Below are 115481 nucleotides of genomic sequence, written 5' to 3' on the forward strand. Positions count from 1 at the left end.
TACCGGTCTGTCTGCAGTGTACAGGGTGAAGAGGAAAGGGGCGAGCACTGTTCCTTGTGGGGCCCCCGTGCTGCAGACTACCACCTCAGACACACAGTCCCACAGCCTCACATACTGGGGTCTACTGGTGAGGTAGTCAATAATCAACGAGGACAGCTGATGGTCCACTCCTGCTCCCTGCATCTTCTCCCTTAGCACTTAAGGTTGGATTGTATTCAAGGCACTGGAGAAATAACAGCGCACCTGGTGCTCTCCAGATGAGAGAAGCCCCCAATGCAGCAGGTAGGTGACAGCGTCATGGGTACAGATGGTTTGTACCGTGTCTTCCACTCTTGACACTTAGCTCCAGCTCTACAGCCCCGTCTCCTCCGCCGTAACTCCCTGGGGATCTCTGGTCTTTCTCTGGGGTGAATCAGCTGGTTGCTAAGGGCTAACAGCTGATCCCGGGTGTAAACAATGGAGCCGATGTTTGAGATTGCTCTCCACATACTGGGGTTAAACAGTCTGTATATGATCAAATAACACAGAAATAACTTCAAGCTGTTTCTGGCTAGCATTCTTGTGACAGGTTACATGGAAAAAGTGAAAAAAGCAAGGAAAAGAAATTAAATAATTTAAAAGAACAGAAGTTGGTCAGAGCTCCTGTAACTGTAAGCCTCTCCCAAGGTGCCATCAGGGACAGCCTCGAATTGAAACTGGACAATCGCTTGTTGATTGACTCCAGGATGTCAGTAAAGTGGCAGGTGATGATGTGCCGAGGGAGTTTGCCTGGCGACATCTTTTCGATGACTGCGTCTCAATTTTGGCCGTGGAAGATGCGCTCTGGGTCATCATCACTCTGTCCTGGAAGCACTGATTGATGAAACCGTGGAGAGCGTCTAAACCAGGGGTCAGCAACCTTTAACACCCAAAGAGCCATTTGGACACGCGTCCAGTGTTTTAATGTCTCTGGTTTTATTGCTTGAACGTAGGTAAAACGGTAGATTTGTGTGGTTAAAATCGCACATTACACCCACAAACATAAACGGGCTTCGATTCAGGTCTGCTGTCACCGAGCTGATGATGTCATTCACCTTGGGCGATTTAAACAATGATAATTATGACAAGGGGAACCTCTCGCAGTAAATAATACAGTTCAAGACTCACTGCTAACAGTTCAATGTGTGTATTGCACACATCCGGGGTCCCAGTCTGCTCTCACACACCTGGTCCAGGAACTTTTTTTATGCAGTGTTTCATGTCCTTGTTGGCGTCGCAAGCTCGTCCATCTTATTCACCAGCAATCTGACGTTACCAGTCACTACTGACAGGAGAGCAGGACGAAATCTTTTCCTCTCCAGTCATCCTGCTTTCCCGGCTCTGCAGCCGTGGTAGTTCCTCTTGATCATCGTGGGGATGACGTGCTGAACGCCAGCGCGGCTATGCCATCTGAGTCCCAGCAGCTGTAGCCAAAGGAGCAGAATGGCGTCGCAGTCATCACAGAGGAGTTGTAGTTTTAGGAGAACTGCGTTTCCAAGTGAATAAAAGATTACTTGACTGTGCAAGAAGTATGAACTAAGTAGTGGAAAACAAAGAATAAATAAAAGGAACAAAAAAGAGTGAAGTAGCTTTAAAAAGCAGAGAGCATGCCAGACAGGCTGCCGTCCGAGACGAGTGAAATTCTGTTCAGTGCTCAGTTTCATCTGGAGCTGCAAAATGCAGTCGAAGCCTGGCCTGTCATCGTGGAAAATGATAAGATTCTTATATAGCGCTTTTCTACTCTCCCGGAGTACTCAAAGCACTGTATACAACATGCCACCTTCACACCCATTCTCGCAAGCACTTTCTCTATACTTAGTGCTTTCTAAGAACATTCACACACATTCATACTCCGATAAATACATCGGAGAGCAACTTGAGGTCTTGCCCAAGGATACTTGACATGCAGACTGGAGGAGCCAATGATCGAACCACCAACCTTCCAGTTATCAGTAGGTGACCTGCTCTACCTCCTGAGCTACAGCCACACCAATGCGGTAGGCACAGTGAACAGTGTGCTGTGGAGCGGGCCACACACTCGGACATATTATTAGATCTGGCTGTGTAAGCTGTCGATCCAGCCAAGTATTCTTGTCTGTTTCTTCTGGTGAGGTAATACTCAGGTACTTTAGTAAAGGGTCATTAGGTAATTTGAGCATTTGTTCAGGTGTAATGAAAGTGGGAGTGGCCTCGGTTTGTGGTTTGAAGTTGACACATGGTGCAGTTTGACCTTTATTGTACCCACTGTCTGTTCCTGTCTGATCGACTCCTATGATGAAATAAAAGGATGCTTGGTCTGCTGAAGAATGGGTTTTGAGTTTTAATAGTCAGTAGTAATGGGTTCAGACCAGTACCAGTCCCCAACTGGGGCCTAATAAAAGAAACTATTACTAATCTTTACCTTACCAGCTGTTGGTTTTGTTTGTGGGTCCCAGTACGCTGGCTGGAAATGACCAAAAGTTATGAGTTGCTGCCCTACGTTGAGGAAGGTCTTGTTCACAAGTGAGCAAGAGGGGAATGAGAGATCGACGGATGGATTGGGACTGGAGCTGCAGTGATGAGCCGCTGTACCAGTCCATCATGGTGAAGTCATTCAAGAGGGGCTCAGAGTAGAACTGCTACTCGTCCACATCGAAAGGAGCCAGATGAGCTGGTTCGGGCATCTCGGAAGGATGCCTCCTGGATGAGGTGTTGCGGGCATGTCCCAGGACCAGGACACACTGGAATTCCCCTGGATAAGCTAGAAGAGCGAGGTCTGAGGTTTTCTGCTCAGGCTGGCAGCCTCCACGACCCAGCTGCAGATAAGTGGGAGAAAATGGATGGTATAATTGTTTATATCAAATTTACAGTATTGTTTTGGTAATAGTGCGATAATGCAGCTCGATTGTCTAACTTGAGGTCTGTTCTGTAGCAAATCCAGAAGAAATATGTTGTGGAAAGGAAATTGTTTGCTTGGAGGACACCAGGAGTTCAGTGAAGATGGTCACCTGCAGGTTCAAGCTCATTGCATCTCCAACCCACGTCCACTCAAGGGAAGTTAAAGACTTTCTTCTGCACTTACTTTTGGATCACAAAAATCCATGACAGTCATTCAGGCAGTAATTCCTGGACTGGAAACAAGCCATCCTTAAGATATTACAGCATGCCAGCTCCTGTGTTTGAATGCAAAACAAATGTGTAGTTTACTCTAGAGACAACCCATATGGAAAAAAACTTATAAAAGACTTTCGTCAGATGTGGCCTACTTCATATAGTGAATCATATAAGGCTTCTATGATCTACTCATGAAAGTGGCCACTTTCTCATCACTTTCATATATTGTTTTAGGAAGTATCCAAAACATACAAGTTTCATTTATATAATTTTTCAAGGGGTCTTATATCTGTTTTCACTCTTATATGCTTTTCATACAAGTTTCACACAAGACGGATAAAAACTTTATAAGATTTATATAAATCTTTTCCATATGGGAATAAATACTCGTGTGTGTGTGTGTGTGTGTGTGTGTGTGTGTGTGTGTGTGTGTGAGTGAGAGAGAGAGAGAGATTAAAAATAACAGTACAAGTAACTGAACAAACTGTAAGCGGCCTGGGAGATAAGAGGTAAACAAGGCGAGTGCTGTACCACTGATGCCAATAGATGCTTATCTGTGGAGAAGGATGCGGTGGGAGCAGCTGTGAGGTCAAGGAGAATCAGCTGCAAGCAGAGGATCATTAGTGATTTTTACGAGTTGTTTCTGTACCGTGAAATAAACGGAAGCTGAACTAAAACTGTCCATACAGGTTATTTCCAGTGAGATGATGATGAACCTGTGCAGCCACTATTTTTTCCAGAACTTTGGCTAAGAAAGGCAGATGTGAAATTGTCCTGAAATTGGTTCACAACCTTCCAATCTAAACATTCTTTTTCAGTATTGGGGTTATTATTGCAGTTTTAAGAGAAGATGGAACAGAACCAGATATAAGAGAGGAATGTATTGGCAATCAGTGGACCAAGAGAGGGGAGTGAGAGTTTAGTAAGATTAGTGGATCAAGTTTACACAATGACTTTAACTTAGTAATTATGGAAGATGGCTGAATTATTGTAGGAAGTTCAAATTTGGATAGAGAGGATGACAGTTGAGTAGGACAAAAAAATGCAGATAGAACAATTGACTATATCACAGGACGAGGCCAAGTGTTGGTGAAGAATCTCAGAAGCTGCTGTGGAAATATATTTGTTTGTTGTTCAGCAGAACAGTTTCCAGTATGTTGGCTGATAGACTTTTTGCATTTGCAAATAAAAGTTGGGCTGATTTTAACTCATTTACAGGATTTGTTGTTAATTATTCTGTTTGAATCATACCTACATACATAGTGTTTTGGGTTTTTTTTTTCCTGTCCCGTTTGGCTCTTTTGCCATCAGAATTATTTTCTAAAGGCAAAGAAAGATGCCCAATGGATTTACTTTACCAAATTGACCATCCCAGCCTTGCCATAATGGTCCATTTGATTCACCTTTTATTGTTTATTTTATTTATTATTTTCACTTGCTAGATACGGGACAGACTTGACTGGGGGAAAGAGAGGAAAAGAAAAACAGCTGAGAAGAGGGACGGGGGAGAAGGGCAAAAAACAAAAACCAACAGAATAAGCAGAGAAAAAAAAAATGCATATATTGATCACCTGTTGAGAAAGGGAAAAAAAACAAGCAGAAGAAAACGAGAGCAATACAATAAACAACATCACAATGATATATGGGAATATGACAGTAAATACTAAATATTAAACATTATTGTGCAGCACATAAGATCAACAGAACACAGTGTGCTTTGAGGTAGGAGCCAAAAAGGGTGTAGTTTGTGGGTGTGATCACCCGTGTGTACACCTGTGAGCATGGACGCGCTTGTTTTTTTTAAAGGTTCCTTCATGTAATAATCTGCTAGAGGGTGTGGGGGGGGCCACAGCCCCGTCCTCCAGGGCATGAAGCAGGTATGGAGGAGATCAAAACTCCAGACATCCAGAGGCCCCCAGAACACAAGAGACCAAGGAAGACCAACAGAGGGGCAGCCGCGCCACTGTCCCAGAAAGAGCTGAGGAGAGTCCCAGATGAGGGCTCACTCAGCAGCCGCGGAGCAGAAGCCAGGGGGAGTTGCAGTGACGCGCCCGTGAGCTCCGCCGGCAGCCAGCCGTGCCTGAGTGACCGAGCCCCAGGCCGAGAGGCCGGGGGCACCCCACCTCCGAAGTGGCCCGAGCGAGCCCCAGGCTCCAGGCCCCCATAAGCGGCCGCCAAGGAGTGAGCCGGTGTGTACCTGGACGCCCATCTGGCAGGGGGAGTGGTGGTAGGGGGAGATAGGCCTCCAAACCTTGGAGGGCCTGAGGTGTCCCCACAGAGGTGGCGTCTGATACCCAACCTGACATATAGACACAGACATACAGGCACACACAGATACAAACATCCATTCCCCCCCTCATGCTCTCATATGCACTCACTCCACACTCAACCAACGTGGAGACAGACATAAAGAGACGCTGTACACATGATCACACTCCCCAAGCGTACTCTACAAACCGGGTCTAGGTACCCTTGCCCCTGGAGGGGGAACTGCACCCAGACCCAGGTGGTGTTACCCTTTTCCCTGCGGTGGGGGGAGGCAGACCGCCCCGACTCCGCAGCAGCAGGGAGGCCCCACACTCCAGACCGCAGTCGGACGGCCAACTCCTCCTCCTAGCCCCCCCCCCGCTCCAGCAGGCCGCAGAGAATGGGGGTGGGAGAAGACTCCAAACCTCCCTCCACCCGCTCATTGTAATGTTGATGCATGTGTGTTCTAAGGTGCAATTAAAACCCAGGAGGGCATGGAGCTACCTGCCAGAGAGCAGCAGGTAAGCGCATGGTCCCTCCTGCTGGCCCTCAATGTCTAAGTGTATTTAACATTGAGAGGTGGGCAACGATGCCAGGGGTGGGGTGTACACCCTGATGGTAATTTGGACTCCGTGTATCGTGCCCACCCCCAAGATCCTATATGTATGTGTAATGAGAGTGTGAGTAATGTGAATGTCTAAGTTGTGGGATAAAATTGAGGCAGAGGCAGCCAGAAGGGGGGGGGGTAGCCTCCTCTGCACCCTGGTGACATACCCCTACTCCAAGGCCCTGCATGTGTGGGTGGTTGTGGTGGAGCGGGAGGAGGGAGGCAGCTGGAGATGGGGAGGGAAGGAAGGGAGGAGCAAGTGACTCCTCCCTGGGGCCAGCTCCCCCGCTGACCCCAGTAGGCACCCCCATACTCCGCGACCCGCCAGGGAAAGGGGGCCCAGGCCCATCCAGACCGGGGCCCAGTGCAGCAGCGCCTCCCGGCCCCACAGAGCCCGGGACAGTCCACCCAACCCCACCACAGAGGAAACTGCACCCACCCCACCATCCACTCATCTTCCAGACTACATGAGACAATAGATGACCAGGCTGAGATCTTCCTCCACCTCTCCTGTATCTCCCCCTCCTGCAGAGAGAGTTCCTGAAGACAGACACTTCACAGTGTCCTCCGGCAGCTTCAGGTGGATTTTGATGAAGCTTTTTACCGTGGTCTCCGCGTCCTCTCCAGCGGCTTCTGGAATACCAGAAAATACCAGATTATCACGCATGCTACGAGCTTGTAGATCGATAACTGTTTCTTTTATTTTTTTATTTTCTCTATTGAGCTGGGTAACATTTTCTGTGAGACATTTCACCGACTCCCTTAGCGTGGCATTTTCAGCAGCGAGCGTTTCCACCTGCTGCTGGCTGAACTCCAGGGATTCTCGCAAGCATTTAAATTCTCGGTGAAGAATCTCCACCAAGGACAGCCTTGCGTCGAAACTGGACAATCGCTTGTCGATTGACTCCAGTATGTCGGCAATATCTTTGCCGGCTGGCGATGTTGTGCCGGGGGAATCTGCCGGGCGTTGTCTTTTCGACGACGGCGTCTCAGATTTGGCCGGGGAAGCTGCACACTGGGTCTTCTTCATCACGAGATCCTGAAAGCACTGATCAATGTAATCTTGGAGAGCCTCTAAACTCTCCCCGTTGTTCTCCAGGGTGTTGGAGATTATTTAGACAAATATTGTTAGTTATGAGACAATTGATAAGTGTATTTGGTAAAATTGAAGCTTAAATGAATTTGTTCAGATCTAAACTACCATTTGCTTTAATTTTCCGCCAAAATCTCCGGCGTCTGACGTCAGTTACAACATGAGTCGCTTACCTTGTCCATCACTTCCGCTTACCTGTCTCTCCTTCCTCCTCACACAGTGTTTCTATTAAGTGTTGTACCAGAAATATAAGAAAAATCATAATTTGATTTTAGTTGCATTTCTTTTGTGTGTAAGCAAAATTAAAAACGTTAATTTACCACAAATTGTTAATAAAATATGAAATGTTTCAGTGGGTATTGCACCCCAGAAAAATCAAGGCAATGAGTATGCATAATCATCATCAACAGCCTGATCATCAGGAGAGTTCACTCGTGACATAAACAAGTCTGACACAGAGCAGGCTTAATGGCTCCGCTGTCACTGTGAAATGAAGTTCATGACTCCAAATTTGAACAACGGGAACTGTTTAAAGTGGCCCTCAAAGTCCAAGCTGTGCATTTCTGATGAAGCAGAGACTTTGGGCCCTGCTGTCAGTAACTTCCCATTTTGACAAATGCTTGTTGGATCCAGAAAAAAACAATTCTGATGGATCAAACTTTCACACAAGCTTTAAGAAATAAAACTTGCTTCAAGGGTCTCCGTCTGCAGAAGTTCTTACTTTGATATAAAAAAATCTCAAGCTTTTGCATACAATTGATTTCACTTCACTTTGGTTTTATTACCTCTAACGTACCCCGTATTAGTCTTTTATGAGACTTCGTGGACAGAATGGTTTCTTTATTCGGCTGCTCTTGCAGAGCCACACTGACCCTGTGCACGTCGATCTCTGAATAAATTTCCTCAGAATTTAGCCTCCGGTAACTGAAAATGCCAGAAAACTGATTACAACCAGCAGTTTGAGATGATGGGAATATAAACTAAAGACAAAGGCTGTTTAAATGAGCGTGACATGTGTTCATGCTAAAGGCTTGTTTTTGCTCACGTGTTCAGAAACCCACTTTCTCTGTTGCATTTGCAGCATTCTTGCCCTCACTCCGCAGCACCAAACAACCAGGCAGCCAAGAAACTGAGAGTGTGCTCTGTAAATTGCATTGTTCTGAGGGGGAGTGTCCTTTCTATTAGCACAGGAGCTCCATAGCAGACTAAATAAAAGTCAACAGCCATAAGAAGACACTTTAAAACTCCAACACAGGCTGCAGGCTTTAAAAACACTCCCTTCCTCATTTGTAATTCAGCAGCAGACTAATGAGCTGAAATACGTCCAGTTAGATTCCCTCCTGGCGCAGCAGATCGCCTTTTAAAACCTCTGTTTGTTCAGTGTCCAGCATCGCATCCCTTTGTTGCTTTAGTGGCCTGATCTTCCCGCCAGCGACCGTTAAAGTTGCACTTATCCCGGATCAGAGTCTTCAACTGCGCCTTGGGCGTCTTTCGGGATAAGAGGTGTTTTATTAACCCTCATTTAAAGGAGCCGGCGCCGAGTGCCTGCAGGCGGAGCAGAACCCAGGTTTAGAGATGTCCCTTACCTGCACTACATGCAGGTAGTTGTACTGGGTGTTTGAAGAAGGCTAAGCATGCTACAAATGTGGTTGTGCTGAACGGACTGTAGAAAAGCTGCTGGGTCAGGACATAAGCCCCGCCCCCAAGATGATTTACTCATCACATGCTACCTCACCTTTGGGAAGGCTCTCTGTAAACCTTGTTCTAGTTCATCCCAAAGCTGTTGTGAGGTCATGTACAGGTTTCTATTGTAAGGAAAACAAACGAAAGTGGAACTTCCACCATAAATGTGGAAATTCGTTGTTTATAAAAGGGCTCAAGACAAAGCAACCAGATTGTTCTCCACATAAGGACTGAGAGGAAATCTCCTCGTGTCCTACTGCAAAATCAGCCTGAGTCAGTATTTATTCCAGAGGTTGAAGAGCGGGACAGGAGGCGTCTGACACCCACTGAACACGCTTTGTGTGTCAGTGTTAAACTCTTCCTGTTCAGCAGACGAGTGGGCAGCGAAGCAAGCGGAACACGCTGATACCTCATTAAAACGGGGACACAGGGTTCATCGGGTGAAGAGCTGCTCTAATAATCCAGAGTCAATGATCCAAATGCACAAATCCCTAATTACTGATTTTTAATTTGAACATTTTCATATGCTCTCCAAAACACCAGGAAGCCAATCTGAGGAGATTTAATTGGCAGCTGTGACAAAAAAAAAAACAGTTTGAGGAAAAAGGACAACTCGGTTGTTTTTGTTTGGATTTTTCTTTGGGGGGGGGGTCAAACTACATCACAGACTTTATAAAACATTATGTGAAATTTTGACCTATTCACTTTAAGGAGATGATATAAAAAATAGTTAATTACATTCTAACAGATATCAACTGATCTTGATAAGCCTGATATTTAAGTGTGAATCAAAGTTAGAGTCAGGGTACGAATCACAGTTTGGACATGTTGTTAAATGCACATATTTCCCATTACATATAAATAAATATCCCAAATGTTACTTGAGACCAGTATGTTTTTCTACCTGCAACTGTTTCCTGGATCGAAGCTATGAAAACATTTAAGGAATAGCTTCGTTTTGAGTAAAATGAATTGAACTTCCATGACTGACCAACAGGTGGCAGTGTTACGGGCTATAATAAAACGTGCATATACAAGAAAACAGCTTTTGAATAACTGCATGAAAGAGCTGAAGTCACATGAGGCCGTCTAGCTAAAACTTCTCCACAGTGAGGTGAGAAACCGAAGTATCACTGTGGCCTGTGAAGGCTCTCAGTCATCCACGTCATTGTAGGAAGGAGCTTGGAAAGGAAAGCGTCCGGACTTCTTTAAGTTTCCTTGAAAACGTTTCATCCGAGAAGCTTCTTCAGTTGTCAGAGGTGTGCAGCCGGTGGTGGAGGGTCCCAGATTAAAACGCTGTGGGAGTGTCCCCCCCAAGTGGGTCACAATCAGCCAAGGTTTCAGGTGAACCCACTCTGAAGCCTAGCCCCACCCTATCATGTGATTTCCACTCACCCAGGCTGTGAGTGGCCTTTAGTCCGGACACTTTTCTTTCCAAGCTCCTCAGATCACCGCAGCTTATTGCTGCTGAAGAAGCTTCTGAATGGACTCTGTTATTCCATAAACTTTCTCGTGAAAAACACGAAGCTCCGCCCCTTCTATAAAGGGAGCTACAGAGCTCATATTTCACAGTAAACTGAAGCAGGTCCAGTGTTCATGCATACTTACTTACTTGCAAACTTCCAGGCTGTGCGGTCGGATAAACGTCATCCTCGGCTGTGTCAGACCCTCCCCGAGGAGACGAACCTCCTGAACTGGTGCCTGGATGCTTCCGCACAGAAACATGAAATGTGCATAAACTACGTACAGTAGGACTGTTTGCCAGAACACCGGGCTAATGTGAATAACGAAACGATCATGTGTACATGTAATGGTGACCGTTCAATGAACAGCACTCACCGACGCATCACCCTCCCTACCCCGGATCCAACGCCACCTCCAACGCTTACCTCCCCCATGATGTGGACATCGGGTCAGCTGGAGGCGCAGTCAAAGATTGCAGCGGTCCCAGATCAGATGTACACACTGGAACTCTTTGCCATGTTGCTGTCTGTGTTTATTGTCTTATGTAGTCTGGAAGATGAGTGGATGGTGGGGTGGGTGCAGTTTCCTCTGTGGTGGGGTTGGGTGGACTGTCCCGGGCTCTGTGGGGCCGGGCGGCGCTGCTGCACTGGGCCCGGTCTGGATGGGCCTGGGCCCCCTTTCCCTGGCGGGTCGCGGAGTATGGGGGTGCCTACTGGGGTCAGCGGGGGAGCTGGCCCCAGGGAGGGGTCACTTGCCCCTCCCTTCCTTCCCTCCCCATCTCCAGCTGCCTCCCTCTTCCCGCTCCACCACAACCACCCACACATGCAGGGCCTTGGAGTAGGGGTATGTCACCAGGGTGCAGAGGAGGCTACCCCCCCCCCCCCCCCTCTGTCCCCTTCTGGCTGCCTCTGCCTCAATTTTATCCCACATGAAGGAACCTTTTAAAAAACAAAAAACAAGCGCGTCCATGCTCACAGGTGTACACACGGGTGATCACACCCACAAACTACACCCTTTTTGGCTCCTACCTCAAAGCACACTGTGTTCTGTTGATCTTATGTGCTGCACAATAATGTTTAACATTTAGTATTTACTGTCATGTTCCCATATATCATTGTGATGTTGTTTATTCTATTACTCTTGTTCTCTTCTGCTTGTTTTCTTTTTTCTTTCTCAGCAGGTGATCCAGGTGATTGATAGATGCATTTTTTTTCTCTGCCCGTTCTGTTGGTTTTTGGTTTTTGCCCTTCTCCCCCGTCCCTCTTCTCAGCTGTTTCTCTTTCCCTCTTTCTTTCTCCCAGTCAAGTCTGTCCCGTATTCAGTAAGTGAAAATAAAATAAACAATAAAAGGTGAATCAAACGGACCATTACGGCAAGGCTGGGATGGTCAGTTTGGTAAAGTAAATCCGTTGGGCATCTTTCTTTGCCTTTAGACAACAATTCTGATGCAAAAGAGCCAAACGGGACAGGCCAAAAAAAAAAAAAAAAAAAAAAAGCGTTTGCTCACAAACACACGATGACCTTAAATGAATGTCGTGTTTTTAATTCGCTCCGGACTCGTGAATCTCAGCCCAGCAGCAGCGGTAACGTTTGCACGTCCTCTCCCGTTAATGCGGCAGGTAAATAATCAACTAACAGTGCATATTATGTTAGCTGCCTTATTACAAACCTGCCATTACTGTGCATTTAGTGACCATGATGAGACAGAGTCTGGCTCAGATGCTGGCAGTTCTCGCTGCAGTCTGCCGGTAGCGTCTCCTTTCAGGCCGGGATAGACGAACGTCACCGAGCAGTGACTCAGTTTGTGGTCAAAGTCTTGCACCCATTTGCCACAGCAGATGATTTTCAGTAAGTGTGTTTAATTGTAGGCAGGGACATTACTGGATATTCTTGTGTAATTGCTACAGAATAATTTATGTTATACTTTGTTATTGCTACAGGAGAATATTTATTTTATTATTTTACATTTACATTTTTTTTTTTCCTGGGGATCCTGTGACACCCATTGAAGAGCCGTAGGCTGTGGATCTCTTAAGATCTCACTGCTGGGTTTGTAAGGCCATGTTACTCCTAAATGTCTGTCTTGTTCAAAGAGAAGATATAAAACAAAGTCCTAAGCTAATCAACCTTAGTGTTCTCCTTTTTTTTAAAAGAATCGAATCGTTAAACAGAATCGAAACTGGAATCGGAATCATGAAAATCTTATCAGTACCCATCCCTAGCAGCAGAGCTGGTGACGTTCCTCTGAGTGTTCATGCCGGGCTGTTAAATCCTCCTGTGTGTGGGGGGGGGGGGAAGCAAAGCTCCCACAATCTGGGGTGAAATCGATGAAGCCTGCTGGCACCGAGCAGCTGGATCACAGGAACATGATGGGAAAATGTTGCTGAGTGCCAGCTGGCTCGCTGGACCCTCATCTTATCTATGCGTGGATTCATTAACTGATGAACATGTGTCAGGTAAGTAAGCCACTTAACCGCATGTAAGCCAGGAAGTGGTTTATTTATGGCAGCTTTTATTGGCTGCTGAGCACGTCCTGCATCATCCCGTTACAGTAACCATCGGACCCGTAACGGGCAGGTTTGGAAGGACTTGGAGCGCAGAGCACATGGACAGATAGGGTGGCATCGAGTCATTTCAGTAACACAAATTTACGCAAAAATGTACACATCGAACACGCGCCTCCTTCGTCTTAAACAACAACGTTTCAAATAATTATTCAAATCCATTCAGGCTGAATAATGAATGAATTTCGAGTTTGTACAACTCTGCCGACAAAGTTTGGAAGCTGAAATTTTAAATTAGAACAGAATGCAGTCATTTGTAAATTATCTGAAATTATCTGACTTGAAATGAAATGCTGAAAGGCAGAAAATGTGACATTTATGAAGATGTTACTGGGATGAGTGTCTGGAAAACTTTCTCTGGTTCGTCATAAATCATCAGGACTGACTTCACGCCAACACTAAGCTGTCTAAAGAACCAGCGGAGGAACCACGTCGGTCCGTCTGAAAGGTTACAGAGACAGAAAACATGTGCTCAACCTTCCCAGGACCGACCAGCCAACAGCAAAGACCTGCAGGCCGTTTGAGTCTCGTCACATCTGCATCAGACGAACAGCGTTTCATAAAGAGAGCGTCCAGCAGCAGCCGCGGCGGTGGTGCTGTGATGGTCTGGGCTGCTCTGCTGCTTTAATGAATTAAATCTGATTCATAAGAAGTGTCGGCTCAGAGACGGCGACAGCTGCGCGTTTCATGTTCGTCCTAGAAGACGCGCTGGAGAGGAAGTCAGTGTCTCTGCTCGGAGACTGGATGGACGTTTTTTCCTCTCACTGAGCTTTTTAACCTCCGTGAAACTTTGCCTCATCTTAGCTTGAAACAAAAATAACTCATTGGCTGCTGTAGCAGGAGTTTAAAGTGATTTTCTTCTCGAGGTTTTACTGTCATAACGCATTCAGAATAAGAACTAATAACTCAGGACGATGAAAATAATATACTGCCAATAGTGTGTGTGTGTGTGTGTGTGTGTGTGTGTGTGTGTGTGTGTGTGTGTGTGTGTGTGTGTGTGTGTGTGTGTGTGTGTGTGTGTGTGTGTGTGTGTGTGTGTGTGTGTGTGTGTGTGTGTGTGTGTGTCACCCCACCGTGAGCCTCGTGCACCTGCTGACAGCTAACAGCGCATCAGTTTGTTTGTTTTTTTTAGTTGTTGTTTTTGTTTGGGAGGAAGCTAAAAAACACTGAGCGCGCCTCTCTCTCTCTCTCTCTCTCTCTCTCTCTCTCTCTCTCTCTCTCTCTCTCTCTCATAAATATCAGGAACGCGCCTCCGCGGGCACCAGCAGCATTTAAAGCGCGTTGCGCGCACACGGCCCGCCAGTCTACCCTCGGCGGCCGTCGGGACCATGCGCACGAGGAGCTCCGGGCAGCTCGCCGCGCCGGCACCCCGTCTTGTGCCCTCGCGCGGGACGTGACGCTCACAGGCGGCATGGCGGAGCCGTGGAACCAGAGCGCCGCGTGGAACCGCTCCTCGGCGGGCACGAGCCGTTTCAGCAGCCTGGACGACATCGACGTGCCCGCGGACGGCTCCCCGGCGCTGCGCATTCTCATCTCGGCAGTGTACTCGCTGGTGTGCGCCGCGGGGCTGTTGGGAAACTTGCTCGTCTTCTTCCTGATGAAGGCGCGCGGCGGCCGGAAGAAGCGCTCCAGCATCAACCTGTTCATCCTCAACCTGGCCGTCACGGACTTTCAGTTCGTGCTCACGCTGCCGTTCTGGGCCGTGGACACTGCGCTGGACTTCAGCTGGCCGTTCGGCAGCGCCATGTGTAAGATAGTGCTGACAGTCACCGTCATGAACATGTACGCGAGCGTCTTTTTCCTCACGGCTATGAGTGTCACGCGCTACTGGTCGGTGGCCTCGGCGCTGAAGGACCGGACCCGGCGGCGTGTGTGCCCGGTGCGGTGGGTTATCGCCGCGCTATGGCTGTCCGCGGCGCTCGCGTCCCTGCCCACGGCGATCTTCTCCACGGTGAAGAGCGTTGCCGGCGAGCGCCTGTGCCTGCTCGCCTTCCCGGATGGCCAGGCGTGGCTCGCGCTGCACCACCTGCAGAAGATCCTCGTGGCCTTTGTGTTCCCCATGCTCATCGTCAGCGCGTGCTACCTGCTGCTGTTGCGCTTCGTGCGTCTGCGCAGCATGAACAACAACCAGGTGAAGCGCAGGTCCAGGGTCACGCGGTCCGTCACCATCGTGGTCCTGTCGTTCTTCGTGTGCTGGATGCCGAACCACGCCATCACCTTCTGGGGCGTGCTGGTAAAGTTCAACGTGGTCAACTGGGACAAGACCTTCTACATGGTGCATACATACGTGCACCCGGTGACCGTGTGCCTCGCGCACACCAACAGCTGCCTGAACCCGGTGCTGTACTGCCTCATGCGCCGGGAGTTCCGGAAGAAAATGAAGGACCTCTTCTGGAGGATCTCCTCTCCCTCGGGGCCGAGCACGTGCCACCTGCGGCCGTTCTCGGGGACGGTAAGGGCGGAGCCGGATGACACGCAGGTGGCCATCCCGCTGAACAACGTGGAGACGGAGAACTGCCGCCTGTCGGTGCTCACGGACCAGTGCGCCACGGACGCGATGCGCAGGTGAAGAGATGGATGGACCGCGCCGGGCTGCAGAGGACGTGACGTGTTTTGCTCGACGGGCGGCTCCGGACTTTTGTGACTTTGCATCAAAGGGATTTATAAACGCTCACAGTCTGAAGCTGTGGCGTGGACAGAGAGCGGGGCCGTGCGTAAATACGCGGCGGCGCGTAAAAGCGCACAGAACCATCTCTGTCCTGAGACGTGTTCAGGATCAGTTCTCTGTGCAGACATGATGCTGGGGGTTGTCGGGTGAGGGTCATGCTGCTTCTGCTGCTTCACGCGTTCTTCTGTGGAGTGTTTTTGGCGCTCGTGGCTGCTGTGTGTTCTGTAACTACATGAATGTAAAAAAAAATCTAAAGAAACCTTAAAAACATGTTTCAGAATAAAAGTATTAGTGTTGGCATCAGTGTCGTTGCTGTTTGGTGACCGCGGACAGGCAGGGGAGGGGTCCGGTCCACTGACTGCTTGCTCGCTCACATGACTCACAGGCGCGCGCTTGCAGTTCCTCTCTCTCCATCTCGGCAGTGTTCATGGAGAGGAACCAGGGAAACGTCGGAAACGCTGATAAACGACCGCGCTGTGGACTTTCTGTGACCCCGCATATGTTTTATAGTGTGGATAGTTTCCTTTGCCGGTGACGGCAGCAGTAATTAAAACCTGATGTCTGGATCCATCAGCGCGCACAGCCTCTGCTCTCCACACGGAAAAGTACTCAGGATGTTTTCCTCTCAGAACCCACGGGAGCTGGGAGGTACTGGATCCTGAGTTTAGAAGCGTCAGATTTTCTGCCGAACCGGGGATCATGTTCTCTGTCCGTGTTTTCGCTCCGTCCGGTCCTAGAAGTCCTCGTTCGCTGTGAATGCGCGGAAGGTTTTGGACCTGAGCAGAAATCTTACTGAAGCGCATCACATTAAAATCTGGAGCTTAATTTCAGGTAACATACACAAGAAAGGCACAGACGTGACATGAATTTAACCGTGTAGATCACAGCCAGCAGAGAAAGATCGGGTCGTAAATATGGAAAATCAAATTCACATATACACATGAGTCTCAAATAAAGGATTTTCATTATAATTGACCATAAAAATGACGCGTGTGACCTGATGTCCAAATGTGCTTGTTTACAATGTAACATTTGCTCGTGTTGGGCTCTTTGCTGTCTCGGCCCCTCTGCTCACTGAGATGATGCTCAGTGTTACTGACAACCTCAGCTGCCTCATTTAACCTGTTGTTAGTGAACTCTTCTCTTCCCGGAGAAGCAGTAAGCATGTGAAAGCTTCAGAATCAAACGTGAGGCGTCTGCTTGGGATCATTGATGTTGCCGATCAAAACACGAGTGTTTCTAAAGCCGGGCTGAGTCCCACACTTTGTTTCAGGCATTTAACCCCCGATGTCTGAACTCTAATACAGTGAAGCTCTCAGACTTTACTGCACACACACACACACACACACACACACACACACACACACACACACACACACACCGCCTGGTTTCAGATATGGGGCTAACTGTGGATCTTTAGTTTAAACGTGTTTGAATGATCGCTCCTGGACTTTACCCACTCAGATGTGTTTCAGGTAGATTTCTGCTCATGTCCACACACACCTGTCCTTCAAAGATGCTTTCTGTCACTTCCTTTAAAAGATGTTTAAAACCTTCCAGATGAACTAAAGCTGTGAACAGAACCCGAAGAAACGACTGCTGTGACTTTTGAGCTCATATCTCAGATTTGAACAGAGTTTCTCTTCAGAGCAGCGAGGTGAGCGGATCGATCCAAGTATCTATAGCACTAATACCAACGCTGGTATCAGATCAGTATTTTTTATTTTAACACTGCCACTTGATGTTCATTTGATTTTAAATGAAAAGTGATCACCAAGCCTGCGGTATGAAACACATCTGAAGCTTCCTAAAGGCCTGTTTTACTGTGTGAACTCACACTGTGTTACGAATTTTCAGATTCATGACGATCCAGCTCATAAATCATGACTCTGCCTTATAAAGGCAGCTGTAGGGAGAGCACTGAGCTACTGGGATCTGTCATACTGTGTGTCGCATCAAAGCCAGAATTTGCAGTATCACACAGCCTGCAGGTTCCAACAGAGGAAATGTGTGAAATGTGGACGGGCGATGTGAAAATTGGGACACTGACAGGATTTCTAACGATGTAAGTTTCTGATCGTTCATTGTTTTGTGCTCTGAGAGAAAGCTACTCTCATACTTTCTCTTTTAGTCCAGCAAACCTTCTGTTTTTTTCTTTCTTTCTCTTGTTCTTGTTCAAAGTACAGCTGACAGCTGTTTGGAGGTAAAGTCACAGACGTTAGTTCTTCACATTCTGCTGACACAGTAACTGAAGCTCTTCTCAAACAGGAACCGTGACGAGTATGTCTGTGGTTTTATACGTCCTCAGCTATAAACTGAGATCAGAACACTCAGAGAGACTCAGTAGTGGGATGAAATTCATTCACTGGGACGAACAAAGAAGACCCGATGAAGCAAGCGGTCCACCACAAAGATCCAAAGCATGGAGGAGGTTTTAAAAAAGGAACACATGCAGTAAATGTATTCCTACAGATAAAAGCTGGGGTGGTGTCATAATTTAAAGAAGAAAAACTCGTGCTTAAACTTCTCACCATATTGAAACACTGACGTCTGAGCCGCCTCCACCTGCTCTGATTTCAGGCCCGTCTCCCAGGAGGCCGGCACGTAGTGTCGCGCTGATCTGTTAAATATTCTTCATTTTAACATCCGAAAATGTGGATTTTTATCCAAACTGTTGGCCTTACTGAGCGGGCTCTGCTAATCATTAACAGTGGTGGTTAAACAGTGAGTAGTTTGGGAGCTGAGATCATTAAAGAAGTCGTGACTGAAGGTGTTAAATTTTGCCTTTACTTGAACTGCTCCTCTGACACGGACAATTTATTTTGCCAGGAACATTTGAATCTCAAGAACAAAATGTTCTTTTGCAAGTGTCCTGATGACAATTGGCAGAGCTCCATTAGGTTAGTGATTACATAAACTAACCAGTGAGATAAAGAATCTGGATGCTTTCTCATTCTGGGTCTGGTCTCGGTGGTCTCAGGCTTCACCTGTGGACAGTTTTCTGATTCCAGCCAGAAGGAGCTTTGAACTTTGAACGACCGTGTCAAAGATGATCATGAGCTTTAGTGACAGCTCGAAGAAATAAGTCTCAGAGCTGAAGAAGGTAACTTCCCACAGTTTTCTGACGGATGGAGATCAGCGTGGAGTGAGAGTAGCTTTGTAGATAAGAACACGGCAGTCTTTGCAGCCTTCAGGGTGTTAAGGTTTACGACGATCCAACATAATGAAGACACACATGCACACAAATAACACTGCCTCAGAAGAAAGGCAGGACCTGATTCTACAGTAAAAACCAGTCTCAGCTTCGGTTCGTTCATTACTTTCTGAATGTGAGATGTAAGATCGACGGGCTCATTGATGTAGGTGTGCTGAGATGTCATAGGTTAGTAGTTTTCAAATATTTTGTATCCAAGGTCAAAAGTTTAATTATATCTGCAGAAAACTGACTTTTGTCCTCTGAACAGTTGTAAATTCTGATCATCTCATCAGACGAAGCCGTGTTTGGTGCAACTTTAGCTGATTGTATTTTAACGAGTAATTTGAGTCTCACGATTGTCAGTCGTCGTCGTCCTTGCTATGAATCAGACCCTTTCATGTGTACTAACACAGCGCTTCTGTAGCACTTTTGCACAGTCCAGCTGATATAAAGCAAAGAGTGAAACAGTGTGGAAGTGCCTTAAACCTGCATTCGTTCTAACGGCCAGCAGGGGGCGACTCCTTTGGTTTGCAAAATCTACCATTTAAAACGGCTGTCAGCTCACTTTATCTTTGACGCCAGTAAACACGTCTCTGAGTCGTTTGAAGTCTTGCTGAATGCAATATTTAGTTCATTGTGTAAGTTTTGGTGATTATTAAAGATCAGGACGACCCAGGTATCCTCATTGGCTAATGACTTGTCAATCACAAGGAGCTGGTGGCTACACCCATCTTTGAATGGATTTAAAATGACCACCTGTGTCTAGAATTCTTAGCGGTCCTAGGACGGACCCCTGGGGTACGCCCAGCTGAACGTTCTTTCTTCTGCCTGATAAATCATTTTCATTCTGAAAACCCTGTAAACAACTGTTTGCTTTAATATTGTATGATGTACTGTGTTGAAAGCCTTGGACTGATCAATAAAAGGGCTGCACAACGTTTGTTGTTGTCTCTGACATCTATAAAAACTCGCAGACTGCTGCGGTCCTTCTGTTTCTCCCTGAATCCTGAGTGGAAATGAGTTAAAATGTCATTAAATTGATGGAAACTTCTGCAGTTCTTCATTAACGTGGTTAACGAAGAACTGCGTCAGCGGGTGTTTGATTTGTGCACCTCATTAATGCTGATGATTATAAACAAATAAACCACATAAACAAACAGACGGGGAAAAAGCTGTTTAGGTGTGGGCGAAGATCAGCACAGCAGCGGTTGAGCCATCGAGCTGGACTTTGCTCGTCGGTTTGAGCTGCGAAGGCGACTTCATCAATGTTTCATCACATGAAGCTGCAAAAGGCCAAAAGCAAGGGAGCGAGTGGTGTGTGAAAGCACAGCTGCACATCATCAGAGGCGATGAAAACACAGAGTGCAGCGCTGTGAGTTTAATGAGGTCGGCCTGTGGAGCTTTCTGTGTTTGGATTGAACGCAGAGGCGAGCAGGACGTGTCAGCGCGAGTTACGCTCAGTTTACTACATTCGTTTTTCCGCCTGGTGTCATGAAACGTTTGAAGGAAAGCACAGCGAGTTGTTTTAGGTCATTACATTACTGGTGATGTTACGTAACAGCCTCGCCTCACCTGTGACCTTCCTACGCATACTTCATCCCATAATAGCAAACAGCAGACAAACACTGATCTCTCTCTCGCAAAGAGGTCATCAGAGGTCACGCACCGCCCTGTGAGGCCTTAAATTTCAGCAGCAGTTATGGAAACGGCACATTAATCAGCATTTCTCCGGCAATCTGCCCCTCACTGAGTCAATTCAGATAAACTGCTCTCCATCCAGTCACTGATTTGACTGTAACCCTCAGACAAAGGTGGGTTTGTCCCATCATCAGCATTGACGAGGTGCAGACATCAAACACCCGCTGACGCCGTGAGCTGACAGCTGATGATAACGCAGCCAAGCGCTCGCTTCACAGGATGGATGCTAACACGGAAAACGTAAACAGGATGCCATCAAAGCAGAAAGGTGGAGGAACAGGTGGAGTCACTCTGAGGTGTCCGTGACTAAAGAGCTGAGAAGATTAGAGGACAAGAACAGAGAGACATGAGAAAAGCACTTTAATCGTGATTCACGATCTCACTTTTTCCAGATGACTGAACATTCGTCTCCACCTATTACCTCAAACAAAAGGCTCTTCATCTGTTGTTTGTGCGAAATGCAGGGAATCCAGACAGTTTTCACAGACCGTGATGCTCAGAAATGAGCTTTGGTGCATCCTGTTTCCACTGATCATCTGTCGGATGTTTCTAAATCTGGCTGATTGGACAGATTTAGGAAGCCACAGGCTTGTCTGTATAAGGTCCCATAGCTGCATGTTGGAGCACAAACCAAGCCATGAAGTCCAAGGAGCTGTCTGTAGTTCTCCGACACAGGATTGTATCGAGCACAGATTAACAGTGGTGGTTAAACAGTGAGTAGTTTGGGAGCTGAGATCATTAAAGAAGTCGTGACTGAAGGTGTTAAATTTTGCCTTTACTTGAACTCCTCCTCTGACACAGACAATTTATTTTGCCAGGAACATTTGAATCTCAAGAACAAAATGTTCTTTTGCAAGTGTCCTGATGACAATTGGCAGAGCTCCATTAGGTTAGTGATTACATAAACTAACCAGTGAGATAAAGAATCTGGATGCTTTCTCATTCTGGGTCTGGTCTCGGTGGTCTCAGGCTTCACCTGTGGACAGTTTTCTGATTCCAGCCAGAAGGAGCTTTGAACTGTGAACGACCGTGTCAAAGATGATCATGAGCTTTAGTGACAGCTCGAAGAAATAAGTCTCAGAGCTGAAGAAGGTAACTTGTTCTGCCTTTTATAACTTAAATCGGATATTATAGTTGTAAGCTGCCCTAGAGCTCCCTCTAGTGGCTGCTTTGGGTTCGGTTACTTTGGGAAAGGAAAAAATGAGAACGTGAAGAAGAAATAAAAGATGGCGGAAAGTGATACCGTAATGTTATCGTTCTAAGCTGATACGGACCTTAAAATGTTGTTGCCTTGGACAAGATATGTCTGTAAGTATGAGTGTCGATAAAATAACTATTATCTTTTGTTTTGTGTAAAAATGGTACGATAATTTGTACATTTGAACGTTTTATCTTGTTAGCTTGCAGTAAGAGTGTAACAAGCTAGTTTACAATGTTAGTTAGCTAATACAGTATTTTGTACTTTCAGTTTTACGATGGTCAAAGAGAAGGCAATGGTCAGAGGCCATTCTTCAATAAATCAGCGCAAAAAGGAAAATAAGTCTGGTTATTGGAGCATCGTTATCTCGCTGTCTAGCTGGTGAAACCAAGAGACTCAGGGCGAGGACAGCACATAACTTCTGTAGACCTCCGACTTAGGATTGTATCGAGCACAGAAAAGGTCCCAGTGAGCACAGCGGCCTCCGTCATCCAGAATGGGGATAAGAGATAAGGGCTTTAGTCAGGGAGGTGATGGCCACTCTGACCGAGCTCCAGCATCGCTCCTTAGAAAGAGGGGAACCTTCTTGAAGAACAATCATTTCTGCAGTACTCCACCAATCAGGCCTGTCTGGTAGGGTGGTCAGATGGAAGTCACTCCTCAGTAAAAAAACACATGACAGCCCACCTGGAGCTTACCAAGAGCCACCTGAAGGACTCTCGGAGCGCGAGAAACAAAATTCTGGTGTGACGAGACTGAGATTGAATGCCGAGCATCGTGTCTGAAGGAAACCAGGCAGAGCTCATCACGGCACCAACAGGGAAGCACGGTGGTGGCAGCATCATGCTGCGGGGATGTTTTTCTGCAGCAAGAACGAAGAGACTCGTCAGGGTCAAAGGAAAGATGAACACAGTAATCTGCAGAGATGTGCTTTCACCGTTCACCTGACTTTATCTGAGTAAACTAAAGAAACTCTTAAATACTCTGGAGACAATTTCCTGCATTATCAGGTGACGCATTTGCACAGGCGAGCAGCCTAAAGTAGCGTGATAACTGTCATGGCTGAGTAGCAGGTGTGTTTGTGGTAAGGACCCGAGGGTGATGAGGGAAGTGGAAACACCTGGAAACACAGCTGACACAAATGCACCTGAACGCCGCAGGGGAAGTACAACTAAACACACTGAACATGGACACACAAGACTTTCAAAATAAAACAGGAAATATAGTGGAACGTAGACATGCTGTCCCTTCCGGGCGATCGTGGCTCAAGAGTTGGCAGTTCGTCTTGTAATTGGAAGGTTGCCGGTTCGAGCCCCAGCTTGGACAGTTTCGGTCGTTGTGTCCTTGGGCAAGACACTTCACCCGTTGCCTACTGGTGGTGGTCAGAGGGCCCGGTGGCGCCAGTGTCCGGCAGCCTCGCCTCTGTCAGTGCGCCCCAGGGTGGCTGTGGCTACAACGTAGCTGCCATCACCAGTGTGTGAATGTGTGGATGACTGGGTGTGTAAAGCTCTGTACAGATACAGACCATTTACCATTTACATGACGACACATGACAGACTGCACAGGGAAAGACTCGTAAATCAGGAGACAAAGAAGAAACAGAAACTAGACTAAAGCTCAACTAAACTCTTCAGCCTTAAATGAGTAAGCTTCAGTACTTTCCACGTTACCCTGTGACTGCTGCTGCTCGCTTGTCTCTGTCATAATCCTACAGACTTTCTAAACAACTTGTTTGTTCTTGATGTAAATCCTCATAAATGATGGATTGGTATTTCTAAATAAAGTATAAAAATGTCGTAAAATCTCGGTGTCGGTAATAAAGTGCAGATGATGAAACAGATATTTGAATGTTTGTTTTATGGTTGAGACGTGCAGCGCTAGGATGTCAGCTGATTGGCTTACTGTGCTGTTACATAATGATGGTGATGACGTTTGTGCAGCGAGCTCCAGGACGTTACTGTTTCTATGTTTCTACGTGAGCTCCGCCCACCCCGGCCAAAGTGGTTCGCTATCTTCACCCCAACACATGTCACATTTCCCTCGAGCCGTTGGGCAAACTGAACCCCGCCCCCTCTCGGTGACCTCGGCGATCCAAACCCTCCACGGGGCGTCTCAATGCCTTTTTATATTCACAACACGGCGCGAGGAGAAGCTCTTTCATCAGAGTGATTCACAAACACCAGCGCTTCGTTAACACCGCGCTGATGCATGAAGCTCGCGCTCTCATCCATCTCCATCTGCTGAGCTTCAGCTCATCCCTCACTGCAAAGTGCTTTCAGCTGCTGGAGCCTAATCACTTCTAAAGCACCAAATGATTATTACAACACCATGTTTCATTTCTTTGTAGCCCAGAGCAACGTCTCAGCCTTCACCAGTCATTGATGCTGCACGTCAGGTTGATGTGGTGGCTTTCCAGCTAAAGCACTTCAAGACAGACATAAGAAGTTTTTTGAAGGAAAATGATGAAGGCGTGGGTGAAGAGGAGGCGGAAAAGGACTTCACAAAGTCAGGATGCTGAATCAGAGACTGTGAGAGCTTCTAGCATGTTCATCGTGACAGATTCACTCCCGCTCGCCACTTTCTCGTCAAACTGAAAAATAAACTCATTGTTTTAACGATGTTATAAAAACAGGGGGAAATATCCACAAATCTGTCGCGCTGCGGCAGAAAACCACGCTTAAACAGCAGCACGCCGATTGGCTCTCCCTCTCATTGATGTGTATGTTGAGTAATATCCTCACTTACATTTTGTTGTGCTTCCCAGAGACACGTCTGTCAGTCGGCCATAAAGAAGATGTTTAGAGGCTCGTGCACTTTGTTATGTTCATATTTTACTGCACAGACGGGTTTGTGTGAGCAGAGGAGGATTATTAAAAGACTCAAAGAAAATAACAAGCGAATGATGAAGGAGGTGATGCTGCAAAGGCAGGTGGGAGCAGCTCTGTATCCAGCAGCGACGCAGCACAACACCTGTCTGCAGGTGTTAGCCTGCAGCTAACAGCCAACAGTGACCCACGATGACTGTGTGACGGGCGTCTGTGTGGCGACAGGATGTAGATGCAAACACAAGTAACTCAACACGGAAACGAAATTACAAACAGGAACGGGAAAAGCAAATACTGGAAAACATGGAAGAAGAGAACATTTAAACTTCCATCCATTCGCTTCCGCTTCTCAGGGTCACGGGGGGCGCTGGAGCCTATCCCAGCTGTCACAGGGCGAGAGGCGGGGTATGTCCTGGACAGGTCGCCAGTCTGTCGCAGGGCCAACACACAGGGACAAACAACCATTTGCACTCACATTCACACCTAGTGACAATTTGGATTATCCAATTAACCTATCCCCACAAGCTGCATGTCTTTGGACGGTGGGAGGAAGCCGGAGTACCCGGAGAGAACCCACGCAAACACGGGGAGAACATGCAAACTCCACACAGAAAGACCCCGGCCTGATGGTGGAATTGAACTCAGGACCTTCTTGCTGTGCGGCAACAGTGCTAACCACCGCGCCACCGTGCTGTTCATTTAAACTTTATTAGCTTAAATGAACAGAAAACTGAGGTGATTGTGTTTGGTCCCTGTGACCACTGCAACTTTGGCCCTTTAGAAATGTATTTTCTTTAAAAAGCCTTTGTGAGGAACATAGGAGTGATCTCTGGCTCTAATCTAACGTTTGATAAACAGATTAACGCTGTAATCAAGTCCAGTTTCTTTCATCTTTGGCTACTTGCAAAGTGAAACCATGTTTCAGAGACTCTGAGAGAGCTGTTCATGCCTCGACTGCTGTCTTTACTCTGATAAGATAAGATAAGATAAGATAAGATAAGATAAGATAAGATAGAACTTTATTAATCCCTCGGGTGGGTTCCTCTGGGAAATTCGATTTCCAAAAAAGCACAGCAACGACCGAAGTTACAGAGTTATACACACACACACACACACACACACACACACACACACACACACACACACATATATATATATAAATACAGAAACAAATATAAATAAAATATACAAAGGGGATAAATAGAATAAATAGGAATAAAATAAAAATACAAGTGAATTGCACATTTCAAGTATTGAGTCTATTGCACTGTTGACTATTTACAAAAGTATTGTACAGTGAGGTGCAGAGGCACTACAGCTTAGTTGTTCCCCCCTCCTTTGTCCTCCTGTTTCCCCTCCCTCTCCCCTCCAGGGAGGAGTTAAACAGTCTGATGGCGTGTGGGACAAAGGAGTTTTTAAGTCTGTTAGTTCTTGTCTTTGGGAGAAGCAACCTGTCACTGAACAGACTCTTCTGGTTGTTTATGGCCGTGTGCAGAGGATGCCCAGCATTGTCCATAATGTCCATCAGTTTCTTTAATGTCCTTTTCTCTGCCACTGTCACCAGAGTGTCCAGCTTCATGCCGACCACAGAGCTAGCCCTCCTGATCAGTTTCTCCAGCCTGGATGAGTCCTTCTTTGCTGTGCTGCTCCCCCAGCACACCACAGCATAGAAAAGGACTCCAGCAACCACTGACTGGTAAAACATCCTCAGGAGCTTCCTGCAGATGTTAAAAGACCTCAGCCTCCTGAGGAAGTACAGTCGGCTTTGGGCTTTTTTATACAGGTGCTCTGTGTTGCATGACCAGTCCAGTTTATTGTCCACCCACAGCCCGAGGTACTTGTACTTGTTGACCACCTCCACCTCCTCCCCCTCTATCTGAACCGGCAGTGGACCTTCTCTGGACCTCCCGAAGTCCACAACCAGTTCCTTAGTCTTTGAGGTGTTGAGTTGCAGGTGGTTTGTGTGACTCCATGCGACAAAGTTCCTCACCAGACTTCTGTACTCCTCTTCCTGATCATCCCAGATACACCCCATGATGGCCGTGTCATCTGCAAACTTCTGAATGTGGCATAATTCAGAGTTGTAGCAGAAGTCAGAGGTGTACAGGGTGAAGAGAAGAGGGGACAGCACAGTTCCCTGTGGTGCTCCTGTGCTGCTGACCACAGTGTCAGACGTGATGTCCTTCAGCCTGACGTACTGTGGTCTGTCGGTGAGGTAGTCGGAGATCCAAGCCACCAGGCAGGGGTCCACCTCCATCCTGTTCAGTTTTTCCTGAAGCATACAGGGCCGGATGGTATTAAAGGCACTGGAAAAGTCAAGAAACAGGATCCTGACCGTGCCTTTTCCCCCATCCAGGTGTGAGTGGGCTCTGTGTAGGAGGTACAGGATGGCATCCTCCACTCCGACACCCGCCTTGTATGCAAACTGTAGTGGGTCCTGGGCATGTTGTACCTGTGGTCGGAGGAGGTTGAGGAAGAGCCGCTCTAGAGTCTTCATAAGATGTGACGTCAGTGCCACCGGTCGGAAGTCATTCAGCTCATTGGGCCGGTTCTTTTTGGGGACCGGGACGATGCAGGATGTCTTCCATAGGGCGGGCACTCTCCCCAGTCGCAGACTGAGGTTGAAGACTCGTTGTAGCGGCTCCCCAAGTTCAGCAGCACACGCCTTTAGCATCCTAGGACACACCTTGTCTGGGCCTGCTGCCTTTCTGGGGCGAAGCTTCCTCAGTTGTCTCCTGACCTGATCCACTGTGACACTGGGAGATGTTTGGGAGGAGGGGAGGGGGGGAGATGTCTTGCTGCTGAGAGAGGGATTGGAGGAGGGGGGTGTCATGGTGTCAGGAAGGGGGGGAAGCGAGGGAGGCAGGAGAGTGGGGATTGGACTCTGTAGTGAAGGTGAGGGTGGGGGTGGGGGGGTTGTGGGCTGGTCAAACCTGTTGAAGAAGTTGTTGAGTTCGTTTGCCTTCTCCACAGTCCCCCCCACTGTGCTTTTCTTGGTGTTGTGGCCTGTGATGGTTTTCACACCATTCCAGACCTCCCTCATATTGTTCCTCTCCAACTTCTGCTCCACCTTCCTCCTGTAGGTGTCCTTTGCTTCCCTCAGGCAGCGTTTCACCTCCCGCTGTGCTGCTTTCATCTCCTCCTTCACTTTGCTCCTGAAAGCCTTCTTCTTCATGTTGAGGACAGCTGGTGTCAGCCTGCCATCAGTTAGCCATCTGCAGCTGGTCCAAAATGCTGCAGCACAGTTACTAACTGGTACACGCAAGCAAGAACATATATCTCCCACACTGGCATCATTACACTGGCTGCCAGTTAGTTTTCCATTTGATTTTAAGATTTAATTATTTGTTTTTAAGGCGTTGCACGGGTTAGCACCCTCATACCTTTCTGATGTTTTGAATTGGTACACTCCTGCAAGATCGCTCAGGTCTGCAGGTCAAAGCTGTCCTGAGGTCCAGATTAAAGCACAGAGACCAGGTCTTTGCTGGGACTGATCCTAAACTGTGGAACAAACTGCTCCTTCACATCAGACACTTTCAAAACCCGTCTGAAAACCTGCTTTTACTCCTTGGGTTTAAAACAAAATGAGTTTGTACGACTTTTATTTGTCTTACTTCTCACTGACATCTTCTCATTTTATTCTCCTTTTCCTACTTTGATCAACAGAGAATAATTCATCATAATCCAGACCCGTGACATCACCTCTCACATCACGAGACAGCGCATTAATATTTTGTTTTTCTGATCGCTGATATGTATTGATAAAGTATTATAAAATAAATGGATGAATAACTTAATAATCACATGAAAAATGAGAGATCTGGAGGTAATTTGATTGACACATGCAGATTATATTATGTTTACAAGACAGGAGGGAGGAGAGGTGGAGCAGAGAGGAGCATTTCACAGAAGGACAGTTTCCATCCATCGATCGTCTTCAGCCCGGGCAGGTGGCCAGTCCCACAGGAGCTGAAGCTCTGAGAGCAGAAAAGGTCAAACACGCAACCGAATATTGGAAACATGCAGTCTCACATATGACTAATGCAAAAACACGAAGGTCTGAATTTTCCTCAGATTGATCATTCTGGTCAAAAACAGCCGAAAGACGCCTGATTTCACATGCAAACGATGAAAACATCAGCTCAGCGGCTGATCCATAAATCAGTGGGAGAAGATTTATTATTATGCATCGTACTGCTTTCAGGCCGGAGAGCAAACTGTGCACGACACTGTGAGAGTCCAGCGCTGATGTAAAGCCCGGCGCAGACGCCGCACGCCTAATGTTCCTGCTTCAGCACCGGCGTTTTAATGCCCTCAGAGCGCATTAACGCCCCTCAGCTTCATCAGCACGTCAGCAGCGTTGAATCCTGCTGCTGAGGCCGCCAAAGCTGCTGCAGGCCGATGATGGATGAACAGTCTGAGGTCAGGAACGCATCACGGCGCCGGCACGCTGAGACCAATCAGAATCACCGAGCCGGAGAGTCTTCCTTCAGCCGCGTCATCAGCCTCCTGCGTCTGTAGTGAAACACTCTGTGTGTCGTTCTCATAAACCACATGGGCGCTGTTATTTGCATTTACCATGTCAGACCTTTTGATAAACAAAATTCTAATGAAAGTGAGAACATGTATACTGTTACATCTTTCAGAAAATGTTTTGAAATTGTGGTGCACAGTTCAGAATAAATGTTTTTCAACAACCATTGCGTCTTTTTAGTAAATGTTTATTTCCAAAAGAAATTTCTAGAAGTTCAGAACAGTAAAATTCCCGCTTTTTAGAATGAATTAGAAGATAACTCTTACGTAGTTAAACTAAAATACTCTTTGAGAGTTAATATATAAACTCTTAACACCAAGTGTTAAATTATCAACTCCAGACAGATTTGGTGTTTAACACTAAATCAGAGTTAACGTACCAACTCTCCAAAAAGAGTTAAATTAACACTCTCTGGTGTGGACCCATATAGACACTTTAATAGTGTTGAAGTCAAATCTGACAGTGTTAATTTGGACATGCTGAATTTGCTGTGTAGAAGTGAAAAAACATTTTCGTTAACGGAAATAAAAATAAAAACAAAAAAAGGAAAACTAACTAAAACTGTAATGAGTGTTCACAAAACTAAAATTAACTGAATTTATAGCAAAAATGTGTTTAGTTTTCATTGATGTGTGCGTGTCCTACAATAGTCGAGGGTGAAAATGAAGTTTAGTTTCCAGATTTTTTCTTGCTGTGTCTCATTATGCCAGCAGGTGGCAGCACGTTAGTCGAGTCGTCTGTGTTGCTGCTCCGCCCACGCGCAGAATCATGTCAGGAAAAGTCAGGAGAAAGCGCCAGAGTCCAATTTGGGATTACTTTGAATATGACTGTGTTTTGGATAAAGCAAGTGTCTTGTAGTGGAAAGAGACAAATTATGAGGGACATTTCTAAAGGGAAAAAAATCCCACAAACCTTAAAGTGCACTTGAAAAGCTCACACAAGAAGGCTAACCTAGCTTACCTTGAGAAGGGAGCACACTCAACCCTCATCCCAGAAACAGAAGCTAACCCAGGCAAGGCAGCGTGATGCATCCCGAGACAACAGGACGGGGACATCTACATAACTGTGTGAGTCAATTGCCTTCAAAAAGTTTATCAATTCACTTGAACCAAAATTACGAACACCCGGTGCTGCAAGACTTATAGTCTCATTGGGGCGTAGATATACATTTTATAGTTGCCTGGTATCAATGGTTGTTCATCTGCCCTAATTTATTTATTTATTTATTTATTTATTCATTTATTTATTTATTTATTTATTTAAAGAACCCATAGGTGGGAATGTGAGTTGTCTGTCTCTGCGTGTTAGCCCTGCGACAGACAGGCGACCTGTGCAGGGTATGGTAGCTGGAATAGCAACATACCCAAGGATGAGCAGAAGAGCATGACTGATGTGATGAAACTGGGATTTTGTTGGACTTAATTTTTGCAAACACGACTAAAACTATAACTGAAACTAATCAAAACTAAACTGAAACTAAGGATTCAAAAAAAAAAATAAAAACTAAACTAGCAAACAATTGGTAAAAACTAATTAAAACTGATATAAAATTGAAAATCTGAAGTCAAAACGAAATAAAAATAAAAACTAATGAAAATTGCAAAACTATTAAAACCCTGGTTGTTGCCTTCCGGCCGCCGTTGTAGAGTACCTCCAAGGAAGACTAAAAGACTCCAGGTTTCTTTTATCCCCACTGCATCCTGTCACCTTAATGGCAAACAAGTGTCCTGTGACTTTCTATCACTATTATTGTCATTATTATTTAATATTATTGTTCTGTTTACTTTTATCCTGCTGCTAAACTAATTTCCCCTTGTTGGACAATAAAGAATTTGAATTGAATTAAATTAAATTGAATTGGGAGGTGAGGGAGGTGAGGGAGGGGCGCTTTATCAGGAGGATTTGCTGCTTCTGGAGCCACAGAGCAGAAGATGCGATCCCCCGACTTACCTGACAGACACTTTTCAGCGCACTGACGCCGCCTGTGCCTCGTGCAAACATGCTGACAGTAACACACACAGTGAGGTTTTTGTGCAGATATTTGGGTCATATTTGGAAATAGCTGCGTCACGCTGACGTCACTGGATGGAGGCTCCGTATTGCGTTCTTCTTTGCATGTAATCTTGCAGATGAACGTAATGTGCGAGTTGTCTGTTGTTACACCATGTTCGGACTGTTCTGTGACCACGGCAGATACAGAGCTGAGAATATTCATGAAGACAAGCTGGTGAAAGCCTGCAGACTGCTGCTGTGTGACCTCGCTGCAGAGTTAAAGGTTGTGTGAATTTATTTCACATTCTTACTTTGAATGATTTCTTTGACGTTTTCTCTTTCCAGGGTGGAATGATTGTACAGTATACATCTTTAATGAAAAACAAGAAGTGTGTATAAGAAATTGAATTTATTTCTCTGCTGTCAAACGCAAACTGTCATGGCTAGTGAGGTGAGCCGTGTGGAGGAAATGAAGGAGGATCCAAATGCAGGCAGTCGTGAAGGTGTAAAGGTGGTTTATTGAACATGAAAGTAAATACAAACGGCAAATGGAGCTAGAACTAAACTATACTGGGATCAACTAAACTACAGAGCACAAACCTTAACGAGAACGACCAGAAGAGACTAACGGCGGACAGCAGGGAGAACACACGGGTGAGACATGGTAGAAACACAGATGAGGCAGGGTGGAATACACAGACGGCCCAGCAACTACAATGACGGAGGACATGACTTAAATACACCCAGAGAAACACGGGGGAATTACACACAGGTGGTGGACACAGCTGGGAATGATCAATGTAAAACTGAACACACTCACATGAGACCCAGACCTTCACAATAAAACAGGAAATGAGAACACCACACCAAGACACAGACCTGACACTGAGAGACAGACAGAATGACACATGGAACCTGAACTAAACCAAACGTGAGATACAACCGAGAACAAATCCTTAAACATGAAACTCAAATAATAAACATCATAATCATCATCATAAACACAACAAGAGAACAAGAAAACAATCCCTGATGCAAACTAAAACCAAAACATAATAACCTCAAACATGGAATAACAAAAACATGAAACTCCTCCAACGGACCCAGACCCGTGACACAAACAGGCTCAAATATTCACAAACACTCACTTTCATCTTTAATAAATGGAGCTGAAGGTTCTACGGTGTCGGTTAACTTCTCGTAGGTGATCGTGGTTGACACTTTAAATTAAAAGCATTTGTTTGACAGCACTCGTCGGAAGGACTCGGATCTTCTCTGAGGTTCTTGGAGTCGTTCTAAGAAGATGAACTGCGCATTTCCACAAGTTGTGAAGGTCTGTGAATCATTTCTGAACAAGTTATTCAGATGTGCCACTTTATGAAAGGAAGAAGACCCAAACTGTCACACCGTCACAGTGGCGCTTCCACAGTGAAGCCAGTCTCACATCTCCATGGACTGACTAAGAAAGAAGCTCCTGCTCCAAAATCAACGAGCTCACGTGGACGAGCCAAAAGTTTGATGGTCAGACGAGACAAAGATGGAGCTGATTGGAGGAGCAAAGGTGAGGCTTTCAACCCTGAGAACACTGCAGCTGTGACGCATGGCGGTGGCAGCATCACGCTCTGGGCCGTGGTTCTGGAGTGATGAAGGAGGACGGACTCCAAAATCTGCAATTACACCTCAGATCAGCAGCTGGACACAGGCGGGTGTTCCAGCAGGACAATGACCCCAAACACACATCAGAGCTGGTTTTGGATAAAGCAGCTTAGCATTAAGCTTCTGGAAGGTCTTTTCAAAAGTTTATGGACTACACTTAAAGTCGGGTCGGTACCAGGAAACCAACTCATCTAAATGAATCCTGAAAAAGAAATCATTAAAAAAAATGACATTCATGCCCACGATGAGTGACCACAGCTGTGTGCACCATGTGCTGCTGCAGTGTGACAGCTGTGCAGCTGGTGAACATCAGCAAAAATAAATGGAACTCAGTCCGAGACCAAAATAACTGAAAGTGCTGGGAAACACAGTTTTGTTCATGCATCACTCGATGCCTGACTAGTATCACCTTTCGTGCGAGCTATGCTTAGGCTAGCCCCTCACCCAGGACTGATTTGGCTTTGTAGATCCAACCAGGGGCAAACGGCCCCAACAGCAAAGCTCCTGGGAAGACTCGGGCACAAACACCTGGAGCAGGTGGATGGAAGACGGACATCTGGGCAGATCTGCTGGGAAAAGTCCGTCTAATTAACTACAGTAATTTACTTAAGGACCACAAGCAAGAGAAGCCATACTGTCCCTCACCTCCATAAATAAAACTGAATTTAATCCATTCACACAATTGAAACATGTTCTCACAGCGTTGGCTTTTCAGCTCGACTCAACTGTGATTTTAAAATCCACTCGATTCTACAAACCTGCGCCCTCCGGTGACTGCAGCATGAGCCGAGCTTCGTCACACGATAGGGAGGAATGCAGCGCAGAGAGCGGCCGAGCGCCTGTGTGGGTGAACTGTCTGATAATCAGTATTAATGAGGGCAGAGACAGCAGGCCGGTGAGGCCTCGACGTGACCGTTAGTGCTGAAAGTTATTCAGCCCCGCTGCAGACAGTTTGTGGGTCAGAGTGAATAACAGCAGGCGTGCAGTACGATGCAGATCCAGCACTTCTGGAGACAGAAGAGTGGAAAGGAAAGTCGAGCGCCGTCATCCAAACATCCGTCACAAACCGGCTCCAAAGGACTCTGACAGAGCAATGCTTTCAAACCTGTGTCCTCCTCCAGCGATTATATAAGAAATGTCACTGTGAATTACTAGAGGACGGTTACGCAGGTTTGTCTCGACTGCAGCCAAACCTGCCTGATGGGTTTTCCATACATAAAACTCTGCTAACAGGAAATGACAGGACGGTTTAGTGTGGAATATTCTCCTGAGGAAGATGATTGAAGCAGTGTTTGTGGTGCAGATGTGGCGCTCGTGGAGAAAGGAAGGATCCTTGCAAAGAGCACCGAGTCTGGGACTGTGTCACAGCTGAATTAGCCTTTGATTACCGAGCACCAACCTCCAGGGTGCAGAAGTAAAGCAGCAAAAGCTGCACTTCCTCTAGTGTTTGAGTTTCACTGCTTTTTTCACAGAAATCTTTCTTTGTCAGGATTTAAATCCCGAAGGACTTCCTGTTCACAAACACACTGATGTGGGAAAAACAAGCAACAATGTGCCGAAACCTGCCGTCTGTCTGAGGTCACCGTACGACAAAACAGTTTAAATACTGTTGGGTTTATGTTCGAATACTTTATCACGTCTTTATCTTTATGCCGTGTTCTTCTTATTACCATCTCGCTCAGTCCCTCACTCAGCACCTGACGTCCAATCAGCCTGCAGCCAGTCGTACCTGCCCCGGCTTCTGCTCCACTTTGACCAAATAACCAATTAAAGGATCTGTTTGTCTGATTGTAACCCACTTCCTGCAGCCCTCGACCTCCTTAACACCGATCCTCAGTAATCTGCCTCGCTCATCCGTCTGCATCAGCCTGCTGGCATCTGGCAGCCAGACGACTCAGCTCAGCTACACCCTGCTCTCTGATCCAAATCGGTTTCTTCTGCCTGGCTCTGATATTCTCTGATTTCTCCCTCTGAGTTTCTTGTCTTTTTTGGCTCGTTGTGCCTGTAAAAGAACTTTATAGTGTCAAAAATATGAGTCAAGACCAATAAGCAGTTATAACATCAGGCAAGTTCACTTTGTGTGCTGGAGTTACAGAAATACTCAAACAGGCAGCCCGAGTAACACCGGCCGCTACAAACACACCTCGGTGACCCCTGCACAGGCGTCCTCTCTGTCAGCTGTTTCCAGGACCTCACATTCTCACATTCAGAGCCAACTTCACGTCCCTGTTAGAGATGTTCCTCTGACTATTAAACTCTGGCTGAATCGATGCTGATTAACTGATAAAGTCTTTACAACAAAACAAAATCAGGGGCAGTCCAGGATAGAGACATGGAATGGAATAACTTCCTCTGAGCGGAATAATCTCCCAGCTTGACTCCATTTAGTTTTTCTTTTTAAAAATAAATACACGAAAAGATGAAAAGGTTTTCTGTTTCGTGCCTCATCATCCTCTTCATTTGATACTGACATGAGAAATGATCACAGCTGATGTTTATCTTCTCTCTTTGATGTAGGCCTATTAAACGTCTCGATATCTGCTCATCAGTACTTCTCCTGACAGCCTGTTTGCAGCTTCTTGACTTTTCTGCACAAGTGTCACCTGATCACTCACTTTTACATAATCCAGCAGCAGCCGTGCTGCTCTGGTTCAGGTCTGGAGCTCTTCCTGAGTTATTCTCAGACTGAAATTTGGGGTTTGGTGCCATCTCTGCGTCGGCCAGCCTCTCCGGACAGGTGGAGGCTGCTGACATCAGTGGGTTTTTTTGTTTCATTTATATTTATTGTTAGAGTGGATACAGTGACGGGTGAAGTGAATGCACTGGTTATCTCTGCATCGTGGCTCCTGTTTGCAGGTGTCAGGGAGCAAGAACCTCAAAGCTGATGTTAGAAGGCGGCGTCCAGATTCCCGGGTCTCAGTCCAATCGTGCATGTGTGAGACGTGCTGGACAAAAACCTCGCAGCTTACAGGAGGTGAAGCATCTGTCGGTGCAGATACCACAGCACACCCTCAGCGTCCACGCCTCGACAGATCGGATCACCAAAGTGTCATCGTTTATTTTCCAGTCGTCTTGGTTTTTTCTCCCAGGTCCTCGTGGAAAATGTGGAACACACCATCTGTAAGTTTGACGGTATCAGTCTGGCAGCGGACTCACTCTCTTTGTCCCCAACGAATCAACTCTTTGTTTGTTCCAATTATAAACTATTTTGAGTTTTTTTGGGGGGGGGGGGGTTTAAACTTGTAGTTACAAAAAAATTATAATAAATTGGGAAAACTGATAAAAGTGAAATGAAATGAGTTAATGGGGCCAGTCAAAGGTGTCAGTTTTACCATCCCATCCCAGTTCCTGCTCCGTTCCAGTGTAAGAGCAGGAACACCCGGAGTGAGGGAACAGACTCTCCTCTGACTGATGTCAGTTTGTGCAAACACAGCGACCTGAGATGATGATGGTGATGGTCTCTACGATGAGACACTTGGCTGCCAGTTCATGTGAAGTTAAAGTAAAGCTTGAAGTATAGCAACAATAATCAAAGGAGGCAGCATGTTCTGAACAAAAGGTTTTATTTTTACTGTGTGTTGTGCGTCAGATGGTCCCTTTGTTTTCTTTCTCTTCTAATAGAAATAAGGCGGCTGCTCTTCCAGCTGCAAATATTCCTTCTCACCAGTCAAGCCTTTTATTTGTCACATGCAAAGTTTGCAGCTGCAGTGAAAGACGGACCTGCCTCCAAACGTCTGACTTTATCTACACTCTGACTACGTGGAGACGCTTGAGCACAGTGTCGTTGTTTCGACAGCAGAGAGGATGTCAGTTGTGACGTCAGTGCTTTCTGTGGCAGCGTGTCGCTACTTTAGCGAACTGCTCGCAGTGGACCCGCCCATCTGCTCCAACACCCGCCTCCTGCAGCAGCTCGTCCACTGAAAACACAGACACAGCTGTCAATCACAGTTAACTCATTTGTTCCAGATGTAATAGAAACCTGTAGAAAGTGTGTATCCATTCTTCTCCCTGTCAGCAGCTCCAGTTTTAGAAAAGCAAACCAATCATCAGCTTTTGTCTGTGATTAGAAGGAAATTCTGATATTTAGTTTTATATTCTGTTTCAGGGCCATAAGTGTGTGCATTCATGTCACATGAATGAAGCATATTTATTCTGATCATTCAGGTTGTCCTGAATAAAATGATGGAAATTAGATGCCAATTTCTTTAAATAAAGTTCTCATTAAAACCCTTTACAGAGAATTTCACAGGTCCCACATGACGGCGGGTGACAGGGTATCAGTATAAACTCAGCCTCCTACAACATTTCCAAGAACCTCGCCACCATGCTAGCTCCCCACCAACTCTACCAACACGGTCCAGAAACTTGCACTGGATCCAGATGAAACCATTGTGTCCTCTGATGTGGTCTCAGTCTTGTATCCCTACAACCGAGGCAGCAGAGACTGTCAGGAAACAACTGCAGACAGAAAACAGAACCAGCTTCACCCTGATACACCTCCACAACGAGGGTTTTTACAGACACAAACATGGATGTGCCATGGGCTCCCTGGTGTGTCCAACCTTTGAAATGGTAAATGGTCTGTATTTGCATAGCGCTTCACAAGCCGGGACTCGAACCGGCAACCTTCAGATTACAAGGCGAACTCCCAACTCTTGAGCCACGATCGCCCGTCGTTTACATGCAGGAAGGGACAGCACCTAGCCGATGATACCGATACATGGACGACACCTGGGTCAAAATCAAAACCCAAGAAGTGGAATCAAATCTGGATAGAAACATCAAATACACCAGGGAAGACACAAAGATAACAGTGCCATGAACACTGAGGACAATGGAAACCTCAACACTGAAGTTTACAGAAGCCCACACACATGGACCAGTACCTCCTCTCTGACTCCCATCACCCTCTGGAACACAGACTTGGAGTAACAGGACCCAACACCAGGCAGAACATGTTCCCTCTAAGCCTGAAGGGAGAAAGAAGGAACGCACACGTAAAGGAAGCATGTGTAACATGTGGCTCTCATCAAATCAGCAAAGATGCAGAAAAAAGAAGATCAGACACCAGCTATGGAGGATGAGAAGGACAAACAGAACAACGCTTCATCCCTGATGTAGCAGGTTTATCAGAGAAACTCAGGAGAGTCTCAACATCCCAGTGCACTTCAGACCACGCTACACACTCAGACACAAACTAAACAGCGTAGTGTAGCAGTGCAGTGAGGAGTGCTCAGACACTGGAGACACCAAACAGCCTCTCGATAAAGCCGTGGCATTTATGAAGAAGTCTTCACAAACTAAAGGACGTCATGTTTCCTTCTTTTTTCCAGCTCCAGGACCTGAATGACTGTGAACCTACATGGATGTAAAGACATGAAGAGTGGCTCGAGATTTTTGCAAAGCGCTACACAACATATGTTTGACATTGAGTAATAGATCCTTTCATTGAGTTTTCATAGAAAGTCATATCTGTTCATAAATGTTGCCTTACAGCTTGTGTTGGGTTTTTTGGCATCGCAGATGAAACTGATAACAGCCGAGTGCTTGAACACCACCACAGGAGAAGCTGAAGCTGCTACGTTATTCAGCAAAAATAAATATTAATGTAATATGCTGTTAAAAAAGTAACAGCACAGCCAGGCCAAATGCTGAAGTTCTCCAAATTCATCAGTTACAAAAAGTATTTGAAGGTTTTCTATGATGTCTTTTTCTTCCCTCGGTGGGATTTTGGGGCTCTTGGTGTTTCATAACCTCCATCTCTTCTTTCTGAGCCATTCCTTGGTGTATTTGTTAGCGTGCTGAGCATCATTATTACTTTCAAAGTTGGACTTTTGTTTTAACTTTCGGACAGATAGCCTCACGCTAGCTTCAAGCACTCTTTGATATGAAAGAGCATTTCTTCCATCGGGCTCCACAGTTGTTTTTGGATTTCAGCGCCTTTAGTCTGCGCTAAAAACATCGATGGTCTGTTTCAGCCAAACAAGTCTATCTTTAATTAGTCGTGCAGAGCGCTTTCTTCCAAAGAGGCGGCTCTTTGAAAGCACAGTGTGCTCAGTGCAAAATAGTTTTGCAGTAATATTCTTCTAAATGAGGACAGGCTTCATTTGTTTCTCTTTTATTTGAAGTATCACAAAACATGCTCTCCTCAGTCGGGTCAATGGTCCTGGACGACTCATGACTCTTCTTACAGTGGACTCGTCCATTTCTAATAACTGGGAGCATTTTTAAATCTCTTTCCTGCTTCTCAACCTTCTCTTTAGAGAGCCTCAGAGAGCTACTTAGATCAAGAAATGATGACATAAAATACTTTAATTACCAATAAGACCGACATGTTTCATGAGCTTTTTGACTGAACTTAAACTAAACCAGCCATTTCTGTAGTTTTTATATTAAACGTTTCAATAACTATTAGCATTTTTTTAAGTTAAATTGCATTTTAGCGTTGCACTTTTTTGACCCGTCAGTGACTTGGTGGATGTGTTGATCAAACATGGCAGTTCTACTAACAGGCCAATCATTTAAACAGAGATGCAGCCAGTTTGTTTCAGTAATGATGAAAGCAACAGAAAGAAAGAAGGATGGATTAGTGTAAGGTGTTCCCTCTCTCTGGAAACGACACAATCATTCAGATGGATTAGACGCGTCCTCGGGGAAATGACGTGTTCTGATAGGAGCTCCTTAAACGACCTTTTATCAGCAGTTAAAGTGGAGAATGGGAACCAGTCAGACGAGTGCAAACCAAAACCCTGCAGGATGTGGAGAAGAACACAAAATATTATGAACCTCCTTATTGCGGCTCCTCCAACCAACGGCTAAACATGAGGACACAGATGACGCGCAACAGGAAACACATGAGATGCACTTCTGTACTATTTGCTCCTTTTATTCCACATGGTACTGTCCACTATACGAATCAGCACATGGGATCAAACTATTAAACAAATGCACAGACTGCACAAACAAAATAACTGCAACTCACAAAAAATTCCCCCAATTACTACACCAAACTACAACATCGGCCTGTGGCATAAATTAGTGCATAAACCATACGTCAAGTTACAGTCAAGCTGACTCAAGCTGCGGTCGACAGAAGGTTTCCCCTCATGCTCACCCTACTTTTCTGCTCATCAACATCAGGTAATAATAATAATAATGGATTGGATTTATATAGCGCTTTTCAAGGCACCCAAAGCGCTTTACAATACCACTATTCATTCATTCAGGTGCGGTGAACAGGTGAGTGCAACCACATTTACCACCTAACACACCCATGAGTCACGCCCCACGCCCGTGCACCAGTACAGTGATTGCATTTAAACCAACCCACTTAATCAAAAAAGGAACAACTCATATGGCTCCTACACTCCTCGTGTTCATTCCACATGCATAACAGCACGCATTCTTCTTGCTATGTGAGGCTTCAGGTATTAAAGTCTACAGAAACAATCTCGCTCAGCCATCTGTGGGCAACAAAGAAGCAAAATGCTGAGTTGTTGGTTTGTGATGCTGCAGAGCTCTGTTTTCACTGTCACCAACTTCTGTGTAGAAATGGATTAAAAGTCTGAAATGCTGAAAACTGCAGAGCTCAATGAGCAGTAACTTTGCTGCCTGTAACAACACCGTGCACGAGGATTCACTTCCACTTGTCAAAAGCATGTCTTTGTCCTGTCTTCCTTATATCACAGCAGATGGCCCCGCCCCTCCCTGAACCTGGTTCTGTTGGAGGTTTCTTCCTGTTAAAAGGGAGTTTTTCCTTCCCACTGTCGCCAAAGTGCTTGCTCATAGGGGGTCATTGTTGGGTATATCTCTCTATGTACTATTGTGGGTCTACCTTACAATATAAAGCACCTTGAGGCGACTGGATTAACCCTCTCAGGCTCAAATTAAGTTTTTGTTGCTAATGCACAAGAGAATACCTGCAGTGGTACTTCTGAGTAAAAAAAACTCATAAAACATGTATGTGGGGTAATCGGGTTGTTAGTTTTTAACTGTTGCAAATCTGCAACGCCTGCCTCGAGAGGGTTAAATGTGAGTGGTTTTAGGAGACACTCACCCTCTTTGTCTGTCAGTTTCTCTCCCAGCCCGGTGAGTTTGGCTCGCAGCTCAGAGGCCAGGATGAAGCCTTTCTGCTCCTTGTCGGCCATCCTCATGGCCTCCAAAATCTCCTGCTCTGGCGCCTCCTGCTGGAGCTGCCGGTGCATGATGCTCAGGAAGGTGGAGAAGTCCAGCTCTCCTTCCCGGCCTGTGAGCAGAAAGAAAACAGAGATCTGCTTTTACTGGCACAAAGAAATGAGGCCACTGCAGGAGAAGGGAAGGGCGGGGGAGAAAGTACCACACAGTGTATATGAAATGAGCAAACACTAAAGCAATAAAAGCAAATGTAAAGAGTGTGGCTGTGAGGTAGCTGCTGACGATATGCAGTTAATTAACCAGAACACACACAGCTTCCTCCAGGCTGATCTCAGTGTGTATGAGAGAAACAAGGAAAAACAAATATCACCTCCTTTATGGAAACAGACACAAATATCAAAACTACAGCAAATTTAAAATTACTCCTCAAACTTTCGCAGCTTTCCAGGAAATCTAAGGTTCAGGGGCGCTGACATGGAAACAGGAGCTTCGTTCAGGCTTGCTGTCTTCTTACAACAATGACTGAATAACTTTTTCTTGATCTCAGGATATTAAAATCTTTATCTTCAGGTAAATCCATTAATCTGTCCACATTGGATTATTTATCTCAGCCCCTTCTGTCAAACATGATGGAAATACCAGCCCAATCTTGCATATCAGGGTCTCATTCCTCTGCCACGTCCTCCACCTGACCCAGCTGAGAGACCTGATCTCAGGGATCTGCCCCGGGGTCTCCAGTCTTTGGAAAATAAGGTGAACATTATCCAAACAGTAACACTCTCCTCCAGGACCTCCACAGCCTCTCGTGAGCATACGGGGGAAAGTGGAGGCCGAGAGAATCAATCATCTGCGTCTCCGACAACTTTTCACATGTTTTTGACTCCGTTGGTGCGGTGAGGAAGATGAAGGCAACACAGGGGACAAAGCAAGCAGGTCAGGTTTGATAAACACAAATGGAGCCATTAAGATCACATGAGGTGATAAATGCTTGGTTTGCTCACTGAAATAGCTGCGCTGCTCGTGGGCTGGTGAGCTGAACTGTTTCATTTCAGCACTTTCCCTGATTTGAGTTATTACTGCGTCACCTCAGAAATCAGAAATAAGGAGTCGGAAGGATGATTTCGGGAATACTCTACCCATGTTGTGGCTCAGGAGGTGGCGCTGGACCTCGGAGGGGGTGGGGCTCGACCCAAGGCATCGCATCACTGTTATCAGCTCCTTGGCTTCGATCTTGCCTTTCCGCTGGCGGTCGTACAGCGAGAAACACTCCTTAAACTCTGCGGACACATGAACACGTTATACACATGTGCAGGAGTCCACATTGTTGCTTTGTCATGTGGACAGAGCAGGATCAGTGATGTCAGCAGGTCTCAGCCTGAGTGCGTCACCTGCTGGGAGAAGGTGGATGATGCTAACAAGGTGCAAAGGAAACTAAAGAGCAACTTCAGCCTTCACTCCTGAGACAAACGTGTTAAACTTCACTCACAGCTCCTCCAGAGGCAGCGAGACCGATCGGACACGCGTGCCCGTCCCATCTGCTGCAAATGAGCCTCAAAGGCGCCTTTATCTTTCTGTACCAAGGTTACATCTGTTCACATACTACAGTGGATGCAAAAGTATTCGGCCCCCTTGAACTTGCCCACAAAGAGTGTGGCTGTGAGGTAGCCCCACTTTGCAGTTATTTATTTGTACAAAATGTATGATTTGTGTTCCACTTCTCACGTGTGCACCACTTTGTGTTGGTCTTTCACCTGGAATTCCAATAACATTGATTCATGTTTGTGGCTGTAATGTGACAAAATGTGGAAAAGTTCAAGGGGGCCGAATACTTTTGCATCCACTGTACATACTATGTAATACACAGCCGTGCTTCACAGGACTCTGCATTCACTCCAGCCGAAGAACCTGTTTTAGCACCAATAACGTGCAGTGATGTCTTTATCTGCCTCATCACTGTGGAGGAGTTTTAGTTGCGTCGCCTCATTGAGGTTTGCAACATCCGCTCATGCACAGCTCTCTGAGCTCTGCAGCAGCTCCATTCTTTCCTTCTTCAGTCGTTCTGTTGCAGACCTGCTGCTGTGCTGGGATCTTTGTCCTGTTGATGACCCGGTTTGGTCCAAGCTTCAGCTGTGGGACACACGGCCTCACACTGACTCTACAGAGGAGCTCATGGTCCACTCAGATCATCGTCCCTCCTCCACCGTGCTGACGGCTGTATGAGGTCTTTGGTTTCTTCAAGCTGCTGAAGTCTTGTTCTTTGTTTACATGCAGCTTTGATTCAATTCAATTTTATTCATATAGTGCCAACAACAGTCACCTCAAGGCGAAGATCAAGATGAAGAACAACATCACAGCGATGTGTTGTATCAGAGTTATTTCTTGTTAAATCATATTTCTCATTCAGTTCAGTTTTATTTATACAAATCACAACAACAGTCGCCTCAAGGAGCTTTATACTGTAAGGTCGACCCTACAATAACACATACAGAGGAAACCCAACAATCATATGACCCCCTATGAGCAGCACTTTGGCGACAGTGGGAAGGAAAAACTCCCTTTTAACAGGAAGAAACCTCCAGCAGAACCAGGCTCAGGGAGGGGCGGGGCCATCTGCTGTGATTGGTTGGGGTGAGAGAAGGAAGACAGGATAAAGACATGCTGTGGAAGAGAGACAGAGATTAATAACAGATATGATTCAATGCAGAGAGGTCTGTTAATACATAGTGAGTGAGAAAGGTGACTGGAAAGGAAAAACTCAATGCATCATGGGAATCCCCCAGCAGCCTACGTCTATTGCAGCATAACTAAGGGAGGATTCAGGGTCACCTGGTCCAGCCCTAACTATATGCTTTAGCAAAAAGGAAAGTTTGAAGCCTAATCTTAAAAGTAGAGATAGTGTCTGTCTCCTGAATCCAAACTGGAAGCTGGTTCCACAGAAGAGGGGCCTGAAAACTGAAGGCTCTGCCTCCCATTCTACTTTTAAATACTCTAGGAACAACAAGTAGGCCTGCAGAGCGAGAGCGAAGTGCTCTAATAGGGTGATATGGTACTACAAGGTCATTAAGATAAGATGGGGCCTGATTATTTAAGACCTTGTATGTGAGGAGCAGGATTTTAGGCTTTGAAAAACTAAAACGTGCTGCCTTGTTCTTTTTAGAGAGACGAGTCTTGTTTGTTCAGTCTGTTTCTAGCTGCACTGTCACAGATTTTAACCTTTAACCTGCTAACTGAGGTCTGCAGAGTCTGAGATGGAGCTCTTGGGACTTTTGGTGTTTCACAGGCTGGATGCACATCGAGAACACATCCTGTGACCTCAGCTGAGATATTTCCAGTCCACTCTTCCATCCTGTCAAACTGTTTGACACTTAAAGACATTTTAATGATTTTAACAACTCAAACAAGAAAAGCCACTTCTTCCCTTTCCATTGTTGTGTTTGGAACATCAGGGAAATCTCACGATCTTCATCTTTTAATGACTCTTCCCAGCTGATTCGACTGTCATCCACGCAGACACTAAGTTTGCTGAAAACACTAAACTGATTGTAAAATGAGTGAATAAAAGCTGCATCTGTGCATGTTCGCCTGTGTCAGAATAAACTTGTGTCCCGTGGGAAGCCCTGACGGCAGTTTAACAGACTGGAAGATGAGAAACCACCAAACACAAGCAGACTGAAAATCAGTGTTTGGATGCAATACCTCCTCATTAGCAAACACTGCGCTCGGACCCTCGCTGTCTGATCGCGTTAGCGGGTCAGGGAGGTCAGCTGAACTGGAACAAGCGCTGCTTTGTGCCGCAGCGGCCACACAAGACTCTTCTGTCTGATTAAAGTCCTGCTGCCTGTGGCTGAAATAATAACCTGTCCTTCCTGCTGCACAGAGACCATCACGGTCAACGCTTCGTCATCTGAATGCATCAGTTTAAGTTCCAGCAGTAAGCAGCTGTGTCAGGACAGCAAGGGCACACGTGTCAGCATCTTACCGTTAATCTGATCCTGAGTCAGGAACTTTGCCTGGAATGAAAGCAGGAACAGCATTAACAGAAATCTGGACGACAGCGTGAAGCTTCAGCGGGGACGTTATCTTACCATTGTGTCTGCTGTTGTGACGAAGCAGCCGGCTGTCAGCGCTCAGGAAAACTGATCCACGCTCTGAAAGATGAGGAATGTAACGGGAGCGGACGGCGGATGCTGGCTGGGACAGCCAGGCTCATCCCTCTGCTGCTGAGGTGTCGCGTTTATGTTTGAAAGCATATATATTTAATATCACACATGCTGCACATACGAGCAGCTGAAAGCCTCCTACACACCTCTGTTCACCTCTGACCCACGTGACCAGGGTCAGAGGTGAACAGTCAACACTGGAGGACTCCTGAACGCCTAAAAACTGCTGCAAAATCAACAATTATTTGAAACAAAATTCAGTTTTCATTAGATGGAGCAGATACTCTCAGAGAGTCGATGCACAGGAGCAGAAAAGGATTAAAGGTTAATATTATTTCTAGAGCTACACATTTTTTTTTTTATCTTAAATCTGTAAAATGCTGTTTAGTTGGAAACCTGTGAATTCTTCTGTCTAAAGACAGACTCGGTGAATCGCTCACTGTAGGTTATTTAAAAGTAGAATGGGAGGCAGAGCCTTCAGTTTTCAGGCCCCTCTTCTGTGGAACCAGCTTCCAGTTTGGATTCAGGAGACAGACACTATCTCTACTTTCAAGATTAGGCTTCAAACTTTCCTTTTTGCTAAAGCATATAGTTAGGGCTGGACCAGGTGACCCTGAATCCTCCCTTAGTTATGCTGCAATAGACGTAGGCTGCCGGGGATTCCCATGATGCATTGAGTTTTTCCTTTCCAGTCACCTTTCTCACTCACTATGTGTTAACAGACCTCTCTGCACTGAATCATATCTGTTATTAACCTCTGTCTCTCTTCCACAGCATGTCTTTATCCTGTCTTCCTTCTCTCACCCCAACCAATCACAGCAGATGGCCCCGCCCCTCCCTGAGCCTGGTTCTGCTGCAGGTTTCTTCCTGTTAAAAGGGAGTTTTTCCTTCCCACTGTCGCCAAAGTGCTGCTCATAGGGGGTCATATGATTGTTGGGTTTCCTCTGTATGTGTTATTGTAGGGTCGACCTTACAGTATAAAGCTCCTTGAGGCGACTGTTGTTGTGATTTGTATAAATAAAACTGAACTGAATGAGAAATATGATTTAACAAGAAATAACTCTGATACAACACATCGCTGTGACGTTGTTCTTCGTCTTTATCGGAGCTCTTATCGCGGTGTGCTCGTATAAACCATACTCTGAGCCTGAAGCCTCTCTCTACATGAACTGAGGTTGTATTAGAGCACGCTGCTGAATTTAATACATTGAGGATGTTTTTGAGGCATAACTCCTCCAAATTAAATTAAAAAGAAGGTTAAATTAAAAGATCTGAGAACTGAGACTTTGGGTATTCAGATACATTTACTTGGTTCAGTTTTATTCACATATATATCCACGCATATTTAAACAAATATTTGATTTTATATATTTCAGCTGCATTTTTCATGTTTCTTAGGGAAAATCCTTGAGCGTGAGCTGAGGAGAATGAATATTTTTGGTGGTTTGTGAGCTGCTTTCAGTCTTTGTATCCCAGTAATAAACAGGTGGAAAAGTGTGGATGCTGTGAGGCTGTATTTCTTATATCCAGTGAAAACCATAAACAGTTTCATCATGGCGTTCCTGTGATTCTGCGACAGATCCTCATTCTTCTCCTTCTAACTCCGTCATATGTGGCTCATCTGGTGGAGGTGGAGCGTGTAGACGGTGCAGGGCCGTGGGATGTAGATCAGTCCGGGGACTGTCGTCCTCAGGATGCTGTCGTTCCACAGACAGGCCACCCAGATCGCCACCAGGATCAGAGCTGCAGAGAAACTATCAGCACAGAGTCAAACAAAGGACGTCTTATGTAGGAGTTTGCAGGAAGGCAGCAACCACTCAACAAGCAGTTGGGAAATGCTCATTTTCCCCAGCGTGTCACCAAACAGTCGCCTGTGTGAGCGGAGCTTTGGGCCCACAGATGGAGAAGAAAAGGGTGGAGGACAGTGAAAACGAGCCGTCTGCGTTAATGATGTGAGATGTTGTTTTAACTATTATTGATCCTGAGAGCCTGAATGAGTCGGTGTATTACCAACTTAACCTTGAACCTTTAATGTTGGTCGACTAAAAACCTGAAAACATAATTATTTATGTTTCCCAGTTTGCTCATTCGCTGCGTTTTCTCTTTTTTTTTTTACCTGTAGAACATGAAAAGCCCATCACTGTTGAGAAACAAGCCCCGCCTCCTCTGATGCATCACTGTAGTGGTCATGGCGAAGAAGGTGAAGGTGAAGAGGATGAAGGTCTGTCCTTCTGTGATTAAATACCTGTCGCCAGGGACAAAGAGAAGCATAACCAATCAGCTCAGTGGCTCCATCAGGTGGCCGGTGGGTGAAGTCGCCCTGCAAACGTCCACTGGTGTAAGCAGACCAAGCCGCTTCAGGGATCATTTCAGGGGAGGAGCCAGTCGGTTCGTTTTGAAGCTGTTTTTCTATAGGTGAGTGTGAGGAAGCTTCCTGCCATGTTAAAAATGTGTTTTCCACTCAGTTTCAGTGTAATTCTAACTGACCAGAGTGCAACATAAGTGCACATCGGGCAGTTTTCCACCGTGTGTGTTTCAGTAAGGTGACCCTATTTTGATTTTCAATAAATAGGACACTTGGACCAGTCATGAAGAACTTTAATAACACTGTTTCATATTTAAACTATGCTTTCTCTGTACGGTTAATGAATGGTGACATAAAAAAGGTCATATAGGCTTTTACAAGTCAACGAGTGCAAAAAAAGAGGACGGTTGGTCACCGTAGTTACAGTGAATCACAATCGTTTGAAACTTCCTGCATCCGCCAGCAACCTTTTGCTATCCAGCTGCAGAACGCACTTTGTCTCCGTCACACTCAGAGGTCTGAGGCTTTCACTATTTGTGTGTCAGAAAAATGATGAATTTTAGGTTTGTGTGTGAAAACAGCCATTCACCTGTTTGATGCGTTTATGTTGAAGGGAGCAGTGAACTGAAAAAGTTGCTTTAATTTAACAGCAGAGAACGAGCAAAGGTTTAAAAACTGCAACCAGCAGAAGCACAAAGTAAAACACTCGTTTGGTATTTAAAGGTCTGAGTCGACCTTCACTCGCTTCTTGAATTCTGTCCTCACTGCATAAACCAGGAAGTCAGCAACACCTGAGAAGCAGCTAATCAATTATTACTAACAGCTGGAGGTGATCACACACACACACACACACAGCCTCAGGTGGTCGGGTATTGTTCTTCAACTATTTACAGGTGAGTTCAGCTGTTACCTGGTGGGAGGACAGCCAGCAGATTAAAGCAAAACTTTCAAATGTCCGAAATTCAACATAATGAAGATTTAACTTATAAGAGTTCTAATTACTGATATTTCTTTATTAAAACTCAAAATATCCACGATTATCTGTGACTTCAGCTGTGACCTGTGATTAAAACAAATATTTAAAAAATGATAATATTATTTTATCACTTAGCTTCAGTCCAACTCGGCCACCACAAAGGTCATTTTTGTCCATAAAGAAGCAAATATGGCGTCTTAAACTAAAAATAAAAACATGCTTTTATTTTATACTCACGCACTAGTCAAAATTCATTCTGTATATTTTTCACGTCCACGCGTCTAAACTGTGTGTGTGCCGCTGTGATTGTATACTGGGAGAATATTTCATGCTCTGTAACTTCAAAGCTTCTCCGTTGTGTTCGTTGTTTCTGCTGCTGGGAGCCACCTGACCCCTGAGCTCTTTAGATCTTCTTAATTATGAATGAATTTAATTTTGTTCTGCCTGGCTGGCTGTGTGAGTGAGTGTCTCAAAAATATGGAAATGTCCTGGAGTAAAGTCGAGAATGAGCCTCTGCACGTCTGACTCTCACACAATACACAAACCTCTCACTGCAGACTAAATGCAGATTTATGTACCTGCTGCTGGACTTTTTTAATTACTACTTTCAGCCAACACAGGTTTCACTTGGTGCCTCCATCTGTTAGCTACTTTGGGTTTAAATAGAAAACTCTGTGGTTAATGTTCCTCTGAGATGGAAAATAACAGCTTATTTGATGCTCAGTCATCCAGGTAAGGAAATCCCAGAAAGCCCACTGAAGACGCTACGTCCAGTTTTCAGTGGGAGAAACGGTCCGTCACTCATCCAGGTGACCTCTTGGTGTTGAAACATGTACCTGCAGACTATTCACACCTACAGGCCAGTGGCCACGCCTTCAATGATGAGGATGTAACATCCTGGACAGGGAGGAACGCTGGTTTGAAGGCGGAGTCAAGGAGGCCATTTATGTGAAAAGGGTAGAGACCATCTCTGAATGGAGGAGGGGGCCTAAGGGTACATCTGTCACCATCTTACAATGCTGGCCATTGATTGGTGGTCAAGACAGTTTGCATATTATTGATCAAGGAAGTGACCTCACAGCCCATTGTTCCTTCAGTGGGCTGGTTTCAGTCATTATGCAAATGTCCTGTTTCTAAGGTTGGAAAGCTGCAGTCAGCTGAGACTGAAGACGTCACCTGATGATGACGAAGCGTTGATGATGTGTTTTCGATGTCTTGGCTCTCACAGGGCAGACGGACGCATTTCATCAAAACTGGCAATTATTATTCCAAGTTGCTCTTTTTCTTTAAAACTCTGGATTAACGTTGCTGCACGTCTGTAAGCTGCTTTGCAACCCACCTCCAGCCCTTCACATGCTGTTTATGAGCTAAATTAGTATCAGTAAAACCTGAAAGTAAGTTTTGTTCTTCCCTCAGATATTTGCAGGGACTGAACTTTAAGCACGGACAGAGCATGTGCAGAGGATGTTGTAGTAAAGCAGACTGACCAGTAGTAGGCAGCGTTTGGAGCGAGTAGCATCCACGCTGACGGTGGCATCCTCTCCTCCTGCTCCCTGCGACTGAAACAACCATTGAAGAAGAGCACGAGGACGAGGAAGAAAGGGACGTACCTAAGGAGGAAAACGATCCTCGTTACAAGAATAAATGTCAAACATCGACATCGTCTGCTCTTTTGTTGAAAAATCGCTTTTCCTTTGAATTTAAAGCTGCATTTGTTTTTGTCTGTTTTGCAACATTTTTCTGCACTTGTGCTTAATTATAATTATACATTTTTGTCCGCATGTGGAGTCATCGCTTAACACAACACAACAGCTTTTTCTCTTCTTACCACATCATGTGACCAACAGTGTCATCGTAGTGAAACAGCAGCTCAAAGACGTCGACCTGAAAAACACAAAAACTTTATGAACACGAATCAATTTTATTCATTTATTTGTTTTATTTCTCAAATAGCAGATGATGCATCAGTCATTCAACTGTTTCCCCAAGTTCAGATTCACATGTGTCCTCGGGTCTGCGGCGCTGTTCGTCCATCTGGAAGGTTTTGGTGTCAGCTGTCAGATTTCTGCTGCCTTCTGTATGAAGATCAGTGGAGGTTTCTTACATTCTACTTTCTCTGAACCACACTTCACTCACCAGCTTAGACTGAAGGATCAGAATCAATGTGTCAGAAACAGACCTGGAGTCCTTTAAATTCTCACTGTGTTGTTGTGCATTCAGTTCAGATTGTAATGGGGACGAGCTGAACTCTGTATCAGGAGAACAAGTGTTCAGCTTCAGTTTCACTAAATCTGACTCACACCGAGGGAGGATGAGGAGGAGGAGGAGCGGTTCGGTTCTTACAGAAGGATCTCAGCTCAAGGACCCCCTCCTGAGCTCAGATGTATATTTTCCCACCGTTCACGGTCCGGGGTCCTCTCACTGTTTGTTATTCGGTCTTTCGAGTGCAGCACCTACCAGGGCCGAAGGTTTGAGGTTCCTCATTATTGGATTCTCTCTAACAGGCAGGTGCAGCTGGTAACCAATCAGCAGCAGGCGTCTCGTGATGGAGTCTGCCACCAAGTGAAGGGTGGTTCCCATGGAAACGGCGATGATGCCAAGGCGGACGGCGAGGCCCGGGAGCATCCAGGGGCTGCGTTCAAGCATCTGAGACGGAGCAAAGTCAATTAAAACTCAGAAAATCGACACCAAAGGAGTTCATCATGTGGGATAGCCTGAGGCGCGTCACAGTTACTTTGAGAAGTATGAGCGGAGCCGTGACGTTGTACAGGAAGTGGAGATGGTCTGCAACCCCAGGATGCTGCAGAGGGAGCCAATCGGCAGGGAGGACGAGCTGCCAAAAACAAGACACTTCATGGTTAGGTTTTCCCAACATTATTCCACTAATGCTTTATTATTATAATAATTATTATTATTATTCCAATGCAGATGAGCGAGGTGGCGTCTTAATGAAAATATAGCGACGACTGAAAGCGATCACGTTTCAGCAGCAGAACAAAACAGATGCTGAATGTCCTGTTAGGCTCCCTCTGGGTGAAAATAGAAAGTCCCGAAATTAAGCGCTAGTCATCGTTTTGTTACCATGACGACAGGACGGCCAACATCCAGGATCCAATTCTGGAAGGTGAAGCTGAGCCAGAGGTCTAGGTGGAAGCGAGGCCTCGGCAGAACCGCCTCCACCTGCGTGGAACCGGCCGAGCGGCTGCAGGACACAGAGACGAGCGGAGGAACGTAAACGCACCGTTAACACAGAAAAAACATAGAAGCAGCTGAAACAGGAAGACGGGAAAATGGGAGCTCGGTGATTGCAAAAGGTGAAAAATGTCTCCAGCCTTCACAGGTTACGGACGTCAGGAGGTCTGAAACAACAGCACAGAGTCTGTTTGAAGGGAGGCTGCAGTGGACTCTGACTCTCAGACTTATACGAGCTTATACTGACTAGTTTAAGAGAATGGGTCGTATGAATAAAAAGAGCTTGTCTTCCATTGAAGTTAAATTGATATTCAGACCTGTCTGAAATCTCACAGAGCCCTCGTCTGGGCGCACACGCTGGACTGATCTCAGGAGCTGAGTTATGGATGTGGAGCGGGCTCCTGAGGTAAACTGGTCCTGGATGAGGGCCCAGAGGGCCACACAGAAGAAATCAAGTGCCCTGACCCTGGAGCCAGGACTGGGGAGGAGGGGCCACCTTTCTCTGGGCCAGGGGTGTCAAACAAAAGGTCTGGGGGCCAAAAGTGGCCCAGCAAAGACCCAAATCTGGTCAAATGAACAGCTCTGGATGTGTTAAAGCAGACGTAAGTGTTGGTTTTAAACATTTTTTACAAGTTTTACAGAAACAGACAATCAACTAACAGAAGTTCCTGTTTTTTCACAATCGAAGAAGTTTATTATTTTCATCATGAGGCACAGTTAAAAATGTAGTTTATTTCTCACACGTTTTAGAGTTGTGCTGATAGATATTTCTTTCATTTACTACAGCAGCGTTTCTTTATCATGAGGTGTTTTCAGGAAAGTCGGACTAACAGGAGGCCCTGAGCTGAATCTGGAATACTTTTATGAGCCCTGAGGAGAACTCAAGGACATGGACGAATAGATGGATGCAAGGATGGATGGCACAGTTTAGAGGTTAAAATTTTCATCTAATCTCATGAATTAATTAGTAAATAAATAAATTAGATGTTTCTGTAGAGGCGTCTGCAGATGTCTTTTAATCATTGGTCCAAAGCTGTGACATTAATTAAAGGTGAATAACTGATTATGGGTGGGAATTATGAGAAATTGAATTGCACAAACCTGCACATGAAAGCTGCTGCACGCAGAGCTGGGTTCTCTCTCTTCCTCGTGGACGTCTTCGTGTCTGTCCGTAAAGTCATATTCTCTGCGTTATTGTCCTTTTCATTCCCACCGAGGTGTCAGTCCCACAGCGAGCACCGGTGCTCCAGAAACGGTTTCTCTTCATCTGAAATAAATCAAAGCAAATGATTTCACCAGCACAAACACAGAGCTTCTACAGGAAGTCCATCCATCAGGTTAATCTGTCAGCAGATTAGCATTAATCTGCACAAACCCCCCTCCCAGTTTTTATTAGATTAATCTGGTTTAGATGAGCTGATCTCAGAGCTTATGGTCCTGGAGTTCAGTGTAAAGAGATAAAAACCTCAAAAACATGTTTTCATTTTACTGAAAAGGAAAAAATGAACCTGCAGCATCTGATTGAGCAGAGCTCAGACTGAGCTTGCTCTGCTGAAAGTCAGCACTTTGTAGTTTGAACTGCTTTCAGGTGACATCAGGCTGACTGGGACAGTACAGCTATAGCTCATCTTTTCACCTGCCGAGTGAAAGTAAAAAACCCAAACTTTGAAACCACATAATCACAACTACATTTTTTAAGCAGTCAAACAGTCTCAAAATGAATCTGCCTGAAATGCAGCATAAAATCAGGGAATGTACAGAACATAACGGATTAATGGCCTCTCAAGAAAAACACCACACTCACACTTTAATAAGTGTTAGAGAAAAAAACTGTATGGCAATTAATAAGAAAGAAATTGATTAATGACACATATCAAAAATTAATAATATAAAAATTGCAAATTTACCACAACTTGACACAAAAATTTAAAATAAGCAAAAGAAAAACTGGAAGATTTCCTTTTTAAAAATGTGAAAAATAATAATAATAATAATAATAATAATAATAATAATAATAATAATAATAATAATAATAATAATAATAATAACAATAATAATAATAATAAATTATAGGCAATTTAAAAAACAAACTACGAAATATATGAAATATTTAGACAAATTTCAAAATAATCTGAAGCTTGGGAAATTAATGGCAAAAAATATCTATATAATTTTTTTTTTAATCTTAATTTAAAATTCAAGTTAAAGTCATTATTTTATACTAAACCAATTCAAATGGATATCTCGTGATTATCCTGACGGTTTTTGTTTTGATGAGCAGATGCAGTAATTGACCCGGACCAGAGGGTGGCGCTGCAGTGCGGGCCCTCTCGCGGTGAGCAGCAGAAGAAGAGGCGGGAACAGAAGTTGCTGGAGAACGTTCCTGTCGGAGGTGTTTTAAAGCGGAAACTTCCGTGAACGCTGAAATCAGCTGTTTGTTTCTGAGTGTTTGACGCTGCGGGACGTCGTTTTTATTTTCAGCAACAACAGGAGGTGTCATTTATCTGACCTTTGACCTCAGACACGCTTTGGAAGCCGCTCGCTGACGTTAGCAGTTAGCCGTCGGAGCTAACCGGTCCACTCGCTCTGCTGCTGCCCGGAGACGCACACCCAGAGTCCAGTGCTTATAGTCAAACCAGCCGGGACCTCTGAACGTTTCCTCCGGGGCTGTAGGTAGGACAGAGCCGTTTCATGTCACCCCCGGGGCCGGTGTGGACTCTTTAATGGGAGGCGGATCGCTCCGGGGGAGTGGACGCTGTCAGTTTGGAAGAACGCGGAGCTCCTGGCTTCCTCTCGGGCTCTCATGGAGTCTCTGGCCGGGTATGTGTACAAGGCTGCCAGCGAGGGCCGAGTCCTGACCCTGGCCGCGCTGCTGCTGAACCACTCCGAGGCGGAGACGCAGTTCCTGCTGAGCTACGTGACCCACCTGAGCGGCCAGAGGTCCACCCCGCTGATCATCGCGGCGCGGAACGGCCACGACAAGGTGGTCCGGCTCCTCCTGGACCACTACAAGGTGGACACCGAGCAGACCGGCACGGTTCGGTTTGACGGGTACGAGCTCACCCGAGGCTACCTGCGCTCCACAGCCAGGTTTATTACTCAGATATCACCAGTTTCATGAAGTCAGGCAGGACAGAGGTCACGCAAAACTCAAAGTGTTTGTTAAAAGAAAAACCGAGTTTACAGAAATTCGTCTGATGTAGTTTGACTGGTCTTCACCTGCTAACCTGCTGCACCAGCTTATGTCCACAGCAGCTTTCATATAGTGCCCTAAATAAGTGTGAATCAAACTAATCTTGGGAAATGAATAAACTTAACAGAAGTTAACAGAAACAAAACTGGTGCATTTGTGAAAAAAGGGTCAGAGGTTAAAAATGGAAAAAGTCTGACATGATGATGGAGAACTAATAAGACATTTTTGTTGGAAACAGTTTTAGAGGATGTTTAAAAAGGACAATTATTACATTTTACAGCTGTTAGCTGCTGTTAGTCTGCATTAGTGAAACTGTTTGAAATGGATCTGTCGTTGTTGGAGGAGGAGGAGAGCGGGATGATGAAGGCGTACATGTGTGAAAGTCATAGTATGGTCTGACAGCGGTTTGTGGTGTTTGGGGATAAGTCGTACTCTGTGCGGGCGTCTCTGATCACATACATAAAATGTGATCAGGTGAAAAGACGATTTCCATCTCGGCCACTGTATTCCACTTCCACACGCTGCGAACCATATATACCGTATATTTTAATGGATTAATTCTAAGTTGATTCAAATTCAAATTTTATTTGTCACGTACACAGTCATACACAGTACGATATGTAGTGAAATGCTTGGACAACTGCTCGTGACCTAAAGAAAACAAAAAAGGAAAAGGCTATGAATAAGATAGGAAATAAATATGAAAAATTAAAAAGGGTAAATTTAACTAGGAAGGAATAAAATATAAATTAAGGTTAAAAATGAAATAACTGTACAACACAAATTAGAATGAAGGGTAAACTTAACTGGGAAGAATAAGATAAAATATATAAATTAAAGTTGAAAATGAAATAACTGTACAACAAAATACACAATATAGAACTATATAAGAATGTATGAAGAAATATAAATAAATATATACACAATAACAGCAGCTGTACAAGTATTAACTGGAAATGAAGAATATAGTGACCAGTGTTGTGCGATCCACATTATGTCTTGTGCAGTGCAAATATGCTTAAAGTGATTTAAGTAATGAAGTGAAACCAAAGTCCAGAAAGTCCAGTGTGTGTGTAAGAACCATATGTGTGGGTCAGTACTGTGTGGTGGTGTGATTGAGAGACCGTATCGCCTGCGGGAAGAAGCTCCTCCTCAGTCTCTCTGTGTTGGTCTTCAGGGAGCGGAATCGCTTTCCTGACCTCAGCAGAGAGAACAGTCTGTTGTTGGGATGGCTGAGGTCCTTCACCATCTTCCTGGCCTTGGTCCAGCACCGCCTGCTGTAGATTGAGTGCAGGTCAGGGAGGGGTGATGCGAACACATCAAGAGGATATATATGAATACTATAATCTGGTTTCTATCAAATACTCTAAAAAAATGAGGTACTGTATGTTTACCGTTATATAAGCGATCTGTTTCACTGCAGCGAGGTCTGCCTGTAAACGTGCTGTTAAATGTTCTTCAGTGCTTTACGTGATGAGGCTGAAGGCTCGGTTAGATAATCAGAGCACCTTTGAAGTGATAAGAGAATCCGGATCACGGGGAAAGACCAGGTTTCTGTTTCATTTTAAAAGCATTGAAACCAAAAGCTTCATTCAGCGGCTCTTTACCTCAGCAGAAGGTGTTTGCTTTTTAAATTATTCCTCGTTTAATGAGCAGTTTGTCAGGAAACAGATGAGCAGCCTGAGGGGTCGACATGCTGCAGGTCTGCTGCCGCTATCCAAACGTGACGGTTCAGAGTCTCCGTGGAACGGCACAAAGACCGCGGCGTTTTATCTCTGATGGTTCAAACATCTCGTGGAGGTCGACAGATGTATTCAAAGCATGTCTGTGTCCTCTGGTCCTCAGTCATCAACGTCACAGTCAGTCCCACTGTGTGCTCTCTGCAGTAAAGGAAGAGGGCGCGCTTGATTCATAACCAGACAAAAGAGAGCTTGAATTTTACTGAGATTGTTCTGTTTTCATGAGTTTTGGTAAACTGACACCTGCTCTACGTAAACGGCTTTCATTTAGAAAACACTGAATGGGTGAAGGACAGAACTCCTGAAAATTACAATTCAACCAACAGTTGAATCTGTTTTTATTGTTCTTGTAGTCGTTACTGTCGTTGTTGTTTGAATCGTGACCATTTAACCGGAGGATGATGACACGTTAACGTTTGTTGTCTCTGGCCTGCAGCTACGTCATCGACGGTGCCACGGCGCTGTGGTGTGCAGCCGGCGCAGGACACTTCGAGGTGGTGCGTCTTCTGGTGAGTCACCACGCCAACGTCAACCACACCACCATCACAAACTCCACCCCCCTGCGAGCCGCCTGCTTCGACGGGCGTCTGGACATCGTTCGCTACCTGGTGGAGCACAACGCCGACATCAGCATCACCAACAAGTTCAACAACACCTGTCTGATGATTGCCGCCTACAAAGGCCACACGGAGGTGGTGAGGTTCCTGTTGGAGAAGGGGGCGGACCCCAACGCCAAGGCCCACTGCGGGGCCACCGCGCTGCACTTTGCAGCTGAGGCAGGACATCTGGACATTGTCAAAGAGCTGATGCAATGCCAGGCATCCATGGTGGTGAACGGGCACGGCATGACGCCGCTGAAAGTGGCGGCGGAGAGCTGCAAGGCTGACGTGGTGGAGCTGCTGCTGGCGCACGCCGACTGCGACCCTCACAGCCGCATCGAGGCCCTGGAGCTGCTGGGCGCCTCGTTCGCCAACGACAGGGAGAACTACGACATACAGAGGACGTACCACTACCTCCACGCGGCCATGATGGAGCGCTACCGCGATCCAGACAACAACATCACCAAGGAACTGTTCCCAGCCGTCGAGGCTTACGGAGGGCGCCGCGAGTGTCAAACGCTGCAGGACCTGGAGGCCATCAGGGTGGACCGCGACGCCCTGCACATGGAGGGACTGATGATCCGAGAGCGGATCCTGGGCTCGGACAATATCGACGTGTCGCATCCGATAATCTACCGTGGCGCCGTCTACGCTGACAACATGGAGTTTGAACAGTGCATCAAGCTGTGGCTGCACGCCCTCCGCCTGCGGCAGAAAGGAAACCGCAACACGCACAAGGACCTGCTGCGCTTTGCCCAGGTGTTCTCGCAGATGGTCCACCTGAAGGAGCACGTGTCAGCCGCCGCTGTCGAGCAGGTGCTGAGTTGCAGCGTTCTGGAGATTCAGCGCAGCATGGTTCGCGTGGAGGCCGCCGCTGAATCCGAGCTGCCACAGGCCATGGAGAGTTACGAGTCCAACGTCTTCACCTTCCTGTACCTGGCGTGCATCTCCACTAAAACCACCTGCAGCGACGCGCAGCGCGCCGCCATCAACAAGCACATCTACGACCTGATCCAGCTAGATCCGCGGTCACGCGAGGGCGCCTCGCTGCTCCACCTCGCCATCAGCTCCACCACGCCGGTGGATGACTTCCACACCAACGATGTGTGCAGCTTCCCCAACGCGCAGGTCACCAAGCTGCTGATCGACTGCGGCGCGCAGGTCAATGCCATCGACAACGAGGGCAACACGCCGCTGCACGTCATCGTCCAGTACAACCGGCCCATCAGCGACTTCCTCACGCTGCATGCCATCATCATCAACCTAGTGGAGGCCGGCGCGCACACGGATATGACCAACAAGCAGAACAAGACGCCGCTGGACAAGAGCACGACGGGCGTGTCCGAGATCCTGCTGAAGACGCAGATGAAGATGAGCCTCAAGTGCCTGGCGGCGCGCGCCGTCCGGCAGCACCAGATCACGTATCGCAACCAGATCCCCAAAACGCTCGAAGAGTTCGTGGAGTTCCACTGACGCCGGACGATTTTTAAAAACGTTTTTCTAACAGTTCACACGGTGCTGAGGTTGGCAGCTCAGATCGTTTTTTGAGCATTTTTATATAAAAAAAATCTTTTTCTTTTCGGCAGCACCAGGCAGCTTCCTGTTTTGCCTTACCTCTCTGCCAGGAAGCTGCCGCCACGTCGCCGCGATTGTGTAAGAAGAAATGATCGGACCGAAGGAACGAGTGCCTGAAGAGACGCCGCCGGACGACCGAGCTCAACCACCAATCAGCCGTCGCGCAGAGGATTATTTTTTAATTGGAGAGAAGTTTTTATTGGGGTTGTTCCTGACTGTGGCGGGTCGAGGCTGAATTCAGACGTCTGCTTCATCACGTTTGAGTTCAACTTTTTCTTCTGGCTCTAAAGAAACTGTGCGGACACTCCTGCTCTGAATCCTTCCACGCCCTTTTATTTATAGTTGTGGGTATTTATTTGGGCAGCGTTCAGCCTTTTTCTCATCAGCTGTGTCGGGTTTTGTTTTTGTTGTTTTTTTAATGAGATTTCTGATAAAATAACTGCAAATGAGCTGCTTTGACTTTCTCTCACTGTCTGAGAAATTCTAAAAAGAAACAGCATAAAAAATGTCAAAGTTTAGTGTTAGAAAGAAAACAGACTACCTTTACACGGAGTTTCATCAGATTTGTCTGAATGCAGATTTTATGTCCCGATAAAGTTAGTTTTTTTTTTCGTTAATGGAGAAGTACGTGCCAAAAAGCCTCCGCCGAGGGTCGAACTGAGTCTTGAAGCCCAGATTCAGTTGAAGTGTTCAAACCGACGTCTCTCCTGCTGTTGTAGAAATCAGCAGGAGTTACACTTTGATGCCATAACGTGACAAAGTTTTATTTTATTCTAACTTTTGACACCAGGATGTGAAAAGTGAGCCAACAAAAGGCTCGTCAGTCGGTCTCTTACGGTTTAGATAACGAGCACATCTCAAGCTCGCCGTGATGGATGTTTCTCCACGCTGACTCTTGGGAAGCTGCGAGCGTTTCGGGGGCGGGGGACTCGACTGCCGGCGGCCTTCCGACTGACACGTGGGGAGCTGGTGCGGCGTCGCCTGGGCGTTAATGACCATATCTGCGTCACCCTTGCGCACTCGCAGACTTGAAAATTGACCGAGGCGTTGGGGATCTGCAGAACCGCCCGTGGAATTTACTGTAATGTTTTGGCGTTTGTTGAAAGCCTCTCGTGTTGGTGAACGCCCCGCTGCAAGAATCAAAGATTTTAAAACTGGATCTGAAACCAAACAAGGAAAAGAAATCAGTTTTGAGTGCAGGTTTCAGATTTCTGCATCGTAGGCGTCACCTCACCGGGATCAGCAGTGCCTTTAAGTAAAACGTCCGGATAATCCCGACTCGCATCCAGTCTGATGGGCCGTTTCTGGCTTTAAGTTTTAATATGAGCGTCGTTAAAGTGAGTGGTTGAGAAATAAATGGTAATCTTACTCGGTGCTAGCGTTTAGCGGTGTGAGACTGGAGTCGGCGGATTAATTTTCCAGATCTGGAGCAGGATCCTCCAGGAGGGACGTTAGAGGATGAAGGTTTTGATCGATGCTCTGCGGGCGTTTTTTGCATTCCTGCCGGATGTTGAATATCGACGCCGCGGCGTTTTATTTATCTGGGAGCAGGTCCGACTCTTCTCACATCCCTCCCCTACTGAAGCTGCCTGTCACTTTATAAACACCTTTAACCCACACGTCACGTTCGTGAACATTTGTGCTCAGGTCGTTGAGCTTTAGATGCTCGCTAAGGCCCGGCCTGTTTGGTCCAAAGTGAGGACGTTTGAGAGCAAAGCTGTGGATGCTCCAGCAGAGGCCCGCTCTTATTTTCCACACAGGTGCCAAATCTCACCTGCTCTCATGTTTATTGCAATAATATGATGTTCAAATGTAGACCTGAGGTGGGAATGGTGTGAGATTTAGAAAAGTTTCCTGCTGATGTTTCCTCCTGTGTTTAACATCAGACTTTATTATAACACTTGGGAGGACGGCCAAGCGTTCGGGTTGTTTTACTCTGTTTGGGAGCGCTCGCACCTCAATTGACCGTTAAACATCAGGTTTAACAAGCCGATCATGGTGGAAACTTTCTCGAGGCTCTTCTTGGGCCACCGTTTGGCGTCCTGTAATCAGGTGTTGGAGAGCGTTTGCTCTCCTAATAAAACTCCAGCTTTTATTACCCATGTGCTCACAGGGCATTAGTCTGTGCCATCCACAGAGCTCGTTCTGTTTAATTCATTTTTAATTTCTTACAACTATCATTGCAGGAGTGTTTGTGTCCTGGTGGGACCTTTTTTTCATTAAAAGCAGGTTTCTGTGGCTGAGATGAAGCCAAAGATGCTCAGTGTGCCAGGAAAACGTAAGAGATGTCAGCTGATGGGTACTTCCTGCGGGGTGAATGCTGTTAAATTAAAGTCTTCTGTCTGAGCTCAGCTGCTGTGTCCTGTTGTTGATTTCTTTTCCGTCTTTGAAATTGAAACTGCCAAAATTCAGATGAGTAAAGTGTCCAGGTTCAGGACTGCGAGGTTCCCAGCAACCACCTCAACGTGAGGAGGAAGAGCGGCTGAACGCCGAGCTCTTCAGCCTGTCTGAGGAGGAGCCTTGTGTCTGCGATGGCCGCCTTATTTCTGCCACTGGGCGGGAAAATGCAAACCACGAGTAAGGTAAATTTCTGAAAAAAGTTATTGGAAACGATTCTGCAATCATTCAAACGTCGGGTGTTTCAAACTTTCAAGCTGCTTCTTTATAAGATTTCCAAATGTTTAAGTCGGAACTTCATTGCACATCGACGTGCGGGAGAACGTGACACAATCCCAAATTTCAAGGATCAGAACCTCCAGATGTGTGGGTGTGTTTTGTGAAAACATATAAAAAACTGATCCTGGAGTCGAAGCTTTGGTCCGTGTTTCAGGACTCAGTTGAGCACTGAGAGGCGGGACCACACCTGAGGATGCAGACCGACCTGGAGCGGCAGCCAGCGGTGTGTCGGGCGTCACACGTGACTGTTTTACTAGTTTTATATTCAGTAGCGGTGTGCGTTTGAGCTACGAGTAAGAAAATGCAGTGATCTGATTGGTCAGATCTGAAAAACTGAGCTTGATTTAAAAAATAATAATAATAACTGCCATAAATGTGTCTGGTCGAGTTACACGTCCCTGTAAAGGCTGTTACTTTTCAAAGTTTGAGTTGGGCGTCTCAAAATTTCAATTTTCGTCTAAAGTCGAAATCTGAGATTCTGAATTTAGAATTTCAGTTTATCTCAAAGTGACAAGAACACGGATGGATGGGTACAACAAACAGACTCGGGAGGAACTTGAAATTTCAGGATCTCTGATTCAAACTTTTAAAATATTTACTCAAACTTTTGAGATTTATCCAGAAAATTTAAAGAAAATTTTGAATGATCTCAGATCTTTGGGTTATCTCAACATTTCAGGTTATTAAAGAGTCCAAATTTCAGACAAAGAAGGTAAACGTGAGCGAACAGACGGACACGACTTTTATATTTCTCGTCTTTATTCTGACATTAACAGGCAGAGCGGAAACCGCTTCGACGGTGACGCCTCGGCCCTCATTCGTCATACATGTGAATATTTACACAAGTTCAAGTTTGACTTTTAAACAAAAGTGCATCAGCTACAATATATAAGAATTAATAGGATATATTTACAATTTAAGAAGATGAAATCAGACGAATGTTAGGTAGTTTTCTTTCTGCCCCGTCAGCCTCCGTTTAAATATTTACTCCATCGCTCTCCGTTGTCACGAGGCCTCCGTCACACCTGTGAAGTTCTCACATGAAAGGCAGACGTCGGCGACGCTGAAGAATCCTAACCCTTCGATGTTTCTAATGCTGACTCCGTCTTTTATATACAGTCTGTGGGTAGCTTCAATCGCACATCGCGTGGACGAAGAGGCGGGTTTAAGGTGAGGGTCGCAGTCCCTGAGTGACGGGTGGAGGCACGTGATGCGTTCAGGTGACCCATGTGAGGTCGTCAGATTTTCTCAGTGTCTTTAAGGTTAAATTTCATCGGGAACATTAATTTAAGACTTTGCAGGCCGGCGAGGAATGATGCGGCGGTGATGTCAGCCACGTTATAGCTCCTGTGCCGTCTTCCCATTGGCCACAGGCTGCTCCTCTTCCTCCTTTCTTCTCCGTCTGTTAAAGAAGCCGAGCTGAAGAGAAAACAAGGATTTACGGTTTGTGACGGACAGTAGAGCCGTTTGATCCAGACGTCCACTGTAGAGCAGAGCTCAGAACAGAGGAGTACTCTGATGATGTTCGAGGCTCCGTGTGTGTTTTTACCTTCCACAGAGCGAGGACCAGTAAGGCCAGCAGCAGCAAACCTCCCAGTGAGCTTCCCACTATGATCCAGATGGGGATGGAGTGATCCTCCTCCTTCCTCAGGTCCAGAATGATCTGCAGTTACAGCACAAACCACCTGAGTGTGTGTGAAACCAGTGTTTGACAGATTTCTGTTTTTATGTCAGGCGGTCTAATGAAGTCCTCAAACACGGAGTATAATTTAACATAGAAATATGGAGTCAAACTTAAATAATGTTGACTGAAAATGATGAGTTCAGGTGTTTCTGAGGTTTTCTTCCCTTTTCCACCATTTTTAAATGTAAACTCAGAGACACGATCGTTGCTTCATGTGTAACAAAGAAATGTTTGAAGAAATGCAAAAATGAAACAAGATACAATAAAGAAAATACATTTGAAAAAATATGCAGAAATAGAAAATTAAAGAGACGTACATTATTGGAGAAATTACACAGGATGTAAATAGAGGAACCAATTAAAAGGAAATAATATCAGAAATAAGGTTTTATCTTCATTTAGATTCCGACATAATTAAGGACTAGTTTCTTTTTATATTTTATTCGTTGCATTTTGGCACCTTTGGTCCTCCGTACTCCATGTGGTTCAATGTGTTTTTAATGTAAAGCAAAAGGGTGTAATAGTTCCTGACAGCAGGTGGCAGCACCACTCTGTGTGTGTGAAGCGCTGATGATCAGGTGATTTAAAACGTTGGCGTGAACGTTGTGGTCAGCTGATAGAAGGCCACTGGGTTCAGTCACAAAGAGTTGGGAGGTTAAACCTGTTTATCCCAGAGTGACCTCTGTCCTCCAATGGGAGAGCGATGCTGATGGGCTCACCTGTCTGACAGGTCGGTCCTCCTGGAGGAAAATGGGACTAGACGCTTCCAGCTGGATGGAGGCGGCGGTCAGCAGCTCCAGAGACCTGAACTTCACCTGAAAGAGTTAAACAGGTAGTGAGCGCCACCTGTGCTTTCTCCTGTGGCTAAACTGAGCCTGTTTCTGGTTAGTCGGGAATTTGATGGACTTCCTGTTTCCTGAGCTTTGTCTCGCTTTATGAAAACGACAGATGGGAGGAACTCACGGCGAGCAGAGCAGCGAGCTGAAGGCTTCCTGTGAGCGTCACCTTCACCTCTCGGGAGGGCGGGAGGTTCAGTTGGCACCGGACCTCCATGTTCGCGCTGTTACTGTGGTTCTGCGCACACACACACACACACACTCTGGGAAACACTGTTGTTTAACTCCACTGTTATCCTGACTCTAACAGGCTCCTTCAGCCTTACCAGCTGTGACAGGTGAGTCAGATCCTCAGGTGTGACAGGACTGCTCATTCTAACGTGAGGCAGCGTGCAGCGGGATCCCGCTGCCTGCTGGGAGGAAGAGGAGGACTCCGTTATAATGGTAACCTCTAGCTTTAATTGCTGCTTCGCCAATCTGGGCCAAAACATTAAAAAAGCAGCTGAGCACAGTAAGTCAGAAACACGGCGACAGGACAGAAAAAGAGAAACCCTCCGTTTGCAGTAGATATGTGACAGGCAGGTGGCGCTGCTGTCACTCACGCTCCTCACAGTTTAGTGAATAAGTGATGCCTGTACAGTGAAAGCTGAGGGCTTTGCAGCAACAAAGGCGGGAGTTTCATTTTAAATCGATTTAATCCTTCATTAAGGGTAAAACCTGAAAGTACAGGGAAGGCTCATTCAAGCGAGCCATCTGTTCCTGCAGCGTCGGTGAACAGAGATAACCACAGCACAAAGATTTCCAGCGTCACCTGTTCGATGCTGACGTCCGTAATGTTCAGCAGCTGGTTTCCTCTCATGGTCACAGCCCAGACATCAGCCCCGAACAGGACGCCCTGCACCGAGAACAGGCCCAGGTTCTGGATCTGCACACACGGGAGAACCGCATCAGAACGTCTTTATGAGCAAACATCTGCAAACATGCACACAGTTTGTTTCACTCACGTAATAGGAGAGGTTGAAGGTGTGAGAGCTGCTGTCTGATTGGTCCCAGGACGAAGAGGAGGAGGAGTCAGCTCTGATTACAAAACGAGGAGGGTCTCTGTCCAGAGAAGGAAGAAAGCAGACACACGTGAACTCTTCTGAATGCGCAGATGCAACTTTTTAAACTTTCAAATCACAAAAAGCTCAAAAGCTTCAGCCACCTGGTGAAGAGGAGCTCGGTTTGGTATTTCAGGGGGAGAAAGATGTCATTGGTGTTGTCGTCCGGGTAACCCTCGTCCCCCTCACTGAGTAACACACAGATAAGCACGCTTAAAAGGACGAAAGCTTGAAAGTTCAACGTAACACTTTACAATACAGCCCACGGCGAAGGGCATAATTAATCTGTGATTACAAATAATTCAAAGTATTTTATTTATATTTACTTACAAATACTCAACCAAACACTCCAGGCTGTGTTACCACCAAAATAAATGAAAGGTTTAAACTTTGTCCAAGATGAGCAGGAGAGAATCGCGCTCGTCCCACCGCGTGTCCATAAATTATGACATACATCTGGCTCCATCTGACCAATCAGATGCATCCAGGTGTTTCTTTGGTCGCACCAATCATCGAGCCTTCGCCATCACAGTCAAACCTCCCACAGGAAGCGATTCTTTTATTTGGAGCAAACTTCCTCTTTCCTCCTTTAAACAAAACATTTAGAAACCAAACCTGTATGGACTGGGTTTCTTAAAATCAAGTTTTTATCGTCTTTTTTACTGTTTCCGTCTTTAAATCATATCATCTGTTTTCTGGTTGTTTCTTCTGCTTCATGAAGCTGAACAGCGATACCTGAGTCCCTGGATCTGGATTCATCTGTGAGTAATCACCAAAAAACCATCACACACGCTCAGGTAGGAATTCACCTGGTCTCCTGTCGAAGTTTCTAATGTTCTCCTGTCTCGCAGCCATAAATGATCCTTCTGGAAATTCCTGGATCCAGATCCAGATGTTAATCGACTCCAAAAGTTAATCACTTCGCTACCTCTGGGAACACTTTCATGCAAATCCATCCATAACTTTTAATCTAATCCTGCAGCAGTCAGGACAGAAAACTCACATAACCTCATTCTTTCCTCTTTAATAAACACGGCACAGATTCCCAGCTGATGTTTTATGAAACTGGATCAGGGATTAAATAATTATTTGTCATTGACCACGAAGAACTAGCTAGTTACTTACATCTCTGTGCTACGGTTAAAATACGACCTAATCAGAATAGTATTAATATAATAAAATATTATATAAAATATCATATAATAAATGTTACAATAAATACGATAAAGACTCATTACAATAACAAGTCAGTTAAAAATATACTGCTCAAACATTTCTCCTGCTATATTTAGGTTGTCAGTTTTCTGTGTCTGCCCGTCCTCGTCAGGTTCAGATGTACACTCTTCATCTCACCTGTTCCCGATGAGCTGATTCCGTCAGCAACTGCTTCCCTGCAGCTTTCCAGTGATTCCCAGTGTTCCACATGCTTCTCATTTGGTTCGCACATTCCTACTCAGGACCCTGATAATCATATTTTAGGCTGCTTTCACCTGCTGCTGCTGTCAGCCTCTCTGCAACCCACCTCCACTCCAGCTGTCTCATTTCATATCTATTCTTCATGATGTTCTCCCCAACGGACGTCAAGGTGTCAGGGTCCTGGGTCTCCTGACCCAGCATGTTTAGTTCTTTGTGATGTTTGTATTATCGTACTTGTGTGAGTTATTCTATGGTTTCTAGTTTCGATCCCCTGCCCTTCATGTGTCTCTGTGTCCCCTCTGTTCTGTCTGCATGTTTGAGTTCCCCTCTGTGGCTTTCGGTTCTTAGAGTCCTCTGCATTATGGTTTATGTCTCTGTGTTTCTTAGTTGCTGTCTCCACCGTGTCAAGTTCGCGTCTCTGTGTCATACTTCCTGTTTTACTTTGAAGGTCCGTGTCTTATGTGAATGTGTCCTGCTTTGCTTGTCTCGTCAGTCCTGATTTCTCCCAGCTGTGCCCTCCTTCTGTGTCTCATTCCCCTCGTTACTTCCCAGTGTATTTAAACCCTGTGTTTCTCTGAGTCAGTGTCGCGTCGTCCCTCATGCTGTGTGGATCTCCCTGTGTCTCTCTGTGGGTTTAGTTTACTTTTGTATGACTTTTTCCTGCCAGCAAATAAAGCCGAGTTCTTCGTGTTTAAACCTCGTGCCTGAGTGCCTGCATTTTGGGTCCAACTCCTTCCTGCCGCACAGCGACTCATGACACAAGGAGGTCCCAGAACACAGCGGTACCACTAAGTTTACCTCTCTGAGGTCAAACAGCTCATCCTACCCCGATCGCCCCAATCACCCCGATCGCCCTGATCCTACCCCGATAACCCTGGCCCTACCCCGATCGCCCCGATCCTACCCTGTGAATCACAGGATGGAGTTTTTGTTCTCCTTAATATTGTTGTATAAAATCTCGTCAGAGGACAGAAAATAATAATCGTGATTTACTTCTGTGACATCACGTTACACATGTTCAGTTGTCTTACCTGGTAGTTACCATGACCACATGTACGTAATCCAGGAAGATGTAGCGGCTGAACTCAAACTCCACATTGAAAGTTACCTGGACAGGAAAGGAGCAGGTGCAAATTCATCCTCTCAGGATCAAAAGCATTTAATCGTCTCCTTCTCCTGGCCTAACATCCTTAATTAGAACATTTTAGTCAGAACGTTAAATGTCTGCTCCATCACATCATCGTGTGAAGCTTCTTTGTTTTCTGTTTTTTATTTATTTTATTTTCCACTGCAGCCTGTCGTCGTCTGCGGCTGAACCCGTTTTCCCTCCGGCTGTGTTCTCCCCCCAACCAGCAGCCGGAGCCTTTTTAACAGGAAGCTGGAAATAATCTCCAGCACAGTCTTATTCACACAGCAGCCCTGAGGGGCCTCACAGTGAGGGGTGGGGATCACGGTCATGTTTACAGGGACACTCGTTAAGGTAATGAAGGATTTTAGTCAGCAGCTATCATTGGCAGCATATTTCTGCCCAGTTTAATCACTGTTATTAGTCTGGCTGTATAACAGCGGTATGATGAGCTAATAACCTGTTTATCTGTGATGTTCAAACCTGTCCACATATTTAGGAGGAAGAAGAAGCTCCATCACCCTAAACAAAGAGCTGTTGTATCAGGGCAACAATAATAACCAAAGAGGAAACTGCAGGTGGTCGATCCTTTTTTCATCCCAAAATCATAATTTGAATGAAAATAGCTCTGCCCTACCTGAGACAGCGACTTCATGAATGGCGCGCTGATGTTGCAGATCCTCTGGGTTGCCAGTCTGTCCTCAGAGGAGCACTCAATCTGGATATCTGATTGGTCCTGAGGGAAGAGGCGGCATAACATGAATCCAGCATGCACTTTGACCTTTTTAGGATGAGAAAAGAAAGTTTGAGTACCTTCACTAAGAGGCTGGAGAAGATCAGGTTGGAGGAGGTGGAGATGTGGATGGCAGCTCCGTATGCGTTCTCTCCCTGGTTCTCCAGTCGGGCGAACACCACCATCCTCCTTCGCTCGGACTCCACGACAAACGGCTGCCTCTCAGGCGCCCCCTGGTGGCTGCAGATGGAGCTGGCAGCCCGTCGGTTTGACCTGCAGAACTGCCTACAGGTGAAGCAAAGAAATAATTACCAGTCTCTTAATAATTTACACGGATAGACGTGAGGGATTAGTTTAGTGGAGACCGGGTTACTCACTGAGCACTCATCAGGTCCGTGTGACTATGGAGGATGAGGTCAGGAACGCAGGTGTCTTCCTGCTCACATCCGTTCCAGAAGTGAATCTACAGGGGAAAAAAGATGATTAACGCATTTATCCATTTGTTGCAGGACATAAACACTGAAGGGAGAATTCTGAGATACTTCCAGTACAGACGACAGGCTTACAAAAGTATTTGGCCCCCTTGAACTTTCCCACATTTTGTCACATTACAGCCACAAACATGAATCAGTTTTATTGGAATTCCAGGTGAAAGACCAACACAAAGTGGTGCACACGTGAGAAGTGGAACGAAAATCATACATGATTGCAAACATTTTTACAAATAAATAACTGCAAAGTGGGGTGTGCGTAATTATTCAGCCCCTGAGTCAATACTTTGTAGAACCAGCTGCAGTTCCAGCTGCCAGTCTTTTAGGGTCTGTCTCTACCAGCTTTGCACATCTACAGACTGAAATCTTTGCCCATTCTTCTTTGCAAAACAGCTCCAGCTCAGTCAGATTAGATGGGCAGCGTTTGTGAACAGCAGTTTTCAGATCTTGCCACAGATTCTGGATTGGATTTAGACACCAGACAGGTCAGGGATAAAGTTATTGAATAATTACGCATACTTTTGCAAGGCTGAATACTTTTGCAAGCTACCGTATGTATGTGTGTGTGTGTGTATATATATATATATATATATATATATATATATATATATATATATATTTATTAGGGGTGCAACGATACTCGTATCGATATTGAACCGTTCGATACAGTGCTTTCGGTTCGGTACGCATATGTATCGAACAATACAACATTTGTAATTTATTTTATCAACTTTCCTTCTGACGATGCTGTCTGTGTTGAGCGCTCAGTGGATCTGCGTTCGACTACTCCGCCTAGGCTGCACTGTCCAGCGCAGATCCACTGAGCGCTCAACACAGACAGCATCGTCAGAAGGAAGAGCGCAGGGCAAGCTAGCGAGACAGAAGTTAAGCTCTCCTTGCAACATGGACCTCCCCCACCCTCATTCAGATCTGGCGTTTGGAATTATTTTGGTTTTCATGTGACGTATGACCCTGAAGGTAAGCGAGTCATGGACTAAAGTAAAACAGTATGTTGGATGTGCCACGCAATGCTCAATTACATGGGTGTGAACTAGTGTGTTAGCGCAGTTAGCTCGTTAACGTGTTGGCCGTCTAGCCCCATGCACGGAGCGATCGGCGGTAGCTCGTTAACGGAGATTTGCCGTGTTGTGGCGTTAAGGTCATTTCAACGAGATTAACCTGAAAGCACTAGTGGGAACACAACGAATATGACTGCACATTTACACCGACATCATCCTAGTGCAAAGACAAAAACAACAAGCATGCTACTAACTTTAGCCGAGTCATTTAGACAGCTGTTAGCACATGATTCTCCTTATGCTGCTGAGAATATAGCCCAGAAGAAGCGGATAGTATAGCTTTTATTTTGGAAAGAGCCATTTCTCTGTAATAAACTCTCTTTTTCAAAGATGAGTGATTCCTCAATCAGATACAGGGCTCGCAATATCGCTAGCCCGACGTCCTGGGGCTAGCGATTTTTTCCAGTCGGGCTACCAAAATCTATCTCTGCCCTGCCCGTCGGGCTTTTGTAGGAAAAATATATGTCAATGCTTTTGCATTCTTTCAGAAATGTAGCTGGGTAATTATGTCATTGGCATCGATGAGCCACTGTCAATATGTGACATTGAAATCGCGTTTGAATTTGCGCTTGTTTTTTTGCTTTCACTTTGCAATCGTGCGAACTGTGTATAGAGAGCGACAGCACTGATCTGTGAGTGATGATAATTTGTGCACCAATTCCTCTGACATCGTCTTATTAATCGTTAGCTTACTATGCAAACATGACAAGTGAAATCTCCCGCAGCTTAAACATGTGAGAGGTTGATCGCAGAGAATCGCTGAAATTATGTGAGTGAGCGTGTAAAAGCATTTCAGTTCTGCTGAGCCAAATAAGACAGGTCAGGGTGAAGAAGTGACAGCCAAAGAAAAGCTTACCACAAAACGGAGAAGTTATGACAAATCAGACTATAAGGCAAAAAGAAAGTGCAGCTTTATGGTTTCATGGACAAAAGAATTTCTGTGGCTGCAATATGACGAGCTAAATAACCAGGGCTGCACATAAGTGGTCCGCAGGTGCGCATTCGCTGTCAAAATAAAAAACACGCACAAGGGTTAGGGTTAAATTTAAAAACTGTACTTTTGAGTTAAAATATATATTTATAATTTTAATAAATGACAAATTAAAAATGCATGAACATTTTTTTGTATCGAAAAAATATCGAACCGTGACACCAAAGTATCGAACCGAACCGTGAATTTTGTGTATCGTTGCACCCCTAATATATATACAGTGTTGGTCAAGTTACTTGAAAAAAGTAATCAGTAACTAATTACTGATTACTCCCCCAAAAAAGTAATCCCGTTACTTTACTGATTACTTATTTTCAAAAGTAATTAATTACTTAGTTACTTAGTTACTTAGTTACTTTTTAAAAACACAATTTACAACCTGAAGAGGTGATAAAGTGATAGATCTTTCAGCCCAATTCTACTTTTTCTACATAATCCATCATACAAAATGTAATCAAATGGAAAAGTCTCTTTTTTTAACTTGTTTTATCAGTTTTAATCTTTTAACTTTATGCATCAAGCAAAACATTTAATTATATGCAACATTCTCTGACTTGAATAAATTAGTTTAACATTTAAACCTATTTTCTGCACATTCCAGCACATAAAATAAAATATTTTTTGTGTTTACACTCAGTCTTTCAAACAGATGCAAGTAAAACACAGCAGAAAATAAATAAAGTCAAAGACTCAGCGGTCCTTTTGCTCTATTTTCACCTGTAAAGCAGGAGCAGGGTAGGCGGAGGGTTACCCTGGTGCAGGTGTGCTGCGGTCAGTTGAAGAATCCGCGCGAGTGTCTCTGTGAGTTTCCCATCACGTCGTAGCTACTCGGTGCTTGTTGGAAGTTTAGGGGTTTTTTTCGCTGTAAAAAGAAGTTTTCTTCCCACGCACGATGGACGCTAATGTTTTTGTCACTTTTTATGGAATCAAACTCAAAGTAAGGTCAGTACTTCCACGCTTTAAACGCTGCACGCTCATACTCTCTCTGCACTCGATATATGATCCATTGTTGATCTGCACACAGCTGCTGTCACCAACGTCGCACTTGCTTACGTCACTGTCATGAGACATTCTCGCAAAAAAAAATCACGGTTTTAGTAACGCAGTAACGCAGCGTTCCTACGGGAAAGTAACGGTAATCTAATTACCGATTTTGCAATAGTAATCCCTTACTTTACTCGTTACTTGAAAAAAGTAATCAGATTACAGTAACGCGTTACAAGTAACGCGTTACTGCCCATCTCTGTATATATATATAGCAATTCTAAGTGTACCCCGCCCTCCAGGGAAGAGCCTGATTAGTTGCCCAACGTCCCTGAACTGGCTCCTCTTGACATAAAGTTGGAGCCAACTTCGAGCTCCGTCAGGATGTCTGAACTCTTCACCTTTCAGAGGAAACTCAGAGGAGCTGACCTCATACTTCAGGCTGTTACCCAGATCGTGACCACAAGGGCGGGTTTAAGATTGACCAGTAAATCCAAAGCTTTCAGATTATCATCTTCCCATCAGAAAATACATCTCAGAGAAGCTGACTCTGGTCTGCTCTGAACAACAACTTCTTTCTTACCTTTTTTCACTTTATAAAAAGTGTCCTGTGCAAAAAAAATTTCTCTGCTCTGAAGCTAATCAGGCAGTTCAAACCCGTGTTCGAAGCTCTCACCTCGGTTCTTTGGGTGCTCTGCCAGTCCGGGTCCAACACCGGCCCCTCGTCTGGGTTCTGCAATCCTGTCTCCAGGACGACAACTATGGGACGCCCGTAATCTGTCGTCTCCTGTTTGTCGTATTACATTTTCGTGTTTAAGGACTCACACATAATGGGAATCATTTGACCGTGATTGTGCCCGGGCTGTTTCTGACCTGGACGGAGAAGCCAAGGCGTTTGCATATCTGACTTCCTGTCTGGAGAAACAAACTTCGGGGCTGCTGTCGATCCGATTCGTCCAGCACTGCCCGGGGAGGGAAACGCCTCTCATCCAACAGCAGACTGTACCAGACCGCTGAAGAGGAGGAGGAGAAGGAAAATGTGAGCTGAAACAGAGGCTTAATGTGGCACAATGAGACTGTAAATACAAGCAGACTTTTACAGGTCCTTCAGAGGATATGAAAGGAAGTGATGTCATCTTTTGTAGTCGTTAGTCCGAACTGCTCCACTTATGCTTCCAAAAATGTTTTGGAATAAATTAGAAACAAGTCCACCGACTATTGTTTCACAACATAATCAAGTACCAGCTTTACAGCTTCCTGTAAAGAGGGAACTGTACACTGTAATATTCATTCAGCAGTCGCCTCAAAGGTACTTTATATGAAAGTAAAGAACCTACAGTGTTAGGGAGAAAACCACAACAGTCAGATGCTTATCAATGGTCACCACTTAGCAACACTGGGGAGGGAGAACTCAAGATTAGGGAGGGGCAGAAGAGAACACATAGTGACCATGAAAAATAAAATAAATTGTGTAATATAAACACATTGGGAGGGACAAGAGGGGGTCACCTGGTCCAGCCCTAACTCTATATGCTTTAGCAAAAAGGAAAGTTTGAAGCCTAATCTTGAAAGTAGAGATAGTGTCTGTCTCCTGAATCCAAACTGGAAGCTGGTTCCACAGAAGAGGGGCCTGAAAACTGAAGGCTCTGCCTCCCATTCTACTTTTAAATACTCTAGGAACAACAAGTAGGCCTGCAGAGCGAGAGCCAAGTGCTCTGATAGGGTGATATGGTACTACAAGGTCATTAAGATAAGATGGGGCCTGATTATTTAAGACCTTGTATGTGAGGAGCAGGATTTTGAATTCTGGATTTAACAGGAAGCCAAAACAGGAGAAATCTGCTCTCTTTCTAGTCCCTGTCAGGACTCTTGCTGCAGCATTTTGGATTAACTGAAGGCTTTTCAGGGAGTTTTTTGTACATTCTGATAATAATGAATTACAGTCGTCCAGCCTGGAAGTAATAAATGCATGAACTAGTTTTTCAGCGTCACTCTGAGACAGGATATTTCTAACTTTAGAGATGTTGCACAAATGGAAGAACACAGTCTTACATATTTGTTTAATATGTGCGTTGAAGGACATGTCCTGGTCAAAAATGACTCCAAGGTTCCTCACAGTGTTACTGGAGGCCAAGGTAATGCCATCCAGAGGAAGAATCTGGATCCTGCAAACTAGCAGGTAGCTGCCTCTCCCTGATCCTGGGTCTGATTCAGGTTCTTCATTAAGTCATCAAAACAATACCTGTGAAGGTTGAACTCGGATGTGGTTGTATTACTGAAGTTTCAGTGCTGTGCTGATGTTTGTTTTTATGTCCGGGACTCGTCGTGCTTTCAGGCTAAACTAAAGCAGATCCTAATAAATAAATATGTTGACAATGCAGCTGGTGTCAGTCCGTTATCTGGACCTTCGTGAGCTTTCACAAACACGTTGCCGGTGTGTGTTCTTCATCTCCGTGTGCAGCTAATGTCTGAAACGGCATGCAGCCAAACTGTTCTTCAGTCTGAGAGCCTTTAGAAACTTTCATAATAGCAACGCACGCGTAAAATACAGCAACTACTTCTTAGTGCTTGATCTACAGTAATGAAGTGACGCATTTCCTGCGTCCTTATTAGTTGCTGGATGCAGCAGCCTACAGTGTAACTGCAGAGCTCGTGTTCATCTGTTTAACAACTGAGTTTGATTTATGAGAGCACGGAGAGCCGAGGTAAGCTGCTGCTCAGCTGGTGTCAGAAACGCCACGTCCACACTGACAAAAACGGGTCGATATTTGGTCCAATCAAACAGAGGTTCAGCCTGTGGCTCAGATCTTCGATCTGTTGAGCCACGCTCGTGTTCGTGTTTCTGTAAACGTCCAATCCAGGCTGGACGCTTAGGGAGGCGGGTGGGCAATAAGGAGCTCGAGGAGAGGGAGACGTGAAGAAGGTCTGAGGTGACGGAGAGAGAAGCAGCGACACAGTTAAACAGCTGGCTGGCGTTAGCATGTTAGGGAGGTTTCCATGCAGCCGGCCCAAACATCTGGAGCTGGTTACACAGAGACACGACAACAGCGCGGGCCTCTGCGACCACGACAAGCTTCCCTCCACACAGACAGAAAACAGCTGCGTCCACTCAGCTGCAACACTGCACAGCTGTTAGCAGAAGAAGAAGAATTCATATTTCTCTTCTTTTGAATGACACGTAAACTCGGCCGGTTCAGAGAGAGACTGGATGAGCTATTCCAGGATGATCTCATACTGTGACATCACAACAGCAGATTAGCTGCTACCTTTTTCCTTCGGACACAAATTTGGCTTTTGTTAGCGGCCGACCTCATTTCCAGGAAAGTGTGAATGCTGCCAGATGTAAAAACAGAAGGAAGCGATTTGTAACTCATAACAAACACTAAAGACAGAATCACGCCAACCTCCCGTTCAAAGTCATCTTCTCCTTCACCCCTGGACCTCGTCCAGCTTTGCTGCTAGGCTCAGGTCTCTAGGCACAAGTCCTAGGATGTACATTTTCCTCTCAGATGGGTGCTGCGTCTCCTCTGGGCCAGGTTCCAGAGATAAGATGATGCACCATAGTTACCTCCGGCGAGGGAACTAGTGGTGTCGAGGTGTAGAGCGGGGTCATGTCAACAATCCATTAAACTTTGACTTCCATCCACCGAGATCTTCAAGGTCGCCTTCATGATTTGTCAGTGGAAAGTTAACAAAAATCCTCAGAACTTAGAAACTATAATCATTACAACTGTGCTGTGTGTTGTCAACATATAGAAAGTACCACTGCATTTGAAATCTGTCACATTTGACCTCTGACCTCTCCTTCAATCAGAGGTGTCAAAGTGATAATAATGTTTCTGGATCTTTGAACTCTATGTGTGGATCCAGTTTTTTGATTTGATTCAAAAGCTCATTTGAGATTGATTTAAATGTCATTTCTGAGGAAAACGTGCCTGAACCTGAGGCAGGACCTTTCAGTGTGGTGATCAGATCCCACGCAGGTGAATAAGCAGACATGTTTGTGTACTCCTACCAACATCTTTCCTGGTCTTCGTCCTGGTCTTTGTCCTGAAGTCCAGACTCAGACAGACGATCACGGACATGCAGGTGACCTCCTTCCCTCCTCGCTGGCAGTCCTTGTTAAAGATGTTGACCTTCTCGGGTTCAAAGGTTAGTTTAGCCTGAATCTGCACCACACCACGTGACCTGCAGGGATGAAGCATTCTTATTATGAGTGTTTGTGCGTATTGGAGTTCCAAACTGTGGAGAGTCAGGTCCCGCATAACTCGGTTTTACTGGATGTACTTAAACTAGGGTTTGGTTTCACAAAGACTCCTCAGTGAGTGCAATGCCCTCCAATCTGATAGGAAGAGTCTATCTGTCTATAGTTTCCTATGGACCACATTGATCCCTCATAGGTGGTGGTGACTCATCGTGAGTCTGGTTGCTGTAACTGCAACAACCTCATACAGGCTCAATCTGAGGGCCTGAGTTTTTCAGAAGGAAAAAACACCTATTGGGAGGTGACTTGTCAAACACAAGTTAGCCACGCCCTAAATTATCCCCTGCTTTCTGACCCTTGTTTACTGAACAGACATCATGTTGTGTTGAAGATGCTTTGAACACAGTCATTAAAGCTTAAACTCATCACAAGTGTTTAGGTCAGTATTTAAGTGAGCTGGAGGCTCATTTTCTCATAAACTTCTACAGCCAGACTTCAGAGGAGTCGCCCCCTGCTGGCCTTTAGAAAGAACGCCGATTTGATTCGTTTTTCCAGCCTTACAGGGTCAAATCATCTGTCAGTTTATGAATGAGGCTCTGACCAGACAATGACAGCAGCTCCCAGCGCTCCCACTGCAAGGTCGACAAGTCCGTCTGCATTGATGTCCAAGACGCCATGAAGGCTTTGGCCAAAATACTGAAGACCTGCAGAAAAACCAGCCGCAGACAGACGCTGGAGAAGCAAAGCGAGAGAAGATTAAAACTCTCTGGGTTCTCTGATGCTGCATTATCTCTTCCAGCTAAGGTCCCTTAGCATCCGGACTGGTCACCTGTCTGTACTGAAGCTGGATGGTTTTGTCTTTGCCATGGAAGACGTAGACTGCCCCCTGGTGGTCATCCTCCAGTGGTGCTCCCACAATAAGCTCTTTGAACCCGTCTCCATTCATGTCAGGTACCTGAGCCAACGCTGAGCCCAGACGGGAGTTTTGGGAGTGGTCAGACACTTCCAGCACCCCCTGCAGGACAAACGACGTCTGGACAGAAACAAAACATTCTTTGGTTCAGGTTTTGTTCTTTTTTTAATCAAGGTTTCATTTAAAAAAGTAATTTCAATCCAGTCGTGGACAGATTACTGAACAGGCCTAACAGCACACAGATGGGGCATGAACAAGGCTTTGTTTGAAGTCATAGTTCACATTTGGCCAAAGGAGCTTGGAAAGAAAAGCGTCTGGACTTCTTTAAGTTGCTTGAAGACGTTTCACCTTCATCCGAGAAGCTTCTTCAGTTCTAAGGTCAAATGGTGGAGAGTCCCAGATATAAACCTAGTGGGAGTTTCCCCCCGCAGAGGGACAAAAGGACCCCTGATGATCCTCTAATCACCTGAGCCAAGGTGGGAAACTGGGCGTGGGTCCCAATCAGCCAGAGTTTCAGGTGTGTTCATTGTGAAACCTGGCCCCACCTTATCATGCGAATTCCTGAGGTCAGATGGCCCAGGATGTGAGTGGGCGTTAAGGTGTCTGGATTATAGATGGCAGAGAGTTGGTGTCGTAAACCCCGCCTCTTTTCAAAGATGGTCGCTCACAGTGGACATAGATGGCTTCTTTCACTCCTCTTTCAAACCATCTGTCCTCTCTGTCCAAAATGTGAACATTGGCATCCTCAAAGAGTGACCTTTGACCTTTAGATGCAGATGGACTGCTGAGTCTTGTCCTGTGGAGGTGGCTCTTCTGTGTTGTGCCATGCGCTTGTGAAGTGGCTGTTTGGTCTCTCCAATGTAGAGGTCCCACTCCCACTAGGTTTATATCTGGGACTCTCCACCATTTGACCTTAGAACTGAGGAAGCTTCTCGGATGAGAGGTGAAACGTCTACAAGTAACTTAAAGAAGTCCAGACGCTTTTCTTTGCAAGCTCCTTTGACTACGATGACCTGGATGACTGAGAACCTTCACAGACATAGTTCACATTAGGTGATGGAAGGTCAGTCACACAAACAATCACAAAGCGACAGATAATTCTGCAACTCTTTTTCACCGTTTTAAAACAAGTGAAAAACATTCAAAACGACACAGAAACCAATCAGGAGGAGAGAGAAGCTCAAAATAATCACGAAAACCAGCAAACTGACCACTAGTTGAACCTCTGTGGCTCTCAGTCATCCAGGTCATGCTAGTTTTAAGAGCTTGAAAAAGAAGACAGCTGGACACCTTTAGGTTTGAGCCTAAAGAAGTCTGCCTGCCTTCTTTTTTGAGAGCCTGAAGAGATAAAACTAGATAAAGCTGTCAGTGGGGGTTGAGGTACTTTTACCAATCTGTGCACAGGACCTTTTGTCTCATAATTTGTCCATGACTCTTGTGTGGGGTTATCATCTTGTGACAACTTCTTCTGCTATAATGACAGTTACAGAGAAATTGGTTGCTCCTTTGTAGCAGTACGTGGTTTTTATACCTGCGGTGTAACAGAGTAGATGTAAACCTTGCCTCTCTCCCAGCCATGGCTGTAGTACATGGGTGCTGCCACCAGGAGGACATCAGTCTGTCCGTCACTGTCAATGTCCATCGATAGCAACTCACTGCCAAAGTATGACCCAATCTAGACAAAAACACAAATAAACCATAGAAACTAAACAAGATATTACACCAAGGAAGAGATACCTGAATGTCCACCAGGTTTGATTCATTCAAATATGGTCACAGTGGATTAAAACACACCTGCTCTCCCAGCAGTGCATGCCAGATGGTCAGGTCTCCACTGTTCTTCAGGGTGAATATGATCACCTTTCCAGTGTGGTTGAATCTTGGAGCTCCAGCTACATAAAGCTGAGAGCCGCGGGATGAAATGAGTGAACCCACCGAGTAGCCTGAAAGAAGATGAAAAACTGATTCGTTTGACTTGCACACATTGACCGTTCCATTTTGTTAGACCTATTTCCTCGGATTCTTCCAAGGTAAGAAAGCTTAAAGTAGACCGACTCTGCATTTTCTTATTTCCTGTCATATGTTTCCTGTTCCAAAGGGGGATGTTCCCATTAAACCTGACTAAAGTTTCTAGTAATGTGACCAGAATGGGCCAAACACACACTTTAGACTGCTCTAAACAGTCAGTTTATCATGTTTTATTTCTACTACTGAATCTGTATGACATCATAGAGGGCATAGCCTTAGAGTGATCTCATGTATCGCAGCTATACAACCCCTGTGCTCACCATTCCTTCTGAAGACCCACAGACTACAGGCTGGTATATCACATATCATGTTGTACACTTTATATCAATATTACCCAGATAGGCTGCATGGTTCTTCAGCTCCTCTGGAAACTCATCCTGGTAGGATGATTTCGGTGGAACAACTTTCCCGTGTTTGCTTTCTTTCAGCACGGCACCATTCCAGTCATAGGCGCCCACCGCTCCGAGAAGAACACCATCCTAAAGGAAAACATGGATTTAAAGGGAAGGCACTACCACCCACTATGTTTGAGGACTCCCAGAGGCGACCCTAGAAACTCTAGGTACCCACTCTAACCCTGACTGTATGTCCAGATATTAAAGTTGTTACTGAGTCATCGGACAGCATTGAATGACCAAACCTTTGGGAAAAGCACAGAGTCCCATCTGGGAGGTCTGAGTTGGCCCTGACTGATTTTGGCACTGCACTTCCCCATTAAAGGCCCTTTAGTCACTCGTGACCAGAGATGGGCAGTAACGCGTAATCCGATTACTTTTTTCAAGTAATGAGTAAAGTAAGGGATTACTATTGCAAAAACGGTAATTAGATTACCGTTACTTTCCCGTAGGAACGCTGCATTACTGCGTTACTAAAACCGTGATTTTTTGCGAGAATGTCTCATGACAGTGACGTAAGCGAGTGCGCCGTTCGTGACAACAGCTGTGTGCAGATCAACAGTGGATCATATATCGAGTGCAGAGAGAGTATGAGCGTGCAGCGTTTAAAGTGTGGAAGTACTGACCTTACTTTGAGTTTGATTCCATAAAAAGTGACAAAAACATTAGTGTCCGCTGTGCGTGGGAAGAAAACTTCTTTTTACAGCGAAAAAACCCCTAAACTTCCAACAAGCACCGAGTAGCTACGACGTAATGGGAAACTCACAGAGAAACTCGCGGATTCTTCCACTGACCGCGGCACACCTGCACCAGGGTAAACCTCCGCCTACCCCACTCCTGCTTTACAGGTGAAAATAGAGCAACAGGACCGCTGAGTCTGTGACTTTATTTATTTTCTGCTGTGTTTTACTTGCATCTATTTGAAAGACTGAGTGTAAACACAAAAAATATTTTATTTTATGTGCTGGAATGTGCAGAAAATAGGTTTAAATGTTAAACTAATTTCTTCCAGTCAGAGAATGTTGCAGATAATTAAATTGTTGCTTGATGCATAAAGTTAAAAGATTAAAACTAATAAAACAAGTTTTAAAAAGAGACTTTTCCATTTGATTACATTTTGTATGATGATTATGCCGAAAAAGTAGAATTGGGCTGAAAGATCTATCACTTTATCACCTCTTCAGGTTGTAAATCGTGTTTTTAAAAAGTAACTAAGTAACTAAGTAATTAATTACTTTTGAAAATAAGTAATCAGTAAAGTAACAGGATTACCTTTTTGGGGAAGTAATCAGTAATTAGTTACTGATTACTTTTTTCAAGTAACTTGACCAACACTGCTCGTGACTCCTGTACTGTACTTGAGTACTTTTGATAGGACAGTAACATCATCAGGTGGCTGGTGAAACGCCTGGGTTAGTTAGGTTGTATTTTAGCCACGTTAAACAACTGTTATTTGAAAAGAAAACTCTGGGAAATGTCGCTTTCTAAATGAAACCTTGCAATTTTATATGATTTCCATCTTGAGAAGAACTGGATAGAAAGACCATATAAGGGCGTGTATGAGGACGTAGGCCCTAAACAGTTCACAAGTGACAAGATGTTACACAGGGAAACTTATTGAGCTCTGAGCTGCAAACCTGAAGACCCCACGATGAAAAAACCTGCTGGCAATGTTGGAACTGAAATGGTTTCTGAATCGTCCTTAAACTCAGTTGAACTGTCTCAACACACGTGTGAGCAGCCAGGCCGTCGTAAAGTCCAGATATGAACGTTTTTAAATCTTTGAGTCATCGTCTCTCCGGGACAGAAAGTCGAGGACGGCAGTGAGTGACCAAATTTTTGGCGGTGCCAGCGCCACAAAGTGTCCCGCCTGCAGGACCTGAGCTGCTGAGCCCTGCATGAGTAAACCTGAGCTGAGGATGGTTTTCCTGCAGGCAGAGATGATGCTATGATGCCTGTTTTCCTCATCAGTCTACCTCACTTTACCTTTTTAATCCCAAAACTTAAGAGCAGAAACACTTTGCATATTTGTCTGTGTGCAGTCAGTGTGTGTGTGTGTGTGTGTGTGTGTGTGTGTGTGTGTGTGTGTGTGTGCAGATTTGCATCTATTCTCCAATGAGTTCGTGCCTGCAGCTTTACGTTCAGGAAAACCATCTGTTCTCTGTTACACACACACAGTTTCCACCTCACATTTTCACTCCCTGACGCTGGGATACGATTTTCCCTGGATGAGAAACAACAGAAATATTTCTCGAAGCTTCTCATCCTGCAGCTTTAGATATTTGTCAGGACCAGAACCAGGCTGGTGATGGATGTTCGAGGACGATACCGATACCAGCATTTAAGTTTCTGTTGGCAAAACCGCCGCTCTGCTCCTGTCTTCTTTCTGGGTTCAGCTTTAGTGAAGAAAACTTGAGGAAATTGAATAATTGATACTTTGCCAAGTCCCTTTTTATGCAGAAAAAGTAGATGAAGATGTTTTTCAGCAGTAATTTAATGGAAGTTATTATTTTTTCTGTCCAGAGTGGACAGATCTTTGAAATCTAATCCTAAAATGGAAAATCCACAGATCTTCTTTTCCATTTTACTTCACAAATTCTTGTATCGCTTTATCCAAGTTAAACTTCTATCACTTAAAAAGTAATACTTGTCCTTTGATTTTCTCAGTCAATAAAAACCATGTGCCGTCCAAATATCCCATCACTAAGTCGTGTGTTACTTCGTATTTCTTTTAAAACATGAACTCGTCCTCTAAAAGCTGTATTTACTCTGTTATCTGTCTACTGCTAGCATTTGTTTGATGATCTGAAACACATCAGTGTGACAAATATGTACCTGCACCTGTTTCTGCACTCAGTGCTCTGCGTGTTGAATGTAACAGAGTGGGTCAACAGGAAAACCATTTTCCTATCATAGACAGATTTGTGGAAGCTTTTGAAAGCGCTTCATTTATCACACATCACTACCACTGTGTAAGAATGCAGCTGTGAGTCACTCACTTTGACTAAATGTGAGGAGAAACCGGCCTGAGCCATCTGCAGACCGAACCCTCGACCCTGACTGCTGGTTCCTGCAAACCGGACAAACAACAAAGACGACTTAACTTTTCCCTCCAGACCCTCCAGTCCTCCTGTTACACTTTAATGGATATCATTAGATAATACTTTTCAGAGTTAATTGTGAAATGCTCGTTAGTACGATGGATTCCGCTTTTCTGTAAATACTACAGTTTAACAGGATAAATGTTAGCTGACCTTCCAGAGAGAAAATCCTCTCTCCCAGGGCGTCCACAATGTCCTTCAGCGCAGATTCATCTGTCACGTTGAAGAAGTGCATCTCATCAGGGTCACTGGCAATAAACTTGATTTCCTTTAGAAAGGCTTCGGGGTTGATTCCCCGGCGGTTGTAATAACCCAGAACCTGCAGGAGATGCAGAGGAAACAGGATGTTAGTCAGAGCTTCGTAAGTCCAGAAACAACCAATAGAAACAGAGTTCGATGGGTGGGGGTGGGGGGTCTGGGGCTAAGACTCACAGCGATGGCATACATGGTGATGTTGTCTCTCTCGCTGTCTGTGACGGCCTGCACCAGGTGAGGACTGTCATGTGATTCACCGTCTGTAATCACAATCATCACCTTCTGAGCTCCCGGCCGGCCGCCGCGCTGGAACGCCTCGGATCTGCACAGGAACATCGGATGAAGTTCAGAAGATTCAAAGCTCTGAACGCTTGTTCTGGCTAATCTTAGCTAGCTGCTTAATGTACCTGCTGGTGTAGCTTGGTTGCTAACATTATCTCTATCTAAGTCCTCTGTGAAGGCACTTTGTTAGTTTTCATCCAGAGCTTGCTTTGGACTTTTCTTGGTAGTCGTCTCAGAGAGACTCAAACATCTTTTGGAAATCCTTGGCCTTTAGCTACGAGGCCAAGAAAAAGAAACAGGAGCTACGGCCTCCAGGAGCTGATGGGGAAAGAAAAACTTGCTTTGGCTGAAAAATGCTGGAGATGCTTCATCTGTGGGTTCATGTTTGAGAACTTTTATACTTTGCCATATGGAAGTAATTAATGTTCTGACTGGTTTAATTTTGGTAGGTTTAGTAAATTATACACTAGGAAACTTTGGTTCAATCCATTTTCCCAACATGAGTAAATGACTGGAACTCTCAGGGTTGCTCAGAGTAGGTGGGTAATGGTATCAGACCAATAACTATTTAAGGGTAAGTTTGTGTGGGCCCAGCACATTTTTGTTTGGGGTCATAATTTGGTGTCGTACCGGGCCACGTTGATTCCCAATGCCGTCCTCGTTTCCTCACCACCTCTTTGGTCGATGCGCCTGGCAGCGTCCACTACGTCCTCCACCGTCTGATACTCATCCAGTGTGAACTCGTGGACAACCGAAGAGCCGTACTGAATGACTCCCACCTGCAGCCAAAATACAGCTCTGTCCACATGAACAATAAACCACTCATGCAGCACCTGTCACCTTCAAACTATGAACAGATGAACTCTCAGATCTAAGATCAGTGGTAACCCAACATTTCGGAGAAGGTCAAAATTGACTTTTTGGGGGAAATGTGAATAGTTTTGGTGTTCCTTGTTCCCGGACTGGAAAAACTTGGCATGACAATATAATTAAAACAAGAATTGCATATTCTGACTGTGTGGGGTTTAGAGCCGGGCACTGATGATGACTCAGACCTCAGAGGGTTAAAAGCACTACAGTCTTTGTGTGCAGATAGGGCAGGATGCTCACTTTATCTGGTTCTGATCAAGAGATAAACTAACCTGTGTCTGACCTGGTCCGATGTAGAACTTGTGCAGGATGTTTATGAGGAAGTCTTGAACTTCATACCAGGGGTAGATGGAGTTGGAACCATCCAGAACAATCACAATGTCCATGAACGTCTCACACCCTACAAGATTGTAAAGGAACGTTAGAAACTGGATGGACAGATGGACGGATAGGTGGATGGAAGTGTGCTGATTACTCTGCAGGGCAGGTGCGATGGTGTTGGACAGCTTGAAGTTTCGGCCGACTCTGGAGCAGATCCCAGTGCTGTACAGGGAACTTCCACATTCGTGAGACCAGAGCGGACCGCAGGTCTGAGGCAGCACACACACCGAGTGGACAAACACAAGAGGAAGGAAGAAAATCAAAGCTTAATGACTTGGTGTGACGTGCAGAAACACATGAAATAAAACAAAACCAGTGACAACAGCAGAAGCTCTGCACGGTGTTTGTGCTGTTGGTGCTTTTTAGTGGCTCAGGAGGTAGAGCGGGTTGTCTACTAATCAGAAGGTTATGGGTTCGATCCTCAGCTCCTCTAGCCTGCATGTTAAAGTTTCCTTGACTGTAAATGTTAGGTGAAAAGCACTTTAGGGAAAGGTTGACTAAGCTTTGGAGTAAGAGAGTACTAAGTACTCAAAGTTCTATGTAAATATGAGTCGTTTACCATTTTTTGACCATTTTTACTACAAGTATGTTGTAAAATCTATAAGTGCTGAGCAGTTAAAACAATGGTGACTGTTTGTTTTCACTTCCCTCTGCTCTGTTCTTAGAGGCCTCTACCTTAGCTTTGATTCTGGCGGTGACTTTATCGTGATGAACTCTTTCGGTGGGACTCACCACAAAGCTGCTGTCTTTGGGGTTGGAGGTCAGCGTCATTCCCAGCCTCATCTTGTCCTTCCTCTCAGACACGTTGTTCAGAGTGAGTCTCCCTGATCACAGCCAGAGCAGATGCTTTGTGATTTTAAGTTGAATGTTTTAGTGTGTTTTCCTGTGAAAGTCCTGAATCTTCCTTCCTGTAGCAGTTCCTGCTGTCTGAAACATCTAACGGAAGCATTCCTACATGCAGCAGCATTTCCACTTTAAAGGGCCGACAAAGCAGTGAGCCTGAGGTGGCAACAAACCGACATGAAACCTGAGGCCAAGGCGATGACACCATGGTGAAAATGTCTTCACCATGAGGTCCACGACCTTCCCCCTGCAGGTTTTACTCTGACCTCTGTGACAGTTTACACACCTGAAAGCACCTGATCATCAATATTCATGCACTGCTGCTCACCCAGGTTGAGTCGGCTGCAGTTTGCAGAGTTCTTGCTGTCCAGCGGGCATCGGTACACATCGCCAGTCTGCTTCTTCCCCGTGGACTCAAAGGGAGCTCCAACCAGCAACCTGCAACCACGCACACAGTTTGAATCACAAACTTTATTTATAATGCAAAAGTCACGAATTCTAGAAAAAGAGGGACTCGTCTTTGAGGCTCGAACGCCGTATCGGACTGGTTTTATATGGTTAGATGTCCAAAGCCGAGCTGTTGGACTGCTGCACGTACACTTTATAATACAGCTCACAAAGCTCATGACTTTTAAGTATTTGTGGGTAAATATAATGACCTTATAATTCTAAATAAAATATATTATTACACCCTTAGTTGCGAGCTGTATTATGTCACCAACTGAACTTAAGTGTGTGTAACCTGAAGCATTATGTCATTGTCTTTGTCCAGGCTCAAAGCAAAGAGGAGGGTTTGCTAGGATTAGCCCGAGCGTTCAGGAGCTGTGAAAGACAGAACAGGAGGTTTCTGCACCATCACTCACAGCCTCCACTCCACTCAGAGCTACAACAGCCTACAGTGTGTGTCTGATATGAAAACGTTATGTTTTGTGGTCTGTTAATCCTTTCATTGGAGTGCTCTTGGTTGGGTTCTGGCCCAGTATGAGCTGCGTTTAAATCACAGACCTTCTTGGTATTTTTCTGCACGTACAGAAACTTTTTCACTTCCCCTCCTCAGAGGTCAGTCCTCGTGGCAGCGGTCATGTTAGACACAGATCCTGCTGCCACAGTTACACTCAGCAGGCGGGTCATTAGTGTTAACCGGCGTAAACGCCACCACATGTGGCCTCAGTGGCGGTTCTGGGAAGAGGGCTGACTCACATACCAGAGGAGCTGCTGCGGCAGAGCGCTAACCCTCAATCTGCTAAAGTGTCTCCTGTCCACATCAAACGGCGGAAAAGCAGGGCTGACAAACCACATCCCAGAACGCAGGCGGCCCGGGTTCACATCCTGCAGACAGAAGCACGCCTCCGAGCCTCTGACATCATCCCGCCATGCTGATCACTTCCTGAGCAGGTGATGTTGTTTAGCTTTCGGTGAAACTTCAAACTGCACGGGCTCTTCTGCTGCTGCTTTACGGGACTCTTTGTCATTTAATTGATGATCTCCGGGATGTTTTCCCCGAAACCAACAGCTCGAAGGTGAAGCCTGATAAATCTACCGGCGTAGACGCTGCTGGAGTTAAAAGTGGTGATCTTCTATCAGACAATTACAGTGTTGCAGACTTTCTGGAGTAATCCGATTACAAGTCAACCAAAGCTTTCCTCTCACAGGTTTGATTGCTTTTATGACCTCAGCCTTGTTCCTGCACAAACATCCCAGCTGACCACCGCCGAAGAGCCCAAACCAGCCTGTGTGGAAGACAGCGTCAGCCATGCCTCCAGCATCTCTTCTTCTTTCGATGCCACTCGTTCCCCGATGACGATGACCTCACGTCACAGCTTTTATGATCAGTTTATATGAAAACAAGTGTTCATTTATTCCAATATCTTTACTTGGTGATGCCACTTTTAGGCAATCGCTTGTGTTTCTTAGCGTTGTCTTTCTCCTCGAGTTCTCCATTCGTCACTTCCTGTTTTATTTTGGTAACAGCCTGTGTACATCCTGTCCTGCCCAACATAGATAATTTAATTACATGTACATTTTGTTAAAAGTAACAAACTTTCACTGTTTAAAACATTGAATTTAATCGAGTGTGGTCAAATAAAGTGTACGTGGCATGGTAGAGATTCATACTAAGCTCATTTTCCTTAATAATTAATTATTTAAATACAAAAAAAATTAAATAATAATCAGTTCCTGCGATTTTATTTTGGATTTGTGATGAACTTGTTTTTATTTTTGCCTGCATCTGCTCGTCTCCTGCAGCACCTTTTGTTGCTCTTTCACATTTAGCTTCATTAGAGTAGATGTCTTACAGCTGGCTGTTACTGAAGGAACGCAAGTCAGAGCCTCTGGTAGCAGCTCGGCCTGATGGTGCACACACACACACACACGGACAGCAGCTTGAATCCTGGCTGAGGAAACGCACAGCGGGAGGTTTGACCTCAGATGTAACTGAGGTCACCACAGGTCCTTCGGCGGCGACTCTGAGCCGTCGCTCTCACAGATGTAACCGAGGCAGATGTTTGCTCTCTGTTACTTTCAACAACCTGATGAGCAACACATCTGCTGTCTAAGTGGAGCGACACTCGATTGTGTTGCAGTTTTGCAGACGCAGCACCTGAACCAATCGTGAGTGAGTAATCAGTCCTCACTCGTACTTCGAGGGAATCACAGACTGCAGATCAGATTAATGCAGAACAAAGAAGGGGAAACAGGGATGACCAATCTCTGATTACACTGCGATTTATGCGCTTTGGGACTATGATGAGGAAAAAGTGAAACTCGTGTTGCACACGGTTAAACAAAACCAGATAAATATCCAAACCAGGACACGCAGGACAAATAGAGTCGATAAGAGATGCATGAGGACATTTCCTCTAATGTTACAGACTCAGCTGACCTTTATCAGCAAACAGTTTCTGCTTCAACATATTTGAAAGGTTTCACACAATCCACCGAAATCGATATCGGGGATCATTCGTCTTAGAGACGTTTAAAGGAAGAGTCAAACTAATGAAGCCACTTTAAAACGATGAAAACAGCTTCATGATCAAAGCGGGCTCGTCCTCACTCTCATGGCAGCTCTCTGCGCAGTGAGCGAGGCACTGAGGAACATGGAGCTGCTAGTGAGGAGACCACAGCTTCTCTTCATGGTCATTGGCCAGAGGGGCCGATGGCGCGATATGGCGGCCTCGCCTCTGTCAGTCTGCCCCAGGGCAGCTGTGGCTACAACTGTAGCTGCCTCCACCAGTGTGTGAATGTGAGAGTGAATGAATAGTGGCATTGTAAAGCGCTTTGGGTGCCTTGAAAAGCGCTATATAAATCCAATCCATTATTGTCTCAACCCTGCATGTGGACAGTTCACTCCTGTGGGTACCCGCTGCATTAAAATGCGACCTAACACAATTGCGACCGACCCACGCTGAGCTTCGAGAGCGCTCCAGCTGAGCCGTCCACAGAGGAGAGGAACGCTCCGGGGTTCCTACAGCCTTTTCTCCCAAAATAATCTGACGTGTTTATGCTGCTACACAAATACGTTCAAAGGACAACCTCTGACCAAAGCCTCGCTCTTGTGTGACCGACCTCCAGCAGAGAAGGTGAAATGGTCAGCATTCAGGTCAGAGCAGCATCCCTGAGATCTATCCATACAACATCTGTTTGACAGAAAGTCTTTCCCATTTCCTTTATATTGGGCTGCCTGTAGATCAGGAAGCAGACCAGATGATCATCTGTTAGCCTGAAGGTTGACGGTTCGATCCCTGGCTGCTCCAGTCTGCACGCTAATGTGTTTGTGAAGCTCAGGTACTCCCGATGAGTCCATTGGAGTGTGAGTGTTAGATAGAAAGTACGCAGGTGTAGAGGAAGTGCTTGTGTGAATGAGACATGTAGTATAAAGCGTCCATTCACTATTTCAGTGGACCGCGTCCAGCTGCAGACAGCCACCCACTGAAAACATCTGGAGCTTCATGAAACCAAAATAATAATTGTCATTTCTATGAAAAGGAGTACCGCAATCTTTTTATTAGCCTGAACAAACAGGACTTTAAACCTCATCAATGTACAGAGCAGGAATGAGAAAGACGACTGATCGCGGCTGAAACAGGAAGCAGGCGGCAGTCGCAGAGCCTGACGGTTTATTGGTACAAAGAATTCTCCCATGAACTCAGGAATATTGAGGATAACTGGGAAGACAGAAGGCGAGGATTATGCCTCTGTGCCGAGTGTCTGCTTAGAAGTCAAACACCTGAAATGCAGATATCACCGTGCAGAAAAACAATCCAGCTGAATTACCGTGTCAGATCCCCTTTACAACACGCACACACACACGCACACACGGTGGCGAGCGGCGTGATGGGCTTCACAGAGGGAGGCTGGGGAATAACAAACCACAACACATAGTTTCCAGATCCGGCGCTCCGCCTCCAGATGCAGGAGAGACTGCTCGCAAGACAAATGCAAATACTTTCCACTTGTTTACCTGAGACTTCAAAAGGAAGAGCGATTCTGTAATCCTGGAGGATCGCGAGGTATGCGTCACGGCTGAAAGAGTTTCCAGATAACAAAAAAACTGTTGGACAATCTCACCTGCAACCGCAGACAGAGGCTGAGAGGAAAACAACAGCGTAACCTCCTGATAATTAACTAAGTGCTCACAGGTTTCTGCTGTTTCATTTTCTGCCCTTCTGATTCCCAGGTGACGAACAAACACTCGCTGACGCTGCCAAACGTTTCATTCTTTCCACTGATTCTGAACTTTATTTAAAAGATTTCAAACAGCAGCGCATCATGCCAAGATCTAAAGAACCAAAGTCAGCGACGTCATCAGTCTGAAAGGTTACAGGCTTTGGGAGTGCAGCGAACCACAGCGAGAGCCGTTATCCACACGTGGAGGAAAACTGGAGCAGAGCTGAACCTTCACAGGAGCGGCTTCAACGGCTCATCCAGAGGCCGCAGAACAACATCGACTCTGCTCGGTTAAGGTCAGAGGTCATGATTCAACAATGAGAAAAACACGGGGCAAAAATGACCTCCGTGAGAGTTCAAGGCTCATCTCACATCTGCCAGAAAACATCTGGATGATCCCAGAGAGGGTTTGAGCCCCGTCACATCTGATGAGACGCCATCACGGCAGCAGCAGACATGGTGGTGGTCTGGGCTGCTCTGCTGCTCCAGGAGGATGTCCTCCCATCAGTTCATGCCATGAAGCTCAAGAGCACTCAGGCAGCAGGACAATGATCCAAATGAAGGTCTCGGAGTGGACCTTAAACAGCTGTTCATCCTGGAAAAACCTCCAACATGTCTAAATTCAAACAATCCTCCAAAGATGAGTCGACCAAAGTTTCTCCACAGTGACGTGAAAGACTCACTGAAGGCATCACAAACACAGCACTGCTGTTTCTGCTGGTGGAACAACCAGTTACCAGGTGTAGGGGCAGTTACTTTTGCACACAGGGCAGGTAGGTTTGATCACTTTGTTCCCTTAATGAATGAAATCATTGGTTTTGTGGTTTCCTTTGTCTGATATCAGATACTTTCCCACAGCTCTGTGCAGAGTTTTTGTCACCAAGACTTGATCAGTTTCTCAGTGTTCCTAATATCTCGTTTTTATTCTGAAGCTTCTTCGTATTTTCATATTTCTTTCTAAAGTCGTCTTCTTTCATCCCACTTTAACACACCTCATCTCCTCTGAAGGCCCGCTGAGAGTCCACGAAGGCTGAAAATATAAAGATGAAGGATGGGAGAGCAGACTGAGCGGGGAGCCAAGGACAAACTGTACAGGAACAAGTGTTTGCACGAGAGCGCGAGAGTGACGACCTGCGTTATGAAATCTGGATTTTCAGCAGTAAGAACTATAAATAATGTCCACATGCTCTGCAGAGAAATGTTCCACGTTTCAGTCTCGTTGGTGGAAAATGTGTCATCCTAACATGATCTTGACATCTCGACATAATTCACGGCCACGCTGCAGAGGGAGGACGGAAACAGACGAGCGGCGTTCCAAGTCGAAGGTATTTCAGCTCCATGGCCCAGAACATACAAACCTGCTGGCTTCAGACGGGCCGCGGCCTCCAGTAAATCCCAGCACCCCGCCATTATCTTTCATCCTCAACCAGACACGCAGACACGCAGACACCATCTATTCTGTCCTCACCTGGAGGAGATGTTCAGCTTGAGCTGAGCCTCCCCGAGGAGACGAGAACATTTTCCTAGAACTCTCTCCAGTTTTGAACGTGTTGGAAGCCTCGAGATGGAGCGCTTCGACATCGCCGGCCGGACACGACGAGCAAGAAACCGAGAGATGTGGCCCCGCCCTGAGTCCTCGCCTGCGTCAAAACGGACATCACGTTTAATTCAGGCCTGAAACTCACGAGGGAAGACTTCACTGAGCCCTGCAGGTTCATCTTCACATAAACCTCCTTCAGTCAGACTTTACAGGTGTCGCCCCCTGCTGGCTGTTACAGTAATGCAGGTTTAAGGCTTGGTTTTGTAAGCTGCTGCCATCTTTTCACTTCAGCCTACACCTGACTGCACCTGTCAGCCGTGTGCCATCCTGCTAACGCCAGCGGGTTAAACTTTGCTGTAACCATTGGACTCTCAGTGGAGTCTCGGAGCTACTTGGACCCTGAAACAGTTCATGAACAGGCGGGTTAAAGTAAACCAAGGAATCTATAAGAACGGGTTCGGGACGCGACGCCGGGATTCTCACCACCAGAGATGGGCAGTAACGCGTTACTTGTAACGCGTTACTGTAATCTGATTACTTTTTTCGAGTAACGAGTAAAGTAAGGGATTACTATTGCAAAATCGGTAATTAGATTACCGTTACTTTCCCGTAGGAACGCTGTGTTACTGCGTTACTAAAACCGTGATTTTTTGCGAGAGTGTCTCACGACAGTGACGTAAGCGAGTGCGACGTTCGTGACAACAGCTGTGTGCAGATCAACAGTGGATCATATATCGAGTGCAGAGAGAGTATGAGCGTGCAGCGTTTAAAGCGTGGAAGTACTGACCTTACTTTGAGTTTGATTCCATAAAATGTGACAAAAACATTAGTGTCCGCTGTGCGTGGGAAGAAAACTTCTTTTTACAGCGAAAAAACCCCTAAACTTCCAACAAGCACCGAGTAGCTACGACGTAATGGGAAACTCACAGAGAAACTCGCGGATTCTTCCACTGACCGCGGCACACCTGCACCAGGGTAAACCTCCGCCTACCCCACTCCTGCTTTACAGGTGAAAATAGAGCAACAGGACCGCTGAGTCTGTGACTTTATTTATTTTCTGCTGTGTTTTACTTGCATCTATTTGAAAGAGTGAGTGTAAACACAAAAAAATATTTTATTTTATGTGCTGGAATGTGCAGAAAATAGGTTTAAATGTTAAACTAATTCCTTCCAGTCAGAGAATGTTGCAGATAATTAAATCTTTGCTTGATGCATAAAGTTAAAAGATTAAAAATGATAAAACAAGTTAAAAAAGAGACTTTTCCATTTGATTACATTTTGTATGACGGATTATGTAGAAAAAGTAGAATTGTGCTGAAAGATCTATCGCTCTATCACCTCTTCAGGTTGTAAATCGTGTTTTTAAAAAGTAACTAAGTAACTAAGTAACTAAGTAATTAATTACTTTTGAAAATAAGTAATCAGTAAAGTAACGGGATTACTTTTTTGGGGAAGTAATCAGTAATTAGTTACTGATTACTTTTTTCAAGTAACTTGACCAACACTGCTCACCACTGCTGTCCTCCCGCCTCGTGCTGCTGCACCGTGTACCCGAACTGAGCTTCTTTAGACCCAGCGAAGATCTTGAAGTTCTTCGTGTCAAAGTTGAAACAGAGCTGAAGATCTGAAAGACAGAAAAAGGTTTGTTTTTATTCACCACCCATTAAAACCAGTCCACAGTGAGTCCTGCAGCCACGTGAGCTGGGAACGGCCCAACAAAGTGAAAGCAGCTGTAACGCAGGCTGCTATTGCTCTCAGAAGCTGTGCTATCAACCTAACATCATCAAGCTGCTGACGTAGACGGTATCTCTGCAGTCCAGACTTTATTCACGTATCACCAAATCACAGCAACAATCACTTCAAGGTGCTTCATGTTGCAAGGAAAAACCCAACAATCATATGACCCCTATGAGCAGCACTCTGGAGACAGTGGGAAGGAAAAACTCCCTCTTAATAGGAAGAAACCTCCAGCAGAAAATGGGAAATACTATTTTCACACTGCTAAAAATGACTTGTGCTGTACTTAAATTTACTTAATTTATCATTTGTGTTTCCTTTCCTGTAAAAACCTGACGCGTGTTCCTGCCTTTAAGTGTTTGCAGGTAAACATATAATACTTACACATATATATATATTATCATAATTATAATACACTGACATTCCTTTTAATCACAGGGGAATTCTGCCTTTAGTCGTGGGCCGTATCTTAAAGTGTTACGGAGCGTTTTATTGTTATTTTAGTTTTCGTTATTTTAGTTTCGTCTCCCTCTGTCTCCCTCTGTCGCCACGACCGCCGGGGTGATCGTGGCTCAAGAGTTGGGAGTTCGCCTTGTAATCTGAAGGTTGCCGGTTCGAGCCCCGGCTTGGACAGTCTCGGTCGTTGTGTCCTTGGGCGAGACACTTCACCCGTTGCCTACTGGTGGTGGTCAGAGGGCCCGGTGGCGCCAGTGTCCGGCAGCCTCGCCTCTGTCGGTGCCCCAGAGTAGCTGTGGCTACTGTAGCTGCCATCACCAGTGTGTGAATGTGTGGATGACTGGATATGCAAAGCGCTTTGGGGTCCTTAGGGACTAATAAAGCTATACAAATACAGACCATTTGGTAGTCTCATCTCTTTGTGTGCCTTTTACTTCCTGATTGTGCCTGTTGCCTGCTCAGACCCCAGCGTGTACATACAGTTGGTCCTGTCCTGTTATTTTGATCTAATCCCATAACTCATCCATGCCGTGGTGGATCTGATGTCATCACTGGTTGGTTTTGTGTCTTTCCTCCTGCTCCGATGACGTAATCAGCTCTCAGCTTTCTCACTGAGAGCGTTTCTGGTTACGGGATCATCTGATTGGCTGATATGTCATTCACCAGGTTTAAAATGCATATGGCATTCATTCACAACCTTTTGATCTCAGTGTGACCTTTTGACCATTTGCTTTTTGTCCGTATGCTGCTGAAGTATTTCCTGAGCACTCCGGTTTGCTTCTCCCAGCTGTGGCGCGATTGGAAAACTGGGCACGCTGCCGGGATCGTTGGCCAGCAGTGGTGATGAGTTTGGCTGCTGAGGACAAAAGTGAAAGACGCTGGAAGCCAGAAGAGTCGTGTTTGTTTGCTCGTGGCTCAGAGGAATCTGCCCCTGTTTGAGCTGGGCCAGGAATCCGGGCAGGGATCGATCCGGGTCTGACGGTCGCTGATGTGGACGATCCTCCCGACCTGTGGTCAGTGACAGGTTTTTCTATGTGCGTCTCATAATTGAAGGCAGATTAGAATCCAGATTGAGTATCAGCTGTGAGATTAGTTTTGTTCCTGTTTCCACAGAAATCTCCACTTTTTTTAGAACAGTTCAAAGACGGGAGCGTTTCATGATCACTGCTCGATGAGCTGCCAAAGCCCGTCTGTGCCGCTTCCTGCATCAAACTAACAGCATTTCATAAAGAGAACGTCACACGGTGGAGGTGTGATGGTCTGGGCTGCTCTCCAGCTTCAGGACGACTCGCTGTAAGTGAGGAAACCGTGAGTTCTGCTCTCTACCAGAAAGCCCTGAAGGCAGCAGGACAATGAGCAGAAACGCATGTCCACCTCTGATTGGCTCAAACAACAAAATGACGTTTTGGAGCAGCCAGTATTAAATGAGCGTTCATGCTGGAAAACCCTCCATTGGTCCGAATTCAAAAAATCCTCCACAGTGACGTGAAAGACCCACTGAAGGCATCGCAACACTGGACTGCAGTTCTCACTGCTGAGGCTGGAACAATGAGTTACCAGGTGTAGGGGGCAGTTACTTTTGCACACAGGGCAGGTAGATTTGATCACTTAATGAATGAAATCGTCATTTAAAAAGTGCACTGAGTTTACTCTACAGATATCTCCAAAATACACAAACAGCACCATGAGCTCCACAAACACTTCACTATCTTCGTCCGAGACGTTCTATCAGACCTTTGTCTGTTTTTAAATATCTTCAAAAACATCACTTTTTCCAGTTTGCTTCAAAGTTTCTGCTTACATAAGACGACACGTATCAAAGATCATGCTGATCATCATCCAGAGCAGGCCGAGCTGCTCCCAGAGCTGGCTGCGCCGTTAATACCTCTGCTTTCTTTAGTTATATAAAAGTTTTCTATGTATCAGAAGAGTTTCAGGCTGTTCTGTGCCTGAAGCAGACAAAATCACAGCAGCACGCTGCATGTCTGTGGTTTCTGTAAAACGCCAAAACCAGCAGAAACACGAGAAGCTTTTCAACTTTCAGTTTGTTTGGTTACTGTGGCTGGAGGTGGGTGTAGAGCAGTGCTCCCTCTAAGCTGCCCACTGCTGGCACAGAAAATCTGCGATGCGCACAAAAAAAATCTGACCTGCACTGAAATTAAAATTAAACTTTAACAATTCTGTTCTGCAGTGTGAGTCAGTGACTGGCTGCTCCCGTGTGGGATCAGAACGATGCCGCCTTATCCCACAGTCCAGCCAATGATGCGATTCGCATTCATATCCAATCAGCGTGGTTTACAGGCTCTGACAGCGTCCTTATGTGCGACACCGGTGTTTTAGCAAAGCGGCTGATGTGGAGTGAAGCCACGTTAATGACAACGTGTACAACCATTGGAGATGTGAGCAGGACAGACGGAACAACTGACGGACAAAGTGTGGACTTTATACCAGTTTTTAAACTGTGTTGATCGGCCACGTAAAACCAGAGTTATGATAAAATATCTGCAGTGTTTGTTTTCCTTCCTGAATACTGTCGTTGTTTATATTTACTGCAGGAAGAAACGGTGAAAACGGCGTTTTATAAGGAAAACGCTCGAAAGCCTGTGAACAAAAACAACACCAAACCCCTCCCCCTGCCCTTTCCTATTGGTGGAAAAATGTACCATGTTGACCAATCAAAAAATGATATGGCAACATGGCCTTTAGTTGTTTAGGGAGGAGGACGTTTTAGGAGTGACGGCGTGTTTGAGATGTGAGAGATTTGAGACGTTTAGCACAAATCTTGTGTAGTTAGAGTGTAGTTAGTGTGTAGTTAGTGTTTAGTGAGTGTGTAGTTAGTGTGTAGTCAGTGTGTAGTTAGTGTGTAGTTAGTGTGTAGTCAGTGTGTAGTCAGTGTGTAGTTAGTGTGTAGTTAGTGTGTAGTCAGTGTGTAGTCAGTGTGTAGTTAGAGTGTAGTTAGTGTGTAGTTAGTGTGTAGTCAGTGTGTAGTTAGTGTGGTGTGTAGTTAGAGTGTAGTTAGTGTGTAGTTAGTGTGTAGTGAGTGTGTAGTTAGAGTGTAGTTAGAGTGTAGTTAGTGTGTAGTTAGTGTGTAGTCAGTGTGTAGTGAGTGTGTAGTTAGTGTGTAGTGAGTGTGTAGTGAGTGTGTAGTTAGAGTGTAGTTAGTGTGTAGTTAGTGTGTAGTTAGAGTGTAGTTAGAGTGTAGTTACTGTGTAGTTAGTGTGTAGTTAGTGTGTAGTTAGAGTGTAGTTAGTGTGTAGTTAGAGTGTAGTTAGTGTGTAGTTAGAGTGTAGTTAGTGTGTAGTTAGAGTGTAGTTAGAGTGTAGTTAGAGTGTAGTTAGTGTGTAGTTAGAGTGTAGTTTGTGTATAGTTAGTGTGTAGTTAGTGTGTAGTTAGTGTGTAGTCAGTGTGTAGTCAGTGTGTAGTCAGTGTGTAGTTAGAGTGTAGTTAGTGTGTAGTCAGTGTGTAGTTAGTGTGTAGTTAGAGTGTAGTCAGTGTGTAGTCAGTGTGTAGTCAGTGTGTAGTTAGAGTGTAGTTAGTGTGTAGTCAGTGTGTAGTTAGTGTGTAGTTAGAGTGTAGTCAGTGTGTAGTCAGTGTGTAGTCAGTGTGTAGTTAGAGTGTAGTTAGAGTGTAGTTAGAGTGTAGTTAGTGTGTAGTTAGTGTGTAGTTAGTGTGTAGTTAGAGTGTAGTTAGAGTGTAGTTAGTGTGTATTTAGTGTGTAGTCAGTGTGTAGTTAGAGTGTAGTTAGAGTGTAGTTAGTGTGTATTTAGTGTGTAGTCAGTGTGTAGTTAGAGTGTAGTTAGTGTGTATTTAGTGTGTAGTCAGTGTGTAGTTAGAGTGTAGTCAGTGTGTAGTCAGTGTGTAGTCAGTGTGTAGTTAGAGTGTAGTTAGAGTGTAGTTAGTGTGTAGTTAGAGTGTAGTTAGTGTGTAGTCAGTGTGTAGTTAGAGTGTAGTTAGTGTGTAGTTAGTGTGTAGTTAGTGTGTAGTTAGAGTGTAGTTAGTGTGTAGTTAGTGTGTAGTTAGTGTGTAGTCAGTGTGTAGTTAGAGTGTAGTTAGTGTGTAGTTAGTGTGTAGTTAGTGTGTAGTTAGTGTGTAGTCAGTGTGTAGTTAGAGTGTAGTTAGTGTGTAGTTAGTGTGTAGTTAGTGTGTAGTTAGTGTGTAGTTAGTGTGTAGTCAGTGTGTAGTCAGTGTGTAGTGAGTGTGTAGTGTAGTCAGTAGTGTTGTTGTGTGTCAGAACAATGAGGCGCCTGCTGAGTGTTACAGGTGTTACAGCAGTGACACATCTGCTGCTGTCAGGCCTGCAGGTATCAGGCTGATGTTCTCCTTCATCTCATAGTGGACACAAATTATTTTTGGAGCGACACAAATAATTTGTGTGGCATCAGATTTGATGCAGAACAGCTGATTGTTCTGTAAATAGTTTGAAATGTTTATTTAAAAACACCTTGGCTGCATTTTTAGGTAAACAGCTGCAAAAAACTTTGTTTGCAAAACTCAGTTACTTTTTTGAAGAAGTAACTAAATAATTAATTACCCAACATTGGTCATTATTTACTGTATGTTGCAGACAGAGTTACAGACTCTCTCCCAGACCACAGACTCACAATACAGTCAGAGCTTTATTGGAGTTCAAGTTATTTTTGCTTCCAATAGTGTTAACATGCTGCACATGAACAAGATTGTTTACATTCTCATTGTAAGTGGGCTGAAGCAGTTAATTAAAAGTCGTCTAACATAAATGCTGTAATTTGATTACTTTAGTAAACATGTAACTTGGATGCTGGCGTGACCACAGTGCACACGTCTGCTGGCGCTCACAGTGGTCCACGGGACGCTCAGGGAGTTTGTGTGTTCGCTCAGACACGTGGAACATTAGAACGCTGGTGTAGAGACAGCTCTGAGCGGCAGGTTAATCGGTTTGCAGATGAGGTGAAATCAGATTCAAACAGCACAGGAACGAGTTCTCAGAGCACCTGTCGAGGAGGGTGTGGTAACTAATGACTTCCTGTTTGGTGCAACCAACCACAAACTGAGGAGCAGCAACAACAGCGAGAGCGTAACGATCTGCCTAAAAGCCACGGCGTGCTGTTAAATCGTTTTATCCTCTGACATCCTGCAGAAAACCTCATCGCCCTGCAGACCGCCGAACCTCCGGGGACAACAGCCTGATCCTCCAGCCATCACACCAAACTGCACTGATGCAATAAAGAGGAGAGGGACGGCTTCAGTGTGAGGAAACAGTTTAAACAGAAGAAATCAGGAAAAATGGTTCCTGCGACCGTCCGCTGGGACTGAGGAGGGCCAGTCTGTAATCCTACACCGCAGTGCTGCAGAGGATGGAGACATCAGCAGCGCCAACACGGCCTCGCATGCTTTCCAACAGATGTCACAAAATCAAATGATGTTCCTGTTATTTCCTGTTTTATTTTGAAGTTACTCCGTTTACATCTTACTGCGCTCAGCTTCCTGCCTTTATTGTTTTCCCACACAGGTGGTCAGCTGATCGCTCTGCACAGCAGGGATGCTGCTTCCTGCTCGCTCAGTTTTCTTTTCCTACTTTGTACGTTTGTTTCCTCGCACTCCCGCTTTCCCTGATGGACTGCCCAGCCTGGACTGAAACACCAGGGTTTCATTTGGGTCTTTCTACCTGGGAATTCTTGCCTTGTAGTACCATCAGGTCATTTTTTACCATGATAAATAAGCATGGCACCTTTTTAATGGATTTTGGAATATTCCAGTTTAGTCTGAAAGTTGGTGGTGAAGCTTCAGTGCTCCCTGTCTTCACCAAGTTAAATGCAAAACCAACATAAACCTCTTGAACATCCTCTCTGAGACCTCGATCTTTAAAGACTCTGCAGTTCCTCTGACGTCCAGCAGAGGCAGCAGTGAGTCAGTCCCCATAGACTTCTGTGTTAACCCTCTCAGGCTCAAATTAAGTTTTTTGTTGCTAATGCACAACCAAGTCCTGCAGTGGTACTTCTGAGTAAAAAAACTCATAAAATATGTATGTGGGGTGATCAGGTTGTTGGTTTTTAACTGTTGCAAATCTGCAACGTCTGCCTGGAGAGGGTTAAAACGTTACAGCAGAAATAAACATGTTTGCAGCCTGACACACAAACTTCACACCAACTCTATTGAAGTTTGAATTTCGCATTAAGGAGCTTGAGCCAGAAACCGCAGTCGGCCGGCTACATCCACTTTTGCACACTGCTCTCCACACACCTGAGTGTCTGAAGCAGCCATTACTCCAATTTAAAATCTTCCTTCTCATCTGGGAACTCTCTGCTGCGCCTCAGCAGCAAAACACAAGCCTGCCGTCGGAGAGCTGCATGTGACGTCCTTGTTTTGCCTCATCTGCGCATGCGGGTCTCTTCGGGACCGCAGAAGGCTTCATGTTAAACTAATCTGAACACCTGCACTAAACAAAAAGGATCTGTGTGCACTCATGCTCACGAAGGCTCACTGTCTCTCGAAAATGTTAGAAAGTCTGACAGAGGCTGATAAATGTCAGGATCTAAGAACTTTTAACAAACCAGAGCGAAATGAATTTTGGGAAGAGAAAGAAAAGTCCAGATGTTGAAGGAGCTGCAGCCTGTCTGCAGTTTCAAAGAGGAAACAGTCCACATCCAAAAGCTTTCTATCCAGATTTTGGACCTGGACTCAAAGTCCTCATCTTGCTGGTGGACCATCAGCAGCACCTGTCTGATGTGACCTCTCTGACCTGCTCTGTGTTACCTGTTGCATCGCTCACCTGGCAGGAAGCTGTAGGTCCACAGCAGCAGAAGGTGGTGATAATCCATGAGTGCGTCTGAGAGAGAAATAAACAGAGTGTGAGTGAGTGAGTCCCGGCTCTGCTGCTCTGATGTGTGAAGAAGAGAGGAGGAGGAGGAGTAAATGCACCTCCTCCTGCCTCATGTGTCTGATTTTTTAAAGAGCCTCTTAAAGGTCACCTTTTCTTTTCACAGCAGGAGCTTTAATGTCTCAGTCGCTGCACAAACAGGAAATGCCTCCATGTGAGTCTGTGATTCCACACGGTGCTGAAGCCCAGATGTGAACATCTGCCCAAAACTCCCCGGGAGCACTGGGATAATGGATAAACAGTCAGGAAGTGCATCCAACCACAGAGCGGTGCAGTTTTAAATACATCTGTAAGTACACGTGTCCATAAGTGCACTTGATCATTTTGAATTGTTTTGTTTCAAACCTGCTAACAAAAAAAGCTACACAAAGCCTGCAGTTCCTCTCACGCCCACTCCAGGCTCCAAAAACTGTATATAAAAGATGGACATAGTCACCATGACGCCGCCTGTTGGTTTTGGACGTAACGTAATTTTAGGATTGTGAGCGTGACCGCGTTACGTATTTGTTTGGAGCGAGAAGTGACCACGAGTGGGATAGAAGTGATACGGTATCAGCTAATACTGCAAACTTTACACGTTAATACGATTAAACACGTGAGTAATACAAACATCCTCCCTCGTTCAGGGAGAAATTAAGAGGTTTGTGTATCAGGATGTAAACGTGTTTGTTCCTGCTTGCTCACAGGGGCCATGTGATTGTTGAGTTTCCTCTGTATGTGTTATTGTAGGGTCTACCGTACAACACAAAGCGCCTCGAGGTGATGTTGTTGTGATTTGACGCTGTATAAATAAAGTTTAAGTTTGAGGAATTATTCATCTGGCCCGTGACAGGAAGTTTACTTCCACATGTTGAACCTGAAGCTGAGCTTATTGTCCTTGGATGGGACGAAACTCCACAGTGTGACTGTGTCAGCACACTTTCCACTCTGTTAATCATACACGCTCACACTCACAGACGCTCCCTCCCCATCAATAAAAAGATGCTGGCGTGCAGCGAGCTGGACGGCGGCATGCTGCTGTCACTCTGTCTGGAAAAACAAGTGGAAACTGGGAGTGAAAGCAGCAGAATTAAAGCGAAACAGATGGACGAGCAGCCGAGGGTCGGTCAGCGAGCGCGGCTCCCTGCGTGACACCGATTATGTCCTGGTTCACTTTCACTCAGCCTCTGTTAGCTTCAGCTCTCGCTGCAGGAAAAGCAAACAAAGCTTATATTTATATTTCCCTGAGGATCGTACAATTATTTCTATCACACAGCAGGAATCAAATCTGAAGTGAAAGATGGAGAATTTTCAGTTCTTTTTGCGTCAGTGTTATTTTATAACCCATCATAATTTATGTGACATGAGGCGGCATAGAGGAAGATTTTAAGCTTTCAGCTCAGGTAGAGGTGGATGTCTGATACAAAAAGGACCGAGTGTCTCTTTAACCGTGCCCCGGTCCAAACGCATTTCCTGAAATCACCTGAACATCCGCACTGAAACCGAGCCGGCCTGAGAGCGATTCTTTCCTGGGGCATTCAGACGGCTCATGTCGGAGCCCCCGTGAGCCCGTGGGCTGCAGTTACACCCTGAGCTGCTCATCAAAGCTGCAGAGGCCAAGAGTGAGGAAGAGGGCTCACGGTCGTTGCATCAGACACCAACATACTGTTTTCAGGGTTCTGAGTCTCAGTGACAGAGACCTGCAGCCTGTCACATGTCTGTCAGAAAGACTCGTTTCTGGGTAAAACAGTCTGCTGGACAGTTGTCATGTTGTGTTTGTGTCCTCTGTCATGGACGTGTTGTACAAAGTTGTATTTTTCCAGTACTTAGCTGAGCTTACTGGGAGTGAGGAAATTAAAGAGCTCGGTTTAAAGGCTCGGTGGCAGAGTTATGAGTCTGCTCTGTGGTTATTTCTGTGGATGAAATGATCTCAGAGCGCTGTGGTGTTTTCAGTCTGTATTTGTCACCCTGTTGGTGGTTCTCGTGTCAGAGCTTCATGTTATTCTGGTCTGTTTCGACCTCTCTGGTTACACTTATGTCCCCGTCTGTGGTTTTCTGCTTTCGAGCGCACCCGCATCATGAATCAAACACCTGCTTGAATGTTTGATGCACCTTCAACCTGCTTTTGATCATCAGGTTTTTCTCTCTTCAGTAATCAGACAGGAATGTGTACTTACAGAGAACACGTTGAAACGGAGATCAGTGTAGTTTACTGAATGCTAACCATCACAGTTCAACTTCACTCAAAGCTCTTAAGCATCTTACATTAAATGGAAAACAGTGCATCCAGTAAGTATGTTGTTTTTTGTTTATTAATTAGAATAAAATGATAGATTTTGCTCCAGTAGAATAAAGTAGTCTGTATTCTAACAGTCTAATTCCAGACCAACTTGGTCATGATTGGCTCCTCTCACTGAAATTTACTGACAGCCATCCAATCAGGTCAGACTGCAGCTTTAGCAAAATAAGTCATACCTGACATCGGGGGGGAATGGAAGAAGGTTAACACTGATCTGACTCCATGGAGCAGACATGACCATTGTTAATCAGCTGTTCTCACATGTGATGAAGGTGCTGGGAGTGTTGGGCCCTCCTCAGGTCACAGGTGAGACCATCTCTTGGTCCTCGGGAGTGGATGGTGCTGTAACAGCTGCACACTCGCCTCCTCTCATTGCTCAGGTGCATTTAACACAATGTCATGACATTCAGATTTAGTGTAGATGTAGGTGGGTGTAAAACAGGAAACTAACTTCATTAAAGGCAAAGAAAAGTCCAGAACACACAAAGTCCACAAGGAGGAAATTAAAAAACAGACGTCCAGCAAGAGAACTGATTGTAAACACATGGAGACAAAGAACAGAAGCAAGACGGCACAGGACGAATGAGGGGAGACACAGGTGATCACACAAGGGAAGTCACAATAAATGCAAAACAACAGTGACAAGTAACTATCAAAATAAAACAGGAAGTGAGAACCATAACTAAACTGGTGAACAGACACATGGATGAACTTAACCTGAGGGAGCTGACACAGAAGGATGGAACAGGAAACACCGAGGAAACGCTGATGTGGACCCTCGGCCTCCGTGGACCCTCGGCCTCCGTGGAACTTCGGCCTCCGTGGAACCTCGGCTTCCGTGGAACCTCGGCCTCCGTGGAACCTCGGCCTCTGTGGAACCTCGGCCTCCGTGGACCCTCGGCCTCTGTGGAACTTCGGCCTCTGTGGAACCTCGGCTTCCGTGGAACCTCAGCCTCTGTGGAACCTCGGCCTCCGTGGAACCTCGGCCTCCGTGGACCCTCGGCCTCCGTGGACCCTCGGCCTCTGTGGAACTTCGGCCTCTGTGGAACCTCGGCTTCCGTGGAACCTCGGCCTCTGTGGAACCTCGGCCTCCGTGGAACCTCGGCCTCCGTGGACCCTCGGCCTCCGTGGAACTTCGGCCTCTGTGGAACCTCGGCCTGCGTGGAACCTCGGCCTCCGTGGACCCTCGGCCTCTGTGGAACTTCGGCCTCTGTGGAACCTCGGCTTCCGTGGAACCTCGGCCTCCGTGGACCCTCGGCCTCCGTGGACCCTCGGCCTCTGTGGAACTTCGGCCTCTGTGGAACCTCGGCTTCCGTGGAACCTCGGCCTCTGTGGAACCTCGGCCTCCGTGGAACCTCGGCCTCCGTGGACCCTCGGCCTCCGTGGAACTTCGGCCTCTGTGGAACCTCGGCCTGCGTGGAACCTCGGCTTCCGTGGAACCTCGGCCTCTGTGGAACCTCGGCCTCCGTGGAACCTCGGCCTCCGTGGAACTTCGGCCTCTGTGGAACCTCGGGTTCCGTGGAACCTCGGCCTCCGTGGAACCTCGGCCTCCGTGGAACCGGCACTCTATGGAGACCACGCATGATTTATATGTAAGTGACAGTTTTTCTCAGTCGCTTTGGTGCTGTTCTCAGATCAGAATGAAAACTCTCAAAACCATTAGTGCAACCTCCACAACATTTAGTCATTTGTGAGCATCATAGTGTCGCCTTCCTCTGAACAAACTGCAAATGCTCTTGGACGTATATCAGTTGCTTTCAAACAATTCTCTGCTGTAATCTGCTTTACTCTGTGTAGTTTCATGCAGTACAATGGCAATTCAGTGTATATACTCACAGAACATACAAAATGCATTATGTTACACAGGAAACGTTCTTACATTTCTCTCTGTAAAGTGTGGAGCTGGAAGCCAGAGCACCACTGCACACATTCATATACATTGTTGAGGTGGTTTCAGTCTGGCCAAAGGCAGAAGGCGTGGAAGAAATCGCACTGACAGAGAGCAACCACTGATGTCCCAGGCCGTTTTCCAGTTTGCACCAGTTTTGAGAAATACACAAACTGCTGTGCAAATGTTAATAGTGATGTGAGAAAACTGTAATAAACAAATAAAACACCGTGTATGTGTGAAGATGGCTGATCCAACAAAACATGGAGGTGGACACGGCGGTGCAGAGCAGTCGGCGGCATTTCCAGAACACTTTCCTCAAACATCTCTGATTGGATAAAAGTTTTATGGTAGAAAGATTGAAAGGTTGAATGTATATTTATTTATAGATAGATAGATAGATAGATAGATAGATAGATAGATAGATAGATAGATAGATAGATAGATAGATAGATAGATAGATAGATAGATAGATAATGTTAAGAAATATACTCTAAAACACTTCTTCAGTAAAGACTCAGAGAAGAGAAACACATAGAACTTCTTGCTAGCAAGGGCGGCCTCCAAACTGAGCCTCGCGCTGAGGACTGCCCCGGTCTTTATTTATACTTCAGTGTGTGTGTGTGTGTGTGTGTGTGTGTGTGTGTGTGTGTGTGTGTGTGTGTGTGTGTGTGTGTGTGTGTGTGTGTGTGTGTGTGTGTGGGGTCCTGCTGATCAAAGGGTCGTATAACATGAAAGCACAAAAGGTACATCCTTGGTCATAAAGAGGGTAGTCTCCCCCTCACCCTAGATGGTTCATCCTAGATAACACAGTGAAGAAGTCCAGCAGTTCATCTAAACAAAAGGCACTTAGACTATAACAGACATAGCTACGTTAAAACAATAAAACAAGGTACGACCTCTCCCCATGCTCCCAGGATGTGGGGGTGGACGCTAAAACACCTTGAAGTGTTACAGGCCCCCTAGGATGAGACATTCTTTCAATATGCCACCAACTGTATACTTCTACACACAAATGATTACATGCAGCATTCTACCATATGCAAACTTATATCACTAAAAGATTATACTGACTACTAAGTACAATTTTCCTATTAACAGATAGATAGTATTGTAAATCCCATTGTCCTTCTCTCACCCCAACCAATCACAGCAGATGGCCCCGCCCCTCCCTGAGCCTGGTCCTGCTGGAGGTTTCTTCCTGTTAAAAGGGAGTTTTTCCTTCACTGTCACCAGTGTTGTTCATAGGGGGTCATATGATTGCTGGGTTTTCTCTGTATGTATATTTTTAGGGTCGACCTTACAGTATAAAGCACCTTGAGGCGACTGTTGTTGTGATTTGGCGCTGTGTGAATAACACTGAATTGAACTAAAATATGAACAAAATGAATGCAGTCCTGTAAAGCCCGATATGTGAGCACACACTAATACAAACACAAATCTCACTGCAAAAATCAACCAGTGACAATATTCAATTACAATTTTATATATAACATGAAATTCTTAGTCTCAAAATGAAGAAAATGCTGTTTTCATTCAGCTTTCATGCTGGATTGAGCAAATATGACGTTTTATCTGACAAACTAAAATATCAGTAGATAGTCTGATCTGAACAGAACTGACATCTGGAGTTTCCATATGGCACACTAATTATAACAGAGAAATTAGCCAAGACTCAGACATTTTGTAATGTATCTGTCCCAAACTGTACTGATTCGTTTGGATGGTAACAAAGACCAGTGAAAACATCAGGATTTTATCTTTCTGAGACATTTTAATGTGGCCTGAAAGTCAGTTGGACAGTCCTTCTTCTTTTAAAATAAATAAATATAAAAAATCATCATATATGTTCAAACTTTGTACCATAAAATCTGCATGTAAATCGTCCCGTGTTGACCTGTGATGGAACGACCCTGTTAGTAATATCTCATCATTATCACGTCGACTGCTGTAACAGAAGAGGAGCGGTCCAGTGTCTCGTGTACTTTTGCAACCCAGGGTCCTCCTGATACTCCTTCTGTGGGCTCCTTAAACAGTGCTGGCTGCTGGTTGGAGGCCCGGCTGCTCTGCATTAAGATTCAAGGCAGCGTTCCCGACAATCTGCCAATTTTGATAAACGGCTCAACATTTTCTCCAAATCCAGGACGGCTGAAGTCTACCCTCTCTTCCAGAGGGGATGAATCCGGCATGCTGACGATCTGACTGTTTTTGGTTTTTGTCAGAGATGAAAGTGAAAAGTAGGGAAATTTGGGAAATTTTCACCCTTTTTGTAGCTCAAGAAGGAAAGACGCTGAATTCAAGGAATGCAGTTAATAACAATAATAATAATAATAATAATAATAATAATAATAGCAACAACTTTATTTTTAAAGCGCTTTCAAACAAAGTGCTGTACAACTATTTGAAGCTAAAAAGATAAATAAAATAAAAGCGATACAGGTTAGACATTAAACTGTCATTATGTTGTTGTTATTATTATGTTACTATGTAGATTATAAATTAAAATAACACTGCAATTAAAACTGCTGAAAAAGAATCAGAAACATGTCTGAGAGATGTTTCTGATTTCACACGGACCCCCTTATCCCTTCCTCCACCCACGACCAGTTCTAGGTTCCCTCCTGCACGCCCCACCACTCTAAAAATCCTATTAACGGCCCTGCAAAGGCCAGGACGTGGACAGAGAGCAGCTTCCCACGCGAAAGGCCCATTTTTAACGTTTTCATGGTCGTGGTTTTACACTGTCAGCCGAGGTTAACGTCAGGGAAAGACTGTGGTCCGATTTAATCCAGAAGAATGGGACTTTATCAGCATTTAGACAAAACCGCCTTCTTTCCATAACTTTACTTAAAGTGCTTTCATTTCCTAACCGCAGATCAGATTGTGGAATATGAATCGTGGTCTCGGGCGTGCAAACATCTCTCTGACCTTTACCCAGCGGCTCCTTTTACTGCCTCGGTGTAACCGTGAGAACAGCGACTCTGCTGCTCCTCTGGGGAACATCAGGCCCGAGATGTGATGAAGCAGGTCTGAGTGCTGCTGCTTCTGATCTTAATAAAGTGGAGTGCTGTAAAACACTGAAGCTACAGCCGCTCTCCAATAAGTGCCATGCTGGATTTTCAAGAAATCATCCTGCACATGCACATCTTTAGGCAGGAATATTTCAGCTCAACATTTAAAGGAGAGAGTCACTCAATCATTTCTGATCATTTAATGTTGCTTTTGTTGCCGGGAGAGTTGCCCGGACCTGCTTTACGGTTACAGACGCCGTTAACCGTTCCCAGATGGCCCGCAGAGGTTCAGGTCCAGCCAGGGATCGGGACAGGCGCACAGCGTTAAAGGGCTTTTCCACAAACAGGTGAAGCTCTCACAGCGGCGCAGAGCTTCAGCTTAACCTGGATATCTGTTTCTTATCTGGCTTCGCTCACCCTAAAATCATCGGTGAGGCTGAGACGTCTCATGGAGGTGCTTATCAGCTCGATAAATTAACCCCAGGTTTCCCACTCTCTCTCTGTGTGTGTGTGTGTGTGTGTGTGTGTGTGTGTGTGTGTGTGTGTGTGTGTGTGTGTGTGTGTGTGTGTGTGTGTGTGTGATAAGATGAAGTCTTTTTAGTTGAAAACTGCTACATGGATAACGTCTATTTAAAGCCTGAAAACACAAATCTGTCAGGGCACAGAGGTCCAGCTCATCATCGTGCATTCCTTTACAGTAAAGTGTAGACGTGTGTGCAAGACCATTTTACCCAGCTGACGTGTCTGACAGCAAATACAGAGCAAATTAATGTTTTATAATAAGTCAACAAATACGAGGCTTAGGCGCCCTGGTTTGCATTATATCACTGTGTGAGCTCAGTGCGGCTCCAGCGTGAGTCTGTAATCTTTTCCAGAGACGCGCTTTCTGAAATTTCCATCGCTGCTCATCGCTGAGCAGAGACGAGTGTCTGCTGCCTCCTAGTGGAGAAATCAGGGGACAAGCTGAGACGTTGTCCGGTCCATACATGACCTCAGCAGAAATGTGCCCTAATTTATAATGAATTACTCCAGGGCTGTGTTCATATGGCGTTATTTTTGTGCCTCTGAGCGCACGTAAAAAAACGTTTGCAGGTGCAAGTGTTGCATTTTGAGGAGAAATTTATTTTGAGCGAAGAAAAGCTGAATCTGAGTGAACAAAATTCGTTGCTGCGTATTTCAGTGTTTGCTATGTGTTTTGTGGCACAAATATAACGGTGTAGAGAAAGAGTTGAGCGCGCACGGGCAGAAATGTTGAGAGCGCGAGCGACACACTGCGAGCGAGCGCAAATTCAAAAGCTGAGCGAGAGGAGCTGCTGTTGTGTGTGTGTGCGTGTGTGCGCGTGCGCGTGCGCATGCATGTGTGCGTGCGTGCGCGCGCGCATGTGTGTGTGCGTGTGTATGTGTGTGTGCGGGGATAACAGCAAACACTGAAATACAGTTTTTGCACGCAGCAATGAATTTTGTTCACTCAAATTTCTCCTCAAAATGCAACACTTGCACCTGCAATTTTTTTTTACGTGCGCTCAGAGGCACAAAAATAACGCCATATGTTCATGGGCTCATACACAGGTGTGCAAAAGTGGAACCCCTTCACTCCAGGAGAGTGACGGGGTTAATAACAGAAGGATACCCGAAGTTCAGCATCTTTCATTTACAGTCAGCGACTCCTTCAGTCAAATATGAAAATATTTCATTCAAGTCCATCATGGGCAGAAACTAGCAGCTAGTTAACAGTGAAGGTCAGCAGGCTGACTAAACTAACCTTCACCCCTTTAAGTTCAATATCATTGCTAAATTAGTTTAATACTAAATGATCTACTCATGAGTGAGTGAAACCTCAAAAGCTGACTTAATAACTGAAGCTCCTTTTAATTCTGCTAGTTAGGCTCAAAGTGGTTAACTAACTCATTAATTAGGCAGAACCAAAGTATCCACTAGTTACGAGTTTTGACTTTAAAGGTGAGATTTTACTTCATTACAGCAAATAAATCCAAGTAGGTAACTAGTAAAGGTAAAAATGATGAGCAACGAACTAGTTGAGCTCTTTTTTCACTTACCAGTAAAGTAGCAAGAAAAGTAAGGCTCAAAGTGTGTAGTTCACTGGAAAGGCCACTAGTTAATTAGTGAAGATCCCTAAGCTGATTAACTTGTTACTCTTTTAGTTTGATCTTTTAGATTACATACTACTTAACCTACAGTTAACTAGTATCTTTAGTACAACTTTGAGACAAATTGTGACTTTGTTCCCTAACTTGTCAAAATGCAGATCAGCTAACCGTGAAGGCAGCTATGTTAATTAGTGAGACTAGTGAGACCCAGATGTCCACTTGTTGCGCTCGCACATATGAGGAACACCAGGAACAGGGTTTTTCATACTTTGTACCATCTCCACATTTACTTTTTAGTGAAGCTCAGAGAACATTGATGAACCTGTTTGGTGCACAGCGCCACCTGCAGGTACCGTCACTAACCCTTTGGGGTAGAGTGGTAGGAAGGATGTGCAGGTACAGAAATGGACTTTTGTAAAACCTCTGAAATGAATCAGCCTTTGTGTGGAACAACGTGACCATGCACAGTTTGTGAAGAGAGGCAGAAACGTGATCATGCTCGGACCCTTTTATTATGGGACAGGACAGATGGTCTGGTTGGAGACAGACGGTTGTGTTTGTGTTTCAGGAGGTTTCTCAGTCGGTGCTGTCAGTGTTGGAGTCTCTGCAGCTCGCAGACGGCTCGCTGCTCTCCACGGCGGCAAACTTCACCTTTCTGCTCGGCCTCTGTGGACACAGAGACACCAGTGATCATCATCATCATCTACAGGGTTCCAGTATCCAGGGAACCTGGGAGTGCTGAGTGTGCACTGAAGAGCATTTTGTGAAGAGTTCTTACATTCAGCATCTTTGAACACCAGGATGTATCAGGACACCTGAGCTCCCTCCGTCAACTCACCTGTTTGTCTGCTGGCTTTCTCGGGTAACGAGAAATGTTGTCCAGACGACGCTCCGTCCTCTCCCAGTCATCCAACCACAGCTGGCGGCGATACTCTGACTGGCGAGATGTGATTCGTTGGTAGATGGCCTGATTCTGATGGGTGACCAACAGAAGCTCGTGCTTCCTCTTGTTCGCATTCAGACTGGAAAAGATGAGAAATCAAAAGAGAAAACATGACACAGACACGCTGCTGTACGGAAACCCAGATACCCGTGAACGGCTTCATCATGAACACACCTTACCTCCTCAGGTGGTACTGGTTCCTGTGGTCCACGAGGCCTTTGGAGGAAAAGATGTCGGCTAGTTTGGAGGCCAGGAGGTGATTGTCTCTGTCGACGACTGACAGACGCTCATCCTGCAGCTGAAGCACAGAAGCAGATCCCAGTCCCTCAAACACAAGGTGTGTGTGTGTGTGTGTGTGTGTGTGTGTGTGTGTGTGTGTGTGTGTGTGTGACCTGCAGTTTTTTCAGCTTGAGCTGGATGTGAGCTGGTGTCCTGTTGCCCTTGGTGTCCACTGCAGGCAGGGCGGAGTTCACCTGAAAAGGTAAACCCAGGTCACTGTGACTCACCGGTTTATAGTTTTGTTTTTATTGTGAAGGACAATAAAACCAGTTTTTATTGGCACATCATCCTGGGGGAGGTGTAGGTGTTTTAGCATCCCCGAGTTTTTCCTTTTTTCTTTAGAGTCTTTAATTCTTCATCGTTCTGGTCGTCCTTGTCCAGACTTGTTATCAGAGTCCTCTCTTCTTGCTGACGACCTGGTTTCTCTTCATAGTCATTCATATTTAATTCCTGCCTCCTGTGACTCGTTAAGTCTCTGTCACCTTTATCTTGTACTCTGTGTTTAGTTTTACTTCCCGCTCGTCTCGTTGTCTTGATTGTGTCCAGCTGTGTTTCCCTGGTTACCTCACGCGTGTTGAACCCCTCGGCCTGTGTCTGTTGCTGTGTCCTGTTTCTCTGTGTTACTGGAGTTTTGTCTGCTTCTGTTCAGAGATGTCTTCTATCATTTCTATAATCTAACACATTAGTGTTAACGTTTGTCAGAAGCTTCTGCATCATCTCTCAGATTGAAGCTCTGTAAAATAAAAGCTGTGGCCTGTGGCCCCACCTCCTCCACCCAAGTTTCTGATTAATGTGCCATCTACATTTTAGCTGTTTTTGGTTGAAAATGTGAAGGTCAGTTGATACGAGCTAATATTATGATAGGAACATGTGCAGACATTTAATGTCAATTACAAAAATTAAACCAGTCAATGTTCACTTTGCACCAAAACCAACTCTGTTAACGAGCGAGCATTTGGCTGGAGTGTGGGGCCTCCCTGCTGCTGCGAGTCGGGGCGGCCTGCTTCTCCCCACCGCAGGGAAAAGGGTAACACCACCTGGGTCTGGGTGCAGTTCCCCCCTCCAGGGGCAAGGGTACGTAGACCCGGTTCTTAGAGTACGAGAAACTTTTGCGAGATCCCGAGGGCTCCACACTGAGTCAGTCCCCATAGACTTTCATGTTGAAACTTTACAGCAGGAATAACCGTGTTTATATCCTGATACCGAGCCCTAGTTTGGCCTCTAATCTAAACCAGTTTCCACCCGTCCTTCATTATCACCTCCATCTGTAGCTCCTTCAGTCCCACCTCACCTGAATCCAGCTCTGATGGAAAACCAGCACAGAGCCCTGTGTGTACCAGTGGCACCTTCCACCGTTCATCCTCCACCCTTCAGCCTCACCACCGTTCATCCTCCACCCTTACCTTCCTGCGGTGGTTTTCGTAGTTTATCTGGTCCCATCGCTGCTGCAGGTAACGGTTGGTGACGGGTTTCAGAGGCTGGTATGACTTGTGCATGTTTCTCAACTGGTGATAACCTGCAGCTCTATCACATCCATCCACCTCAGCAGGAGGTGTGTGTGTGTGTGTGTGTGTGTGTGTGTGTGTGTGTGTGTGTGTGTGTGTGTGTGTGTGTGTGTGTGTGTGTGTGTGTGTGTGTTTGCAGGCCTTGCAGGTTGTCACCATGGAGATGTACCCCTTTGTGCCATTGCAGCCAGGTAAGTTTCCTATTAATTATTACTGAGCTTATCCTCGAAACTATGCTGAGCACACACACACCTGGGATGACCATGCTTACTTACACCAGCTGAGTTGTCTTTTAACTTTGTGTCTGAACACACGTCACGCTTTTGCATTTTGTTTATGCTTCATTTTGTGATTTCTGCTCACTCGGCTCTGGTCCTGACTTTGTCTGGTTTCCTTCCTTTTTCTCCAAGTGGTTGCAGTAAGTTTGTTAATGGGGTATCACAAGAAAATGAGCCTATCATAAATAAGAACCAAACAAAGTCAGTCATGGACTACCTTAAAATTCATTGAGTTTTTAATGCAGACAGAGCTTCATATGCAGAGGAAGGAGAAAGGAGGATGAAGATGGGGCTGCCAGGCAAGAGGAAAAGAAGAAGATCTCAAGGAGGTTTGTAGATGTAGTGAAGGAGGACTGGCAGCAGGTTGGCTGCTGGGATAGGAGGAGATGGAGGCAGATGATCTCCTGTAGCGACCTCTAAAGAGAGCAGCTGGGAGAAGAAGTGGCTCAAACCACTGTGAGGCATCTTACAGGGGAGTCGGCTTGAATGGCTAAACATGGATTGTTGTTCATGTTCATCTAAAATCTGCACAAAAGGTTAGAGCAGGGGTCGGCAACCTGCGGCTCTTTAGTACGGAGCCCCGCAGGGGACATGGGAGAAAAAAAATTAGGGAGAAAAAAAAAATTAAGACGGACTTTTGCGAGATCTCGCAAAAGTCAGTCTTAATTTTTTTTTCTCCCATGTCCCCTGCGGGGCTCCGTACTTTAGTCCTTTTAGTGGTTTAGGAAAATAAATTATTTTTTTAAGTATTTAGCTGAAGTGTATTTTATTTATATTAGTTCTTTTTTAACTTGTAGTTCTAAATTGGAAGATTATTGTGATATTGACATATAAAAATAAAATTATATTTTATTATTTTTTCATCGCTCAAAATAAGCGTCACACGCCGGCACGTGCAGAGGGGGGGGGGGGGGGAGGGGGGCTAGAGGGGCTTGAGCACCCGCCCCTTTCCTGATGGGTGCCCAAAGAGCCCTTTTGTTGAGGCAACTTTTTAAAAAAAAATATTATTATTATTTTTAATGTGTGTGTGCGTGCGGAGTCCTGTCTGTGCCCCTCAACAATTATATTTAACTATTAATCACAGTTTTGCTAAATAAAAGGATCTGGCTTGCATCAGTCACATGATCACATTTAACCAATGATCGCCCTTGACGGCAGAGCGCGCTGGTTACGAGCCGGGAACGAGCTCACAAAGAGCACGCGCATTTTTTGCGGTCCGGAGCTGTAGGAGAAACACAAGTTAACTCAGAGACACAGACTGATGCGACACAACCAGTAAGTAGGTGTACAGCGCACACTGTAGTGTGTAGCACCCAGGAGTATTAGCTTATTACGTACACGTTGGTAAGCTGTCTTGTTGCAACTGACGAACTGAAACAAACGAGCGTGCTGTGCGTGCAACAGCGCGACAAACATTACCTGTCCTTTTATTAACTGCACAGGTAGTGCTGGTCATAGCTGCTGGCTATCTGTGTAAGGCTGTCATGGGTCTGTAGCTCTGTCACCGTTTTAGTGAACATGTTTAGTTTTAAAGTAAGTTTCAGGGCTTTTCCTGCCTTTCTGGAGGGATTATATTTCACTAAAAAACGATCTAATATGCATGTCCACATAATTATGCATTATTACAATATATTAAAACACACGCTGTATTTTAAAGAACATGCATTAAGAAGCAGATTATATTAGATTTATATTTTAAATAAGACAAAAGTTGGATGTTACAGCAGTAAAATGATTGTATCTCTACAGTTTAAAAATGTAATAAGCTTTGCCCTGCACAGAGTGGATAGTGAAACAAATGGAATCATCATAATGACATTATTTCATATTTATTACTTCCCCCTCCTCATTGCTTTATTATTGTAGCTCTAGTAATAAATAATAATGTAAGGATTCTGGATCAGCACCATGATGCCCATAGTATATATGGTATTCTGAAGAAGGTCTAACATGTCACTGTGTGTGCATGTGTGTGTTTTATGTATATGGATTTAAAAAAATATATTACTCATGATATAACATTGTGCAGACATGGCTGGTAAGGACATGAGGAGGAAACAGTAGAGCTGTGTGAGGCTACTAAAGGCAGTGCTATAACATTTTTCTGTCATCATTTTATTTTAGATTAAGTGCTGGAGTTGTTAGGTGTGGATAATTAGATTATAGTTTATTGCAATAGCAAGTTGTGCCTTGTTCTCAGATAGACAGCAAGTGGAGAGTGATATATGAAATGATGGGATGGAAGGAAGAAGAGAAGCAAAGAGTGATTCACAGGCAGAGCCTAAATTATTTCTCACAGTTTTTTGTTGCCTTATGGTTCCAAGCGCTGTCACCAATCTTTGCATTTTGTTATTATCTCATGACACAGCTACCATCTCTCCTATGGACTTTTTAATGTTTACAGTCTCAGATCAACACAGCCCTGCCCCTCCCATATTAGACTCTTGGTGAATGTGTGTTGTTGTTATTCAGCCTGGTTCAATGTGCCCCTTTTTAACTTTGAGCACCCGCCCCTTTAAACCTCTCTGCACGGCCCTGGTCACACTCGTGGAAGCCGGTGTAGCCGCCGAAACGCCTGCATTTATCGAGACTTTCAGCCCCAGGTAGGCCAATTATGGATCTTCGGATCCACATTATGTCAGCAGCTCCACCGTGAACTTTGTTAAAAACAAACACGCTCACGCCTCACAGACGACAGCTTACAGTCCTGTAAAGATGAAAGTGACTTCGTACAGCCCCGACCTGCAGACGCTGTGCGCAGAGGTTCAGGAGCAGAAGTCCCGTTGTAAACATATCACAGCAGACCCCACGATGTTTGCATGAACACGCTTTTCACACACAGTTGCTGACGCACACAGCCGGCTGTAGCTTTGCAGCTCACAGCCCGACACACACCAACACAACAGCACAGACGTTAAGGCGGCGAGGCGTGATTGCGGGTAGTGATGCGCGAATCATGAACGAATCGTTCAATACTCGAGAATTACTTTACTGACTCATGAATCATGATTCACAAGCCCAACTGACTCACTGACTCATCCCTGTTGCTGTTAGCAGCAATGTATCTAGCTTATAATTAAAATTGTGGAGAAAAACACAACATCCAGTATCGTAACAAAAAGATTTCTGCTCTGAACT

General features: G+C 45.4%; 6 protein-coding genes and 2 long non-coding RNA genes across 10 annotated transcripts; 4 read left to right on the forward strand and 4 right to left on the reverse strand.

Moving 5' to 3' along the window:
• Positions 1-14045: 14045 nt before the first annotated feature.
• On the forward strand, positions 14046-15737 carry rxfp3.3b (relaxin family peptide receptor 3.3b). The gene has a single exon (XM_076886966.1). It carries the CDS (start codon positions 14181-14183, stop codon positions 15336-15338), a length of 1158 nt encoding a protein of 385 aa, XP_076743081.1. The 5' UTR covers positions 14046-14180; the 3' UTR covers positions 15339-15737.
• A 5236-nt stretch (positions 15738-20973) lies between these two features.
• Positions 20974-23367, forward strand: LOC112435110 (uncharacterized). Its single transcript, XR_013099611.1, has 2 exons — positions 20974-21639; positions 21800-23367. It is a non-coding gene; the product is annotated as an uncharacterized LOC112435110 (long non-coding RNA).
• Positions 23368-36115: 12748 nt separating this feature from the next.
• On the reverse strand, positions 36116-44805 carry calml4b (calmodulin-like 4b). 2 transcript variants are annotated; one of them, XM_024803376.2, is made up of 5 exons: positions 44755-44805; positions 44649-44679; positions 41806-41946; positions 40593-40781; positions 36116-36453 (listed from the first exon to the last, which is right to left on the reverse strand). In XM_024803376.2, exons 1-5 carry the CDS (start codon positions 44755-44757, stop codon positions 36356-36358), a joined length of 462 nt encoding a protein of 153 aa, XP_024659144.2. In that variant the 5' UTR covers positions 44758-44805; the 3' UTR covers positions 36116-36355. The 2 variants fall into 2 exon arrangements, with proteins under 2 accessions (XP_024659144.2, XP_004571546.2); XM_004571489.2 differs by lacking the exon at positions 44755-44805 and having other exon boundaries at positions 44649-44720.
• A 1291-nt stretch (positions 44806-46096) lies between these two features.
• Positions 46097-53683, reverse strand: cln6b (CLN6 transmembrane ER protein b). Its single transcript, XM_012924765.3, has 9 exons — positions 53604-53683; positions 52404-52569; positions 51192-51312; positions 50845-50943; positions 50568-50756; positions 49939-49994; positions 49598-49720; positions 46946-47074; positions 46097-46583 (listed from the first exon to the last, which is right to left on the reverse strand). Exons 2-9 carry the CDS (start codon positions 52481-52483, stop codon positions 46436-46438), a joined length of 945 nt encoding a protein of 314 aa, XP_012780219.1. The 5' UTR covers positions 52484-52569; positions 53604-53683; the 3' UTR covers positions 46097-46435.
• fem1b (fem-1 homolog b) lies at positions 53678-60759 on the forward strand. Its single transcript, XM_004571487.6, has 2 exons — positions 53678-54353; positions 56671-60759. The coding sequence occupies exons 1-2, from the start codon at positions 54106-54108 to the stop codon at positions 58304-58306; spliced, it is 1884 nt and encodes a 627-aa protein (XP_004571544.2). The 5' UTR covers positions 53678-54105; the 3' UTR covers positions 58307-60759.
• A 1066-nt stretch (positions 60760-61825) lies between these two features.
• Positions 61826-100037, reverse strand: itga11b (integrin, alpha 11b). Of its 2 annotated transcripts, none has more exons than XM_004571485.6 (30): positions 99946-100037; positions 92517-92628; positions 85125-85234; positions 84686-84777; positions 84048-84162; positions 83845-83972; positions 83333-83481; positions 82598-82742; positions 82319-82484; positions 82064-82134; positions 79004-79148; positions 78436-78584; positions 78173-78316; positions 76558-76761; positions 76330-76460; positions 75540-75712; positions 72398-72537; positions 72201-72311; positions 68357-68442; positions 68060-68264; positions 67884-67982; positions 67152-67228; positions 64809-64892; positions 64609-64705; positions 64416-64529; positions 63931-64014; positions 63732-63842; positions 63488-63583; positions 62634-62747; positions 61826-62503 (listed from the first exon to the last, which is right to left on the reverse strand). In XM_004571485.6, exons 1-30 carry the CDS (start codon positions 99992-99994, stop codon positions 62423-62425), a joined length of 3582 nt encoding a protein of 1193 aa, XP_004571542.2. In that variant the 5' UTR covers positions 99995-100037; the 3' UTR covers positions 61826-62422. The 2 variants fall into 2 exon arrangements, with proteins under 2 accessions (XP_004571542.2, XP_014266170.2); XM_014410684.4 differs by having other exon boundaries at positions 63931-64017.
• On the forward strand, positions 69286-84813 carry LOC143419593 (uncharacterized). Its single transcript, XR_013099613.1, has 3 exons — positions 69286-69448; positions 79098-79231; positions 84619-84813. It is a non-coding gene; the product is annotated as an uncharacterized LOC143419593 (long non-coding RNA).
• Positions 100038-109831: 9794 nt separating the features above from the next.
• On the reverse strand, positions 109832-112878 carry si:ch211-284k5.2 (sperm axonemal maintenance protein CFAP97D1). The gene is made up of 5 exons (XM_004571549.5): positions 111964-112878; positions 110674-110754; positions 110461-110579; positions 110177-110360; positions 109832-110004 (listed from the first exon to the last, which is right to left on the reverse strand). The coding sequence occupies exons 1-5, from the start codon at positions 112222-112224 to the stop codon at positions 109915-109917; spliced, it is 735 nt and encodes a 244-aa protein (XP_004571606.2). The 5' UTR covers positions 112225-112878; the 3' UTR covers positions 109832-109914.
• Between the last annotated feature and the right edge of the window lie 2603 nt (positions 112879-115481).

Source organism: Maylandia zebra, linkage group LG7 (genome assembly GCF_041146795.1).
Source record: "Maylandia zebra isolate NMK-2024a linkage group LG7, Mzebra_GT3a, whole genome shotgun sequence".
Classification (NCBI taxonomy): Eukaryota; Metazoa; Chordata; class Actinopteri; order Cichliformes; family Cichlidae; genus Maylandia; species Maylandia zebra.

Excerpts from the sequence above, each read along its gene's own strand:
- rxfp3.3b (XM_076886966.1), top strand. The coding sequence starts at position 14,181 with ATGGCGGAGCCGTGGAACCAGAGCGCCGCGTGGAACCGCTCCTCGGCG.
- calml4b (XM_004571489.2), bottom strand. The coding sequence starts at position 44,703 with ATGCTGTTCCTGCTTTCATTCCAGGCAAAGTTCCTGACTCAGGATCAG. Across the intron at positions 41,947-44,648 it reads GACTCAGGATCAGATTAACG|AGTTTAAGGAGTGTTTCTCG; the intron begins GTAAGATGCTGA and ends ATGTGTCCGCAG. Across the intron at positions 36,454-40,592 it reads GAAACTGACAGACAAAGAGG|TGGACGAGCTGCTGCAGGAG; the intron begins GTGAGTGTCTCC and ends CTGTGTTTTCAG.
- cln6b (XM_012924765.3), bottom strand. The coding sequence starts at position 52,483 with ATGACTTTACGGACAGACACGAAGACGTCCACGAGGAAGAGAGAGAAC. Across the intron at positions 50,944-51,191 it reads TTGGCCGTCCTGTCGTCATG|CTCGTCCTCCCTGCCGATTG; the intron begins GTAACAAAACGA and ends TGTTTTTGGCAG. Across the intron at positions 50,757-50,844 it reads CTCCGCTCATACTTCTCAAA|ATGCTTGAACGCAGCCCCTG; the intron begins GTAACTGTGACG and ends GCTCCGTCTCAG.
- fem1b (XM_004571487.6), top strand. The coding sequence starts at position 54,106 with ATGGAGTCTCTGGCCGGGTATGTGTACAAGGCTGCCAGCGAGGGCCGA. Across the intron at positions 54,354-56,670 it reads GGCACGGTTCGGTTTGACGG|CTACGTCATCGACGGTGCCA; the intron begins GTACGAGCTCAC and ends TCTGGCCTGCAG.
- itga11b (XM_014410684.4), bottom strand. The coding sequence starts at position 99,994 with ATGGATTATCACCACCTTCTGCTGCTGTGGACCTACAGCTTCCTGCCA. Across the intron at positions 84,778-85,124 it reads CTGCAGCCGACTCAACCTGG|GGAGACTCACTCTGAACAAC; the intron begins GTGAGCAGCAGT and ends GGCTGTGATCAG. Across the intron at positions 64,530-64,608 it reads CCTTCAACCTCTCCTATTAC|ATCCAGAACCTGGGCCTGTT; the intron begins GTGAGTGAAACA and ends CCGTGTGTGCAG.
- si:ch211-284k5.2 (XM_004571549.5), bottom strand. The coding sequence starts at position 112,224 with ATGGTGACAACCTGCAAGGCCTGCAAACACACACACACACACACACAC. Across the intron at positions 110,755-111,963 it reads ACGAAAACCACCGCAGGAAG|GTGAACTCCGCCCTGCCTGC; the intron begins GTAAGGGTGGAG and ends TTACCTTTTCAG. Across the intron at positions 110,580-110,673 it reads TCAAGCTGAAAAAACTGCAG|CTGCAGGATGAGCGTCTGTC; the intron begins GTCACACACACA and ends TCTGTGCTTCAG.